The sequence below is a fragment of the Taurulus bubalis genome (assembly GCF_910589615.1).
Source record: "Taurulus bubalis genome assembly, chromosome: 19".
Classification (NCBI taxonomy): domain Eukaryota; kingdom Metazoa; phylum Chordata; class Actinopteri; order Perciformes; family Cottidae; genus Taurulus; species Taurulus bubalis.
Window position 1 is genome coordinate 9,973,998 of NC_136607.1, and position 115,288 is coordinate 10,089,285.

Genomic DNA, 115,288 nt, shown 5'->3' on the forward strand with positions numbered 1-115,288 from the left:
AAACTCGGCTGTTCAGAAACCAGCTGGGCTGATATTTGGGAAATTTCGCGGAAAATATAAAAAACACAAATGGTAGCGTCGATGGCCTCAATCCCAAACTCCGTAGTCGTGAGGGTGGAGCAGAGCGAGGAGACAGGAGGATTTCCGGTTTATCCAACCAATCAGCTGATTCCACATGCGGACACCGAACACCGCATTCGACGCACGCGAGAGCTGCAGCGGACAAACGTGATTGGTGCCGACGAGGACGCTGGTGACTCCGCAACGCGCAGACAGATCTGGTTGAAGGGAGCCTTACCGCAAGAGGCACATGTTTAAGCCAATTCGCTGCTTTAAAAGAAGAGGAAGATATTGTAACACCGAGTTGAGGCCGCTACGTTGATATGAGTTATTCTTACAGGGTCTCAAAGGAAACCTAGCGGAGTGCACCCGGATAATTGAAGCCCAACAGTTAGCTCGCGTTAGCCTGTTAGCTGTCCGTTAGCCCCGGAGCCGCTATTTCGTCCACTCTCACCCGGCACCTGCACGCCATTGCTGCCCGGTGTTATAGCTAATTACTCGGTACTAGTCAACACCGTGGGTTCCCGCTCTGGTGCTTCAATTATTCAGTTCGAATTACCGCGGTGACACCAAAACGGGGGTGGGGAGGACCGCGAGAGGTTGACGTTTGGGGACCAGCAGTGCGACACAGGCGCTGTCCTCAAGTGGCCGTTCACCATGGACAACGGACACACGAAGACGGTCGAAGAAGTTTACAGCTTTTTTAACGTGAATGAGAGCACCGGTCTGAGTTTAGATCAAGTGAAGAAACAACGGGAGCGATATGGACCAAACGGTAAGAAGCTGGTTCATGCCAGTTTGTTCAAAAACAAGTATCGTTAGCCGCACTGTCCCGGTGTCACGTAACGTTATGGCCCCGCGGCTAACGATTTGTAACGGACGACACGCAGAACAAAAAGAGAGGTTGTTGACGTCACGAGCTGTATGTTGAATTAATTGGCACGCATCTTTTCTGTGACACGCTTAGTAAACAACGTCACGCTTATATTATTGATTTATGTTGTATCTACCGTTAATGCAATTTAAATACCCGGTTCTCCATCTCTCTTTTGCCTGCGGTCTGGATGGGATGATCTGCAGAATTGCCGGCTGAGGAGGGTGAGTGCAATCAATAACCTGTAACCCTATATGTTAAGAGTCTCTCATTGCGATTTTTTCAATGAAAAGGAAACATTGTCATTTAAAAAAAAAAGTATTTAATTTGCATCTCGTTTTCTAGGTAAATCCCTTTGGTCACTAGTGGTTGAGCAGTTTGAAGATTTGCTCGTGAGGATCCTTTTACTGGCTGCCTGCATATCTTTTGTAAGTACAACACATGTTTTGTTAGCCATACAGGTGGTTTGTGCAGTGTTGATTCAACCATTATGGGCCAGATGGAGTAAAACAAATACAAAAGCTCCCATGAGACTTGTCCACAGCCAGGTCCTGTGCCTTCTTTTTTATGTTATCAAGATTATCAGTATTAAAAGTCCCTCTTTTTATTTTTTAAAGGATTTTGTTCAAATCAAGATAAGTTAAACATAGATGGGACATTTGTGATCTTCCAAAGTGTATATAGACCTTTTCTGATTTTAATTTAGTGCAGATCAGTTTAGCAAGAATAATGTTCAAAGTGGAAAGAAAAGGCACCCAGAATCTGTCTGCTGACACTACCCAGATGATTTTCAGGATTCTGTTTTATGGTATTGTCATCTATGCTTTTGCTCTTGTACCAAATCAAGTTATCGCAGACTTTTTTTAGCCTGTTTGAAAGGGATTATGTGAATGCATAAATTATCAAGATTTACATAATTAAAAAAAGACATGATCATCTTGACGCACTTGGCAATAAACAGTTCTGATCTTGAAACCGATATCTATGACTTGATTGGCTTATGTGGTACATTGATGGAATATCCAACATGCTTTGTGTTTGGCTGTTAAATAGTGAAAGGGGCAGACACCTGAGAAGTCTATATGTCTCTCTGATGATTACATTATTTTTTGTTAACAACCAACCACACTCTAGCGATGACTGAAACTCTATCACAATGCTCAATGTCCATGTTTTCATATTACCATCGTGAATACAGGACGACAGTTCCACAAATGAACAGAAATAATGTGTGACGCTTGTGGTGTTGTCACCAGTGAGTGACAGTCCCCATTGTAGTTTGTGTGTGACAGTGTTGGGTTAACTATCATATGAGCCTGTTTGTTCGAGGATTGGCTGTTGGCCTACTGGCTGAGAATATCATCAGTCACCAAGGCATGGCGATGTCAGCCAGCTATGGTTACAAAGCTTATAAATCACCAGCTGTAGTACAAGACTCTCAATTTCAGAAGTACATGCAGATAAGTTTACATTTATTTTAGCATGACAACATTTAGACTACGAAAAGACACTTGGAATTTAATTTGCTGTTTGATTGGCCATGCTTAAATAGGTTGGAAGTAGGATACAGGGAGGCCATTATCATTTGGTTTGACACACTTCACTTCTGGCACAGATTCTAAAAGAGGAGAAAGTGGTTACTACACTCTTGTTTCTCTCACGTGGCTTTCTTGGCCCAGTTTCTGCAAGACTGGCAGAAGCTGGCATGATATTTATTATGAATTATTAAATGATTGTTAGATACCTTTAAATAATTGGGCCAAATATGTCAAAGTGAGGTTCTGGCACAACTTTAATTACTAGGAAGGTGCGTGGGAAAGACACTGGGAGGACATCCTAAAACAAAACCTCATAATTACCAATGTCCAGTATTTATTTCTGGTTGTTCTTTGGAGGTGCAGCTAACATTATCCCGTCGGGGGCCTCACACTTCAGTATTAACTGTTTTAGTGTATTTACTCACTGTTCATTTATTTTTCTCTGTTTTGTGTGTTTAGGTGCTGGCCTGGTTTGAAGACGGAGAAGAAACCATAACAGCCTTCGTGGAGCCTTTTGTTATCCTGCTTATTCTCATAGCAAATGCTATTGTAGGAGTCTGGCAGGTAAACATATTGCATTTAGAGTTTTGAAGATGGGGTGTCACTTTAATGCTGAAAAGATGAGGTGGGATTTGCTACCTGACTTTGAAACCCTTGCTATGTTCATCATAGTAAACACATTATGTAATAATAATAATAGCTCAACTACAAGCGAGCAATACAGCTGAAGATAAAACTAAAATTAATATTACAGAATTTCTTCCACTATTATATTTGTCACCAAATGTGTTTAGGGAATGTACAAGCTAAATGGGGTGTTTCTGAAGGGGGAATCTAATGCCTTTTGGAGAAGAAAAAAATGGAATGGAGAAACGTATGATTACATATCTGGACATAAAATCGATGTATAACATTTCTCATTCAGCCCAAGGATACGGAACATATCTTATTTGACCCTCAGTGTAAAAACACACCAATCTCATTCACTACTTCTTGTCTACGTCACACTGTGGAAACTTGGCCTGCCCCACTTCCTACTCACTTGATATATTCTGGTCCATTTTCATTAACCTGTCCTTTCAGGGAAACCTTTTGACTAAGTAGGACAACATTTAATCTTCAAGAGTGAAACAAGACATACAATATGATCGTTTATAATGGTGCCTATGAGGAGGTATTTTTATGCTTCTATATTTGTATGTGCCTGCAGATGCTTGGCTTTCCTTCAGGATTTACGGTGCCTGTTCCTTTTTGAGAAGCAGTATTTGTGAACATACCTCTTAATTGTAAGCAGGAAGCAAAGGCAGCAACAGTCATGAATGGGGGCACACTGAAAAACATTTTTTATACCCCTGAGTCATAAAACGTTTTCCTGGAGGTCGGTGTGGAATAATATTATCTGTAAGTCTTGAGTAAGGTGTTTTTTTTTTTTTTTTTTTAATCTTAGATCAAAGGTATGTTTCGGCTGGTGCAAGTGTCTACTTAAAAGTCTAATAAAGTTCTTTGAAGAGCAATCATGGGGATTGTAAGTGACACCACATTGGGACAAAGAAGACACCTGGCAGGTTGGGTGTGTCTCTGCTGGATTGGCTTAATTAAATACTTGTTGAAGGTCCTGCTGAGGCTTGTGTGTAAATGTGGACTGGTGTGTTTGGTTGTCTGACTTTGTTGTGAATGATGTCGAGGAGGCAAAGTCTGCTAGTGCTGCTTTGGATAGATTCCCTCTGTACAGAGTAGTCGAATGTTGTGCTTTTTTTTTTGTAGCTTTCTTTAACCTTGTTGACCCTCACCTTTACTGGCAGCCATTTTAAGATTGTCCCTGTTGCTATTCCTTACAACATACTAATGTCCTGGGGTTGTGTGCCCTGTCTTGCCATGTTTCATGAGCACTGCCTGCCAGCCAGGCTGAAGGCTGTCACTGAAAGTGTTCCGTCGGAGAGTAACCTGTCAGTCGTGGTGAAGTCGGCACTAACAGAAAAGTGCAAGAGAAGAATGATCAGAAACTGAATGTCATTGCACTTGCATGCATGAATCACATGTGTTTTGCAATAGAATATCTTCATTGTAGGTAACTCTAAGGTGTATTGTTTGACATCTGAGAAAAGAAAGCCATGTGAGCGAGGCATGACACAGCCTTTCCCAACATGTCCTAGTGTTAACAAAATTCTGTCTAGCCTAGATCACTCCTCATGCGCAGTTTGTATATTTTGTGTTTCTGCCTTTGCTTATGTAAAGATTTGATACTAATCCATCCATTTTGAATAATGGTGCTCTAACTAAAACAGCATATCTGAGACTTTGCTTTGTCTCCGTTTTCATCCAGCTCTTATGAAATGTTCATTGTTTGTGTGAAATCTACTTGTTTTAAAATGTTCCCTTCTATTTCCACTGCTCAGGAACGAAATGCAGAAAATGCCATTGAAGCGCTCAAGGAATATGAGCCAGAGATGGGGAAGGTGTACCGCCAGGACAGGAAAAGTGTCCAGAGGATCAAGGCCAGGGACATTATGCCTGGCGACATCGTGGAGGTGGCAGGTATGGTTATATGTATTAAAGGGATAGTTTGGATTATTTTATGTTGGTTTATACAAGGTACTTGCCCATAGTCTGTGCATTACTACCTCTAGTAGATGGTGGTCGGCATGTCCCTAGTTTGGAGAAGTTTTGAAGACTTGAGTACCAAAGTAATCTACAACTGTGGACGGGGGCAGCAGCAAGACATATTTTATCCACCTAAAAGAAAAGGCTCAGCTTTAAACACCAATATCAGTTTAAATCTATGCTATATTTAGATTGTTTGCCTCGGAGCAGAACTGAACGTGACGCATATAAGTGTCAGTTTCGTTCCTCGTTGGAAAGAGCTTTCTGATGAGATAAAGTGGTAAAAATATTCTAAATAAACCATCCAGGAAAAACGCGCATAAAAAGAAAAGTTGGGTCTTTCTTTTAGGTGGCTAAAATATGTAGGTATACAGTGACTATAGATAATTACCTCACACAACCCCACTGCAAAATAGCCAATCTAGAGTTGTTTATGAATAACACTGTCCCAAACATGAGTGTGTGCCAAAAGTGTCAACATTGTGCCTCTGTGCGGTCTCACACCTCTTTTTTTCTTTTTAGACGATCACTGCATGTGCAGGGCCTTTTTATTTTTAAACATGTTAATTTGTTTCATCTGATTTCATTTGTTTCGTTTCTTTTCAAAAAGAGCTGATGAATTGATGGCTATACTTCAAAACACTGATGCTTTTAGTGACTAAGAAATGTAGAGATGACATTGGTCATCTGCTCTGTAAACACCAAGAACAGTGTTATGACATACACTTTACTGTTTTAAACACACACACACACACACACACACACACACACACACACACACACACACACACACACACACACACACACACACACACACACACACACACACACACACACACACACACAATTCATCCTGTTCATCCCTCATCCTGTTCATCCCCCTTGAAAATTTCAGAATAATGGTAGCAGTAAAGCAGTTATGCAATACAAGAGCAGAGGCCCAATCTGTTACCCAAAATATTTAACCTAACCTTAACTTGAATAGCGCCACATATATTTTTGGCTTTTGCGTGCGTCACTGCTCGTCATTTCTCTTGTCTTCTGTGTTTTCTTACTGTGATCAGTAGCTTCCAATTAAATATGTATTTTCTTTGTCCCAAAGCAAAGGTTAGTGAAGTAGAGTGAAATACTTATTTATTGTACTGTACTTGTCAGAAGCTAAAATAAATGGTTGTGGATTTGCTCACTGTTCCAATGTCTTTCAGAGTCAATGTTGTCACACTCTGTAACTTGAGTCAGCTAAAATAAGATTTTCTTGTTAATTCTCATATTGACTTGATTTTTGGAACTTTTGTGTAGCAATAATTTGTTATTCTTGGAGACAGTTATATTTTAATTAAGTACACTCCTTTCTTCTTTACAATTAATCAGTTGGATCAAAACCATAATCTGCATTATCATTTTTTGGCATTAAAGTTACAAGTGACTAACTTTATACTGCAGGACTACATGCTTCATATACAGTTACCGCCATTTGACTTCCTCTCTGCAGCAGCAAGCTGTTTACATAAATATGGTCCTGCATCTGTCGCATGGGCCTCTGATGTGGCATACGTAATGAGGATGGAGTTGATTAACATGTTGCACAGTATCTGCAGAAACTACCATAGTGTACTTGGCCAAAGAGCTCTTTGTGCATGTGTTTGTGTTAGCAGCGGTGGGGAAACCAACTAGTCGACCAGCGAGTTGCAGTGTGATGATTAATGAATGTAATGCCACATGTGCTACAAAGTGTCTCGTCAAACCAGGCATATGGTTTATGTCCTTCGGGTACTTTTAGATGTAGAGCTGCAATCATTTTGCCATCACAAGCACAGAAGCTGCGTCTGAGCAATAGTTTTTAAGTGGTTTGTGGAAGTCTGTGTCCCGAGTGTATGAATTACTGTGTTTATGGGTCCTGCTTTGTGTTGATAATATTGCTTTTTCAGTCCCTTTTTTTTTTTTTTTTTTTAAATACACAGTAAGAGTTCTTGCAGGCTAGCAACGATTAACATCTGAAACATTCCGACATTGATTGCTTACTTGTCACAGTAAAGTGTTTTGCTGCGTTTCATAAACGGTTTGTTTTTCTGCAGTACTATGAATTGAGTATCATTGACCACAATTTAGCTAATTCTCTGTTTCTGTGCACAGCATCAAATGGCGCACCTGGCCCCTTATGCATCAGTGACATAGTTCTGAGCTGCCAGCTTAATGGGAAGGATCTAGGTCGTGACAACAGAGCGCGGTCTCGACTCAGAAAATATTTTTAGATACGTCAATATGGTGGCCTTTGTTGCATTCTAATTTTAGTATATTTAAGCTTAGATTGGTGCTAATTATGATTTTGCAGTAAGTGATCAATAGACGGAGGGATTATTAAACCAAGTTAACGCTACACAACTTTTAAAGTCATCAACTTGCTCTTCTGTACACACTACTCAACTTGCTGTCTTGTAATGGTCTAAGTTGTGGTGGTTTATCACACTATAAGACTAGCCGATGACAAGATCATTCACTGGGAAGAGTCCCTGATGAGGTCCCTGATGTGTCATGAAAACACACGTGAGTTTAGTGACACGTGCCCACTGGGGCTTGTTGATTTCATTTCCACACCTTTTTATTGTTTATTCGTGCAAACATCCAACAACTTGTGGGGTTTACAACCACTGTGGCTCATTGTTCCTGTTACAGGCAACCCCTCCACCAGGTTTACCCTGAACTGTGTCATGCGCTCATTAGCAGAAGCTCCCTTCCAGACGCCTCGACGGGTCCAGATATTTAGCATGCTAGATATCTGGAAGGAGTCTGCGATGCGTCGTCGAGCCTCTTGGCTCACTTCTTTGAAAAGTTCACACATGGCACTCAAGCACTGATTTGCGAGCGCTGAGCCAACATGGATTTGCTTCTGATCTGGGGTTTTCGTCGGGGAGCTCCAAAAACTTTCGGCAAGTGGAAAGGCTAAAGTCGTGTAGTATGAAATGGGCATTATCATCAAAACACTAGCCGTCAACAAAGACTGTTGGTTTTTACGTAGCCTCTTAAAGTGGAAGTGGACTACTTCTGCTGAATCAATGGGTTGTCAACATCTGGAGAAATTCACTTTTATTGGCAGCATTGAGCACATCGCTGAGTAGGGAAGAATGGGTGAAATGACAGTAAGACATCAACGTCCATGTGTACTGTAGCGGCTTGCAAAAGCCAAAGATTTGTTTTTCAGTTTTAGATTTAAAATATAGTTTCACATAAAACCTCATTTTACTGGTAGGGTTCTTAGTTTTCATGGTTGTCTGCAGTTGTGCTCTCAGTTTCTGACTTGCATTTCCCACTTAATAATGGCTCTCTGTCCCCTCAGTTGAGCCATTCGGACACTGTTTGGTCTCCTGAGTATGGCACGGTTTCATTAAAACCCCAAAGTGAGTTTACTGTTTTTTTTATTAGGGCCAGCACTCTACTGAGGAAGCAGCGACAATTATTTGCTTTCGGTTTGCTTTTGTTTTACCGTGTAATTCTTTATTGGACAAGATGTTCTTAGTCTGTTGTCAAAGTGACAGCCTTGAACCTTGTAGCAACAACATCCTGCGCTTAAGAAATTGTGTCATTTTCTTACCACTTTATTTCTCATCCCCTAATGTAATGCTCTCTGGCTGTATGTAACTCGTATATGTGTTTAATGTAAGACGGATTCCCTGCCGTTTTTTGTGACTTGTGGTTTTATTTTAACCATTAATGTTGTCGGAGACGGCATGATGGGATGTAACATTTAGAAAGGGTACAGATTCAATTTGATAAATAATTTGTGCTCCAGATGGCCACATGGCCAGATTTCCGCTGTTGTGTTTGGAGTGTAGGATAATCTGTCTATTGTCATCACCCAAGCTATTTGTCTCTGCCAGTCCTTTGCTGACAGTCTATTCCTCTTGTCTAACCTCTTTGCTTATTGCTTTGCCAATGTAAAGGCTTCAGTATTTGAACACAGAGGATGTGCAATGCACAGTGCCATGTGTTTGTATGTTAAGGTTTGATCAGATTTTTTTTTTTTTTACACATTCATAAGAGTGGAAGAGGCGTTGGAGGAAGTTATGAAAGGTCCCAGAGAGCTGCAGACTACGTGCTTGCAGCCCAGGGAGCCCCAGTCTCTTCAAGAGAAAATATACAACATATTAAGGCCTCTTGAGATTCACTAGAACCCACATGATGAATAGTTGTGTACTGTGTAACCTGCGCTATAATTCAAATCTAAAGGATTTATATTGGTATGGTTGTCTTTGCTAAGTTTTCTTGGACTCATCACAAGAGTCGAAGCTTATTCATGTTTTTAAAAGTCATTTTGCAAAGACAACCATACCAATATAAATTCACATGGAGTAGGGGCTTCTACCATGGTTGGTATGAAGAAGGAGAGGTGGAGATGCAGACATTGAATAAAATGTGAAAACTTCTTGGGTCTCTACAAGCTGAAGGGATGTTATCACGTTAAGTGTTTGCAGACTGACTTTTGTCCTTCACTCTAGGGAATGCATAACACAGATATATTCCTCTGTTCACATGGGAGAAAAAGGTCCCTTTCTCCGAGGCTGTCCATGCTCCCAGAAAAATAACAGCATGCGATGTAACATGAAAGTAAAGATGATGTCACTCTTAAGTGGAGACAGCTGCAAGTTTTGGGGCAGTGCAGCAAAATCTGTAGATAATTGCAAAATAACTATATTCATTGTGTGCAAAATTACTAAAACATTAATAAACTAACGGTAATTTCGAAAACATTGATAATTGTAGTTTATGCTCATCAATCTACTTGCTATTAGGGATGTACTGATATTGGGCAGATACTGACTCAAATAGCTGGATGAGGTATCGAAGGCAGTGGGGCCGAACTATTTAATTAATTTCTATGCTTATAATATACATTATATACAGTCATTTTAATTCCATTACAAAGGTTTAAACCTGTTCATTTTGAAGATATATTTTTACCAAGTTGCTGGTGTGCAATTTATTATTGTCATAACACATAATTAGTAAATTTTATGTCTTTTTTTTTTTTTTTTTTTTTTACATTTAGTTTCACAAAGTTAGGAAAGCAATGTTTAAGTCAAGCCTGATGCTGCCTTACACATAAAATAATGATCCCAGTCTCTTCCAGTGTTAATGATCAGATCAGCCAATACCCAAAGCCCACATATCGTTATCAGTCTCTGGACTGGAAGTCAAATCGGTGCAGCCCTACATATTATTTTAACTCATGATTTGTTCTTTGAAATGTAATAGAAATTATTACCAAAAGAAATGAGTTTGTGTAAATCAAGATGACCAACATACCTGTTATTGATATGGGTTTAATTTAAAAGGCTATAACAATTGATAGGTCTTGTGTCAAACTATTCTCATTGCCTGTGAAAGTGGATTATTTTACTTGCTGTGCCCTTATTCCCTCCACCAATGAGTGGGAAGTAGGGTCACTATTACTTTGACGTAGGAAGTTTTCTAATTGGTGACTATTTGTGGGAACCTTCCCACGGGGCTTTGAGTCTTAAATATTTCCAGTGACTGCAGTTCCTTGTCTTCTTTGTGTCTTCCCTCATGCTATGCGTGTTCATCTTCTTCAGTGTCGCCTGTCTGTGAGGAGGATCTAGTTTGATGTCTGGGAGGCAATGATGAAGTGGCTTTGACGGCCTCCAGTCAAGTGAAGGACCAAATTTGGTGGTGCAGCTGGTACAGTCCAGGAGAATTATCACTTGCCATGAACTCAGCATTCCCACATGTTACAGTGCATTCACAGTGATAACATAGCTTTTCAGGTTATGGTATAGTTTAAACTATCTTGGGTAGAATATACTCCGGTCTCTGTCTGAGCTTCTGAAATCTGTCACAAACTCATGAGTGGTGGGAATGAATGAACAGTTTGTCACCCCGTTTATATTTCAACTCCTATTACGTAGAGCGGATTCTCCTGGCATACAACTGAAGTTTTTATAATTTCCCTTCCCCCAAATCCAGCAGCACGTTTGCAAATTATCAAAATAGTTTTCCCATTTTTGGACCCATGTTTTGCAGGACTCATCTAATCCCCCTTCCCATTCTCTCCTCTCATTCTCCCCCCTCTTCTCCTCTGCTCAGAAGTGCACTGCAGAGGCCCAAGGGTTGGTTTGTGTGCCTGTCACCACTCTGCACTGTCCACAGAGGGATCTCTTTAGAGCCTCTAGGTCATTGCTCTATATTGCTTTTAGCTTCACCCTTTCAACCTGTGTGATGTCTTACTTAAAGCTGAAAGTAATATTTCACTTTGGTGCAATAGTGGCGTTTTGCTTTATCATGCTTTTAGAATTTCATTAAAATGTCAGCCGTCGATTTTGGGTGCTACAGGGAATCTACGTTGGCTCAGTCTTAACTGTAACTTGAATGTACTTGGGCAGATCCCTTTTAAAAACATTGTTTCAGGTTATATTCTTTGATTCTTCATCCTATATCTGACTTCTCAAGAGATAATATATTGCGTGTTTGTTTTTCTGGTCCCATCCCATAAAAGAGCTTTGAATTGGAAAAACTCATGGAAGAATATCACTTAAAGCAGATGTGCAACTGAATGTCAAACATGGTCTAACGTTTAAATACTTTTTTCTTTAATCGAAACACAGAGCTGAGAGGGTCATCTTTTTTTTATCTGCCCAGTTCAGACCCAAACTGCATGTGAAATCCAGAGGAGTAAAACCGTTTGATGCCCTTTTAAGCAAAGTTAATAAACGCTAGGGGCTTTAATGGTACTTATCGGCTCTCTGAAGAGGATACACTTGTTTGGAATTTGGAGTTTATTTCCTTTTTACATTTGTTTTACTGAGGATTGATAAACTCCTGTGTTAGTGGAAAGAATGAGCAGCAATCTATTTGCGTCCTGTGTAGGAGAGGAGAGAAGGTTTTTTTTTTTTTTTTTTTTTTTAAATTCATGACTTTTCCTTAGCCTCTTTCAACACATAACTTGAGTTTGATTATTTTATCACTCCCAAAGAGCATGAGATGGGTTAGTACAGCATCTATTTTATATCCAAGTCTTCAGTCTGTGTGAACCGGCTTTTGTTTGTTTATAGTGCTTATCTTGTCTTATCTCTATAAAAGTATTTTCTCTTTTCACTAAAACATGTTTAATTACAAAGGTGTCCTTTTGCAGTATTTGAGCAATCTGAACATCCCTCATCTACTTTTATCGTTGGTATTGTGAAAAGTAACCATCCACTTGTAGTCGTGCCATTTACAGATGCTTTTAAAATGTAAAGAGGTACTTAGGTGTCTCTTATGCCTTGTCTCTGTCCACAGTCGGTGATAAAGTGCCCGCAGACATCAGGCTGTCTTCTATCAAGTCAACAACACTGAGGGTCGACCAATCTATTCTCACAGGTAAAACCATTTCTTTATTGTTTAGCCCCTTTTTGTGTGAGCTACCTTTTTTTTTTCATGTTTGAGTCTCTGTGCAATGACACACTACACATGATTATACATTTGGGATGTTTCCCTTTTATAGCTTACAGAACAATATATAGACCTAATTTCTTGGCCTGCCTTTTGATCAACCTAGAGTCGGACCAAGAATATGCTATGTCCTCTTCGCACATGTCCTCAATACTCCGTTGTAATGGCTGTTCAGTTAATGGTGAAACGAAAAGTGTGACGAGAATGAGAGGTAAATGGATGCATCTCTTGATGGATAATTGGACAGTGGTTTAGATGGAAAGGAGAATACTGCAGGATATATGCATGCGAGAAGAGGTTTATGTGAATCAAGTCCGTAAGTCGCTTGTCTTCCTCTGCTGCCTTAATTGGTAGCAAATTCCATGGGATATTTAAGTGTTTCAGCTGTCTCCCCCCCACCCCCTTTCCCCATTCATGGCAATAGCGCTTGTCAAATGCTCACTGCCGTACTCATCCGAACAGTGCAGACCCTGCACAGTTGATTTAAACGCATAGACACACGCACGCACAAAGTGCAAGCACATATCAGATATGAGGGTTGAAAGGCAGTGGCAATGCTGTAGTTGATAATTGTCAGGCCTGCTCATTCAGCTGCAAAGCCTTTTCCACACATCTGTGTCAACCAAGAATCACAACTACCACTTTTCTCTCCCGTGTAGAAACTCTCACTGCTTCCCTCATGTCCTTTGTTTCCGCTTCTTGCAGGAGAGTCTGTGTCTGTGATCAAACACACTGACCCTGTGCCCGACCCACGTGCTGTCAACCAGGACAAGAAGAACATGCTCTTTTCTGTGAGTGACTCACAAGACCATTTAATATTATTTATACTTGTGACTTTAGACCTCTAAAGTAACTTTGTTTTGCCGGGATCTTCTTCCTCTTTACTTTTTTTTTCCTCCCACCATACCTCTTTACATCCATTTGTCTATTTAAGAGTTGTTTCACGTTTGGAAAGTAATGACTTATGAATTCATGCCTTTGCTTTTTCAGTCTTGTACATGCAAGACGACATACAATAACGTGTATTTCCACTAAACGTGCATGTCCGAGGGTCCACTTTACTTTCATGGAAGCTACTACTGTTTCCAAACTGTATTTAGGAGTGCAATACATTGACTTGCTGCATGTTGATACTTGCTGCATTTGAACCTTCTCTGTGTCTTTGTGACACATGTCTCAGAATAGTTGTCTAACTAGTTTTACCCCTATCCCCAGAAGCAGAATGGGTAATTCTGAACTGCATTTAACTTCTCCCCCTTTAGGGAACCAACATTGCAGCTGGTAAAGCGATTGGTGTGGTAGTGGCCACAGGTGGCAATACAGAGATTGGCAAAATCCGAGATGAGATGGCAGCAACGGAGCAGGAGCGCACACCACTGCAGCAAAAGCTGGATGAGTTCGGACAGCAACTATCCAAGGTAATTACACTATTGTCTCCCTTTTGTTTCTTTTTGCCTTTTTGTACTCTGTGTGTATGTTAATAAAACAACTTCATGAAATCATGATTAATCCTAATTCACAACATTGATGTCAGTTATGATTAATTGTTTGCTGTTAATATGGTCTTTAAATTTAAACTAATGTATCGTTTAAGGTTATTACACTGATCTGCATTGCTGTGTGGCTCATCAATATTGGACATTTCAATGATCCTGTCCACGGAGGCTCCTGGATCCGAGGTGCTGTCTACTACTTCAAGATTGCTGTGGCTCTGGCAGTTGCTGCCATCCCTGAGGGTAAGCTAGAGAGCTACTCATGAAGCCTTGCCCTTAACGTGCTTGATACCCCAAGAGATTCCTATGCTGTGCCTTTTTATTCTGACTGCAGGACAGTTTTTTTTTTTTTTTTTTTTACTGTGTACTTCATGATGCAGGGACACTGAATATCATTATCCTCACTTGAGTAAATGAATGAATATAAATTGATGTCTCGGTTTCTTTCTTTCACTGCTGATCTCTTATCCTGTGTTTTAATCCTCTTTTCTTCTGTCATTTCTCAACAGGTCTGCCTGCTGTCATCACTACTTGCCTGGCTTTAGGAACACGGCGCATGGCCAAGAAGAATGCCATTGTCCGCAGTTTGCCGTCTGTGGAGACCCTTGGCTGTACTTCTGTCATCTGCTCTGACAAGACCGGCACGCTGACCACCAATCAGATGTCTGTGTGCAGGGTAAGAGAAAAGTGAACAGTGGCAGAAAATGATAGCAGAAACCTGGAACCTATCAGCAAAAGCTGGATTGTTTTTGTAAATGTATTTTATTTCTTCATGTGAATATAGGCAAGGCAAGTTTATTTGTATAGCACATTTCAACAAGGCGATTCAAAGTGCTTCACATAAAACCATGAAAACAAGATTTAAAAACGATAAAGAACATTCATTAAAACGGTCAAAAAGCAAACGAGTTGCAGTGCAGTTTAAGAAATAAAATGCAGTAGTGAGATGCAAAAATTGATTAATATGCTTGAATCTGGTACAATTAAAGGCAACAGAAAAGTCTTCAATCTGGATTTAAAGGAGCTGAGGGTCTCAGCAGACCTGCAGCTTACGGGGACCTTGTTCCAGATGTGTGGAGCAGAAAAGATGAATGCTGCTTTGCCGAGTTTAGTTCTGACTCTTTGTACAGAAAGTAGACCAGTAAGGTAGCAGCAGCATCACAAATGTACTTAGGCCCTAAACCATTCAATGCTTTATAAACCAGCAGCAGGATTTTAAAGTCAATTTATGTATAAACACACACCAAAAAACAAAGAACCATCGGCTTGACTTTCAAGTTTACCGAGGCGTGTCTAATAAGTTTAAGTATTTCTATGCATTGGATTCAACTGTGAATCAGAAATCCGATATTTACTCCATCATTTCCCATATTTACATCAGACTATTTGTTGCTAATGAAACCAGCTCATTAACCTTCAACTGTCTCGGTTCACTTAAAATGATGTCCTAAGACATTGTTAGCTTGTCTAGCAACATTTATTTGCTGGGTATTTGCCTGACACCTGAGAACCTTTCAAGTGTAAACTTAAAGAAACCCATGTGGCTTTTTGCCAACAATAGGGATTTGTTGAGCACTAAACACGGCTAATAATATATAATGAAGGATTTAGGTGTTCACAATTAAAGAGGAAATAAACATGAACAGCTTGAGGCTATATTAACTATTATCTATTTACTGTATAGTTTAGTTTTACAAGATTTGTTGCTCCCTAGTTCATTTTCTGACATGTTTTCCCTTCCTGCTCCATCCCTCCATCTTGCTTGATTCTCAGCCCTTTATCTCGTTTATCTTCTGTCTCCCCCCCCCCGCCCCCCCCCCCCCTTTTTTTGTTCAGGCAGCATGCCGATCAGTATGCAGTAGTTAGTCACTTGCAGCAGAACCAGCAGTAGAGTTACATAACTGACCTTGTGTTGAAAGATTCTCTCTCTCCCCTGTATATTTCCTTTTCCCTTGCTCATCCTGCACAATTTTCAAGTCAATATTATGTTTAGCAATTTTCAAAGGCCTCATTTTGGAAACCAACGGATGCTATTCCTGTCTATTTAAAAGTCACTGACGGATAAGCTTGTGCTTGACTCATCCAAATGTCTTCTCTCTGACTAGGGCAGTACCAAAATGTGGTGCCCTGAGTGACGGAATGTTTCTCTCTCAATTCCTTTTTTTGCTCCGTTTTGTGGAGGACAGCTACTAGCATCACTCACATTTTTTGAGTCTTGCTGGTGCCTAAGGGGAGTTTAGCCATAATGCCAGCTCATCATCAGCTCCTTTCAATGTTGGGCAAATGCAATGCTTTGATTGTATGTAAGAAAGTGTAACGAGTGAACGCATATGCGTGACATCTACGGTAACAGTTTGCGTGTTAACTGACTCGAACCCTTTTCTTTCTTTTTTTGCTTGCTTTGTTTTCTGATTCGGCCTCCTAATGCTGATATCAAAATGTCCATGTCTTGATAAAAAGAACAGCCCTTTTAGATTTGGCTAGGGAACAAAATATGATTTTAATGATATTCATCATTGTGTGTAATCAAATTATTCGTTTGCACTTACTATTTGAAAAACTTTGAATTCATTTTTTATGAAGATCCTAAATAAACCAGACCCTAAAACCAACCTCCTTACCTAAAGGTTTGGATAATCAAGATCAAACTATTTTCGCCTGAGTGATCCACTTTCATACACTGTATTTATACAGTGTGACTGCACAGAGAGGAATTCTGTGTCTGCCTTGCTATAAGATGACATTTATGGACCGTTCCCACCAGAGTACTCAGTGTCTGCTTTGGCTCAGCATTTCATTATTATACTCTCCTCCATGCTCAAGCGGACTCTGATATGAAGGTTTCTTTCCTCTGGATGGTAGTCTGCTGCCACCTGCTGGATGCAGAATCGCTGCTTTTTTGTCTGTCCATTGTCTTTTTGCCATTTAGACCAATATACAATGGAATGGATACAGCACTTTAAATGTGGCACAAAATATTGTTGCAGCCCGCGTTGTTGCAGCAGAGGTTTTGTGTAAGTGTTAAGTACTAAGAGTTTCTACAATGTTTGTGTTTCCAGATGTTTATCGTTGATCAGGCAGGGGGCGATCAATGTTCATTAAAGGACTTCACTATTACTGGCTCCACATATGCCCCAGAGGGAGAAGTGTGAGTATTTAGTCTCATATGCATGCGCTCTACATAACAATATAAAATCGCACTAATCTAAAGGTTATAAACTACAGTGAATAGTTATTTTTACAACACTTTGATTTATTCCGTGTGGGTCATGCCATGTTACACATACAAACCTCTTCCTCACCTTGTTTTTCATAAAAGCTGCACACTTTGCTCTCTTGTTGGTCACTGTTTACGTCTGTGTTTTGTTTAGGTACCATGATGGCAAACAAGTGAAATGTTCCCAGTATGATGCTTTGGTGGAGCTGGCCTCTATCTGTGCTCTCTGTAATGATTCCTCATTGGACTATAATGAGGTTAGTAGTGAATCTTTTTGCATGTTAACTGACACATAATCCTTACGTGGCTCTGTTGACAATGCCTTGCATGTTTTGTGTGACCATTTCAGAGGAAGATTGACCAAATGCCTTTTTGTTTTTCCGTGCGTCTAGACCAAAGGAGTGTTTGAGAAGGTGGGTGAGGCCACAGAGACTGCTCTCACATGCCTGGTGGAGAAGATGAATGTGTTTGATACAGATGTTAAAGGCCTGTCCAAGATTGAGCGAGCCAACGCCTGTAATTCTGTATGTAACCCTCTATTCTTCAGTAATTTCCAATACAACGTTAAACATCATTTTTGTTTTGTACTCCAGTCAAATAAGATAAAACGACCCAAATGCAGAAAAACTAACTGCAATTGTGTTTTATCTAAATTTTAGGTGATCAAGCAGCTGATGAAGAAGGAGTTTACTTTAGAATTTACAAGAGACAGGAAGTCCATGTCTGTGTACTGCACTGCTAATAAGGCCCGGTCCTCAGTTGGCAAGAGTTTCGTAAAGGTACGAAATTGACAAATTGAGAATCACTGTTTGGATTTGAATTGTCCAATGTGGATGCTATTGGAATGAATGCTTTTCATTAACTTGATAATATTAGGGGCATTTTTAATTGGTTGCTAAAAATGTTACAAAATACAACATTTTGCTTGTTGATAGTAGCTTGCGCTTTCCTTTTTTGTATTCTCATCCTCCTGTCTGCCTGCTCACAGGGTGCCCCTGAGGGAGTGATTGACAGGTGCACACACATCCGTGTAGGCAGTAACAAGCTGCCTATGACCCCTGGCATCAAGGAGAAGCTCATGTCTGTGATCAGGGAATATGGAACTGGCAGGGACACGCTGCGCTGTCTGGCTCTCGCCACACGAGACCAACGCATGAGCAAAGACGAGCTCAAGTTGGAGGACACTGCCCGCTTTATTGACTATGAGGTGAGAGCTGGGACAGATTAATATGGTCGGTGGTTTTGTGTCACTTTTGGTCTCCAAGTTCCTCTTCAGGTGTGACCTCGTTCGCTGTCAGCATCTGACGGTTATAAGTGAGAATAAGCAAAATAATCAGAACGTTGCATCTATTTTTCTTTCATCATCCAGACTGACCTGACATTTGTTGGCTGTGTGGGCATGCTGGATCCTCCCAGGGCCGAGGTGGCAGCCTCTATTAGACTCTGCCGCTTTGCAGGCATCAGAGTCATAATGATCACTGGAGACAATAAGGGTATGTAGAGTCGCATCTGCTTAGAGAGGAAATTTCACTTGCTCAAATCATTTTAACTTTTTAAAAAGGTTACTTCTAATGTGCAAGGGAACATTTAACACACACACAGTTAAATGGTCACATACTTTCTTGCATCCATTTCAGGAAGTCTTGAGAAGTAAATGCTTTTTTTTCATTTCGTATCATAGGGACGGCAGTGGCCATCTGCAGACGTATTGGAATTTTTGGAGAGAACGATGATGTTTCCAGCATGGCATTCACTGGCCGAGAGTTTGATGATCTGTCACCTGCTGCACAAAGAGAAGCTGTGGTCAAGGCCCGCTGCTATGCCCGCGTTGAGCCATCGCATAAATCCAAGATTATTGAGTATCTGCAGTCCTACGATGAGATTACAGCAATGGTAAACCTATTCACCTATGCAAAGTGTATTTAGGACCTCTGCCATGCTGATAAAACATTTACTATCTACCATCTGTTTGTTTTTTTTTGTTTTTTTTATAAACGTGCACAGATTCCTCCTTAAGAAAATTATCTTAAAATAAAACCAGATAAGATCAATGCTCTTCTAGCAGGATGTTTTATATATATTTTTTATGTAAAAATAGTTTTTCCATAACTTTCTTGATTTCCCTCTCCCTTCAGACTGGTGATGGAGTTAACGACGCTCCTGCTCTCAAGAAGGCTGAAATTGGTATTGCTATGGGCTCAGGCACAGCTGTGGCCAAGTCGGCCTCTGAGATGGTGCTGGCGGATGACAACTTTTCCACCATTGTAGCTGCAGTCGAGGAAGGCAGAGCCATTTATAACAACATGAAGCAGTTTATCAGATACCTCATCTCTTCCAATGTAGGCGAAGTTGTCTGGTAAGGAGGCTTCATACAAAGACACACTCTATTCCCTCTACAACCGTATCTCATGAAATACACACACACAGACCTACATTATACCTTAACATCACACAATTTCTTTCACTCTGCTTTTGTGTGTAGCATCTTCCTGACTGCTGCTCTCGGGTTCCCTGAAGCCCTGATCCCCGTGCAGCTGCTCTGGGTCAACCTGGTGACCGATGGTTTGCCCGCCACTGCGTTAGGCTTCAACCCACCAGACTTGGACATCATGAGCAAGCCACCACGCAACGCCCGCGAGCCCCTCATCTCCGGATGGCTCTTCTTCAGATACCTAGCCATTGGATGTAAGTGGTTGCCGTTCTTCGCCACGTTGACTCAACAGCAAAGAATTCGGGTCACTAAATATGAACTCTTACGAACGTATGAATGCAATACCTGTATATATATATATATATATATATATATTTTTTTTTTTTAGTTTAAAGGTCTGAGTGTTAACCATCAGCAGGCCACTGTACACTAGGACAGCATGCATTTTAAAACGGGAACATTTACTCAGTCTTGGATTTATGTAGCCAGACATCTCTGACTAAGTGTGTGAATGACGTCTTTTTTTGGTTTGATCACCAGGTTATGTTGGTGCTGCCACTGTTGGTGCTGCTTCCTGGTGGTTTGTTGCTGCTGAGGATGGTCCAAGGATCACATTTTACCAGCTGGTATGATTTGCAGCCAAATAACTACCGTCATGCTAATTATGTAAACTTCCACACAAACTTAATTTAATCTGCTGTTGGCTTTAATCTTTTCATAGAGCCACTTCCTGCAGTGCGGCCCAGAGAACCCAGACTTCACGGATGTGGATTGTAAGGTGTTTGAGTCACCTTACCCGATGACTATGGCCTTGTCTGTGTTGGTCACCATTGAGATGTGCAATGCCCTAAACAGGTTAGTTTGAGCAAGGCATCCTCCCAACTGTTATTGCCAACATGTTACTAGTAGTTACTAGTATTTCTCAATGTCTCTGCTACAACATCCGGAACTTTATCTCCATTTCCACTTTCACACACAGTTTTAAATGGACGAATAAACATACAATGCAGTATTCGTAAGTACTGGCTTTGAAGCCAATGAGTGTTTTTAACAAACATGTCTTTTTTTGCTCAGTGTGTCAGAGAACCAATCCCTGCTGAGGATGCCTCCCTGGGAGAATGTGTGGCTGCTGGGAGCCATCTGCCTCTCCATGTCCCTTCACTTCCTCATCCTCCATGTGGAGCCTCTCCCAGTGAGAAACCTTTCTTTTAGTTTGACAAACAGTTAATTATACTGTGAGATGAGTAGTGAAAGCGGTGTTGGCTGTCTCACAATTGGAGTGTGTGCCATGCAGACTGAACCTTGATCTTTGTCTCGTGTGCTTCTTTTTAGATGATCTTCCAGATCACCCCCCTGAATCTGATACAATGGCTGACGGTGCTCAAGATGTCACTGCCCGTCATTCTACTTGACGAGATACTGAAGTTTGCCTCCAGGCGCTACCTGGACTTCGGTAAAGAACAGGAGAAGCCTGACGGCTGCAAAGGCTGCTGCCTGTCTGCATGTATGGAAGGCATCTCCTGGCCCTTCGTGGCCGTGTCCCTCCCTTTGCTCCTCTGGATCTACAGCACCGACACTAACTTGGCCGACATGTTCTGGTCCTGACTGACTTGAGCACAACCTCAACTTTTCCCTTTCCTCCCCGCCCCCACCGCCACCGTCATCACCTCCCTCTGTCCTCTCCCTCTCCCCCCTCTGCCTTCCTCCATGTGCATAGCTTGCGAGTGTGCGTGTTTGTAGAGTTAGTGTGTGTGTGTGTACTTGTGCGTGCCTACCGTGTGTGTGTGTGTGTACGAGGAGGACCAACTTTAACACATGAATTGAAGAAATGATATATAAGATGTTAACATTGAGAAGTCACCCGTTTTGAGTTGGGTTAGGATTTCTGAATGGGTGAGTGTTAGAAGACCATCACTCCTGTAGCTGTGGACTTTGTTGCTGGTTTGAAAGAAAATATACTGTTGCCAGTTCTTTTTTTAAATTATTGTTAATATTACCTTTAAGGTTTATATTGTTTATGATTTGGGGAATATCAGTTGTCTTATGTCACTACAGTAACAGCAAATCATTTTATTTTTTTCTCTCGCCTCTTCATGAAAAAATTCATGAAGATATCAGAAACCCATTGATCTGTACAGAGATTGAATTTTATGCAACCTTTTTTTTAATGGCTTTGTCAGTTGTTTGACCAGTGTGTCTTAGACATACCGCCTTCATTTATGTTCTCATGTTTACCATTGTGTCTTCAGTATAAACTCAGAACTCTTTCAGAGAGGACACGCTCCGTGTGGCGGACGGGGAAAGGTTTGGGAGTGATTGTTTGAATGCTCCGCTTAAACGGAAAGAAAAAAAAAAAAAACTGAAAACAAAAGCCGCATGTCCTGTGACCAAGCATGAACTGTATGTGGTTTCTCATTCCTAATTTAATTGTGATTTTCCCCCCTCATGTTAGAGTATACATTAACCTCATGGATGTTTTTTTTACTATAATGATTTGAAAACAAGCCAGTTTTTCTGCACTGGGCAGAGCACAGCTACCTCAATATGATAACAAAAGATATTTTTTGCTCATCTCTAAATAGTTTCCTAAACGGTCTTGCTAAAGTGTAACATCTGAGGTGTGCCCCTATTTACTTGTGCAGAAAAAGAGAACAACATTTTCCTTCCCTCTAATAATTTTAAGGATATTTTGTTTGTATTGATTTGTGACTTTCATTAACTTTATTTTTGCTTTGGAGACAGAACCGAGTGTGGATGATGTATATTAATTACCATCTCCATAGCGTTTGATTCAAAGGACGGTAATATTAAATCCTAAGAAAAAAATATTGCTGAACGTAGTCCAAATGAACTTGGATTACAAATAAGAACCCAAATTGTTGTTTTTTACTTAAAGGAAAAATACACACATAAACCTTTGAATCAAAGTGTTTTCTGTCTTTATTTATGATTGAGGCCAATGGCTATCAACATTATTCATATCCTATGTTTATTTTGTATGTGCATATATAATACTTGAATACAAATCATTTCAGACACATGAATGCTTCAGTGTCCTTGGCACAACATGACGAGCAGGAGATATTCACAGCACAAAGATCTTGTGTCTATTTGACTCTTACAGGCTTTAATAGTTGGCAGGTTTAGTTTGTGCTGGACTCGCCACCCTTTGTGTCGGTGTGTACATGTTGAAACAGTCCATACAGTCAGCTGCACTAATCTCAGACCACTTGAGCTTAATTATTTTGTGTGAATTTCCACAAGTGAGAAATCTGAAGCATGTGTTTTTGGGTAGAAGCCTGGGCTCGTTCGTGTGTTTGTGTTCCACTTAACAACTGTGTGCTTTTCTTCCTCAATGCCTTCCATTGGCTCCCCTGTCACTAGAGTGAGTATCCATTTGCTTTGTTCACACTCTACTAAATACCAAATCACTTCATTAGAATCTAATGAAACTCCACAGTGAGTGTTTTTTCAGAGAAACATTCCACTGTTAAATAGAGAAGCATTTTGGGAAATGTGCTCCGATAACTTGACATCAAGGTCACTGAAAGGAGTTGTAAAATGTACTTAGTCCCATTTAAGGTGTGCGAGGGAGTGATCATGTGTTGCTGACCCATCAAAAATATACATTGATTAGGCGTTGATTTTGACCATGTTCGTGATTGTGAATGTCACTGCGTGCTGTTCTTTTCACCGCTCTGACACTTGCCTTTAATCCCCCCAAAATACAATAGAATGAAGCTTGATAGTGTGGTTGAAAAATGTCTAATTAAGTTTTTTTTTAATTTTTTTTATTGTGTTTTGTACTAATATTTTTTTCCTCTCCCTCTTAGGTTGGTTCTCATAAAAACTTCGCAAATTTTAAAGAGTGGGCTCAGAGGCTGGAGTGGCCCACTGTCCAGCATGTGTGCTCACTCTTAACTGCACACACCCCAGACACCTGTGTGTGTGTGTGTGTGTGTGTGTGTGTGTGTGTGTGTGTGTGTGTGTGTGTGTGTGTGTGTGTATCCGTATCCTTGCACAGACAATACAAGGACACATTTTCACCGTAATGAGACCAAATACATAAGGGTTTACTTAAAAGTGGTTGGGAATACACTTATCTTTGCCCCATGCAACACACACACACACTTAACACACGTATACCTCTGTGTGCAGATGCTATATCGATATGACACTATTCCAGTTTTTTGTGTGCAGGGGAAGTTTTCAACGCCCTCAACATTCCTTCTTGCATGAAGATCTTGTTTCCAACTTCCATGGTAGCTCGTCACGTAGAGAATCTTTAACAACTGGGTTGAATGCTCTTAGCTGTACGTCAGTGTACAAAACATTCATGCATGCGTTCCAGCTGTATGTAGGCTTTGCAATTTGTATTTATAGATTATAATGTATAATACTCAAATGACATACTAAGATGATTTTAAGATGGATATATCGTAGATATGTAAATCACTGTTTTTATTGTAACGGTTTGAGTAATTTGCACAATATTGGACATGGAGAGATGACTCATGCTGAACTTGACTGTGCTCTACTTGAGTTTTTTTTTAACTTTAATTTCCCCCCATTGACAACTACTGTAGGCTGATCACTGATCCTTTACTTTCTAATGAAGCAGTCCTTTGCAATGAGGACAACATACACTTTGATTCATTGGTAATCCTGCAATACAACAGTGTTGTCTTATTGCCTCTGCATTATTATTATTATTATTATGTATCTTTATCAACTGCTGTAAAACTGTGATCTAATGTGAGGGGGCCCTTGCCGGCCCCCTCAGCAACACCTGATCGAAGAACAATAACACATGTAAAAAGACGATCATTATTGATGACTAATAATGGTTGTACATGCATTACTGAGGTTGTGGTTTCAGGTAAATAAAACATAGTATTTGAATTGTGTCCTTTTGCATTCTTGCATAGCCACAGGGTTCTTCCAAAGTGTTATACAGTTCGACATTTATACGATTAAGACACCAATGCTACTGTTTTAATAGTTTAGGGAAGTTCTGCACTGAGAACTTTAAAAATATATATATTTATGAAAGTGCGAACTAGGTGTCAAGAAGCCGTAAATAATAACATAAAAATCTGTCCGGACACGTGGTGTTTCGCCACTGGGTGGCAGCATTGTGTTAAAGATGCCAACAGTACGCTGCGTGTTCTGCAACACCTGCAGGACAGGTACGGCCACGCGCTTTTAACGGAGCCCAGGAGGAGGAGGCGAATATCCGGAAAATATGATCAATAACCAATATTGGGAGCTTGCTGGTTCCTCAAAGGATATGTAAACATGCATCTGGAGAGTAATCTATGATTTGCAGGCTTAAGGAGCTGCCTGAGTGCGCGATCACACAAACCGGCAAACATGCAGTAGAATAAAGAAAAAGCGCAATAGAACAAACGTCTGCGGTTGCTTATGCAGACGGTTTTTTTTTCTTCTTCTAAAAACACAATACATGACAAGTGAAAACAGTTCACATCTCACATGAGACGTGTCCGTGCACACTGCTCTGTCTCTTTAACAGCAGCTCCTCTGGTCCCTCCCATTCCTGCAGCCCTCCAGTGCTGCTGGCCTGAGATGGGAGCGCACACAGCGGCACCATCACGGCCGAAGAAACGGGATAAACCTGGAAAAGAACACATCCACGCAACAATACCACATAGGTACGGCGGAGAGAAGGCAAGGACAAAAGATGGGATAACGAAACAATTGATTCACTTCAACCGGATCACACCGCTTGACCGCGTTCTCTGAGAAACTCCGATGTGGTCGTCGCTTGTGTTTTGCGCTTTTTATCCTTTCTCCTTGAGCGCTGCTGATACAAAGGCGCTCGGTCTGGAGCAGCAGCAGCACCTGGGATTACTGCCATATGAATGGAGAAGAGTGAACGGTCCTGCTATCACGGGCAAACACGGAATGGTAGACACAGACAGTGAGTAAATCTAGCAGGATTAAAACACTTTCTTAATTTTTTTTCTTCTTCTTCTCTCCCTGGGAGCTAGACCCCCCTCCTCCCCGTGTCACCCCGCGAGGATAGATGCTGTCATTGTGTCAAGGCTGAGCTTTTTGAGAAAGGAAAAAAAAAATGAAAACAAGAAATCTTCTTTTGAAAGTGTCCTTTTTCTGGAATAATGCATGAGAAAGACGAGCTGCATGAGATTGCCGCTTTGTGTTCCCTTTCCTGCCTCACACGTTCCCAGCTCTCCCTCTGCCTGACCAGCCGGTCTCTCTTGTTCAGAATGGGATGCATTGTCGCATCTGCGCAGCCCACGATAAGTGTCAGCAATTGCCCTGTGTGTTTCTGAACGGGTTACCTGAAGGCCTGTTTTTTTTCTTTTCTTTTAAAACACTGTCCCTGCTTTCTGACTGCAGGTGGCCATTGTTGTCGATAAGGACTCTGTGGAGAACTGGACTATAAAAGGACAAACGGTGCGCCCTTGGCTTCATTCACCCAGCGTGTGTGAGCCAGGGCCAGTCGCAGAAAGAAATTAGGCACAATATGGTGGAGCCTGTGGGGTTTACCGAGGCGTGGAAAGCACAATTCCCGGAGTCTGATCCCCCCAAGATGGAGCTGCGATCCGTTGGGGGCATCGAGCAGGAGCTGGAGAAGTGCAAAGCTTCCATCAGGCGCCTGGAGCAGGAGGTGAACAAGGAGCGCTTCCGCATGATCTACCTGCAGACCCTCCTGGCCAAGGAGAGGAAGAGCTACGACAAGCAGCGCTGGGGCTTCAGGAAGACGCCGCTGAACGAGGGGATGGACCCCGCGGCCACACAGGGCGCAGAGTGCCAGTCCCAGCAGCCGCACATGCAGGAGACTGGTGGAGTCGGAATAGCAGTAGTGGGTGGCGGGTACGGTGGTGGCAGTATGGAGAGGAGCCGCTATCAGCCTCTTGGAGATGGAACTGGAAGGTCCAAACCCAGGCCTCCGCCAGCCAGGAAGTCGGCCTCCCACGGAGACGGGCTGGAGTCGGCCTTTGAGGTACCCCAGCAGGCTGAGTCCACGTCTTGCGACAACCTCGATGGCCTCTCTCCGTCCAAGCAGAGAGGCGGCATCTCAGTCTCGGTCTCCCCCCGCAGACTCAACCTCCCGCCCCCAGACAAGGACCTGCCCTCTGACCCCAAGGACAAGCTGGGAATGGGACTTGGCGTGGCGGCCCTTCGGTCCAACTTTGAGAGGATCAAACGGGCCAACTCTCACTCTGCGGGGGATGTAGCCAAGGGCCAGGAGAAGCAGCAGCAGCCTCTGCCGCCGCCACCGCCGCCGTTCTACTCAAACATGGAGTTCCACCACGAGAGGGGTCTGATCAGGGTCAACGACCGGGACGTTTCTGACAAGATCAGCACCCTGGGCAGCCAGGCCATGCAGATGGAGCGAAAGAGATCTCTTCACTCCCTCCCGGGTAACCTGGCAACGGTGGCAGGGGAGCTCCGCGCCAGGCCCGTGTACAGAGGCCGGTCCACCGAGAGCACCTGTGGCTATGACGCAGAATATGAAGACGGGGAACCCAACCAGCGACATGCAGGGAGGGCCAATGGTGGCAAACCTCCACCGCCTCCATGGCAGCCCTCTGAGTTCCAGGCCTACTCCAGTGTCTATGTTGGTGGGGTGATGATGGGTGAAGGTGGCGGTGGAGACGGGAGAGGCGGCGGTGGGAGTGGTACTGGAGTCACAATGAGAGACGTTGGGGGAGGTGATGACCACCTCCTGACCTGGCCTCGCCGCTCCTACTCCCCGGGGAGCTTCGAGGACGTTGGTGGAGGCGGTGGCTACACACCGGACTGCAGCTCCAACGAGAACCTGACGTCCAGCGAGGAGGACTTCTCCTCGGGGCAGTCCAGCCACGTCTCACCCAGTCCCACCACGGCCTTCCGCCGGCCCTTCAGGGAGAAGAGCCGCTCGCCGTCCCAGAACTCCCAGAATTCCCAGCACTCGTTTGACAGCAGCAGCCCTCCGACGCCGCAGTCCCAGAAGCGTCACCAACGGCAGCAGGGAGGCCACGTGGTCATGTCTGAAGCCACTATTGTGAGCGTTCGCAAGACCGGTCAAATCTGGCCACCTGGTGCCCATCATGACCTCGTGCCCCACGGTCGAACATCCCACGACAACAGTTTCCATGGAGACCACCTAGGTGAGTGGTGGCTGCTGCCTCTAATCTTTGTTGTGATGGAAAGCAGGCGGGCTGCTGGACCCCAGAGAGAAACTGAGTGTGTCTGGTTGTGTGCGGAGGAATGACAAATGAATGAAAGCCTGAGTGAATGAGTGTAATTCAGTCATGTTTTGGCATCTATTCTTTTGCATTTTTAGCCTCTTCCTCACGTAATACGGCTTTCCTGTTCAAACCACAAAGCAGCCAAACGATGACGTAATTGATAGTGTGTGCGTGATTGTGTGCTCTTTGAATGGCTTCGCGTGGGAGACGGATGAAAGATCCACCTCTGCTTATTCCTGGAATGTCAGTCGGGTGGGTGAACAATAAATGCGGTCAGTCTGGGTTGAAACTGCAGGTCTAGCATTTCTCAGACGTCTCCTGCGGCTCTGAGAATGAAATTTCATTCACAGGTGTCTGTCTGCCTGCCTCTCTCTTTTTCTGCCTGAAACGTGACAGAGTAAAAGACAATCCGCTGAGCCTCCAAGCTGAAACTCTTCAGTCGCTTTTATCACAGAGAAGGACAAAAGAAATCCACTCTTCAAACAATCATGTGCCGTATCCTTAACCGCTTATCCGCAGCCATTGAGCCATGGCATCTGTAATAAAGAAGAAGAAGCAGCGAGCAGATAGATGAGCAGCCTGGAGCTAACTTGGCAGTTCAGGCCCAACAATGGTGGACTGTCGCTCGCTCAAAGAAGCACATTAGCAGGACTTAGTTTGCTGTAATTCCACAGTAAAGTTTCCACTGCAAACCAAACACTGCTTGGGTAGTTCAAATATTTGACATGTTTTGTAGTCATTGAGTGGTGTTTACCGAGGTGCGGTTAGCTGCTATTGTGCAGTACATTTAGCTTTTTGCCTGTGTTTTAGCGCCCACTCTATTGTAACAGACTGGACCAGACAGCCAGCAAGGTCCAGGCATCAAACGCCCGCTGCAGAGCCGGGACAGTTCAGAGGAGAGGAGGTTGTTAGATAGGTAGTGAAAGAGAGAGAATGAGGGACTGAGAACACAGAGGGCTGAGATGCCAACTGTACCTGCGCAGTAAAATTATCGTTGATTTAAGTTATAGAAAGGCTTAATACCATTATGTTGCTGTTGCACTATTCGATGCAGTACTGAATATGTTGCCGTCATCTGTCTGGGCAGCATTACTGTCTGAAACCCGATGCCGCTCATCGCCTAAATATCCTTAACAGAGAATGGGTCTCTTTGCATCCATAATTCATTTATTTGAATAGAACCACTGACACTCTGGTCCTGGTGGAATAGGCTAAAATGTTTTTCCCAGACATGATGCGATCATCAAACTACAGCATCGCATCCTTTCCAAGATGAACCACCTGAGACATAATTGCGGTGAAAGTGAAAGACATCTTTCCTTTTCATTACCATTCCCTCCCCGATGACAAACAATAGGCCAACAGCATTAACATTTAAGTGCTATGCTAACACTCGTAGCTCTAAGAGCCATTCACGCGGTTGGGAGATAGTGATGGCTGGCTAATTCCCCAGCTGCTATGTTTAGGATTATCGCTGCACTGTCTGCTCTCTTTGTTTTAACATATTTTCCACAACAGTGAGCCCTGTGGGGAGTTTGGCGAGCCGGAAGAGCAGGGACGGAGATTGAGGATAGGGAGGAGGGAGGGTTGGGCATTTAGTGGGATAATCTGGATTTTTGAGCATAAGAAGTAAAAATGTTGTTTAGACACCCCGCAGAGTGGTTTTGTTTTCTCGGTTGGGTTTAAACTGAGGGCAGACGGGCGTGATGTTGACAGCGAAAGGTGATGATAACGATGAATATTGCCCCGGCGGCCTGTGGTTTCAGCCGACCAGAACAGAGAGAAGACAGTAAGGGAACTAAAGTGTTTTTAGTGGGCGGCTGATGATGATGATAATAATGAAGACTCGGCCGGTGTTGTGAGGAAGACTTGAGGGAGGCAGAGTGCAAGGCAGCGCTGTCGTTTCTCGCTTCATTGGTCAGGGATGCGGGGGCTGCAGAGAGGCACAGATGGGAAGAACTCTCCCGTTGCGTAACAGAAACACACACACACACACACACACGCACTCAGGCTCGCACACAAAGACACACACGCTCAATGTTTACTCGTATACCTCGAGGCCGCTTTCCCTTCAGCAATAGGTGTGTTGTTCAGACCGGGTCGAAGGGGAAGGATGCTTCCTGCCAGGGGTTGACTCGAGTCTGGAGATTCTCTGTGGAGGAGGCGCACCATGTGCAGCGACTACTTCTCTCTCTCTGCATGCTAACAACAGAAGTAATTGCCTCACGGTGTGTTTAGTTTATTTATTGTTGGGGTCAGGGGGGCGGGGCTTCAGGATGAAAAGTTTCCATGCTGAGCAGAGACGAGCAGGTATTTGTGCCTACGATAGAAATTAGTGAAAGATTAAAATAGAGATATTCCCCCCCTATCCCCCTCGAGTGTCATTCAGTGGGAAAGTGGAGACGCTTGGCAAATTAAAGCTAGGCTCGTGAATAAATAGCAAAACATGTTTGGAGGCACACAACTGCGAGCCACGAGCGCGGCACTGGTACGTCAAGCATGCGTGCTAAGGCAGGCGACTGACGAGTCCCTTTCACATCGGCATGACTCCATACTTCACCTCTTCATCCAAGTAAACCTTCTGCAAAAAGCAAGAAAGCGTTCATTAAATGAAGAACATGTTAATGTAAACATAATGTAAACATTGTCAGCGCAATCCAAATGTTTCTCACACACACACAGGACTGAAGTTAAATGTGAGGTGGATTAAGATCAAAACCAAAATCTCACATGTAGTACCAGATGAAAGTTTTCGTAAGGTCAGTTCATTAAGAAAAGGAGCTTTCACTACCTACAGTAATGGAATGGGTGGTGACCAAAATGCCATTTTTTTTTTTTTCCTCCAGAGGCTGTTTCCATTGATTCATTTGAAGGGAAATAGTCCTCTTAACCAGGGAATACCTGTGGGTTTGTGTCTGTGAGGGCGGGGATGCCAGAGCAGGACAGACCTGAAAAAGCTTCAATGGCTGTATTGTCCACAACCTCCACCTCCCTCAGCTGGGTCCTGTCGGGGGCTATATTTTAAGACAGGCACTGCTGTCTCTCTTCAACCTCTCTGGTCTCAGGGTTATTTATCACTTGAATTTATTACATTCACAAAAGTAACACAACATGTTGCTCATACCGTTTGGCTAAATGACCTTAAAGGCTAAGCTAGGTCAGCATAATCTGATATCCTCCACTAATTCTGAAACCGATTCCTCCAAATAGGAGGAATACATCAATAAAACAAAGTAATACATTTACAAAGGAACTGCAAGCAGCAGTTAAAACAATGACTACATGTGTTTTTAAAAGTCTAAAAAGACTTCCTCTTTTCAACTATATGCAGCCCTGTTTGAACCTATACCTCCTAGGACCAGCAAAACTGGTCGAGAGAGAGAGAGAGAGTTACCTCAGCCGGCATACAGGAGCTGCAGGCTCACAGTCGGGCCCCGAGTGTTAGGGAGGAGAGAAGAAGAGGGAGGGGTGAAGCGGATCGGCCTTTCTTGCCAGATGGGTGCTCCCCTCAGCCTTTCAGTGGACTGTTGCAACCTGCTCGGACCGAGCATGCCAGCACAAAGCGGCTCCTTTGTTTCCTTTTTGTTGGGATCAGTTATGGAGGAAGAACAAAAAGTTATAAAAAAAAAAAAAGCCTGTGAACTCATTCAGGATTTAAGCTAGTTTTTGCAGCATGCTTGATATGACATCATACAACAACAACTTTAAGGGGCTTAAAAAGAAAAACACAAGATGCAAACTCTCCTATGTATATAGCAACCATGTATGTCTGGTGGTGTGTCATCCCATGTTTCTGCAGTAGGAGTCCAGCTTGACACAGAGGCTGCCGTGGAGTTGCTCCGTTGGCATCGGGCAGGAGGGGGGAGCAGCTCCAGCTGCTACCCAGAGAAAGGCTTGGGTTGTAGGGCTGGACCTGCCAGCTTCAGCCCTACACTCAAACGTGTGTGTGTGTGAGTGAGTGTGTGTGTGAAACAGTTTTAGGGATGGGGGTTCGGACACTCAAGCTAAACTTTGGTTGTAGTGAAGCTGATTGGATGATAATAACTGGACTCTGCAGAATAAGACATGAACACAAACTCACAGCGCTCCAAAAAAAGAATCGCTCTTCCCTGCTTCTGTTTATTTCTTCTCCTTTTTTGTGTGCGCTTGTATGCTTCCTTTCCAGCCACAATCTTTCCTCTGGTGACCAACAGCTCTTGTTAAAAAAAAAAAAGAAAAAAAAAGAAACTTGGAAAATCCCTTCCATAAATCCCGGTGACTCTTTTCTCCCCATGTGTACTTGCCCCTTCTTTTGAGCATCGGCCATCTTGGCTCTCAGTAACATGGCCCACGTCGTTGGAGTCACTGAGCTTATCATCTGGATCGGCCACAGTGCGGGGAAACTGCGCTAGTTAGCGTCCGCCGCTAACCACTCACCACAGGCATTGTAATTTTGTTTTTTTTCTTTCTTCCTGGTTTTCTACATATATACTAGGGGGGTGGAATTGGGGGGGGTAATGGAAAATGGAAATGGTCTCTGGCTGAGACCACAAGGCAATGTGGCGTCCATGAAGATTAATATCAGAATGACCCAAATGGTCTTTAGAGATAATTTGTCCAGCTGTGTCGGTGCCCGAGTATTAGATTATATAGTATAGACATTGAAGTCGCATTCCACCTATTTTGCACGTCAACATCCATTTTTGAGACTCAAGCACTCATGCCACTTGAGTATCTATATCCTGTGTTTCAAACTGGGCATGGGTTTAATAGACATGGACGTTAACCATCTTTCATTGCATTATGGGAAGAGTAGGATCCAGCGTTTTGGGCTCTTGACCCATACGTAAACGGACTAAAGGTCAGATTATATCTGCTCTTTTTGCCGTTGCAGCGCGATGCTAAATTGTTGGAGTGCTCTTGAAACACCCAAATTAGGATATCAAATCTAGTACATATTGCTGATGTCTGATTGTCTTACACAACAAGACTTGAAAGTCTTTTGACGGATGCACATTCAGATGTGATCTGAGCCTTTTGGGGTGGGTGAGAAATCATGAAGACACATCCTGCGGAAATGCATCAAAGGGTTCTTAAAGAGGCATGTGTGTGTGGATAATAATGCAAAGTTTACATATTGCACACATGTGCAATTGAGAGCCAAATGATGCACTTCTCTGGGTTCGAGGGCAACAGAAACCTGTCTAGTCATGCAATCATGTAAACCCTAATCTCCACTCTTCAGTCTGGGAATTAGAAACTGGCTAACAATCAGATTAACCATTTGTCCCTCACACAACACAGCTCACACCACGCTGCACTCATCGCAACACTAATGCATGATGTCCTATATATTACGGATGGGATTATCATCACTCACAAACCAGCGCTGGCAAAACAAATGGGTTCAATGATGATGTTTTCTTATTAAATTATGATAATGTGTGCTTGGTGGTTTACTCCGGCACTACAACGTGTAGATATTCCTGGCTTTTAGAAAATGTACAAGTATCTCTCTGTCTTATTTTTTCCTGTTTCCCCTTCTTTCCCTCCCTTCAACCAGCTGCTTCTACTTTCCTTTTGCTTGGAGCCAATTAGAGGTGCATCACCTTTCCGTCTTTGTTTTCCGCGGGTTTTCCACCGAGGGAGGAGGGAGGCAGGGAGAGATCAAAGTCGCGACCCCCCCTGCAGGAGCAAGCAGGCTCTCTCTGTAATTGTCCAATAGGGGTTTAACTGACGAATGCCTATAAAACAACACAATCAATGCCAAATGTCAGCAGCCGGCCTCCTTGTTACAGAACAGTGCAGACCGCCGAGTCTATTCCCCTGCGCCTGCACGGCTGATGCTCATGGAGCCTTTATAGTTTTCTCTCTTTTCCTCCAGCTAGTTCTTTATGTCTACATTTCTGTCCACCATGCACTCCTGGCACCGGTATGTTCAATCTTTGTATCTTAAGTGTGTGTTTGTGTTGACGGGCAGTTAAGAGCTTCTGATTCTTCGGAAAAGGGGTTCAGTTGACTTTAATGGAGTTAGCCTCGGTTTACTGTCAGTAGTAAGGATTGTGTCTCACATAGGGTTAAGCTATGCGTGGGATGTTGCATTTACCTTCCTCGATATCGAGAGCGGCGTGGATGCAAAGAATATGAAGCACCGTGCACCTGTCCGCACAGACGCATGGTTATTTGGTTCAGAAGCGAAATATCAAATGACAGTCTGATTACTTTCGGCATACACCGTTCAGCAGATTTCGTAGTGAATGTTCAATTTTTTTTCACTTTTATCAATGTATCCTCTCTTCTAGATGATAAGCAGAGAAAGTGGGTAGTGTTCACATCGGACTCCAGCTGGGCACAATTGCCGGACAGGATCCTGACGAAGCCCTTGATGGTCAAAACATTGCCTCATTAGACTCTTGGGGACTTGTACTATCGAGAGTGGGGACTACTTCTCCTTTGCCAGAAGTGGAGCACAGGAGTTGTCAGTGCACTCCTGCAGGGACAGAAACCCCCCTGAAGTCGTTTCCATAGCGAAGCTGAAATGCCAGAGACGAGGGAGGAACCACCTCAGACCTTATTAGCGTGTTGCAGCTTCAGATGATGAAGAGCTACAAGATGAGACACCTTGTCCTCTTCCTCTCTGCCAGACAAGACGTATGCACGCACATTCTCTCTCTCTCTCTCTTTCTTTCTTTCTTTCTTTCTTTCTCTCTCTCTCTCTCTCTCTCTCTCTCTCTCTCTCTCTCTCTCTTTCAGGCCCTCTTGCTGTGTCTCTCGCTCAGTAGCCTGGACGCAGACAAACTGTATTCATGTCTGGTCAGACATGTTGCTTGGATCACAGTTTGGGTTCAGTGGCATTTAATTGAATCTAGATCCAGTATGGGACCAACTTTTCAAACCTGAATCCTTTTGAAACGCATCCACTTTGCTTTCAACGTTTGTAAGCAACTGAAATGGAAAAATAACTAAAATTTGAAGAAGAAAAAAAAGAAGTAATATTCAGACTTGGTTACTGAATCGGCAGAAATGAAACACATTTGCAGCTCGCTAAATCAAAACTGGGCCTCTTGCCTCCTATGGGTCCTTCAACTCGCTCTCTCTTTCTATCAGTGTGTCTCTCGCTCTCTTGTCCTCAGGCTTTTTGTTATTGGACTGTGTTTGCACTGGGCAGCTGGATGGGTTTGCTCAATAAATGGCGCTTGTTTCAGGCTGCCAGGCTATTAGAGGCGGCGGTGGTGTGCGCGTGTGTGTGTGTGTGCGTGCGTGTGTTTGTGTGTGTGTGTGTGTGTGTGTGTGTGTGTGTGCATGCACATGTGTGGTTTCGGGGGCCGAACCTTCTGTGTGAGTGAGTTAGAGAGAGACACAGAGGGAGGGAAGTTGCAAACGAGAGAGTGAGAGACTGCAGAAGGAGGTAGCTGTGCTATAAAAATAACTCATTATCAACTAAATGAGCAAAGGGACTGGCTGTTGATCAGCGTTGCAGCTGGCCACTTGTGTCTGGAGTTGACAAGAGGAACCACACTGGCGTATTCCCATTTCAACAGATTTTGTCGGGTTGGAAGTGTGCAAGATGCACCTAGGATGCACTAGAAACACAGATGTGTTCGTGAGAAGGGAGGCAAGGGGTCAGTGACGGTGATTGCGATGCTTTGTCTTGTTTCTGGGAACATGCGTTGTGGACCAGGACCAGTGAAAGAAGTCATGTGTTATATGGCATAATGGCACCAAATTGGTTTGAAAACCAAAAAAGTCATGAAAACACCACTGCTCCATTTTTTTTTAAGTCAATCATTTTCTTTTATATTTTTGCATTTCAGTGTCATAATTGGAATGATGACAACACGTATGCCTCAGTCATTTCTAAATAATGTCCCATCACTACTTGTTGTTCCAAAGATGTCCTCTTACAAAGTGGTGAAAATGACATCAGTGGGTGATTGAAGGGAACTCTTCTTATAGACACATGAAGGCAGCAATGGATGCGTATGGATTCAGAGTGCATACTGTAGATGCTGTTTGCAGGATGGGTGCACAGATGGAGGGAGAAACTGCCTGTGCTGTGGTCCGATCAAGGGAGGAGCGTAATCTCTCCTGTCTGACCAGCCATTTGTTAAATGTCAAGAAACATGACAAACAAAAAATAACTTCACCAGATGTGAGGACAAGTTTGATTCCCATCACGTTTTCTCTGACTGCGGCTCCTTTTAGTGTGTGTGTGTGTGTGTGTGTGTGTGTGTGTGTGTGTGTGTGTGTGTGTGTGTGTGTGTGTGTGTGTGTGTGTGTGTGTGTGTGTGTTGAGCCGCCGGTTGCAGAGGGACTGGATGACCGGAGGCTCCTGGGGAAGATCATATTTCATGTCGTGATCTGCCTCCCTCCTCTTTCCTCCATCTCTTCACTGAATGCCCTTCAGTAACATCCCTCCTTCTGTGATATCTCTTTTATGTCACTTGATATCCCTTTCTCTATCCCCCTGACCATTACACTCTCTCTTTATCTCTCTCGCTCTCTTGCTCTCTCTCTCTCTCTGCCCCTTTCACTCAGTGCTTTTCAGCCTGGAGCACACTATACAATACAAAGGCTGATTTTAAGCCCAATTTGGTTTTGACAACTGGTCTTCAAGTTCGTGGAGAGGCTCCACTTGTCTGCAAAGATATCGGCCATTTCAGCAGTTGGCAAACGTTGTAGGGTTTTAATTTATTGTTACATTGGATGTGTTTTCAGTATAACAGGGGAGTTTGAGATCAATCTGAACGTGATCCTGATCACAGAAATGTGAATGGAAATAACCCGTTCGCAAAAATCATATAATGAAGATGATGCATCTTTTCGCAGTCATTCAGAATTTTAAAAGCCTCTTCTCCGCAGCTGCATTGTCCCATTCTGTTTTTCTGCTTCGGTCCATTCTTAGCCGTCTTTTTCTCCTGACGGGCAACAAGCCGGCAGCTCTCAGCCTGCCTCAAAATGGAGACGAGAAATCCTACTTTTCAGCTTTTCCAGTTCAACCTGTGCCACCGGCAGGGCACTGGGAGTACATATTTTCACTTTGAAGAAAATGAACATAACTTTCAAATGATGCAGAGGCTGAGACACGGATTAATAACAACCACTCTGGATAGTCTCTCTCTCTCTCTCTCTCTCTCTCTCTCTCTCTCTCTCTCTCTCTCTCTCTCTGAGTTATGCAATCTGTAAGTCCTCAACAGAAACCTTGTGCAAACAACCCTGACTGCAAGATAACGTGGCCGTAAGGAAGGCGTGTAACGCTTGTGCTTTGCCGATATGTCTGAGATGGCTAAAAGCCAAATGGGCACTTTGTCTCAAACATAAGCATTTATGCTATTAACACATAACAAAAAAAAACAGTAGCACTGTTTGACACGGGTGTGTAAAATGCCAAAAACAACCTCGGCCGGGAAACTTGGTTCGCTTGACACTGACTTGATTTCTCTGTTAATAGAACAACACTGAGTGATAGAGCTGCCTGTGAATGTTGGAGGAAGAGAATAGGAAGAGAATATGAAGTGATTCCTCATGTGCTGCTTTGTCGTAGGATCTGGAGCTTCCTCTGTAGCGTCCACATGGCGTCCACATGGTCGAAGCAGTCTCATGTAACTACGCGTTTTTCCTCCTCCCGTTTTCTTTTTCTTCTTCTTTCTCTTATTCCTTGTCAGCTCTCTGTTCCTTTTTTCTCTCTGTTGTCCTTTTTTTTTTTTCTTCTTCTTCCTCGCTCCAGTTTCTACAAATCTTCATGTGTCATCGTCGCTGCAGCTCCCTCTCATTTGGCCCACTTTGTAGACCTATAAATGGCAGAGCGGGCTCGGGGCGAAGCGCTTGTGATTGGCTCGGAGTGACAACTCAAGAAGTATGTTCTCAGTCACATCTGTAAGGAGGCCGTACAGTAGCTCTCCTCGCTCAATTCATTGTGTGTGTGTGCGTGTGTGTGTGCTATCCAACAGTATAAAGCCAGAGGAAGGTTTTAGGCTAAAACCTAACATGAATACATGCAAATACAGAAATTTAGAAGCAAACTCACCATCTCGTACACACGTAGAGCTGAATACATACCCGCTAATTGACTGCTGGATTTTTGCCTCCCCGCCTAATCCCTTTCTCCGTCATCCGTTATCCATTATCTTTCTTCATTTTTAAAGGAAGAAATAATACTTTAAAACATATGTATGTTAATGGATGGAGACAAATTTTTTTTGTGTGGAGTTCCCAAAAACATCCTACATATGAGAAATGCTGATAAAGTGTTTTAAATACAAAGCCAGGGGGACGATTAGACTAAAATGTCCATGGCTTTAAACCACACGTGTGGAGAAGTGAGCTGAACAAGACATCAAGCAACACAGATATAGTCAAGGATGTGTGGAATGTTATTCTGTCTAACTTATCTCCACAATTTATTATGTTAACAGGTTTTACTGACTTTGACTTAAATCTGCGAATCCCCTCGTAGCTCCACTCAGTCGCTCACAAGCCGATGCTGAGTAGTACACACAGTGGCGTAAACAACACCGCAGCTTGGCGATGCGCTCGGTCATGTGGCTCCATCTGTCAGAACAAATTCAGGTTAGTCACCCATCATGTGGAACTGAGGGCTAATATCTAATTAACTACACGCTATAGGAAATGGAGGGTTTTGTACATTTAACACCTTTTTTCTTCTTCTTCTTTTTACTGATTTCAGTGATGGAGACGTTTCTCTTTGGATATGTGCAAAACTAAAATATGTTTTTCTCTGGATTAGAGGATAGTTTTCAATTTATTATTGGACACCCACAGTGTGAGCTTAATTTTTGATTGGACAGCGCTGTGAAAAGTGATTGAGGTGGTGTTGCCCCCTCTCTGCAGTGGACTGGACGGCGGCCAGAGGACTAGGTGTCTCGAGGAATCCCTGTGTCACCAGAGAAGCTTTGGCACACACAGATAAAACGCGCTGCAGTCAACCTCACACCCAGTACTGTTTACTCGAGACACACTTCCTCCTTCAGGCCTTGTCATGGGATCTTAGGCGTGTTCCCTAGTAGCAGAAACACACTGGTCCCTCGGTGGAAATGCTGTTTCTTTGAAAGCTTCTGCTCGCGTGCGCAGAGAGTTACTGGCCACAGAGGGATGCCACTCCCTGCTGTGGATGTGTGTCTGTCTGTTAATGTGTGGGCACAATGTGTTCTTGTAATTGTGTGGTTGTGCGTTTTTGACAGACCGCCTTGAGTGTGACCTTGTATTGAAAACAGAGAGCGATCTATACGAGGCCCTGTGGTGCCCACAGTCTGCTCTCCGGGCCGGAGAAAAGTGGAATAATTGTGTTACTCTTGTACCACGCCAAGAGATATTCATAACTCTATCGATCGCTTAAGTGAATCCATGGTGAGGGTGCCCATCAGAAGACCTCTATAAATCTTTCAGCAGAAGATGGCTGTGCCCTTGTCTGTGTGAGATGACCATACTCACAATCTGTGGCAGTCTTTCACCTTCCCAAAGTCTTATCTTCACGCTCCAATGTTCTGCAGCAGATCAAAAGCACGTCCGAAAGCAGACTCGCATACAAGCAACTAGACCGTTTCCTTTTGTTTCGGTCGTTGGAAATGAAAGAAAAAGATCCGCTCATTGCCTCCTGGGCTTATAGTGCCATAAGAGTGTTTATGCAGGTTGTGTGTCTGGTTGTTTAGCACAATCACATAAAATAAAGCATCCAGGTACCTGCCATATTTCTTCCGTCTCCTGAAGATGGAGGGCTTCCAGAGAACCAAACAGATGGCTCGACTGTGTGAGGAGACGCATTGCTCCACACCGTGGAAACTTCCAGTGTTTTACACTGACGCAATTAGCTGTAATGAATTGAATTAGCCCGCCAAGGTAGAGATGGCTTCAGTGAAAAACACAACACGGGGAGAATCAGATGCTCCTCTGGCAGACACATTGTGGCATCACGCTTCAAGGCCTCTGTTCTTTCACTAACAGATGTGTTAGTTTTATGGAAGTGTGTTTGGATGAGCGCTCAAGTGCGGTGTGTGTGTGTGTGTGTGTGTGTGTGTGTGTGTGTGTGTGTGTGTGTGTGTGTGTGTGTGTGTGTGTGTGTGTGTGTGTGTGTGTGTGTGTGTGTGTGTGTGTGTGTGTGTGTGTGTGTGTGTGTGTGTGTCGGCCCAAAAGCTAAATGCAGCTATCAGGATATATTGCTGAATCCAGGGAGATGTCTCCTTGTCTCACTCACAAAATGGGATCCTTGTTACAAGTTCTTATATATTTTATCCCAAAGAGCGTACAGAATAAGCTTTGGTCTCAAACTGTCCTCTCGTCTTTTGTCTTTCTAAGAAGCCCAAATTAGCTCGAAGTCACAGTGACGCAGCAGTTAGAGCTTTTTTTATTTCGCTCTTGCTATATATATCGACATTATTCTTTTATTTAGCATATAGGAAGTGATAACTGAATTCATTTTATTTCATATGCCATGTTTTTTATTCAAGTTAAAACATTTTCAACTCTGGTAGAAGTGAATATGTGCCCGTTTGTGTCCACGTGTGTCATTTTACTGACTTTGTTTGTTTTCTAGTCTGCACCATGAGTGGATTCCTTTTTCACATCATGAAGCCTTGAATGCAAACATAGGGATTTAGTTTGACTGGCAGCATGGCAGGATAACATCACGGCTGACGTCGAGAGCTTGTAACCTAAACATTGTTGGCAAATGGTGAAGTTAGACGTGTTTACCAGTCAATAATTCAAACCCCCTCCAAAATCTGTTTGTTCTCAAACAAACAAGCTCAGCAAATACAGTGTAAACGTCTTATTGGGGAGGCTGGTCTGTGGCATGTGCACGTCAGAGGAAAGGAACGGTTCTGGTTAGCTTTGATTAGCATGTGTCGGCCTCCAGTCGATGCTGCTTGGCCCGCTGTCGGTTGGCCTGTCAGTCATTCTGGCCACAGAAAAGCAATGCTAGTGACTCAACTGTCAGTCGCATAAAGTCAAGAAACAAAGATTAAAAAAGAAAAAAAAACATGTATGCGACTCCAATGCCATTCAGGACACACACACACACACACACACACACACACACACACACACACACACACACACTGACTGAGACACTGGAAACAATTGGGATGCATGTGATGAGGAAGTGCAAAACCGCCTGGCTCTGTCTCGACCAAAACTAAAGTGGCATGTTTCCAGAAATAGTGCAGGAGAATTACATCCCTCCTCTGTCAGCTGGAGTGTTGATCATAGTTACTAAATCTCCGCCGCCTGTGAGTGTGTCCGTTTGTGTTAAAGACTGCAAGATGATTAGCGAGAGAAGAAATCTTTACAGGGCATCGGAGAAATTCACTGTGATATAAAAAGAACTTTCCGACGCGAGTATATATTAGAATAATTGCAGTGTAGTTTAGGTTTCATACCATGTTAAATGGTCTGTATTATTTTGGCGGAAATACAAAGGACAGTTTTAATATGCACAGGCCTGTACTGGACAATAAAATGTGGACATTTTTGTCTTGTCTTCTCTGCCTCCCACTTCGATGCTTCTTGGTGCTTATTCTTCTTTTTTTTCTTCTGTCACTGCACTTTAAAATTCACATCTCAGCTGAGGCTCTTATGTAAGTGAATTAGCTGGCAATGTAGCGTTTCATTTTTCATGTGCTGTGCTGGCAATGAGGGACTAGCTGGCTTATGTCATCCCTCTCTAGCTGAGGAGATTTAAACATGAAACGGAATGCAGCTCATTCTGCCATGAATCTGCAAGCCTGTCTTGCTTTCATTTCTCCTGTCTTATGTCTACAGTAAATATGTATTTCCAACCTTAATATGAGATGTTCAACAATCCCATGTGTGCAATGTTTACAAATATTTGTCCACATAATGTACTTTAGATATCACCCAGCCCTTGTTCAGTGCTTAATCTTCCAAAAGAAAAAAATGGATCTTTGGAACTCATGTGTTCCTTCTTAATTCTTTAATTATGTCTCTACTCAAAGCAGCACACAGATCTTAACCATATGGAGTAATGTTGTCATTCTGCATTTTCACTGTGCTATGTATAGATCCTGTAATTCAGTCAGATGTGTGCTCATGCACTCAAGACACAAAAAGATACATTTAGGTTATTGCTAAAAAGTCTGAAGGACAAGCCTCTGTAGCAGCACTTCTCAGAAGGTTGTTGTAAACACATCAATCCACCAGTCTCAGCACTCAGAGTGTTTTAGAGCATCCGAAGATAGATTGAATGTATTAGTAGCGGCATCCAGGTTAAAGGGTGTTATCCTATTCAGGTGGATATATTGGTTTTGATGGTGGACTATTTTCTTGCCATTTTAGTCTCAAGGCCAAACCTCTTGAGAAAAAGAAGCTATATGCCGGTAAAAAGCCGTTATCTCCTTTTCCCTGCGCAGCAAAAGAAGAAGAAAAAAAAAGCCATTTCACTAACTTGTTTTTAACTCACTTTAAAGTGGAAGGCGGGAAGGATTGATTTGATGGTAGATGATAAGCAGAAATTGTTTAATGCATCCCTGGTGAGAGAAAATTATTTGTGAGGGAAAACTAATACTCTGCAAAGTACACTATATTTGCAGGCCTAACAAATTGAAGTGAACTGATATGGCCAACTTGTTAGCAACCATTTCCATTCCATTATCCAAACATCATATATCCTACATCATTCAGAGGATTTAATGACTTTCTTTGAGGGGATTGCTTCTGTCTGGCCAATGCTCACTTTGTGCATTAATGTGGATATTATTTACATGCATGTTTATTTGTGGTCGAGGCCGAACCACAACCGAAACGCTTCTGCTAACGCTTTTAAGTCAGATGTCGGCAGCGCTGCTATATTTTAACACTGATGGCGCAGTCACTCATCTCGTCTGTTCAAGACTGATTCATGGATCTCAGGCGGAGCATCTGACTGAGGGGACAGCGAGGGTGGAACGTCACATCTAAATGTGTTTGTGTAAACGTCTGTACATGCATGTCTTCATCCTCCGTGGCTTGAACGAGTAAAAAAAATCTATTTTCTATCTGCTAGGGTAATGTTTTTAAGGCGTGGAGCATCGACTGACAGGAAGAGAGAGCAGATTTTTAAATAAACTCTTCGGATGAGTAACGAAGAACCATAAAAGGCTTGCAGTCATCAGAGCGACCGCTGCAAGAACAAATGCTGTGAAGTATTTTCAGACTGGGACACAACATAAGCATAGTTAATTTTTCTCTGGAGGCAAAGACTGTTAAAGCATATTTAAGACATGTGCCGTTTGGTGACTCAAACAAAAACAAGCCTGTGTACCACATGGCTGTTAAAGACAGTCTGGATAATGCAGGTACTAATTTGGATCTCTGTCACATCTGTTGGAGGGCAATGGTCAACCTTTTTTTTAAACTTCCTTATGTAGAGTTTAGTCCCATTAAATTGCTGCTGCGCTGACTTTTCTGTTAAAAGTAATAGCGGATCAGGAGGGCTCAATGACAAATAATAAAAAGTGCAATTATCAAAATAATGAACAAGATAGTCAGTATGTAAATAAAAGAAGTGTCTGGAAGATTTGAAAGAGAAGAAAAAATACATTATTTTTTTTCTTGTGTCCAAATTAAAAGGCTAAAACATAATTAAATAATCAGCGTTGGTAACTAGAGATAATATTTCTCCTTGCTGAATAAACTCATAAAGGGCAGCTGATAATAGACGACAGCCTCAGACGACAAGAGTTGACAAAGTTGTACATTTTACAGGCCTCAGAGAGAGTGTGTGTGTGTGTGTGTGTGTGTGTGTGTGTGTGTGTGTGTGTGTGTGTGTGTGTGTGTGTGTGTGTGTGTGTGTGTGTGTGTGTGTGTGTGTGTGTGTGTGTGTGTGAGAGAGTGAGAGTGATGGAATAGAATTCGTGGACTACAGATAGATTGTCATAATATTACTGTGAAACCTATAATTGATGGCTTCAATTAGAGGCTGAATCACCCTGTGATGGTACTCATACCTTTACCGTACCCTTTTATTTTATTTCTCCACACCATCCTTTTCTCAGCTTTCTGTCAGGGTGCACAGATAATTGTGATAAATGTAGCTGAGAAGGCACAAAACCAACCGGACTGGAATTGGCTGAATTTACAGGTTTCTTTGTTTGTTTTTAACAGTCTTCTGTCATTTTACAGATGATGCAATTTTAAAATTACAAACAATATACAGCTGGTTTGTTGAAAATAATCATAAATTTGCAGCTGCAGGTCGTTTACGAGTCATGTTGCAGCGATCGGAGAGATATGAAGGAGAAAACACAGCTGACGGAGATCAAGAGAGAGGTGAAGATGAACTAAAGCGCATGCTGCTTTCCCACGCCCCTCCCTATCTCTACACACACACACACACACACACACACACACACACACACACACACACACACACACACACACACACACACACACACACACACACACACACACACACACAGAGTTATGGGTGACTTGGTGATCCTTTTGGTGTGCAGTTGGAGTGAAAAAGTGGGTCACTCGAGGTTCTTGTCCCATTTCTTTTGGGAGCTATTATTTTTTCTCACTCAAGTGTGACGAGGCCTCAACGTCCTTTGTTTCTCATCTCAATGGATAATGGTTTCTCTCTCTCTCTCCACCCCCCCCTCTCTCTCTCTCTCACTCTCACTGTCCGTCCTTGACCACTGGTTGACTCAGTATTGCCTCAGGCTCAATGCCAAGGGCTCCATCTCCGTGCTAAAAGGTTACTTACTTTGGCCAGCGCAGCCGAAGAGGGTGTGTGACTGACAGTGTGGTGTCAATGTGTGTGTGCCTAGTGACCACATGTGTGTTTGTTTTCCAATTTTAGTGCCAAGTAGTTGTAGGCAGAGTACTCAATAATTTACTTGTGTTCAGTTTTGAGGCACTTGTACTTGATTAGTTCCATTTTTCACAACATTTTACTTCTACTCCACTACATTTATCTGACAGATCTAGTAACTAACTATCCATATTTAACAGTATACAAAGTAATATACTTACAGTAAACTAGTAAGTAGACTACTTTCCAACTACTATTAAATACATATGCAATACAAAAATACTAATGCAATAATGTAAACTTCGGTTGACTGTAAAAAGGGTTGCATGTAAAAACACAAACCTAGGACAAGATGCACTGGATGCATTAATGTAACTTGTGAAAACAATGTTTTCTTTGCATTCTATATATATCATGTACAGTTTATCAGAATACACTGGGAAGCAAGTTGTTGATATAACTCTTGAGTCCACAATGTCTTCAATGAACTGTTCAGTTGATGGAAACAAAACAAAACGGATTTGTTGAAAGCTTTCGCTTCTTGATGATTTGTGATGCTTTTAATCCTTTTCTCTGTTTAGCAGTGGCATAGTGGAAACTGTGACAGAAGTGAACCTCACAAAACCACCAGTATAAATGCTGCTTGTCCTCAAACTGATGTCACTAGTTTGGGTTAATTGTTTCCATGCACACAGTTGAACTGGTGCTTCCTTGCATTTTTCCTGACGAGTCTAATCACACACACACACACACACACACACACACACACACACACACACACACACACACACACACACACACACACACACACACACACACACACACACACACACACACACACACACACTTCACCTTCTACCCGCTGAGCCGGACTTTCAAGATTTTGGGTCAGACACCTCCTCTCTGACACTAACTGTGTGTGTGTGTGTGTGGGGGGGGGGGTTTAGGGCCTTTTGTATCTCACTGATATCCCAACAGTAGCGCGATGCTATCTGTTTCTGCTTAACGTCGGTAAGACAGGTCTTGTAGTGTTATATGAAGTTGCTTTTGTTGGCAGACGGGGGGGTAAAAGCAGCAAACACGCAAGTGACATTCTGAGGAATCTGTGTGTTGTTTTGGGTTGCCAGCCTGCTTTCTGGATGAATACTTACCTACAAACTGACTGCCAAATCCTTTTGTTTCGTCTGGCTTCCCATCTTAATATGATTCATGTACAGCAGAGTCTGTCTGAGGCCTCAGACACGTTGTGTCTGTCTGGATCCATTTCTCTGTGTATTACATGGCTACATTTTCCTACAATTACCATATATTTAGTCATTTGTGGGAGCATCCTTGTGTGTGTGTGTGTGTGTGTGTGTGTGTGTGTGTGTGTGTGTTTATGATATTTTAATGACAAATCTGGTCTATACCTACCAAGTTTATTTGTGTGTAAATGTTCCCTTTATGTAATTTGATTCATAACATCGAAACACTCTGCTACCCTGCTCACCACCAAGGGGGTGTGTGTGTGTGTGTGTGTGTGTGTGTGTGTGTGTGTGCGCTTGAGTCATCATGACTGTCCAGCAGTCTGTAATGTAATGTGACCAGCAGCATACTTGAGGGAAAGCTCATTTGAAGGCTGACAATATGGCTGTTGAACCCAGAGGACAGATCCCACGTTGACTAACATAAATAATCTCAACAAACATGGAGCCAACACATATAATTCATCCACATGTTTCCTTCTCTACCTTCTTTGACTCTTTCCTTTCTCCATCATTCAGACGCCCTCGGGAGAATCGTTGCATTTGTGGCTCTGTAGAGTCGAGCCGAGAACCTTTTGGAAGACTCGCGCTCACTTGACCTTTTGAGGTCACAGCCCTATTTCAAGCCTTTTTATTTTGATTGCCTTAACGCTCTACTCTCTGCTCTATGTTTCTAGATCAGCTTTTAGCTTTTTTTGCATGCTTTTACTACTAAACACACTTTAATTTGCTTTGCTGCAGCACAATAATATTTGCTAGTTGTATTTGAGGAATCGACATTGCATCAGGCAAAATAAAATTGCGGAAAAAAACGCAGGAATAGTGCATTTTTTATATATATATATATATATATATATATATATATATATATATATATATATATATATATATATATATAATAGTGCTGTGTCCTCTTCTTTCCTCGGCTCAGTTCCCCCGTGTGATGGTGTTTCTTGTTTTGTTTACCTTTGTGCATCAGCCGTGTTGATGTGTGACTGTTGGCCTCTGTCTCATGCATGTATTTTTAAATGTGTGTTTGGATCTCATCCTAGTTTATTGCTACGAGTGTTGTCATCGGTTCGTTAGTCATCTGTAAAGCATGTTTAATTGCATTAACCTGTGTTATAGTTAACATAATAACCCTATGACAGGAAGAGAGGAAATGCTGTCAAAGGACAAGTTATCTCTTTTTAATTCTACTGTAAGCGTGTTCGCGGTTAGCAGGCCAGCTATAGTTGACCAACTAGCCCTATGAATCATCCCCACGTCACTCAGCCCAGAGAACCACATATGGTGTAAAGAAGGCAGGTGAATTTCATCGTGCCACTTTCCGGCGCGACTGGGCTCTAAGATTTTGATAAGAAACAATTTTCACACCTTTCATCCACCAACAAATTAACCGTGTCTTCATTCTGTATAGCATCTATCCATCCGGCCCTTTTTGCCTTTGTTCATCCATCCATGAACCAGTAAATTTCCCCCCATGTGTCCTCTCGCTCCACTGCTGCTGAAAACATCAGGAGATTGAGCTGAGTCCAGCTTCTCTTTAATTAACAGCTGGCTAGTCTAATCAAAGTAATGCGATGCTGTTGCATAATGACTTTCATCATCATTTTCATCATCGTCATCATTCACTCTGCATTCATGTGCACATTCACATACAGCAGACGAGCAGGACAGTCAGAAAACCCTGAATTTAGAAGACGCGGTGGGGAACGTGTCTCGCTCTACCACTCTATCTATGTAACTCTTTGTTCTCCTGGTGTGCATGGGGACAGATGGCTCAGCGGTGATCAAATAGAGAATAAAGTGTTTACTTGCTCTCAGGAAATGACAGAAAAGTAGCTTCAGATGAGATCAAAGCACTCCAAAGAAAAGCATGTTCACATGATAAGTACCAAATGCACTCAGTTTATTAGGTACACCTTGCTAAAATGAATGTAGCAAGGCTAAAGCGACTGTGGCTCAATGGTTAGCATGCCCGTCTTTCAATCATAGGGTCGGTGGTTCGAGCCCCGCCTCCGCTAGCCCTTGTCGTTGCGTCCTTGAGCAAGACACTTAACCCCGAATTGCTCCCCGTTGATATCTCTACGGTGTACAGAGCAAAAATGTAAGTCGCTTTGGATGAATGCGTCAGCTAAATCAAAGGTTCTGGACAGAAAGAGTTTGGATTCAAGGGCAGCAGGATGTCGTGGCTTGAGTTAAAGAAGCAGCGTTTCAGTTTGCGCCACCACATTGTTGTACTGTTCAACACCACAAGAACACATCACATATCTCAAACACACACACACACTCATGGATTGGTGAGACAAGCTCGATTCATTGTCACACCCGCCCCTCAGGCTTGATGACAAAAATGACTCCTTTGTTCTTCCACTGTAGTCCAACATGCTTGGTGAGTCTCCGTCTGCCTCCTTTTGTGAGGTCATGTAGAGTTTAATGTCTGTGTGTTGATGAGGAAGACGGCATTTTCCGTTTTTTTTTTTTTTTTTTTTGCTGGTACCAAACATGCACATCTGGCCAGAGTGCGTGTGGGGTACAGTCGTTCAGTGTTGATGGACGGCATTCGTGTGTCCTTGTGGTGCATTTTGCTCTATATGAGGTCATGTTTGCGCGCGTGTGTGTGTGGCTCCCCTGCCTTGTCCTTGGTAGGTAATAAGCATGTGGGACTGCGGCTTTTTGCACATCTGTCTCGTGGTCGAAAAGCTATGCAGTGCTGCTGCTGTGCACCATTACCACCAGCAGCTGCCCCACCCCCCACCTGCTCTGCCCTCCCAGTCACTTTGTACTGCACACACACACACACACACCGAAGGAGGTCGTTTTCACAGAGTTTGAGGACGCCCAAACTCCACAGGGAAATCTGCCTTTGCCTGAATGAGTGCAAGGACCTGCTGTGCTTTCATCATGTTTCCCCTCACTGTGTCATGCACTCCTGATGTATGTATTATTAGCTGCTACTTCACCTCACTTGGTCCAAAGCAGACTCTTTATTCAGGTTCCTGCGTCGTAATGACAGGCTTGATGAGTCAGGAGTCAAGTCCTGCTTTGTTCCATTTACTTCTTTTATCAGTCGGTCTTAAAAAGAAACATGTTGCTGTGGTTTACAAAAGTATAAAGCATCAACTTGATGTTAGAAGTTATATTTTCACACAACAATTCATCTGTAAGCATTGAAAAAAAAAGTACAATGAACGTATCCAGCACAGCAGTACGCATAACACGTAACTTTTTCTCTTATCCATGATACCCAACCACACGCTTTTATTTTGTAATCTCTGCTCATCTTCCATTCCCATTATTCACCAATGTCCAACCTCGCACATTATTGACCAGAAATTGCATCTTTGTTTTTGAATCCACCAATCCCGGCTAGACTTATTGTTGATCGAAGTAATGTAATATGTATTATTGCGTTATAAAACTTCACTTCAGCTCTCTATTAAGTTACACAGAATCAAATAGAGTTAGAGTTTCATCTTATCACAAACAAGTGTTTTGTACGTTTTTTAGAAAGTGTTAGTCAAATAATTTGTTGCCGTTGCGCTAAATGTTTAGCTTTTTTTAATACCTGTAGGAATTGACGCTTTAAAAGTGGTCCTATGCTCTACTGCGCTCTCATAAGTCAAATGACACCCGCGGGCATACGCCCATGCATACACATGAGCAGCCCGACAACCTGCGGGGCCATGCCCTCCCCTGCTTAGTGTCTTGTTACATAAGCAGGCTAACGTGACCCCAGAAAGCCATGTAACTGGCACCTCGGAGTCAGTCATCACCCCGAAAGAGAACGAGGGGAGAGATAAAAGAGAGGTAGAGGAGAGCTATTGAAATGATTAGGAGAAGGTTTTTGGATATTGAGAAACGGAGAGATGTGATTGAAAAGCGAGTGAGGGGGGGGAAAAGCAGACAAAGATTGTGGTGTCCTATCCTATCCACTTTTTTTTTGCAGTTTTGAGTGACAGTCAGCTGCCCTCGTGGCCATGTTTGTAGTTTTCATTGACAGCTTGTAGCCTTGATCTGGCTCAGTAAAAGCTCCTCTCCTGAATCTCTCAATTACCATCCAGCAGAGAAACGCAGAAAAGGCCGTAATCCTCCAATGCGTGTCTTGCATGCACCCGGGGCCCGTCATAGTGTTTCCTTTCTAAACACATTCTTTTAACCCAAAAGGAATATATCATTCCTCCCTCGAGGCGCCAGTGAAGAAATACTCTTAATTCACACTGCCTCCCTCACCGTCTCTCTCTAAGTAGTTAATGCTTCTGAGAGGCTCCTATCTCGTCTAATCTCGTTTTTTCTCTCACTATGTCTCCATGTCAAACCCAATTCCTTGTCATTTTCTGTCTCGAGTCGCAATTTAGGATGAGGCAGATTTACGAGCAACCCTTCCGTCGATATATCTATGCACAAGGTTCATTTGGGAGGGGAGGGGGGGGGGGCAGGCTTTTTCTTTTCCCTCCCGTACAGGCAACACTCAAGAGCTCAAATTGATTCAACTTTCAACCCCCTTCTCCAGTTTCTAACCTTTTGACACAGTGGCCCTCTCTCCCGCTGTCTTTGTGGACAGGTAGGTGTCGGAAAAGCTCAAACTGCATGTCTTCAGAGAGGTATGTGTATCAGAAAATGCCTCAATGAGTAACAAGAGCAAGGCCTACTCTATGCATGGTTAAAGGTCACTCACACTCACACTCACTCACTGCTATTTCAGAGCCGGTAATTGCACTAAAGCAGATTCCTTGTCACTTTTCAAATAGCACAATGCATCAACATACATATCCTGCATATCTAGCTGTCTATCCATTAACAAATTAAGATAAATGATCATGGTAATACAACAAACAATGATTGAAACACCATTGTAACCTATTGTGAATGATCCTAATTGAAGGACACCAGTGAGCATATCAACATTAAGAAAATAAACCTGCGTGGGGGATTTTGAAAAGGGGGGACATGTCCAGCCCATCCCCAATGGAAAGTATGCTTTAGTATGCTTCACACGCCACGCTTCACTGTGCCTAGATTACCCAAGATTCTCTGGAGCATTTGATGGTTATTCCTATAGCGCCCATTTTTCACCGAGATATGAAACTGTGGTTTCAAGAAATGAAATGCTGCTGGAGCAATTTATCTATGTTTTGTGTATTAATTCATTCTTTTCCATACTAATATCTTGATTGAATGAAACTGGATGGGTGGTAAGTTGATGGTCCGATTGACTGATGGGAACTGACGCTCCTCTTTTTCAGGAATTCCATGCTTTAATGTTGACTGAAAAATGTTCAGGGCTTTCCCCCAAATAGTTGTTGTGTCCATGCATTTATTACATAAGACACTGTACTATTCCAGTTCAGTGTTCCTGAGGTTTTATTTAACGTTACCATGCACATATCAATGTACCTGCCATGAAGAGCCACATGCTCTTTGTTTCCATTTGTCCTGGCAGTCTCCATACCGCATGCGTCTATCTCTGCGTGCATGTGTTTGCTTTTGATTTCCTATTTTGAACATATTTCCGATGTCGGCTTGCGTTGATGTGTAGGTGTTAACTGTCTGTGTGACATTGGATATTATGAGTCGTGTCCTTGCCGCAATGCCATAGAGGACAGTGCGCCTGCATGCTTTTCCAGAGGGAACCAGATAAAAAGCACACACACACACATACAGGTCTACCCATGAGCTTCCTATGTCTCCCTGCTACGTCCTGTTGCCACGGAGACCAGGCCTGCGCTGAACGCATTCAGTAAATACCTGAGAGGATTGAGGAGGGGGAGAACGGGCTGGAAAGTGGGTTTGCTTCATTCAAACATCCCTGATTATCACAATGCTGCCGTAAAGGGACAAGAAATGCCATGCAGTTGGCTCGGCTGCGAGCCATTGTTGGTCTTAGTATCACAAGTACACCGTGTAATCCGTCAAATACCCTGCATCCTTCATAACAACCAGAGGATGGATGTTTCATACGGTATAAATGGTTTTGCCTGGTCCAGGCGACCGTCACTTATAGTGCGAACGGTGGGATGAAGACGCATCGGTCCTTCAGCGCCGCGGTGAGATCTAGCCTGGGACTCTGCATGGAGGGGAATCAAATAGCAAACTGGTTCCTCATGACTAAGTCCCAGAGACTGTGGTGAGCTGAGCCCATAACCTTGCAGAGACAGCAGCCAGACAGCCGGCGGAATAGAGATAATTGAAATGACTTTCTGTATAGGCTCTGACTCTTTTTTTCTTTCTTTTTTTTCATCCCCCTAATTATTCAGTGTCCTCATTTCGTGTGTGTGTGTGTGTGTGTGTGTGTGTGTGTGTGTGTGTGTGTGTGTGTGTGTGTGTGTGTGTGTGTGTGTGTGTGTGTGTGTGTGTGTGTGTGTGTGTGCACATGAACAGAGAAAAGCCGCGAGTCTAGGTAGTGTGAATATGTTCTATTATCTTGTGCGTGTGTGGTTGATCAGACATTGTGTGAGAGCGAGGCATGTAGGTTATAAGCGTGTGTTTGTGTCTGTGTCTGTGTAGGTTTTAGAGCCATTATGGGAATATGTGAGTGCAGGGATCAGGTAATTGATGCTGGGACGCTTAAAAGTGGCAGACAGTCAGACTGGCCCAGTGCCAGTTTAAAAAGGGGGGAAGGAGAGAAATGGGAGGAGAAGATTATAGAAGAAGAAATTCCATGGCAACCATCGGATCGGGTGAGAAATTATTTAAAAGGATGCTTAAATGACAGTTTACCTGGAATGCAATCTCACAATGTTCCCCTCCTGTTCTTTATTTCGCAAAGTGCAGTCGCATGCTTGTTCTTCGGAGAGCTGCTTGGGTCGACGTCAAGAAACAAATGACAGGCAAACAGATGTAGGTTGGATCCATACATTCATACGTGTGCTTTTGAAGTGTCCATGAGCCAAACATCGGCCTTTCGGGGTGGGGGAGGGGGTTCACTGCTTGCACAGTTTCTTAATTTGAACAAAAAAACAATCATTCATAAGTTATTCATTTGGGATACTTAATCCCATTTCCCAAGAAGCATGTATTAAAGCGTCCTCAGCATCTTGACAGGATACCTAATCAGAAATGAAATGCTCTTCCTGTTGGCTGTGGTAACCAAGGAAACAGTTCCCCTGGAGATTTGCTTTGGCAAACCTTTATGGTCCGTTTAGCGAAGTCCTAACGCGTGTCCCCTGAACAGCTCCGGCATAAAGCAGCAGTTTATTTCCCTGAGCAGCGATGATGCTGCAGCTTGTGTTTGACCAGAGATTAGGCAGATTGGGGCCTTTTGTGCTCGTTCTGCTGTGTGCTGATGATAAGCGCCACTGCAGGCCATAATGTCGGAGCCGTGGGAGAGGAGACCGGTTAAGATAAAGTTAGTAGAGCCACCCCAACCCACACATTTCACATGCTGGTTTGACAGGAAAAACGTCCTGCTGGATCTCAAATGAGCAAATTAAATCAACAGCTTGTATCGGATCATTTATGTAACTTCACACTGTCCTATTGATTAGATATCATGTTGAAACATTAAAACGTTTGAATGCCTGTAAGCCAGTTGTATGGGCTATATGAAGCTAACGGTGGTATATTATAGAGAGGCAAAAGTTGAGTTGTTTGGCAGAAAGGTTGAGCAGCAGTTCTGAGGGTTTGACTCGGTTCCTCAGAGACAATCTGAGCAGCAACGGTAGCAGGAGTGCAACATTACCTGCGTTACAGGACCCTGGGGAATGTAATGGGCATGGTGTTAGCCTCAGAGATGAAGTAATGGCAGGAACACACACTCATTGAATGTCGACCTTATGTATGAAGTGCAGAAACTGATTGGATGCGGTTTCAAGCGGCGTAGTTGGAAGAACATATGAGCCATTTGCACTTTTTGTCATTACTTCCTTGCGAGGGATTTTATAGCTTTGTCCGACACTGGAGCGATGGCAGTTTGTTGGTGGGACTTGAGACATTTCTAATACTCAATGTGTTTACACCGCACATGCTTTAGTAGCACACTCCTCAAAACGAAACAAAATAACAAGAGTTAAATGCATTGACATGACTTTACATTCAATCACCAAGCTGCTCTCATTATGTGGAAGAAGCCACTCTCTCCATCAGCTGCCAGACTATATTCCCACTATACAGGACCACCTAAACTGTACACATACCATAGTCCCATAACCATAAAATTTACAACCGCTGCACTTAAGTGCAGTAAGTAATAGAAAGTGTTCCACATGAGCACACAAAACCAACCCAGGAACTAACAAAGCCTTTTAATGACTTGGTCTTGGTCTGTTGTTTCATGGTGAAAGCAAGTGGTGGAGGAGTACTCAGATCTTTCACTGAAGTAAAAGTAGCAATTACACAGTGTAGAAAAGTCATGCAATCCTACTTGTAGTCAAGTGAAAGTCCATATATTGGTATCAGAATATATATCTATGGTATCAAAAGTAATTGTACAAACTCTACAGGAGAGAACAGAGGATTATAATTATTTATGCATGAAGCAATACATGACTTAAATGTTGCAGCCGGTAAATGTAATGCTAATGTGTATTATTATTATTATTATTATTATTATTATTATTATAAGATTACTAAGTTGTTATACGTATAATCACATTGTATTAGTTTTTGTTGAGTGTTGTTTTCTAAGTAACCAAACACAATAGAGTGCGGTAGTAGTTGTAGAAATCATATTGCAGTTTGTGTGGATCTGAAAACGCTGTGGTAAAACAAACTGAAAAGATGTGTCAATAGTAGTTAAACCCCCGTGGAACCTCAGTCTGTCACACAGATAATTTACCTTTTATTTGTGGCCCGTCATAGATTATTACTCAATCATTCATCTTTTCCAACTATTAGCATAGTGTCTCCAATCAGATTTCAAATGGCAAGTTGTGGTGTTGCACTCATCACTCATCAACGAAAGCTTTAAAGTGTCAAATCTTCTATCACGTTGCAGACACTGACGTGGAACAATCACTCCGTTCGTTTTTCACATCATGAGTTGTTCTGTCAGACTGGATGAAATGAAACGGGAGCAATACTTGATTGTCATCCCTCTCTTCATTCGACTACAACAAAGCCAAATGAGTTATCTTGATGTCAGCTTCAGGCTGAGATCAATAGACGGATGAGATTCAGTGAAACGTTGTGCATTTTTTAATTGAAAGACTACTCTTTATAAAATAAGTAGCTGACTTTCATTTTTGGCTGTCTGGAAGCACTTATGGAAATCAAATAATCCACAGCCCCCAGCTTCCTCTTCACGTCATGTTCTGTATCCTAATACCTCCTCGGCAGCATGACACCCACAATGTAACTCTATCCAGCGTTCAGGATTGCAGACATTGCAGTATTTTTAAGGAGAGGTATGTGTGCTGATAAGGATCAGGGTCCATTCCCTAGCTAGTGAGTGTATTGATTGAAGTACTAATACTCTTTGTTAATTGGATTTCAGCTCCCCTGCTTAAGGCATACATGAATACACAAACGCATACATAGTAACAGAAAACCCATGTGACCTTTGGCCCCACTCCTCCAATGCGTTAACCTCCAACCTCCAACCTTTGCTCAGCTTGGGACCTTGTGTGTCTCCACCCTCCAGCAACAAACACATGCAAACACTTTACACCTGTGATTGTGTGATAATATGTTGTTATGCCGGATATTCAGATGTTGTCATTTTTGTAGTCACTTTGGTCCAGACTGAAATATTTCAACAACTACTGAATGTATTTTCATGATAATTGTGTCCATATAGTTATGGTCCCCAGAGGATGAATCTGATGGCTTTGATGATCCTCTAATTTTTCATCTACTGCCACCATCGACCACAGCTGTGCTTTGTAATTAGCGCTCAAATGTTAACATGCTAGCAAGCTAACATGTTAAACGACTGCTTTCTGGTCAGTTTTTAGCTTCTAAAAGTTGATCCAGAATTTACCAGATGTGAAAGGAGTTGTCAATGTGACCTTTTGTTCTGGTTTCCCTCATCCAAACCAAATCTCGAAGACATTGAATTCAGTCATGATAAACCGTTTCACTCACACTTTATTCACACATGTGTGAGCATCTTTCCACCAACTTAAATGTTGCACAGATAAAGAAATGGCATTCCTCTGTGTCCCATTTATTCTATTTGTATCTAGCATATTAGAGCAATGATAACCCACACATCATTTATGATGGGCTGCACATAGCCGTTTAGGTTTAAGTGTAAATAAATGAATGAGGCTGCTCTCCGCCCACACGGAAACATATGCAATGGCTGTGGCACTCATGATGTATTAAAGAGAGTTTCAGAGGGTTGAGGTCTGCCCTGATTTACCGCCGTGGTGAGATCGCAGAGTGCCTCCTGCAAAGGCCAACGTGGAAGAAAAGCAGAGAGACGCAACAAAGGGCGAGCGATTCTGAGGAAAGGTAGTTTACAGAAAGAAAGCTCCTGCTGTGTAATGGAAAGGAAAGAGCAGAGAGCAGATAGGAATGTGTTTATTATTGTTTTTACCTTCAAGACACATACTGTAAATACCACTAAAGACCCTCCATTTGCTGATTTAACAGCCTAAAAGCCGCATCTTCCGCTTTTCATCACACATTACCATCTTTGCCTGTAGAAACCGCAGTCTAATGAGTGCTGTCCACGTTTCAGAGCGGAGCCGGTAATTTAGCATGCTGTATTATTAATCAGAGCCTCTGCGTGATTTTGCAGCAATTTGAACGCTTATTTTCCCCCATAATGCTTTGGGGGTCTCTTCGCTAATGAGTCAGTTGGCAGAGAAGACACGACAGGCGCTTGATGAATCAAAGGTCTACCTCTCAGGATGAGCGTGTGTGTGTGTGTGTGTGTGTGTTTGAGCATATGTCCACCAAGACAGGAGAGCGCTCTCCTTGAAAGTCTTGTGTGATCAAAGGAGGAGGCGGCGGGAAGGAGAATAGAAAAGATTGAAACAGGGATAGGAGTAAAACACGCAGCGCCGAGGGAATCTGACACAACGTAAGAGCTACGACATGCGGCTGTGTGTGTGATTGGTTGTGTAATTATCTTTGTGTCCATGTCTTCTACTGTAATTATGTTTATTATTGTGTTTGGGTCATTTTCTTCTGCATATATCTGCCACCTGCCGTTCTGCCTGTCAACTTTTGTCTTCTCCTCACTGTCTCTTCTTCTGTCTTCCTTTTCATCAAATCCTTTTTCTATTGTTTGTCTACTCTCCCATATTTTATACCCGACTTATGACTGATACACTGTCCCCTGGCAGCAAACGCGTGTAAAGCTGGAGACTCAGAAAGCAAATAATTCGTTATTTACTCTGTATTATGTCATTATAAATTGTATAACTTTGAGTTTTAGACTGTTGGTCTGACAAGACATTTGAAGATGTCTTCTTGTCTCTGGAACATTTTAATGGTTATTTTCTCACAATTTAATTACATTTTGTCGAGTAGATAATTCATGTATTAATTTAAAGTTATTTTTTGTGGCACTATATATGCTTTCACTAAGGAATTGTGAGATCTCACTGATGCTTCTTTGACAATAATTAGGGTGAGACAGTCTTCAACCTCAAATGGCGTTGACGCAAGTGACATCACAACGTATCAGAATTCGCACAACTCCTGCAGAAGTCTTTATCCAACTAGTTTTACATGGGCAGTAGAAGGCAACGCAACATTGTTTATTTCCCTGTGGCAGATATCTATGACACGGAGAACACGGCCAAACACCTGTCCCCAAGAGAAGTTTAGGAAAACACACAATCCCACGAATATTTAGCTTTATAAGTGAAACTTGCTGCCGGGTCGCTTCCGCAGAGATTATCCACGCTGAGGCCGAGAGATTACCCCCAGGAAACAAATTGGTTTATTATGATTTTTTAACTCGAGAGATGTTGATAACGCCAGGAACAAGGAACGCCAGGAACAAGGAATTCCCCAGCAGATAGAAATGCGGCTGTGATTACTTGTTGAAATAGTATTCATGATAAATTGGTAAACTACAATTGGGAAAAGGAGATGAGGAAATGTGCTGTCTTCACTGAAGGAATGTTCAGTCTTGGTCCTCTCAAAGAAGCAACAGAAATACAAAAGCTAATTTGTGAAATAAAACCGCTTCCCGGAACACATTGCCTCTGCATGGATGGTGACTTTGCTTATTACATGTCGTGTCTTTTACAGCAATTCTGTGAAGAACGTCTTCCAGATTCATCTTTATCTTGTGAGAGTTCCAATCTAGTTCCACTGAATGGTTTCTATGAGGGTTGCAAAGTGCCCACTGTGACCTCAAGTGAAGGGATTAGGATTCCTCTCAAAACTGTCCCTGTATTCGCATCATCTGAGTATCTGAAAAGAGCCACGCCTCCAGATTTTCATACCTAAAATGCAGATACTGAGGATGTCAAAAATAGAGTCGCCTATTCAGACACTGTGCGCCTGACAAGATAGTGACATTTATCAAATTAACTTCTGTCAAGTGTCCGTGCAGTCGCAGGAGGATTATGAGTGAAGCGGTGTTCAAGTTCATTTGACGGCGTGTCTGTCGCCCCCAGCGATGCTGTAGCTGAGCCTTCACTTTAATTTCCACAGCTTTCCACTTTCTCTGCTGTACCAGCCCCCTCTCCTCTGTGCTAAATTGTCTCTAAATTGGATATTTAAGGGGATGTAGGAACTCAGGGTGCTCTCTCTTTCTTTTTTTTTCTTTTTTTTTTTTTAGCAACTCTCACCTCACTTCCCTCCCCATCATAGTTTGCAGTACTGCACGTGTATTTGTACATTTTGAGGGCCAGTAATAAAAAGCGCAGCGTTATTTGGGAGACAGGGGTGCATCTTATTTATCTCAAGTATCCAGACTTGGCCTCTTCAATAAGCTTAGCCTTCCCAAATCCAGCACACTGTACATGAATCAGATATAGGATGGGGAGGGAGACCATTCCATCTCTGATTGCATTCAACTCTCTCATTAAAGGGCATGAATAAGAGAGAGAGAGTGCTGTAGCGTAACATTAGCATCCTATGGGACTGGGTGGGGCTGGGTGGGGCCTTGAGGTAAGGGTGTGAATGCATTTGTAACTGTGTGTGTGAGAGAGGGAGCCAGAGGTGGGGTTATATCGGCAGTGTTAGGATGACAGGCCTCCTCCTATAAAGGCGTCAGCAGCCGGGGCAGATTTATGACGGCCATGCTGAGGGAAAAGCGTGATGGGGGATGGAGAGGCAGCTCTCACTATCGAGGATATCTTATGCCTCCTTTGAGAGTCACTCCCTCGCTCTCCAATTTCATGGCTCTCAATCTGTTACATTGTCTTTGTCTTCTTTCTTTTCATAGCTTTTTTATTTGATTATTTTCTATTTTATAGTTTTCATAATAATTTATTAGTGTTAATAGTGTACAATTTCTGCCTCTTTTTTAACTTTCACCCCTCTTTTATTTTTTAAACATAAGAAGCATTGTCGGGTTTTAGGCAATAATTGTTTCCTTTGTCTGTCGGCCAACAGCTCTTTTTATCGCAACTCAACTCAGACAAGCCTTTTCATTTCCTGTATATGTGAGAATAAGTGAGGGTCAGCTTGTTTTAATCTTTTTAAGCTATTGCACTGTTACAGTATGATTAGATGTTGTATCCATTATGGCTGAGAGACACTGAGAAGAGGTAGCATGAAGCAAAGAATGAATAGTGATAGAGAGTGTGTGGAGTGGCCTTTCTATATGCTAAATATGCAGCAGCCAATTAGCTTAGCTTAGCATAAAGACTGGAAGCTTCTGATACTCACAAAAAAACACTTTACATTATTATGATCCAGCACTTCTGTAATCTTGTTGGCTGTAAAGTCAAATTGTGTTTTAACGTGTTAAATGGTTTGTTTAGAAGTTATATTTCGGCATAACCAGGCTAGCCCTGCTTCCAGTCTTCATGCTAAGCTAAGCTAACATCTGGGTCCAGCTCCATATACATGATAGACATGAAAGTAGCATCGATCATCTCAAGAAAGCAAAAATACACATTTACCAAAATGTTGAGCCATTCCTTGAACAAAAATGTGATCTCGTCAAAAGTTATAAACGAGATTATCAATTTTATCCGATATTCAGTCAGGTTTTGATACTGTGATAGAGGCACATTTTGTCTGCACCAAAAACATATTGAGGTTCGATACCAAGCACTAGTCTTCTCAGTCGACGTTGATAGTTGCACACAAAACACACAACCAGATGCACAACCCAAAAGGTGTGTTGCCCCCAGAAGTGGAAATGGTTTAACAGTCCCATGTACAATAGTTGAAGAGGAGTCTTCTATTATATAGGAGGCCCCGTCAACGGGTCAGTATCACATGACATGCTGATACCCTGATACCTGCCTGTGATATTGTTTTGGAAAGACCCATGTGTTGCCATGGCAGCAGAGCGCCAGCTGTTCCCAGTTTGATTGTAGTTTTCCACCTGCAGCAGGAAAAAGACCTGTTCCCCTCCCACTGTTTCCATGTCAACATTTTACAGGAATGTGTGTCTTTTTGCAGAGGAATTGTTTGGGAAACAAGGAGGTGGGGGGAGTGAGGCAGAGCAGGAAGAGGAAGATGCAGATCTGTGAGCGGCATGAGGATGAAGAGGCCACAAATCAGCAGAAACACAAGCGATCTGTTCGCAAGAAGGATAGAGAGAAGGGACAGCGAAAGATAAATAGAGCAGTTAGACATGTGCGGGGATGCAGAGGCAAGCAACCAAAGAGCGAGAGAGTCAGAGGGAGAGCAACTGACTCTGGGCTGCGTTAGGAGCAGCGTCTGGGCCGAGATGAGGTCAGACGTGTACAGACTGAAGCCTAGTGTTTGAAGACCACAGGCTGTAGTGACCCATTAACAGACTTGTAAAGCTTAGGTCCTCCCCCACTGGAAACTGCTGGTTTAAAGATACACAAGCAGGCAAGTAGACTAGTACGGCTCTGAACCGGTTTAATGTAGCGGTAATTCCTTTTTGAATCGTTAATTAGTTTATCTGTAGAAAAACAAACATTTTGGATTGTCTGGATTTTCCCAGAAGGTGATTCATTTGGCATTTGGTGTATTTTATCTCCAGTCCATCATTATTATTCATGATTATGGTTTTCCTTCTGTGACTGTGCCCCCCTTGTAACCAAGAGGCGTTTACAGTCTCAAGAATGTTGTTTGGATGCTCAATATTTCTGGCCTCAGGGTTGTGTGGGCACCACAGGCACACTCGCATATGCACACACACAACATCAGTGTGTTTCTAGTGACAGCATTTTTCCAAAACAAGGTGGCAGAAAGATTAAAATAAGTCGGCTCGAGCTGTTGTACTGCCAACATGAATACACAGAGGTGGGGTTGGCAAACAAGAAAATAAAAACATGCCAGGATGCCACTCATTCATTTCCCACTTGGTGTTTTTCACATCTGTATTTTAAGACAAGCAGTGCATCAGACCGTACCTCGTGCATTGTCTTTTTGTTTGCATGCCGTCTTCTGAATGCTTTAGTTGTTTCCTAAATGTGAGATTTGGTAACTTCGAGATGCTTAATGCATGAATACAGAAAGCTGCAGGCTGAGTGTGTAGGTATGTGCTTAGTAAACACATACAATCTTACCTAAAATCATACCACAGTGCAATTTAGACATTGCACAATTTAAAATGGGATACAGATGAATGTTATGGAACACAACAATATAACATTCATAACTAACAGCATATGTGCATGGGGTTGCAACATGCAACAGCAGTGACACACACTGAGACAAAAAATGAATGAAGAATGTGACACACACACACACACACACACACACACACACACACACACACACACACACACACACACACACACACACACACACACACACACAGGGCCTCTATGTTGGTCTTTGCCTGGCAGGATGCCGTTGGTCAAAGCAGGCGCAGTGGGCAGCACCCGCCCACAGGCAGTAGCGAGTACACAGAGCGAGCGGTGGGTGGGCTGAAGGTCAGACGGGCCCTGAACACACCAGCATTGTTCTTTCTATCTATCTCTTTCTCTTCTTCTTGACACCATGACCTGTGACTTTAAGACCATATGTCTGTGTATGTGCTGGCGTAAGACACATATTCATCAAACACAGTGAAATACTAAAAAACATCAGTGACTAATAAGCCAATAAGCTATTTGAACTGGTGTGTTTTCTGCATGTTTTATTGTTTGACAGCAGCTCTAGAAAGTGCGGTTGGAGGTTATGAGTCTGAGTCAGCACAGAGGAGGCCTGACCAGCTTTCTGAGAAGTTCAGCTCTGTTGAACATAGGAGTGGGAGGCGATGAGCAAAAGGTCTTCTGTGACTTTCAGAGATGCTTGATGTCTTCCCCCCAGCTGTAACACACCAGATTCCCCGAACCACTGACTGTACTCTCTCCTCCTGGAAGCTGAACAATTTGAACTCACAAAAACGTGTTCAGTGGAAGCCACAGCTTGAACGCATCGCATCGCCTCACTGAGTGTGACGTTGTAAAACAAGGTCTTTGCAGTCAAATTGTAGTTTGTTTGCATCCAGCTCACTGGCATTTTGTTTCTCGTTCTTTCGCTCCCACCTTTCCCCGTAACGGGCAGCACGAGTAATTATACGCAGAGCCACTTTGTGCTGGCTGAGCTTTTGTTCTCCCACAGAGAAAGTGATAGCGGCCAACGCAGAAGCAGGTCAGAGAGAGGTTGCTGAACATTCCCCTGGGGATGCTGCACTCGGTGTTAAAATTATTTGAACCTTGACCCAGTTTGTAGTCGGCCTCTTCAAGTGCTTTCTCTGAGAACTTTATGTTTTTCTATGAGTGCATGAACAAAGATGTAGGGGGAACTCATTTTGTATGCCCCAGTTTCTAGAATTGCATTAATTAGTGTTGGAAAATTAGCTCCTCACCTTCTGTGAGCATGAAGCCAATCAGCAAATGTAATACATGCATCTACCCAGTGTGCTTTTGTGAAGGCAACTTTCATGGACTTTTGGTGAGATTGAGGCTGTCTAAAGTTGTGTTTCTGAAAGAAATGATGGTGTTTGGTGCAGAAAGCTTGATTTGCATTATTTTGGTGTTTCGCAAAAGATGTCTAGATGTCTGCGTCAAAAGCGGTTGAAAGAATGTTTAAGGTGCCAACCTAAGGTTGCGTTTTCTCCCCGGTTACAGATGGTCATTTCACCGGGACGCCTCCCACGTACGGTTACGATGCAGACCGCGCAGAGGAGCAGCGGAGGCACCACGACATCCTGCCATACATCGACGACTCGCCGTCATCTTCACCGCACCTCAGCTCCAAGAGCCGCAGCAGTCGAGACACCCTCTCCTCTGGATCGCTGGAGTCGTCCAAGTCGGTAAGTATGCAGTGCTTTTCAACTGTCTCCTACTGCTGGAGATTGCATCTGGACAATTTTCTCAACGGTTTTCTTTCGGAAATTGACTGAAAATGGAGCTACTTAATATTCCTTTTTTTTCTTATACTATTATTACAAAGTATAATACCATATGAATGTACGATCCTACAAACATGGCTGGGATTACTCTTCAATGGCCAATAGTTACGTAGTTTGACCTCAATACAGTGCAGGAAGTGGGCTAATTTATTCTTAAAGCAATCCCGATCCTTCAAAAATCTGCGAATTGATGAGAAAATCAAATCTGCCATTTGAGAGGATTGATAAAGGACAATATCGCCTGCCTCATAACCCCAGAAGCAGTCATCCAGGGAAGAAACTCATCCCCCTTAAGAGTCTGTTTTTTCTCATCCAGGGTATTAGGCAGAATTACCTCTATCACCTCTATCACCCCATCGCTGCCTTCATCCTCTTAACCCTCCCTCCTTTTACTCTTTCTTGTCTGCGAAGAGAAAACCAGTGATCTATGACGTCTGCTGCTATCGAAGGTTACCATGGAGAAGATACACACACATACACACACACACAAAACCGTAGTGTCAGCAACAATGACAATGAACATGGATGCTACCGCCCGACTCTATTTAAGCATTTACCCATTATTCCTTGCACCAAATAATTTGGTGAGTAGCAGCATATGAACATGCGAGAGCCGTATGTTTGATTAGGAGAGAGAGGCATTGTGGGAGAACGTAATCGACTAATACAGCCTCTCTCCACTGTGCCCTTGGAGGAAGTAATCGCATCAGTGTTCATGAAGCAGTACTACTCCGCCCCCTCTGTCTTTGCTCACTGTCTTAGCTGTCAATCTGATTTATAGCTTGAATCTGCCAATAAATGATGAGCCCCTTGACTGCATCCAACCTTTGACCTCTGAGATTGGAACTCTTGCGGATTTAACATGCATCATGTCGTGTCTCTGCTTCAGGTTGCACACGCCAATGGCTTCTTTTACAGAAATGCACACGTCCTCTTCTCTGAGTAGAATGTTAAATTCCCATTGAAGATGATTTGCAGAGTGACCTTTCATGTTGGAGGCAGAATCCTGGAGGAAAGTGGACGCTGTGTGTGTTCAGGGTTGACAGGAACAGCATCGCATGGCCAGTCAAATACTAGACAGCCAAACAGCAATTATCCCTCAACAGATTCTCCACGCAGACAGACATGCTTTCAATAGCTGCCATGAAAACCCGCGTCCTTGATTTGCCCTTGGTCAGCTGCTCTTCAAACATCCCCCCAGTCTGCATCTCTAATTGATGAGTCACAGCGAAGACAATCTCCGATTGGCTGATGGTTTACTGATGTCACTGTGATGAGTCATCACCACGATTTAATTTTCTCTCATAATCTGACTCTTTGCTCTGAAGAGGGAAACGAGTGGGTTCACTGATCAGAAGTCAGCTAAAGTGTAAGGACTGTGCGGCCATTTTTAACACTGACCGCATGCGTTTTCTTATGTTAGAATCCTAGTGCACAGTGTGACACATACGTGTTGGTCAATCTAGCACGGTCAGAGTCTATTTCCCCCCTCCAAGTTAAACAGAATTCTTCTTTTTTTTAATGTATTTTTCTTTGGGTATTTAATGCTTTTTAGACATATGACAGTAGAAACATGAGAAGAAGTGCATGAAAGAGAGCGTGAGATGGGGAACGACATGCAACAAAGGTACTGGATTCACATCAAGGACATTGCAGTTTATCGCCAGAGGCCATCGGGGCACCCCCAGATTTCCTTGTAAGCCGTAAACTGCGTTCTCTCTTCCTGTGGATTACTGATTTCTATTTCTACATCTAAATCCTCCACACATTTATACACTTATAATTATACTATAATGCTTTCTTATCCTGTCTGACATCACACATCGATGCCAAGACCTAAAGAGGAGGTCATTTCCCACTGGGCCATGGCAAAACCTTTAGATGACTCGGTAGAATTGGAGGCTTGGAAAGATTTAAATCTCCTTTTATTATGATCCAGCACTTCTGTAATGCAAATTCCCTCATTGAACAGCTTGTTTCCTTGCAATTAAAGGCATGGTGTGATGCTGCCTATCAAAAAGAAAAGACCTGCAGACACCAACTCAGTCAACATCTATCACAGCCGTGCAATTTAAATAACCAGTTAAAACCAGTCTTTCTCCTGCAGCACTGGATAATTCTAAGACAGCCCCATTACTTAGCAGACATGTGGAGATAGGAAACAATCACATTAGACCGCTCAGAAAGCGAGGAACGGCAGAACAGGACGCGAAAGAGATAAGAATATAAAAAATGAGAATGGTTAATAAAGTGTGTAGCAGGGCGTGCAATGCCGCTCACTTCTTTCATCGCTTACCTGGTTCTGAAAGTGTATAAGAGCTGACACGGGAAAGCGATGGAGAGAGATGAGAATAATGTGATCACAGTCGCTGCTGCTCGGTTTCTATCTGCGCCTCCTGAGCTACGTCTGCTCGCAAGCAAACACTTGTTTTATTTATTCTCGTGTATCTCCCACGAACATCATCCACCATGCATATACAAATCAGAAGCAAGTCAGAATTCCTATGTCATTTTAGGCAGAGCCACCTCTACGGGGGTGTTGTGTGAGCTGCAAGCGACTCAGCGTGAGCTCAAATGTGAAGCACTGGACGGGAGAACCTAGACACACCAACCCAAATACACCCCAAGTGGGAATGTGTCTCATTTTATAACCAAAAAAAAGCAGGCAGACACCCCTTTTAGTCTGAACCCAAAGATGGGCTCATTAGTTGCTACGGCGATGAATAAAAGATGATATGTCTGGAGAAGTGGGTACTTCCTAGGGGAGTCGTCTGGGGTCTGAAACGATGAATAAACACTTTCGTCTCCCCTCTGCTAGTTGAGTAGCATGCGGCTGTATGTTGAAGTTTCCACTTTGTGATTTGCTTCAAATATTCTTGATGCTGCAAATGGATGTGTGATGTTTCTCATCCTCTTTTACCATCGGACACATCCTGGGAGGGTGAAGTCAGATAGTTCATGCCGATGATTCATTCATTTTTCATTTACTCACCAACTCACCAACATTCGGGGCTCCGTCGCTGCCCCAAGCGCTCCCTTTTAAGTCAGACAGATTCAAAGCCGCTGCAATGTAATGTAATACAATAATACATCTTGATTACATTACTTATTTACTTTTAAAGCCTTTTTTTTTTGCACTCTTGATACCAAAAGAGGGACGTTTTTGATCGTCTTGTATAGAGTCTATACATAACGAGCAATCAGATCTTTTTCTGTTGCTGATATAAACAGCTCAGATCCCCAGACATGTCTGTGTGATGCATAATACATGTCTGTCAGAATCATTTCATTTATGCTTCACCTGAGAAAGAGAGACAAAGAGAGAGAGAGAGAGAATGTGCAGCAGAAGTAATAACTTTTGAAGACGAGATGAACCGTCAGATGACCAATATGCTTCTATGTTAAATACTGTCCCATTCTACTTGAGGCCTGCACCTGATTTCTCCAAACTATATTAATAAGTAGAGTTGGGCTGAACCAATCAGACGATTTATAGATTAGCTGATAAACATTTTCCAATTGTGTTTTTGGACTGTTGGTTGGACAAAACCGGACATATGAAGACATCGTCTTGGATTTTTGGCATTTTCTGTCATCTTGTCGATCAAAAGAATCGATACATCGATACATAATTGGCAAATTCATTAATCATTTAAATAATCTTTTCTTAATGCAAAGCCTCAACACTCATTGTGTTAATGGCTGAGATGTAAGAAGCGAGAGCAAAGTGGCATCTGAACTCGACACACCTGTCCTTTTTAAAGCTGAGTTCAGGAGGATTGATGGTTATTGATCGTAAGTACCGCAAACTGTAACCACGTTCAGTAACATTTCAATGTTGGGTGCTATTTTTATTTCGCTAATGCAGTGGCCATGGAAACAGCTTTCAGGCCTATCTATCCCTTCATTTAAATAGATGCATGTACACCCACAGACATCCAAGCAGTACGTCCTTGTGCAGCTCACAGGAATAACACACATTATTAGAGCATGCATATTTATACAATGCCTGAATTCTGCTGTGTAGATATATAGTTGTAGAAGTGACCTAACATACATATTAGACTTAAACAAAACAATTTTAATAATTCATTAGTTGAAGTCTTTTTTTAATTTTTTTTTATGTAAATCGATGTGAGGATTTGCTGATTTTCTCCATTTTGTGTGGCTGTAAATTCAACATGTTTGTCTTTCGGTCTGTTAGTTGGGCAAATTAAAGAAGATTATTACGGGCATTTTTCACTATTTTTGTACATTTTATAGACTGAAAAATGCATTGAGTCATGTGAAAAATAGTTCCCCAGTTAAACCATAAAGGACCTCAAATCACCTTTGGCATGTCTCATGGCCGTAAATCCATTCCTGCACAGAACGAGGACTGTAGATCGTTTCTCCACCTGTGGAAGTGCCCTCAGAGGGGTTCTCGCCACGGCCGGTGTGGACAGGAGCAGCAATTACTGCGACCAGTGGATGGTTTCAATGGACATAGACAGTCGGTGTTATTTTCAAGCAACCGTGAAAAGATATGACCTCATCCTTTAAAAGATTAAAGATTAAGAACTTTTTAAAAATAAACCCAAATATATATTTTTTTTAAAAATCGCCTGAAGGACTGGATGTTTCAACGTCCCAACCTGGGCTCTGTGTGTGTGTGTGTGTGTGTGTGTGTGTGTGTGTGTGTGTGCGTGTGCGCGTGCGTGTGCGCGTGCATGCTCCCAGCATTTGCACATTCTCTCACAGACACATACTTATACGCCAACCTTGCTCCCATGGGAGACCCTGCCTGTTTGTGTTATTTCGGAGTTCATGGTTAAAAAAGACAGCCCGAGGAATCTCTCAGTCTCTCTGTTTTCTTTCATGTCCGTAGTCCTCAGTGAGCTTTGACTGGGCTGAGGGGAACGGGGTGGAGACTGGGGAGGATCTCTCCAAGGTGCGATTGTTGCCGTTTGATTTTCCAGACTGTGGCGCTCACAAACGGCAACACTGCAGAGGTTTCAAGCTCGGCTAAGAACTAGAAGCCTGTAAATGTGAGATTTATAAATATAAGATGGCCTTTTACCATCTGATGTAAGGAACAATAGGATGCTTTGAATGTTCCCCATGCCTAAGGCACAAAATTAATTTAAAGAGTAAGTCCAAAGTGGGCACGTACAGGATTGGATTATTTGTTGTGCACAATATTGTATTGCTGCATGTCGTTTTAGCTTTACTATTATTTGTCTGTGTGTTTGTTACAGACTGAATGTGACCTGGAAAAAGGTCTGGAGATGAGAAAGTGGGTCCTGTCAGGGATCCTGGCCACCGAGGAAACATACCTCAGTCACCTGGAGGCGCTGCTGCTGGTGAGAACACACACTCTACACACAGCCATACGATGCAGGAGGATGTACTGCAGCCTTAAGTCCAAATTGATTATCAAGTATAATTTAGTACTTCATTTAATTTAGTGCCATTAGATGCATCTGCAAAATGTGAAAGGAACAAGAATAGATTACAAATTACAACAATCAAAGTTTTGAAGTAGCCATACCAAATATATACCAAATAAATTGATTTATTTTTAGGAAGACATTTTAGGGTAAAGTGTAATAAGAGTAGATACAACTTAGTGGAGGATTTGTGCGGCTAGAAAGTCACATGAGGAGTTTGTGAAGACCAAAAGAGAGCTAGCCTGAATAATAATACTGTGCTTGCTGTATGTGTAAATAAGTAACTGTTTGCTAACGCGTTTCCATAAGAACTTAACTTCAATATACTTTTATGACTTTTAAAAGTTAATTTAACAATTTATTACTGTTGCGCAACTAGAAAAGAGTCATAAAGACAACAAACTATTGCAGTAATGTCTATCTAAAGTTCTCACAGTGAACACAAAGCAACTTTTACATCTCCTCTGTTTGTTCCTCTCAGCCGATGAAGCCTCTGAAGGCCGCAGCTACGACGTCGCAGCCTGTGCTCACGGTGGCCCAGATAGAAACCATCTTCTTCAAAGTGCCTGAGCTCTACGAGATCCACCGGGAGTTCTACGACGGACTTTTCCCTCGCGTTCAGCAGTGGAGCCACCACCAGAGAGTCGGAGACCTCTTCCAGAAACTGGTGAGACAAAGAAGTGATTAGTCAAGAGGTTGGGGCGTTTGGGGTTTTAGTTTGTGTGTCTGGAGCCATGATAGCAGATGTAAGCGCCTGACACTTCACCACACAATCTAAGTGACAACATTGGGCACCAACAAAAGTTCAGGGTGCTACAGCAGCACTTTCTGACCTTTTGGACGCAGACCCAAAGCAAAGCCCCATGTGCCAGAGTGACATAATTCACAGTAACCTTGTTTCTTGAATTTGGAGGCTTTCAGAAGCAGAATCTGACAGAATAATTCAATAATAACCCAATAAAAGAAATGTAGATTTGATTTTTCTACCGATGCTCTTCTTCATCATTTTAAATTCAGACAAATTGAATTGGGATTGTTCTTTTCTTCTTATTTCCTCCTCAACAGCTGCTCGCTTGCTGTCTCTCTTCCCTCCAGTAGTTTCTGCCAAATATGTCTGGGCCAAATGTACACTGGGTCTATTTAATCATTTTCACAATGGGTCAATTAAGCCACAATGAATCATTTGTGAATTTTCTCCGAAATACTGCTCCTCTCCCACTAGTGTCTCCCTAATTTTCCCTGGGTCTCTCTCTCTCGCTCGCAGACTCACTCGAATGCTTGAATAAACACGCATGCACACACACACAAACACACACGCACATCATGCACGCACACACACAGCAGAGGTGCAGGCGTGTTTCACAATGCCGCCTTTCTGCCTCAGGCAGCTGAGGCCATCACTGCACTGTGTGCTTTCTGTCCCGAAGAAGCTGCTATAAATAGGAGTCTCTCTCTCTCTTTCTCTCACACCACGCGCTCTTATGAATTTATCTCAGGAAGCTCCTTTTGGGACTTTACAAAGAAATTAGGATTTCATTTTTATGTTTCACCATCAATGACTCATGCGCCAAAATCCGTTTTTTATAATTACTTAAATAGCTTGTCTGTATATTTCCCTCCTAAAAACTGCTTCAGTGTCACATTAGCCTTTCCATCAAACAAGACTGCCCCACAAAGAAGTGATGTCATGGTTGTGATGTAGGTAAACCATAAATATCGTTAATAAAAGTCAGGAGGAGAAGGCTCTGAGCCTACAAAAAGGAAAAAAAATGCTTCATGACAGCCATTCCATTCGGAGGTGACGAGGGAGGAAAGAAGCGATTAGATGAGAGTAGAGGAGGTGATAGAGTCGAGGAATGGGGCGAGGAAGGGTTGAGAGAGGATGAGAGTCGGGTAGGCAAGTAGATTTAGGCTGCTCTGATAGAGCTGTCTCACCCTGATTCAGAAGTCTGTGAGGGGAGCAGACGGGCTTAGGAATCATAAAACATCAGAACAAGGAAGACGAGAGACGCAGAGAAAAGAGGAAGAGGCAAAGCGTCACTGACAGGTTATGAGCATGAGTGTCTGAAGAAGTGTCTGAAGGCTGAAAATAGGGCTAAATCACACGCCTCTTCTTCACAGACACACATGTCATGCACAGTGAAGGTTTTACACCATGAAGGCCGACGAATAAACTAGCTTTGAATGTTGCGCTTCAGAGATGGAGGACTGAATTTGTGAATTTATAGAAGAATGATCCGTTATTTGTCTCAGACACCCAACTTAAAGATTGGTCTTTGCTCTGTTATTTATCAAGCAAACAAACGTTTATGATACTTACGCGTTTTGTTCACTAAATTAACACCACTTTTATGATTTTTGAAGAGCGTATGCAATCGGCAGACGTAAAGATGGCATCTATAAAAAAAATGCATGTGGAAAAGATAAATACTTGTATCATGACAAACTTTGTTGTAAGACGAAAGGATCATTTAAGATTCATGTGGGCGTCGGACAATTACTTCAACTGATTGATAATCGCTTTGCTGACGCCTCCTTGATTCTCTCACAGCTGTTCTTGGGTTTTGTCAAATTTAATTGTAACAATCTACCAAATTTCGGGGTTTTGGATGAATCCTAGATGATAAAATATTCCATGCAGTTGTCGAATCATCATAGATCTTCGGATCTACAACACCTGGTTGCATAGAGCTGCTAGCATAGCTATAGCAAATAAAGAGTCTAATGTTAATCATTGTTGACTAAACGACGCTTTACCCCTGTGTAAGAAAATATCTAGTCTGTTAGAACTCCCTTACAACCCCAGTGGCTAAATCCAGCCTTCTCGTATAATGACCGTAGTCTGTCATGAGGCTGTTTTCTTAATGTTGTTTTCCGCTGTGGATTACACACATATTCTCACGCAGGACAAATCCCCAACTGAGAAATCCAAACACCCAAGCAGTTTCTTTCATCACCCAAAGTCCTCCTGTGCTGTGATACTGTAGCTGCAGCCCCACACTCGATAAGCCTTCATGGCGATGCGGCTCTGTGGATGTGGCTGGCAGACATTCGGGTTCTCTGCTCTCTCCACAGTCAAACTGTCACGCTCTGAATGGCCTCCGCTGTGGTGCAGATTGTGTGGCCCAGGGCAGGACACGGGATTGCAGGATTGTGAAAATTGCTTTTCTCTTCGCCTTCCTCCACTTTTCTTCTCTCTACTGTAGAGTGAGGATATATGTGCAAGCATTGTAGCTATTTTGCTGCCTGAAATTCATCAGTGAGTATTTGAAAAACTAAAATAAGGAAGTACTTATTTCAGTTGTGTGTTGGATTTTTTTTTTTATGGTTGCTCGTTGCTTTTTTGTAGACTAAGCAGACACACTACACATAGTAACTGCCAGTGACAACATGACAAGTGTAAACGATGTTTTGAAAACTTGTGACTCCGCATTCCTGACAGAATTGAATCTCACAACCCCCCATGACTGCAAAGATCAGGGTTAGAAAGGTCAGAGCCTTAAAATAGGATGCAAGAGGAGTTTGAGACAATAATATGTATTGTACTAGTTCTTTATTTGTAGACTACTTCTAATCTCATTAGAAAGTTCTTCACACAAGACCACACATTTAAAATCGACAATAAAAGCACTGACTCAGCCAGACTGCTGCAGGTCGCTCAAGTGCTGTAGAGTCTCTGTGCCCCCTTAGTTTTAAAGTTTCATACCTGGGGCTTTTTTTTTTTTAACCATCATTCCCATCAGTAATGGGGCCAACAGTCAGACCGGGTGGTAAACAACTGTTCATTGTATAGATCCATTATAGTTTACAGACCCACTTCCTGTTTCAGCTTTGACCTACTGTACTTTACCGCTGTTTCCCTGTTCAATCATGGATTATTATCAACTTTTGGGCACCCTCACTTTTGGTTTCACCTCCAAATAAAGTGCTTTAGATAATCTGGCTACACTATCGGCTTGTTTATTATCTGACTGCTTGTTTCTTACCTTGTTGACTTTGGTCACAGCCGTGTTACTGTGGTCCAGGAGCTCAGCGATGAGCACCGTGTCATCATAACACATATAAATGATGGCCAGAATGCTGAAAGCAAGACCCACGTTATGAACCTCAATTTACCTTTGAGCTCTCTCTGAAAAGGACAAAAGTAATTGGCCTAAATTACTGAAGCTCCACACAGGTCTATATGGGGCTAAACGGTCTGAAATATAGCAATACGATAGGTCATAATGAGCTTTGTAGGTAATAATTCATATTTATTGCACTCATGTGTTCAGTAATCGCAGGTGTGTGTGTGTGTGTGTGTGTGTGCGTGTGCGTGCTTGTCTCAGCATTACACACAAAGCCCATCTCCACTGTACTCTCTTCTCCTTTGGCTTTTGTTCGGGGGAATTGATTGTCCTTTTGTTCGCCGTCGAGATGGATCGCAGCGCTGGCAGCCAGCGTTTGGTGGAGCTTTATTCAGCCATCCAGCTTCCTGAACGTGTTTTCATAGCCTCCGTTACACCAATCATTAATAACTCACCCCAGCACAGTGCTGGTTTTGCTGGTTGCCGGGGAAACGGGCCCGGTTGCGAGGTGCACCGTGTTTTGTGTCTTTCTTTTGTCGGTTGTTTTGTTTGATTGTCTGCAAGTCATATGCAGTCTGACTGGACAAAATATCAGATATGACATTTTATAGATTACAATATAGCAGTTACACAGGGAGGCTTAAGGTGGACTCTATAAATCCTTCCTTCCTGCTACTGTCAGGCTGCACAACCAGCTGAGCTCGCAGTACACCACAAAAACACTTAATATCACTTCAATCACTTTGGTCACTTTAATTACTTCAACTGGTGCAATATAAATACATTTTAAGTACTAAATTCTGTCTGTGTATATATAATACTGCTATTATAGATTATTTACTGTTTTATTACTGTTTTACTGTTTATTTATATTACTTGTTTTTTATTTTACTATGTGTCTCTTTCTGCTGTAATCCTGCAATTTCCCCACTGCAGGACTTATCTGATCTTATAATGTATATTGTAAAGATTTTACCATTTGTGACATTTATTTCAAACAAACAAAACTTGAGGAAAGAGACTCACTGGTTCTTTCCAGCGTTTTCATAATTATACTTGTTTCTTTTAATGGAGGTGCAGACGATGTGCTGCTGCTCCATTTGTCAGGCGGTTCAATGTTGTGTTTCTCTAATGTGTTTCCTTCATTAGTTTGTTGCGTCTACGTGCCAAAAACACAAACGATCTCTTCCAAGACGACAGTCACTGACGAACATTTCAATATTACTTAATAAGTTCATTAAAAACCTCTGTTTCTCTTTCTCTCTCTCCATCAGGCCAGCCAGCTTGGAGTCTACCGAGCGTTTGTGGACAACTACGAGCTGGCTGTGGAGACCGCGGAGAAGTGCTGCCAGGCGAACACACAGTTTGCGGAAATCTCTGAGGTAAGACGGACAGAGGAAAGAATGGATAACGACACAAAGCAGGGATAGAAATAGGTGTTCTTTTTATTGAAAGCTATGCTGTAGATGTGGGGGAAAGAATCCGACAAAAAGCAACTCGTTACTGGCTGAGCTCCGACCTCGGAGCTGTTGCAGGAGTTGTCTCTGTGATCTCTGTTATCGGATCGTACAAACCTCCTTCATACCAGCAAATTATCCAGTTGAGTTTCACAAGTTGTTCCTTTTTTTGATATGTGCAGCAATGCTGTATCTAATTTAGATATAAGTGCAGGAGTGATTTTCATCGCGTCATTACACTAAATTGCCTGTTCTAGTGCCATAATTCCTGCCTATAGTATAACATATCCTCTTTCTGTACACCTTCCTTGTTGATGTGTAACTTTTCTTCGTCCAAATTGCTGATAAGAGACATGACTGACAGTGTTCCCTACTAACTACGACAGCACATTTAGTGTGTGATACTGAAATTCAGAAAGCGGTCTGGCAGAGTAGATCTCTAGTGTGGTTTCTGTGGCTAATACTATTATGTAAACATAAACCACCTGGTCTTGTGTAGCTGTATATTAATTTATTTTTGTTAAACTTGTTGCAGCTGGACAGTTTGTGAGAGAAAGGCAGTGTCATCTGGTCACACAAAAAAAATGACAAAGAGGATAACTGACTTGCAGCAGAGTGTTAAATTATGTGTTATTAGGCAACGGAGCTATTCTAAAGAGCTGCTTAACAGCTTCGTCCCTGATGCAATACTTGCAAAACGCGTCATTCACCCACGCAGCTTTTAGCTCTTCACTTCATTTAATTTTGCATGTTCTGCTGTGTGTGTGTGTGTGTGTGTGTGTGTGTGTGTGTGTGTGTGTGTGTGTGTGTGTGTGTGTGTGTGTGTGTGTGTGTGTGTGTGTGTGTGTGTGTGTGTCATATTATAGTAGCAGCTACGGAAATGGGTTCAGATGCAGCCGTTAAAAATAATGTTTCATCACTTTAATGTTACTCATTGCAGGAGACATATTTATCCAAAGTATTTATATTTATTCAAATGCACACCTCTGGCTAAATTTGAGCGCTTTTTTTTTGGTACATGTTCTGTCTTCCTTTTTTCAAGTAGTACCATCAGTCTTTGTCCATGTTTTATGAGGCCTACCAGTTAGAGTTGAGGCTGGTGTCTACATGCAGGATGGGGGATTCATCATTGATGGTTGTTAATGGCCTAAGTAATGATGCATGACTCTGAGCAAGATGGTGAGGGGAAATGCTGCTGAGGATGGTATAATTAATTTGGAAATGGATGACCTCAGTGCTTGAGCAAGGATAATAACCTCACTATGTTTTCATATGGATGAACTGTACTGAACTGTTTTTTTAAAGGTCTTTTTAAAAGGGGTTTCCTCAACATAAATCTTTGGTTTTCAAACAGAACCTGAAGGTGAGAAGCCCAAAGGACTCAAAGGACCAGACAGCCAAGAACTCTTTAGAAGGTCAGCCACATCATGCTAGTTTTTACTCAATCCTATCTATTAAATTATGTCCATAAAGCATATTGTAGTAATTCAGTCATTTAAACAATTCAGTTTGGTTTCTCTCCTTTCTCACGTACAGCGTTGCTTTATAAACCAGTGGACCGAGTGACCCGCAGCACATTGGTTCTTCATGTAAGTAAGAGTGAGCGCTGAAGCACATCTTATTGATGTCACATCAAAATTGAGGATCTGAAATGTCTTGGTAATTGCTTTTATTGCAACATTTTTTACCCTGAATCAAACCAAATCAAATTAAGACTACACATTGCCATAACGTTGTCAGAATATAAAATGTCTTTTCTTTGTCAACATCTTTATAACAGTTTCTCCATCAGTACTCAACCAAAGTTGTGTTTATTATACGCGCACCTTGTTTTGACTTCTCTGCCTCCAAGGGGAGCTTTTATATATTTATTTATTTATATATATATATATATATATATATATATATATATATATATATAAAATTGAGGATATATATATATATATATATATATATATATATATATATATACACACATATATACATACATATACATACATACATTCATTGTGTTCTTTGTGTGTGTATATATATACACATACACAAAGAACACAATGAATATGTGTTCTTTTAACTGGACAAAATTAATACTTCTACATCTACCACTGTACTCCAGGACTTGCTCAAACACACGCCCACCAGCCACCCGGACCACCCGCTTCTGCAGGACGCCTTGCGGATCTCCCAGAACTTCCTGTCCAGCATCAATGAGGAGACGACGCCCCGACGCCAGTCTATGACTGTCAAGAAGGGAGAGGTGAGATTTACTAAAAACATGCATGACTTGGGATGAGCCTCATTCTGCTGTCTAGTTTGACATCTGATTGGCATGCTCTTCTTTAAACAGCGAATAGGCAGTATGATATTTTACGTGGCTCTAGTACTAACTTACTGGACTAAAACACAGTGGTTTTACTCGAAAACCTGACAGGAAAGTTAAGCAGCAGATATACTTTTTTGTACTGTTGTTGTGACTTACAACGACCTTTATTGCATGTTTTCTTATGTCATAAAACATTTTAGTTGTAATGCATCTCTGAAATCATGACTATGAAATGGAGCAAATAATAATGGATTAATATCTGATTCATGCGGGCTGTCCCTTTTTTAAATCAATTTGATTAACTGTTTTCACAAAAATACGACTCAAAGGTGATACAGCCTATTTCAAAGACAGGTAATTGTAAAGGTGTAGACAATAGTAATTTTATATCATCAGTTCAACTCTTTCCAGCTCTGATGTTGAGCATGATGATGTCATAACTCCGCCCTCTATATAATCATGAAGTCTTTGCCGAATGAGCGTACAGGAGCCGCCAATCTGCAGCCGAAAGCAGAGCCATGTCCTTATTTGGTCATAGCCTCCCTCCATCTCTCCTAACGCAAACATGGACACACACAACCTACCCCCCACTGTCTCTGTCATCCCCGGAGATGACTTGACGCACTTGAATGGATGCCTCTTGATTGATAGCTTGCGTGACACTGCCGTACATAATGCCTTGTAATGAGCCATCGGTCCGTTCTGACTGGCAGATTCCAAGTCAATTATTCATAAATGGAGGGTGGGAGCGAACGAGCGAAAAAGCTGTGACGGCTCCTCCCTCTGCTCACAGTGGGGTCATTACCACACACACACACACACACACACACACACACACACACACACACACACACACACACACACACACACACACACACATTCCTGCTCTCTGTTCCATTCACTCGCTCTCTTTCTCCTATTTGTCTTTTAACACACACACACACACACAGACACACACACTTCCCCTCCCATCCCTGCAGGCTCCAGTTCCATTCCAGTCCGTCCAGACCTCCACACCAGTCATCAAATATTTATTATGGATACATGAAAGCAGCGCATGGAAATCAATGGAGCTCATTATTATTGTACTTTAGAGGTATATAATATGCCTGAGGTTTTTCTCTACATTTCCGCAACTGAGCTGCAACCTATAACTAGATTATTGTTACCTGAAAAGGTTGAGAAGAGGATGTCTTGCATTTAATGAAGAGGATGATGCTTAAAGCAAGTGATGGCTTCAGCTGAAAATAAAACGTTAATCACTTCTAGAAGAGAAGATGTGTCTGTAATGCTGTTTTTTCATATTTGTAATCACATAAAACGATTAAATGATTTGATTTTTCAAGTCAGCGCACCTTCACCCTCTTAAACTGTTCTCTGACCTCTCCACAATGTCTGTGTAACATCCTTACAGTGTTTTACGCCTTCAGATATCCAAAGGGAAACTCAGGCCTTTGATGGCGCTGGGGGGCATAACATAGTGAAGGAGTTGCCCTCATCATTTTTTACAAATGTTTTGTCGACACAAATTGGATGAGTGCAGGAGTTGTGTAGGCAAGGTTGCTGGCCTTAGTTATCGGTAGGAATACTGGGCTCACACATCTTACTGAGTGGTTTGGCTGCACACAGCGCTGTGTACAGTAGTAGCTGCTCAAACAATCACAAATGTCAAAGGGACATTGAGTCTCTAAACATTAACATGGCGTTGACCTTACGTTCTCAGAGTTAAATTAGCACTGATGGTTTAAGGGTGTGGGCAACATGACCAACATTTAGTTGCTGCAGCGCCGGTTGGAAGTGGAAAAAACGTTCAGTGATCAAACAGGAAGGAGGCCAAAGCGCTCATTAAAATAATCTGACCTGAAATTAAGAGGATTCAGGGAGCGCTGAAGTGTCACTCCATCCATGTGTACACAGTAGTGAGTAACCTGTGGTTTGTTTAGGTTTGTGAAGGCATGCGAGAGCAGAACAGTACAAGTGGCCCCCAGAGGCCGTGGCCCAGCCAGAAGAGAGGAGGGGACAAACAGAAGCTGCTTAATTAAAATGCAAATGATGGCGCTGCCTAAATCTCAATTCACCTCCTCGCTCCTGTGTGTGTGTGTGTGTGTGTGTGTGTGTGTGTGTGTGTGTGTGTGTGTGTGTGTGTGTGTGAGAAATGCCAACCACTTTCAAGTGTCTGTATGTCTGTTTTTCATAACACATACTGCTCCCCATACACACATTGTACACAACAGCAAAACACACTAGCGCAGAGAAACCCCTTCAAGCGTGTCTTCTAAAAATAAACATGGATCTTTTGTAAATCCATGCCATTACTCGTGCACACGCTCTCAGCAAGGCTCCTCCAAGAGATGGTCAATATTTAATCTGTGCTCTGTGCTGTCAGCTCGCTCTGCCTCACGTCGCTCTCCTTCCACGTTGGTGCTGCTGATGTTGCGGTCAGCTATTATGAGAAATAGAGATGGTCAGATTTCTGGCCGTTTTAATATTGTGAAAATGTCATCTGATGCGCTGAGACAGCTGGTTTGTTAAGGATGTCTTTTCCCCCGGTAGCAGAGCAAAGCACATTTAAAAAAAATCATCAGATTACTGTTATAGGTACTGCAATATGTCTGCATTTGAAGATAAAACTATAAACATTGATTTAAACAAGAAGAAAAAAGTATCTGTGGTCATTCAGTTAGTCTTTATTCAGTGTTAAAATAACATAACTCATGAGAACAGCTTCAGCTATTATTGATCAAAAATTGATTTTCATAACCCATTCATTCTAATTTGATGGCGTCAAAACCTGTGTGAAGGGTTTTCAATGCCATATTTGATTGTGCAGGTTGTGCAGTATCCAGTCTTGCTTTATCCCTTTTTAAATGATGCATTTACTTCCACAGTTGAAAGCCTGCACAGCCCTAATCTAGCTGTTATCCCTCCCTTTATTTTGTCTCTTTATCGTGAGATGAGTCAGCATTTGTAAATTTGTCAGTTAGGTTGCTTTGTGTAGAGTAATCCTTCTTAATCGTTTGTACTTTATTTTCGATAAACAGAATTTGTGTTTTGTCTCCGATTACCATCCAAAGGAAACATAATAATTTAAGATTAACTACAGACTACCTTTAAAAAGGAGGATAAACATATCTGCACTGGCCTCTGGGGGATGAAAGGTGCGTACACTGTAAATCTCTTGAACCTCTTGCCACACCCAACGCCATAGCTTGGTGTGGTCTGACGTAATTGTGACCACAGCCAACTGGTGATGTAGAGTAGCACCATAGTGCCACGCTACAGGGTTCGGAAAGAGCATGTTGCCACCACTAGTGGGGTGGAAAAGCAGGATCATTAGAAACATGGTTGGGCACAGTTACTCTTTGAAAAGTACAGAAATAATGTTAGAGAAAGAAGTAATTACACAAATGTGAAAATAAGTAAGTATAAAACACAGAACTGTACAACAAAAGTCTAATGTGTGGCTGTAGTGCAAGTCTGGTCAAAACCAGCAGAAGATGTAGCCTACTGGCTGGGAAGTCTTTATTTCTATTTATATATTACATATGACAGTATAATCCCTATATATCCTAAATGTACCCTCTTCACCAAGACGGACCGGTACAGCGCCTGTTTTACTGCTGCAGCCGCACCAATCCGCCTGTTGATCTCCCGCTCCACCTTACCCTCACTCGTGAACAAGACCCCGAGATACTTGAACTCTTTCGCTTGGGGTAGGCAGTTTGTCCCCACCTCGAGGGAGCAATCCACCGGTTTCCGGCAGAGCACCATGGCCTCAGATTTGGAGGTGCTAACTCTCATCCTTGCCGCAAAACGCCCCAGTGAATGCTGGAGGTCACGGTCCGAGGAGGCAAACAGGACCACATCATCCGCGAACAGCAGAGAGGCGATCCCGAGACTCCCGAACCGGATCCTCTCCGCCCCCTGGCTGCGCCTAGATATCCTGTCCATGAAAGTCACGAACAGGACCGGTGATAAAGGGCAGCCTTGGTGAAGAGGGAGCTGAGCCGGAAGGTGAAGCTCTCCATTTACTGGTCGGTCTACGTTCCAACCCTCACCTATGGTCACAAACTCTGGGTCGTGACCGAAAGAACGAGATCTCAGATACAAGCGGCCAAAAAGAGCTTCCTCCGTAGGGTGGCCGGGCTCAGCCTTAGAGATAGGGTAAGGAGCTCGGACATCAGGGGGGAGCTTGGAGTCGAGTCGCTGCTCCTTCGTGTCGAAAGAAGTCAGCTGAGGTGGTTCGGGCATCTAGTCAGGATGCCTCCTGGACGCCTCCCATTAGAGGTTTTCCAGGCACGTCCAACTGGTAGGAGACCCCGGGGAAGACCGAGGACACGCTGGAGGGATTATATCTCCCGGCTGGCCTTGGAACGCCTCGGGTTCCCCCAGAATGAGCTGGAAAGTGTTGCGGGTGAGAGGGAAGCCTGGGTCGGCCTGCTGAACCTGCTGCCACCGCGACCCGACCCCGGATAAGCGGTTGAAAATGGATGGATGGATGGATCCTAAATGGCAGCATCCAATTGGATCAGAGTGATGGTGTGCTGTACACTGATGGTGACTTGCTTTTCATATTCATGTGTAGCTTCACAGTATAGCATAAACTCCAGTATGCCTCATTCCTAATGTCCTATTCGAGTAACATGCCAATGTTTCCTTCTAAATACTGTACTGTACTGGACCTAAATATAGACCAACCTGACAGCATGTAGAGGGATAGAAGTAATGCAAGACAGAGCCTTGTTTTATATCTTAGTGAGGCAATATCCTCAGGAGATTACATTGCATGTGGAATCACTTCATAGATGTTCCATTCTTGTGGTATCAAAGTCCCAAAGATGGAGACTGAATGATAAATACCTACCAGAGACTCTTTTTAAAAATCCATTTCATCATATCTCTGTATCACAACACAAACTGGATCCGGAAATTAGATGTTGTGTGCGGTCGGACAGATCACATCTGCCATTAGAGAAATATGCCAAATAGACAGAAGCTAAATCATCTATCGCAGGCCGTCATCATCGTGGACTTCATTGGTAATGAATAATTACACCCACCACTGGGAATTGGACTTCTATTAGATCCTTACTTTGGGGATCAGAACATGATTGTAATATGCTGCAGCATCTTCGTGTGTGCTTGCAAGTGCATATGCAGGAAGAAACGCCTTAACAATAGATCCCTGCAGTGGGGTTGTCACATGGTTTGGTATCAGTACAGTAAGAAACTGCAGCGTGACATGTATTCCATAGCTGCTCTGTCTCTCTCATTACTTAGTCCTGCTTTCTCCGTCTCGCCGTTCTCTTTGAGCCCTTTACTTTCCTTTTGATATACTCTCAGGCTCACTCTGTCTTTGTCACCGTCCCTTTTCCCGCTCCATCATGCACAAGCGTTAGCACCGACTCACACGGCATCATCCTCTGCCAGCAGATGTCCAGTCAGGGTTTGTAAGCATATAAACCTCTCCCACACAGGCATCAGCTCCACTTCAGTGTGCTCTGCTGCTGTGTGGTCATGATGGAGGGAGGTGGAGGAAGGGGACGGGAGTGGGAGGGCACAAAGATGAAGAAAGGGATGTGATTGGTGCTGAACAAGTGTGATGTCAGGCCTTGCTTCCAGGGCGTTGATGTGAGGTTGGCTAGGTGGGGTGCTGCTGTGGCCCCTGGAACAACATGTAAGGGGATAGGAAGTCCGATGTAAAACATGCATTAAAGTGGGAAGCAAACCTTGGTGGACAACTGTGCTTTCTGACTTGCTTGGTTTGTAGCAGCAGTATCTGCATATTGGTATTGCATAGCCCATTAGCTGCCATTTCAAAGTGTTGTCCGCTAGCAGTGCTTAATTTTTTAATGTTTAACGCTGAATTTAATTCTTTGTTATCAAAAAACGCTTGGCAAAAGTTTTTCCGAACTAACTATACATTTGAAATAAAATAAAAAAATCAGCTCAGATAGGTCCAAGTCGACGTGGCTGAAATCCATTTGAGACTTGCAGACTAATCAGAATTGAGCAGATACTTTTTCAAACATCAAAAACACACAGTTTTTACTTTTGAAAATGTATTTGGTTACACAAATTATCATTTGTGCAATCAAAAGAACAAAAGCAAGGTCAAACATTTACTATATTGTGCATTTACAAGGTCACTTCCCCACAAAATCCTACCTGCTCTGTTTGCCTGCTAAGTTAAAATACAAAATGTTATTGCATTATCAGCTACACCTCTCCTGCCTAATAGTTTGTACTCCGCACCACAAGTAAAAACCAGGGTTGTGAGCTTGTGAAGGTGGGTCGTTTACTACCGAGTTGTGGTTTGGCATTTCTCTGCTCCATGTTATTGTTCCAAGTCCAAATGTGTTTGGACTTGGAACAATACTTGGAAAAAGACATCACTGTCCCCTTTTGGCAAATGACAGTATTACACATCTCATTACATAGTCTGACATCAGCGATTCCCAGTCTGCCTTTACCTCATTCATTCCTCTACAACCTGGATCATCATACCAGAATATGACAAAAGCATTTACCGGGCGATTAGTGAAATGAATGCAAATGAATGCAAGACCCTCCACACTTTTGAGTTAATGATTTGGTTCATATTCAATTAACATTAGGCGGTTGCACATGAGCTTTGTCACGGATGATTAGGGAAAACGGACATTTTTGATGATGGAGCAGCAAGAGGAACTTAAATCTAGTCTCCCTAGAGAGGAGAAGGAATACAGCTTTGGGATTCAGCACCAATATAAAAGCTCTGCAAACTAAACCTGTCCACGAGTTGGAACAGTGTTACTGACCAACCGCTGTCGTTTGTTGTCGTCACAGAGCCGCCAGCTTCTGAGGGACAGTTTCATGGTGGAGCTGGTGGAGGGCGCCAGGAAGTTGCGGCATGTCTTCCTCTTCACTGATCTGCTGCTCTGCGCCAAGCTGAAGAAACAGATCGGAGGGTAAGAAACGTTGCAAGTGACTGTTTTGTTTCTTATAGATTACCAACATAGTTTGGTGGTGCAGAAGATGGTTGGATATCTCAAATCGTATGTCATTACACTTTAAACTGTCTTTCTTTGGTTAAAATCCCATTATTAATGAGATCTCTAAGACTTGAGTTGCACAAGATTTCTATAAATGTTCTGAAAAGTAAACGCACTGACTTCTTGCGATCCATTTCTAGACCGAAAACGCATTGTGCTGGTCTATTTCTGGTTATATATATTTCTGAAATATGTATATTAGTATCAGTATATTTGTAAATGCATTATTCTATGAACTTACTTGTTTTTTGCACAAAAAAAATACTTTTTGACATTTTTCATGAACACCTTGCTTCTTAATAGTTGTCAAATGAACTTGTCCTCCCCTTTCCACTGTCTCCTCCTCCCCCCATTCATCCACATCTTTGATCCATCTTCATCAATCCACTCCTCCTTCGCATCCATCTTTGTTACTCACCCTTCACCATCCATCCCCTCTCCTTGTTCCTCTCCTCTTCCCAATGCAGCAAAAACCAACAGTACGACAGTAAGTGGTACATTCCCCTGACTGAGCTGACCTTCCAGGGCCCCGAGGAGACCGAGCCCCTTACCATCCCCCAGGTCCCCGACGAAGAGCTGGATGCCATGAAGGTCAAGATCTCACACCTCCGCAGTGAGCTTCAGAGAGAGAAGGTAGTGTGGATGAACACTGACAAATCTGTTCAGGAACTAAGAAAGAAAAGTCTGGTTTAGACATTGACGTTTTCACCTCTGTGATTTCAGAGAGGCAACAAGGGTTCAAAAGTTATCGACCGACTCAAGAAGAAGCTGTCTGAACAGGAGTCTCTGCTCCTGCTAACGTCTCCGAGCTTGCCCATCAGGGTCTACAACAAGAACGGCAAGGTGATAACACTTTCCAACTTCATCCCCATCCTCCTACTGCTCCCCCAACGCTCTCCTTCTCCATAGTTCATCTGCTCATCTCATTTTACTGCATTTTTGTCGTCCTCCGCTTTATTCCCATGAAGCACAGTATCCCCTAGCTTATCTTCCTTAAGATTAATTCTCCTTTATCTGTCTCATACTTGGACTTTCTTGTATTAGTTTCTGTCTGATATCTTCCATCTGGAAAAGCTAGCTGGGCAGTTTAAATGTTGATATTGCATGTTTGCACAGATGACACACATCCTTTTAATCTGCCTCTCCCTCATGAAGATAATAACAGCCATGTTGTGTGTTTGTGTTCAGGGTTACAGTTTCCTGATTTCGTCTGACTATGAACGTGCCGAGTGGAGGGAGATAATGAAGGAACAGCAGAAGAAATGTAGGTGTCCTATATGTCCTGTTTTCATTTGCAAAAGAGCATCCAAGACACTTTGTACTTTAGCAACTAATAATCCAACAACCTTGGGAGAGAGACAACATGTCATTTACAGTTTACATTTATTGTCTTCCCTCAAGGTGTGAAAACTTCCTCCTTGACGTCCATGGAGCTGCAAATGTTGACCAACTCCTGTGTCAAGCTGCAGACGGTCCACCACATCCCACTCAGCATCAACAAAGAAGGTAAGGGACCATTTTGTACTTTTGAAAGTTGTGGAAGGACTTTCTTTGAAACTCATGTCTATAATGCATTAGAAACATACCTGTAATGCGTTATAATCTGTTTATAGCACTGTATAAGCACAATAAGCAACCATAAATATACACATTGCATCATAACACATTATAAAGCATTTTATAATGACTTATAAGTTCACGTATCATAATACTTCATAATTTCTGGTCACTCATTGACAAGGATCATAGTGTATTATGATTCCCATAGTTGTAGTAGTTGTCTTTTCAAAATTCGTTATAAGCATATACTATATTCAGTATAATCATGTATTGTATGTTTAAAATGCATTATAGATACCTGCAAAACAAAAAAACGCCGAAAATTGCCTTGGAAAGATTGATGATTTTGATTGATGATGGTTGTGATTCAGATGGGGACAAAAAGTGCACGGAGGTTTAAGCCACATGTGTTATACTGTAGGCTGTTTTATCCCTTCCTTCCATGTCTGATTCTGCTCCAAAACAAACAAGACATCTGCATGCTTTTATAATCCCTTCTCGCTGTCTTTTTTTCTTCTCTGTTTTTCCAGAGGATGAATCCCCCGGTCTCCACGGGTTCCTGAATGTAATCGTCCACTCTGCCTCCGGCCTCAAACAGAGCTTGAGTGAGTCACGCACCTTTAGTCTTCATGCACACAACAGAAAATACATATAATCAGACAAACTGAATTACTCAGAAAGCTCAACTTTAATTTGACCACAGAGCAGTGGAAAACTGCGTTTTACAGGGTTTTTTCGTATGAGGCTTTTAGAAGTACGTGTTTCCCTCAGATTTTACTTTCAGTTGAGGTTCATCTTTCAAGTTTCACTACTTAGATTTAGTTTAATTTGGAGGGATTAGCATTTTTTTTATTGCCGTTTGGTATATTTACTGAACCTCAAAAACCCTGCATTAAAGCATTTGGTCAAAATGAAACTTGACTGATATCTAAGTTGCATTCTGTGGATGATGTCTAACATTTAAGCCAGTTCAAATGTGACTGAAGTTCATCCACAGAACAATTCAGTAGCCTTATAAATGTCATATGTTTTCAATACTCTCCTGTCTAATAGATCTCTACTGCACATTGGAGGTGGATTCCTTTGGCTTCTTTTCAAATAAAGCCAAGACGAGAGTGTATCGATACACTACTGAACCCAAATGGAACGAGGTAAGAAGCTGGCTCAATATGAGTATGCAACTGTACGTGTCCCAGTTGGAATGAAATGTCCCGGCAGAGATAATATAGGGGTCAGTTGATGAGTCAAGGCTAAAATACACTGTAGTGTCTGCGTCGCCTGAAGGCCTTCTAAAGTTAACGATGGAATGTTTACATGCACATTTTCTTCTTGGTACAGTTTGTGCTGCCTGTCATGTATCTGACATCTGGTCCTGTAATCAGTTAGCTGGCTATCTTCAAGTAAGCCCAACTGTGTACGCATACTGTATGCATGCCCGCAGACATGCACAAACACGATTGCATTGATGGCACAGCTGGATGTTGGAGGTTAGCGGTACAGAGGAGAGCTTTGAGACACAATCAGTGGATCGGTTCATCCGTGGCACAATTCTTTTTCCCATCGTGAACCCAAAGACTCTTTGAGGATTTTACTCAGAAAGGTGGAAATAATATCAGCTAATGAGGAGCTGCTGGTGATGACTCACATCTCTCCAAATGCTAAGTGAACCAACACAGTGTGGGCCTCAGACCGATGTGCAAAACATATGCATTGTGCCCCCGTACATAATTACAGGGAATGTTGGTCAGCTGTGTGGTGGGATATATGAATTAAGGATGCAGATTTTTTTTTTCTCGAGGTATATTGTCATTTTTGTTGTTATTCCGGTCTCCATTGTTATCATTGTACTACAACCATTTTATTGTTCTTCCCCGAAGGAGTTTGAGATTGAGCTGGAGGGCTCTCAGACCCTGAGGCTGCTCTGCTATGAGAAGTGCTACAACAAGACCAAGCCGAACAAAGACGATGGAGAGAGCACAGACCGCATCATGGGGAAAGGACAGATCCCGGTATGACACGACGTCACCTCTTTCAGCAGACCCAACATGACTCATTACTGATACGCAGTTATGTCACCCCCACTGCCACGGAGCATGAAATCCATATTATTGCTCAGTGAGCCACTTAAACTGAGCATGATGTAAAAATGGCTGATTAGATTAATTACCCTAATATGTTATGGATGGGTGGCGATTGGTTATATGGAGAGATATCGCTGTTTAGAGGATGGGCAGAATTTCTGATTAAATTACACAAAGCTATCATTTTCATGCCTTTGAGCGATCACTCACTGTGCTGCCAGGCGAAGCTGTTTACACCATGACTCATGGTCCAGAGTCTATAATGGCTATTGAGTAACAGCAATGCCATCCTGCACTTGCAAAAATGACATCAATACTATCAGGTGCTCCGTTCGTAAAAAGTGCCCAAAAATCCTGATAAAACCCCAAAATGAAATAACAGAGATGCTGTCCTCATCAGCTTGGCGGTGAGACTGCTGATCTCAGGTTAACAGCAGGTCAAGTTAGACGGTGATAAGGTTGCCAAGACAACGCCAGTCTAAAGGGTAATGCCAAGTGTCACTCAGGAGATCCACGAAGAGAAATCAAAGATACAAAAGAGAGAGAGCGATGCAGACAGAAGGAGAGATTACGTCAAAAACACAAATCTCGTCTGTGATTCACCCCCCTCATAAAACCTCCTTCTCTTCCTCCAGCCACAGCAGGACAGGTGTTTGTGTTTGTCTTTGTGCGTGAGATCATACATCTCTAAACATTGTTTCACCTCACACCCACAAAAGCACAAATGGATCTTCTCTCGGGGACTGAAAGATGTCTTATTTGGTGTTTTTCTAAAAAAAAAGAAAAGAGAAAAAAAAGCAAGAAAAAAAAGCAAAAAAATACAAAACCATGAGAAAAATACTAATGACCGTATACATGTGGTATTTAAATGAACCAGTCATAGAAAAATGCAATAACAGCTTCATGTTATATTATCAGTATTCTTTTAGAGCAGCCTGTATCCTTGAGACTTTGTTCAAATTGCAGCAGCCTCTCTGCCAACTGTGAATTACAGTCACATGCTCCACCTAGTGGTTCCTTTGGTAATCCTGTGAGAGGGCCACATCTTGACAGATGATGTCATTCAAAACAAACCACCCAGAGTGGTGAGAAAGTTGCTCTGCAGGATTTTCGTAAATCCGGGGCAAAAACTGCCACTCCCTTCTCCAGTCGAAGCCACATTCACAGTGACTGCTATTTCCCAGAGATTACTGTTCAGTTTGGGTGGTTAACCAACTAAATGAATGTTTAGAATAGAATAAAATAACCCTTCACTTGCCAGAAACATACCATGCAGGTGTTGGGAAGTAAATTACCATGACTGGTATGTTTGACTAAATGTGTTTCTAATACATGTAAATATGTTGCAATTTAAATGTTTATTTCTCTTTGTTCTCAATGCATTATCAGACACAATGTACTCTAATCTGTGGGATCTTAAATCTTTTTCGGTTCAAAATGTAAGCAGACGAAGAGACTGTTAATTACAACCCACAAAACAGTGCAGTAAAAAAACAGATGTAGGCTAAGATTAATGAGATTATTTCATACAATGCTATATTTATTCAGTATCTACAGACACTGTGAGGTCAAGTTAATATGTCCTCATCACAATATCAACAAATTATGTTTTCGATCATACACTTTTATGATCAAAAGCAACATATGTACATGTATTAGAAACACATTTAGTCCAACATACCATCCAGGTGTTGGTTCATTAACCTAAAACACATACAACATTTTCAGTTTTCTCTCAATCTTCATTAATGCATTTATTTATTTTTAAACATGCACATTAATCCCAAATAAGATATAGTATTTTGAACTGTGTACATTATAGGCCTAACCAACAACATGTATAAATATACCTTTCTCCATCTGAACGTGCTCTAAAAATTGTTGTCTTCTTTCACCTTTTAACGCAGTGTTTCCATACTGCCTCATCTCATACTGTTTGCTGCACGTCAGCATTAAACATGGTGTAGTTTTACAGATCTGTGATTTATTGGAAATGTTGTTCAACAGCACAGGGCTTGCTGACCTTCGACCAATAAAGGCTGAGGAAGATAAAATCATATTTCTTGGCCAAAAACTTTGTCAGCAAGCAAAAAAGAGCTTTGCTGTTTTTTCATGGAATGCAATTATTTGTAGATAAACGGCTCAAAAGAGCCCTCTCAGCAGTGAAAAATCCAGTTATGAGAAACATGAGCCAGCTTTACGGCCAGAAGAGGCTTAGGTAAACATTCAACATACAGTATATACTGTGTGTATGTTTATTTCATTGTGTTAGATCTGTGTGTGTGTGTACTCAGATTGTATTGCCCCACGTGACATGTCTCTTCATGGCATTTGGGTGTAAATGTAGTCTCTTTAAAGTTGGATTTGTTTATCATATTTATGGAAATACATTAAAGCGATGTAACATACAACAAAACCACCTTTGAAAACATTCCACGAAGATAGAGGGAAGATTTGTACTGTCGATGCAATTATAACTTTATGCTCCATTTAATCTTAACAAAGTAAGTATACATTACATGTCCATGGCCTATAAACCTCCTTAATTTCCAACAATCACATGGGTAGCAGTGAAAGAAGTGTTCAGATATTTTATAATTGTATTTTTAAAATGTCCAATGAAACAATGTAGAAAAACTAATTAAAAAAAACTAGTAAAAACCATGTATTAAAAAACTGCAAACATGATTGTAGACCATTTAAATCTCTAATGATGATCTCTAAGGATCAACTGTGTGGATTTCATGAAATACCTCTGTAGTTCAAATGAAATGTCCCTTAATATATGCTGACATGTCCTTTTGTGTTATCTCCTCCAGCTTGACCCTCCAACTCTCCAAGGCAAAGACTGGCAGAGAACAGTTATTTCCATGAACGGGGTGAGTACATTGATTCTACTTTTTCCTGTATTTCCTCCCCACACATTTAAAAAGTTAGCAACTTTGCGAGCCATCTAGTTCCTCAAAATACTCATCATAGGTGTCACTGTCTTGTAACTCTAATGCAGCCGTACATTTATATTAATGTGGCGCACGGCGGGGAGGACTATTTGAAATAATGTCTCCAGGATGTGGTTCCGCAGTTATCTACATCTGGTTTTAACATGGCAGGATTTCCTCAAGACCATGGAAAGCCATCGCAGATGGATGTTGGGCTTGTAAACCGGTTTCAACTTTAAGCCCTTTTTTCCTGTGTCAGATCGAGGTTAAACTTTCCATGAAGTTCACCAGCCGAGAGTTCAGTCTGAAGAGGATGCCCTCACGGAAACCCATGGGTGTGTTTGGTGTCAAGATCTCCACAGTGACCAGGTGAGTCGACGTTCATCTATCAGGGCACGTTTTTGTATTTGTCAATGGCGTTCCTGAGGCCTGATCTTCTTCTATGCATTCTATGTGCTAATATTTTTGTTTCTTTCCTCACATCCTACAATGTTATGCTGAGGGTTAAATTGTATATACTGTTACTGTAATTTGAATGACGCAAATGTTAAAGCCCTCACATGTAGCGTGTAGCATGTAGTAGAAGCATCAATGGGTTGTGTTTTTGGCCTTTGTTGTTGCGGATGAGTGACGTAAATGAAGATTAGAGATAACAAGTGGGTTTCCTTGATTTAACCAGCAAAAATCAATTAGTGCTGCAGATAAATAATTTAAACTGAAACACAAGCAAAGAGCCACAGGCATAACTAGCCCCTCAAGTAGTCATAACAATGCAAAACACAGCCCTGTTCATTTTGCCCTTTTTTTCTCTCAACAAACAAAACGCAAATGCCACATTGTTTATTCAGTATTTATGCTGTGCAGTGTTTCACTTAATATAAACTGCTTGTTGTTGATCGTTGATGTTTGTCTCCATCTAGGAGAGAGCGCTCCAAGGTGCCCTACATTGTCCGGCAGTGCCTAGAGGAAATTGAAAGGAGGGGTATGGAGGAGGTGGGCATCTACAGAGTATCAGGAGTGGCCACTGACATTCAGAACTTGAAGACCGCCTTTGACACCAGTGAGTATACCCTTAAAATAAAAGAAAAGATGTCTTTGATTTAACTCGTACTGCCGTCACTTGTAAACATGGTTATAACAGTGTAACTGCTATGCATTTCTAGGAAAGATGGCTGAGAAGATATATTGATTATTACTGAAGGAAACCCTTTTTCTAATCTTTCTATTTCTGTTGATCAGGTGATCATTGTTGTAGCTCTGCGTGTCTGACTGCGAGTTAACATGAGCTGTTTTCTCTCATGTCAATGATTAACCAGGTGTACGAATTTGCATTTTGTGTGTGTGTGCATTTTGTGTGTGTTTTTTTTAATTCATCTTGTGTTGAGTGTGTATGTTTTACTATAATTCAGATGAAAAATAAGACGCATGGAGACTGCTGCTAGTGCCGAGGTGTTTCCCCATCTTATCACCTCCCTTTGGGGGCGCGAGCTCCTGTCTTCATGTTGTTCTTGTCTTTCTCCTGCAGATCATAAAGATGTGTCAGTGATGATGAGTGAAATGGACGTCAATGCCATCGCTGGGACCTTGAAGCTGTACTTCAGAGAGCTGCCAGAACCGCTCTTTACTGATGACCTCTACCCCAATTTTGCAGGCGGCATCAGTAAGTCTCGAGGCAATTCTCAAATATGCTGTAGCTACTTAACAGTAGTTGCAACTTCAAGATGTCTACTATGGGTTGTTCAGATAAAAGTCCTTCATTTGTAGTTAATGTACAATCTCCCTTCCCTCTGTGCAGCCCTGTCTGATAGTGTTGCCAAAGAGAGCTGTATGTTGAACTTACTGCTGTCACTGCCTGAGCCCAACCTCGTCACATTCCTTTTCCTTTTGGATCACATGAAGAGGTAAACACACACACACACACACACACACACACACACACACACACACGCTTGCATATTGTGTAGATATGAATGCCCACACACGCAGAACAAATAAAACATAAACATGCCCAACAACAAGCGGTAGATATATAAAATCGGCAGTCAACTGCACCAAGCACATCCGTTTATATTCCAGATAGATTTTAATGTATTTTTGTGTCCCATTGTTATCTAAATGTTGATATAATATCAGTTTGGGTTATTTAATTTACACTATTAAAGCAAATGCAGTCACTACTGTGGGATATCATTCAACAGCAGAGCGTCTCCTGGTTAGCAAGATGACTTTAAATAACAAGAGGCTCAAACATTACACTATGTGAGCACTAACAATGCAGATACAACTTTTTTAAAGTATTGCAAGAGTCTGTTGTGGACGGTGAAAGGTTATAGTTTGAACTTTAAATAAATAGTGAAGGAATGAGGAGATTTGAAGTTGACGAGTCACAAGGAAACTACCTCTTTTATCGGGAAAACTATGGAAAATGCAATGTTTGTTTGGCCATAGATGCGAGGGGTAAAATTAATATGTCCATTTTAAATGTATCAGTTTATTATTTTTTTGATTAATCAATTCATCCTTTTAGACAATAAAATGACAGAACGTTTTGAAAACTGTTCATCACAACGTCCCTTTTCAAATATATTTTCTCTTCTGCTGTCGGACCTTTAGTGTCTCCGATATATATGACGTGATCTCTCCACGCCACTAATGGACTTGTCTGTAATTTCCTCCTCAGGGTGGCAGAGAAGGAAAGCATCAACAAGATGTCTCTCCACAACCTGGCAACGGTGTTTGGGCCGACCTTGCTGAGGCCTTCCGAGAAGGACAGCAAGATCCCCACTAACCCCACCCAACCCATCAGTATGGGGGACAGCTGGTCCCTGGAAGTCATGGCGCAGGTGAGCCATAAAAATCTTCATCTGGCATTTTATCGAGTAATATTTTGTGAAGCTTTTTGCAGAAAAAAGTTGCTCTGTTAACTGCACGCTTGAGCAACCACAACCTCATTTGTCTTTCTTCCGTTTTTCTTTTTATCGCAGGTCCAAGTGTTGCTGTATTTCCTCCAGCTTGAGACGATCCCCACCCCAGACAGTAAACGACAGAGCATCCTGTTCTCCACTGAAGTATAGAGCTAACGTAGACTCTGCCGAACCTGAGACTTTGACAATGAAGGAGTGAAATAGAAACGGACCGTGGCTCAAAGTGAGCCTGTAGTAGTATGTTTTTGAATTAACTGATCAGATTGCTTTAGGCTCAGGCAGCTGGGAAGGATTGTCTCTGACGTTGCCTGCCTCCCTCAAACACAGGAGGGCGCCATTGGTCTTCGAAGCTCAGAGGATGTGAGGTCCTTGAGGTTCATATCTCCCGTTTCCTGATATTTAATATGATCCTTCTACCTTCAGTGATGATGTGGGGAGGTTCATATCTCCCGATTCCTGATATTTAATATGATCCTTCTACCTTCAGTGATGACGTGGGCACGTCTGCCCTCTACATTTCTCTTCCGTGCTCTTTGTTGGTCTTAACATTGAACCTCTACAGCTTGTAGACAGGTGTAGTTCATGCAACGAAAAGTTGTCCAAATTAGTCCATAATTGAACAAAATACGTCTTTCTTGATTTATTTTGCCAATAAATCGTAAATTCCATATACCTTTTTTGTTTGGGCATTATCCTCTATCTGTGTTTATTTTGGACAATCATCAGCTCTCAAGACAACATATGTTGATCCATCTCAAACATTGCTTCATGTCCTGTTGGGGAACATTCTAACCATGTCTTACATAACCTCCGCACATTCTTACTGAGAAGACAAGAGGAAACATGTGTGCTGTTTGTAGGAGTTTAAAAATGAACATCCAGAGCTGCCACAAAACTGTCTTTTCTTCTTCATGTAAGAGAGCCAACACCTGTGTGTTAAAGTGTTTACAACGTAAACAAACCCTCACTGCAGCTTGAAAAGGGAAGGGACCGTAAGACATTATAAAAGGAAACATGATAATTAATAATACACTGCAATCTGACTGCCTGCATTTTTCAAGACCATAAAAGCAAATTTCCTGTTTTTGTGTTGTTTGTGTCTCAAGGTAGTCCTCAGCTTGAATATCGAGGAAGCAATATATTTTCTAACATAGGAATTTAATTGTCTGTGTTCATACCTTTGCAGACAAAATGTCCTTGTTATTGTAACATAGAACATCTTGCCAAATTAATATGTTGATCGTTTGTTTCTAGGAGAAAATGAGTTGTATTTACAGTTACAGTATGTACATAATCTTAAAGTTGTATTTTTTTCTTTCTTTTTGTTAAACAGTATAATCATTGTTGCTATTATTGTAATTTATTTTGGGGGCCTGGAGGGGGGGCGGGGGGGTTGTTTTGTTTTTTTCTATGTGAACTTTTTTCTGTTTGATTAAGAAAGTGGTAGGTCTTAGCCTTGACTTCAAGTCCTGCAGTAAATAAGCAGGATTTAGCCTTGTTCTTATAGAATTTTACTCAGCTGTTCTGTCCAGCCTATCGATTATTCATTTAGATATTATTATAAAGGTAACACACAGTGGAGTTACATTACTGTATGCTGCTGTGGAAAAGGCACAAGCTCTTTAACTGCTGGGTGTTCCTCAGCAGAAAGTCTCACATCCAGAGACCGTCGCCTGTCTAGTGTAGACATTATGCAATGTCATAATCGAGCACACACACTCACACACATGACAGTGACTTTTTTTGTACCATTGTATCTGTGGCTGCAGATGTGCACTCGTGCGATGTTAGAACTACTGTATTACAATTCAAGTAACCTGAGAGCACCATTGAAGAGCATATCTGTTGGTTATAATGAAGGAATATTGTTTTGTTTCATCTTCTCCTGACATCTTTTTTTAATTTATCTCATATGTTCTTTAACTCTTCTGCATCCCGTTAAGCCTGAAGGTGTACAACTCAATGGCCAATTTAAAGGAAAGCTCTAAAGAATTTTGTTGACTCTAAAATGATCCATTTCTCATTTTAATTTCGGTGTCCTTGATTTAACATGCAGGCATGTTTTATTGTTTTTTATTTTGGTCTTTGGCTATTGCTGTCTTGTTCCCAAATGTGTCATCATAGACTTTGGGATGTTGGTTCACCCATGAGGATCTTGGTTTACATTATTACAGCATGTCCTTTTCTGCCCAATTTAAAGGACAGGTTCACAAAACATGTGAAACTATCCTTGAAGCGCAAACACCAGTTTAACGGATCTGATAAGGGCTTGTGTGTGGTTGTGTCCATGTTTAAGATAACGCAGGGAGGGGCTTATAGGAGTAAGTGTTATTAATAACACCTTTAAAGTTTACTTTAAGGAGTCTTTACTTTTGGACCCATGTCAACTCTCTTAATGTTAGGTAATTTACACTCGTATGCACATGATAAAATAGACTAAAACGTCGTCATTGTATCAACCCCAGAAACAACTATGTCGAGCTTTTATTCTGAAAGTCGTTATGCCTTTTTATGTGCTTTCACTAATTTTGGCCTTTGCTAGCATGCACACAATGTTTCATCATCTAATATGTTCAGATTTGAGAAGGAGGATGAATCCACCATTCATTCAGTCATTCATTAATTCATTCGTCACCTCTATAACAAGTCCCGATTGCCTACACTATTCTACCCTATCGTGCCTCGACACTTTTCTTTTGGTTTCGCGCCTGTGGTATTCTGAAACGTTGTTCAGTCTCCTGTTGCCTTTGCTGAGGACAGCCACACACCTTTCATCTCTTAAAGACTAAGACAGGACCTTAACCTTAAGCACGGTCTTAGCTCATACTGTACATGCCCGTTCTACTTGCCATTTTCATCTTACTGTGATGCTGCAATTCAAACTGTTAAAGTCAGTCTTAATTGGGCAGAAGACCGACGTTCTTGCCCTTCTCCTTGTTTGGCTCTTAAAGTTTCCGCTTAATGCCTTTTATTCTAATTTATTTATGCTTTGTCCCTGTTCGGTATAAGAAGGTCTACTGCATCTATTTATTTATGATATGATATCATCTAAAGCTAAATTAATGTTTGAGAAATGGTCTGTATATGGTGTGCTTTCTTTGGGGAAATATAAGTCTTATGTAACAGTCTGTTTATGGAACATCTTGTTAAACTGTTTGTCACTATCTTGTCCAAGAATTACAACCACTGTGTGCAACAGCAAACACGCTTGAAGTCCCTACTCCTGCAGCGTTGGCTCATCTCTGTAGTTAGACGTGTTGTACAACTGGCCACTGTGATTGTGGAGCTATCTGGTTTAGATAACTGAATGGCCAGATGCAGGTTCCTGTCAATTTAAAAGCTAGATTCTGTGAGTTCACGAAACTCAAACGTTTATCATTTTCCATGGAGTTGTATAATATGTATTATACTAGAGAGTACATTATTTGGTTTCCGTTTTATTTATTGTGGCGTCCACTGACGCGTTATCGTCGAGGGTTGAGCCGGTACGCCTCTTGTCTTATTGAAAAGCCAAGCTGTCAGTATGTGGTAGAGGACAAGAGTCTTATATTGCTCTAAAATCTGCATTGTTTTTGGTCTGTTGATTGTCAGTGTAACTGCATGTACCCTTCATAACCTCAGTCCCTCTGTACATGACAAATTAAATCAAGTAGAAAAGGTGACATTTTTCTGTGGAATAGTTTGAAGATATGGAACATATTGCTCTATATGAAAGTTACAAATCTCGTCCATTTATTGTACATGACCCTGGTGATTATTACATGTCCATGCTATAGTTAACACTATGAAATGACCCTCTACTGCCACTTCTACGACATCCAACTGACTAAATCTGACTACTTTAACCTTTGGAAACATGATAGTTTTGTTTCGACACTTAACGCATAAAGCTGAGGATGAGACTTGCTGACCAACCACTTTTTACCTTCCTCAATTTTTTCAACTCTTGTTCCTGTTCAATATTCAATGTTCTGCTTGTAGAACTGTAAAAAGGAATACCGTATTCTGAGGGCAAACATGTTTGGAAGGCATTTGCAGCCTGTTTGTACACAAAAATGTTAAATAAAATCTCCTTGTAACTACATAGAATGACATCTTTGGTTTTTATTTTTTTATTTGAGACTTAGCCTGCAGCCTGGTAGCTTGCAGGTAAAAAAAAAAAAAACGTTATACAACATAAGAAAGATTATAACATGATGGACTTTAATGCAATACACTCAGAATGTAATTCTCCCTGATATTCACATCATATTTAGTGCATTAATGAAACTATCTCAGCAGTGACATTTGAAAGACTGAATAGAAATTACTAATTCAAATTATTCTAAATATATAAACTTACAAGCACACTTTTTAATGGGAATGCTAATTTGTTAGGTTGACTCCGTGTTCCCTGTTTAGGAAAGTTGTCACTTAAAATGTAGAAATATTTGTTTTAGATGCATGTAAATGGAAAATATATTAATGTTATCAACATAACTGGGAAATGTCTTCTATCATCTTTCTTTCTTGCATGTTTTATATATTAAAGCATGCAGACATTATATTCTTAGTTAATCATGAGGTGTGTAAGAAGCTGTGATGGTTTCATGTGATGCAACCCAATATCAGCAGGTAGGGCAATGTGGGTAGACAAAATGGAAGTCATTACTTATTTTGGAGATGCACTCAACTCAAAAGGCACTAATTGAGACTTTTTATAGAGCCCATCAACAGCAGGGACAAAGAGAAAAAGAGTGACTCCCACTGGTTGATCCCAGGTCTGGCAGGTTATGTTTCAATGCCTATACGCATTAAGAATACCAGAAAATGTCAAATATAGTATGCCACAATGCCCGAATGCCAGGATGTCCCACTTTCCTACAGTAGCAGGTAAATGAGTAAGAAGGTCAAAGTTCAAAATGCAGTATCCCAATTGAACCAAATACTGCATGCAACGGTACATACTTTGTACTAAAAGTAAAAAGAAAGAGCGTGTAATTTGGATCGTGTTGTGAAGAGCAGGTCTGGAGGAGGAGCTGTCTCAGAAGGAGCAGGAAGTGGGGGGGGGGGGGGGGGGGGGCTAGCTGGAAATCTGATGTAGCTGTTGATCCTGGAGGCCATCTGACAGGACACGGGGGGCTTGGCTGTGTTTACAGATCCGTGGTCACCCTTGGCAAATATAATTGAGAATGAGTTTGTACTTGACAGGCTGGATAAACAATAAGCTGTGTTAGTGAGCACAACATTTGTATTGTGAATATGATTGTTGTCCACACAGCAAACAGTGTCCAGTTGGAGTACTGCGGTGTTAGTAAGTGGTCCACAATAGTTGCAGTTTCTCTTTTGGTGCGGTTTTGTTGATGCCTTAAAATACCTTTATGTCTTTGAAGGTTTATACTATTATTTGGAATGGTGGAAGCCATCTCCTTCATGTGCCACTGTCATTGAAGACATAATAGCTGCCATTATTTTAGTGCAATAATCCTACGCAAAGAACAGTCAGAGTGGTGGTTCAGTCACAATTCAACTTGTTGCCTCATCTTTGCTTCAGACATTTATGTTTCTCCACATTATGTATCTCCACCATCTGTGTCTGAGAGTTTTATTAGTTCCTTTGTCTAATTATAATCAAGACTTTCAGCAGGGGACTGGGCTTTGAAATTGTCCTTGAAAACATCCAGAGCATCGTTGCTTGTCACTGGGGAATCTTATTTAGAAGTGACGAATCACAGTAGGATTCTCTAGGATGCTGCCATGCACTGTGACCACTCAGTCAGTGTTCAAACCTGACAGTTCCTCATAATAAATGCAGGCTTTGTTAATACTTCCCGAGATTTGTTCAGCATTTATAAGAAATGCACTGCTCAAACTTGTGTAAATAAGTCTAAATTAGACCGTTTAGAGATCTGTTTACTGCAAAGATCTCAGTACTTTTAAATAGGCCTGTGCCATTTGAAATGTATATTGAATTCGCGCTATTTGTTTTCATGGCAGTGTACATTATCAAAACAAAAGAGAGTACCAAAAGGAGGTTTGAAAAGGAAGAGAGATGTTGAACTGTGTGAGCTGAACTTTAATGACGCAATATAACCACATATACTGTATGATGACATATATCAAAAAAAGTGACAACAGCAGCAGTATTTACATGACAGTATAGTCCAGCTTCATTGATACACAAAAAGCAACAACACCCAGAAATGATGTAGAGAGCAGCACTTAACCTTTAAGTTTACAAGCCTCGTTTAAATTCACTGCTTTTACGCACAGCCTCGTTTACACAGAACCAAACAACGTGTGTGGTGGAGGTTGGGGCACGTTCTCATAGCTGACATATCCATATTGTGAAACTCCGAGTGTATGTATTTTTTGCCGATCACCCTATTGTCATCGGTTCTTTCCGATCGTCATTATACGTCACGGTTTAGCAGAAGACCCCCTTACAGCCTCTCTCTCGCTTTCTCACACACGCACACACATGCACACGCAAACACACACACGCACGGAGAGGGAGAGGCGGCGTGGGTGCGCGTTATCCTGTTGCAGCGTGACATTGCGCACCTTCAAACTTCTCCTGGCAAAGCGAACATGGGCAGCGGTGTTGTATCAGAGGACTTACGCCGGCTTTTCACCAAGTGTCTGGCGTGAACGCATCTACTTGTTGTGTTGTTTTACTCTCTCGTGTGCGCTGCCAGCCAACATCTGAACACGTTGGTGGAAAGACTAATTATTTCCAATCTCACACTAAGGTAGGAACTGTTCTTTTTCTGCTCGGCAGCTTTCTCAGTTGATGTTTGGACCGCTTTAAGACGACTTGTAACAGTTTAACAGGTGCTTTTCCCCCATAATGAATTATATAACGACTGTGTTTTATCAATTGAACAAAAGCAAACTCAAACTATATCAGTCACTATGGAACTTTTCACTGTTTCAGGAATGTGGAGTTGTTTATGGCTATGAGCAGAGGTGTCAAGTAACGAAGTACAAATACTTCGTTACCTTACTTAAGTAGAACTTTTGGGTATCTTTACTTTACTGAGTATTTATTTTTCAGACGACTTTTTACTTCTACTCCTTACATTTTCACGCAAATATCTGTACTTTCTACTCCCTACATTTTAAAAATAGCCTCGTTACTATTTCATTTTGGTTTGTTTTCACTCCGGCTTGTCATCGTTCAAAAACACACAAAAAACTCTCCGCCCCGTTGCCCACAGATACGTGCGCGCGCACACAGGTGAGCGCTGAGTACACAGTAGCGGACAGAGAGCGTCGAGAAATATGTCGCGTGAAAAGCAGACCGCTATATCTGCGTTTTAAACGCTCCCAGGGTGAAGATGCAACAGCAGCTCTCCAGTGAGCAGCAACCGGAGTTCTCCTCGCACCGGAGCAGCTCTTGAACCCGGAGCAGCTCTCCTGCTCCAGGTGAAACGAGCCAAAGTGCTCGTGTCTTCTACCAACAATGAGCTGCTGGCTTCACATATTAAAAAAGTACAAAGTACACTGATATAAAACTAAGTCATTAATAAATACATGGACAAATGCCTGTGCTTTCGGGTAAATGGTTACGGTACGCCGTTAACAGGTTACGCTTGCGCATGCGCGATTTGACGCGACGCAGTGAGCTCCGTGACCTCGTCTTTTCTTGCTGTTGCGTTTCTCAAAATAAAAAAACAAATCTAAGCTCAATATTGAGCATGAATTGAGAGATGCAGTATCAAATCTACAACCCCGTTTATAACATATGTGTCGAGGAAAGCAGGTCACTGCAGCCACTAATACTGATACAACCTGATGGCTCACATATCTGCACTCATTCTGTTTTGTTTGGCAAAAAAAATTAAAAGCTTATTGTTTTCCACAATGAGCTATTCAGTAGTAACTAAATATGAATTTTTTTTGCACAGATAGAACTTACACAAAACATTGTCTGATGGGGCAATCTGATTTACTTGAAAGTGATTGCAATTTTCTTTATTCTGTTATTTATAAACGCACAGATGAGTCACACAATTATGTTATTTACAGAAAAAGTTTGAGAACCACAGCTTTAAGTGTTTGTGTCGGAGTCGCCACCACCGCCGCCTATTTTGCACTATTACAATACTTATAGGCAACTAGTTATCATGTCTTCCGCTCCATGAAACACATGTTAATGCTCAGTACACATATGGTACTTTAATGTATTTGCATTGTAATACAATGTGGTCATTTTAAATGGGCATATATGCAGCTGAAACGGGTAGCCTAGTGCATCCCACATTTTTCAACATAACATTTTAAAACATTATAGTCATTATGGCCTTTATAAAAAGTATTGTTTTGGGGGAGATGGGGTAGTGCACTATAGGCCCCTGAGAGGCGGCTTAAGAGTTTGTCCTTAATGGAAAAAAACATTCCCCTTACATTACTTTTACTTTTAAGTAGTTTTTAAACCAGTACTTTTACACTTTTGCTTAAGTAAAAAGCTTGAGTTGATTTACAGAAGTATTTTTAAACCCTAGTATACTTCTACTTGAGTAATGAATGTGAATACTTTTGACACCTCTGGCAATGAGATGGTTGAAGTAAAATGTAGCCTATATAATGATACAAAAGCTCATGATAATAAGTAAGTAGATGTAATTTAGAAAGTGTTTATTGATCTCAGTTTGTCAGGCTGATAAATGGAAATCGACATTGAGACCATCACTCACCATCTATTACATCATCCACATAACTTTCCTTGGTTGTTCAGTATTGGCTCAGCTGATGTTTATCTGTTCCTGTTATCAGCAGTTCACAACATGTCAGTGCCTCTCTCATTAGACGTAAAACACAGTATTCGCCAGAAGTAATACAGCAGCTTTTATTTTTGTTTTCCTTTGCCTTTGGTGGAGCTGGGCTGGTACATTGATTGACAGGGCAGTGACAGATCCTCCTTCAGCAGGATGTGCTTTTTCTTATCACTTCCTCCAAGGCCTATGCACATACAGCCACTATCATAATAAAGGGGAGTAGTTTTTGCCAAAGCAGCCAACTGGAAGGTTAAACAAGAGGGGTCACCATGTGATAGCTTATGTTGTAGCTTATATTTTTCAGCGATGGGGAAAATATGGGCTATATGAGTGGATATTAAATTATTACATTTTTTAATTTCACATTTTAAGAATTACTTTTCTTTTGCCGGTTCAGAAACATTTGCAGCCTCTTGAAATCGTAAAAAAAAAAAAACTGTAATGGCTGGATGCTGGAAGTTTCCAAAGCCGCTGAATAAAGCCTGGTTTTAAATTCCTTTGGCCTGTGAGAAGGTTTCAGTGGCAGAACAATAGAGGAAAAGTAGAACTCGACCGATGTGCTGCCAATCAGGCTCAATGCTGCAGCTACAGGGCGATGTGTGTATTAATCAGTGGCGAGCCGTCGGGGCCGTCTAATCCTTCTCTGCTGGCCTAAACAGAATCACAAAGTTTACATTTTAATTTTTAATTTTTTTGGGGGTGGGGGAGCGGTGCGCGCCACCCAGCTGTTATAGCAGGTGTAGGTACACATGCCAGGCCCGCCACTGGTATTAATGAAGGAACAATGTGTGGAAGGGAAGCAAATACTTGTTTTTGCTCTTCTCTTTATATTTCCATGTATGAAAAGTGCAGGTACGGTCTTTTAACAAGCTTCCTTCTTATACAGAACTAGTAAGACAAGTTTAATTGGGAAGTTTAATAAGGAGCTGTCCAATATCTCATTCTACTCATGCACAAACCTGAACCGCCACAGACAGGAGGGAGCTTTACTCAAGTAAAGAATCTAAAGCAGTAGCACACATTTTTCTGGAGTCTGGAATCGGTCTTCTATGTACATGGGCATCAGTTTGAGTAATGGGAAGACGGTCTGTGAGGATCCTTATGGGTGCCAAGCATAACTCAAATATTATATTATCACATCAGTGTCACATTAATATATGGATACATGTGTGACACAGTGGGAGAACAACTGGAATAAGAAACAGTGGGATTGACTGAAAGATTGAATTGTAAATTCCTTTTCTCTGAGATATGCTGACGGGCTGTAAAGCATCCAGAATGGGTTCGATATTCCCAGCATCGCTCCTGTAGTGACCCAGTTTTGCCTCCAGAATCATTTGTTGAATCTTATCTGGTCAAATGTTACTCACTGTATGGACCTTGGCAGGAACTAAGTCATATTTACAAATTGTTTGTTTCACTGTAATCAATAACTTCCACCTTCAACCTCTGTAAACTCCCAAATTCAGAGGAGAGAAAAGCAGGTTTTTTATGTACAGGTAAAAGCCAGTAAATTAGAATATTTTGAAAAACTTGATTTATTTCAGTAATTGCATTCAAAAGGTGTAACTTGTACATTATATTTATTCATTGCACACAGACTGATGCATTCAAATGTTTATTTCATTTAATTTTGATGATTTGAAGTGGCAACAAATGAAAATCCAAAATTCCGTGTGTCACAAAATTAGAATATTACTGATACAAGGCAACGTGGATCCTGTGCCTCTCCTGTCCTCCTCCAGACTCTGGGAGGCACAGGATCCACGTTGCCTGAAGTCTAGTGTAAAGTTTCCACCATCAGTGATGGTTTGGGGTGCCATGTCATCTGCTGGTGTCGGTCCACTCTGTTTCCTGAGATCCAGGGTCAACGCAGCCGTATACCAGCAAGTTTTAGAGCACTTCATGCTTCCTGCTGCTGACCTGCTCTATGGAGATGGAGATTTCAAGTTCCAACAGGACTTGGCGCCTGCACACAGCGCAAAATCTACCCGTGCCTGGTTTACGGACCATGGTATTTCTGTTCTAAATTGGCCAGCCAACTCCACTGACCTTAGCCCCATAGAAAATCTGTGGGGTATTGTGAAAAGGAAGATGCAGAATGCCAGACCCAAAAACGCAGAAGAGTTGAAGGCCACTATCAGAGCAACCTGGGCTCTCATAACACTTGAGCAGTGCCAGAAACTCATGGACTCCATGCCACGCCGCATTAACGCAGTAATTGAGGCAAAAGGAGCTCCAACCAAGTATTGAGTATTGTACATGCTCATATTTTTCATTTTCATACTTTTCAGTTGGCCAACATTTCTAAAAATCCCTTTTTTGTATCAGCCTTAAGTAATATTCTAATTTTGTGACACACGGAATTTTGGATTTTCATTTGTTGCCACTTCAAATCATCAAAATTAAATGAAATAAACATTTGAATGCATCAGTCTGTGTGCAATGAATAAATATAATGTACAAGTTACACCTTTTGAATGCAATTACTGAAATAAATCAAGTTTTTCAAAATATTCTAATTTACTGGCTTTTACCTGTATGTTTCTATGTTTCAACCCACAGGATGACAGGCGCCTTCTGTGCTGAGTGAACCTGCATAAAGCAGCCTATTTCATATGTCAATGCTGGTATTACAGGCAGACATACTGTATATTGAGGTTTTAAGAATTAGAATAGATGTTCAAAATACTTTGATGGCCCAGTTTAGTTGAGCTAAGCTAAAACGAACATTTCTCACTCAAAGCCATAGCAGGCTTCCACTCAAACCTCCATAACTTTATTTCCTAGCTGTTGTTCAAAGATGATTTTCAATTCATTCTAATTGCGAGGGTGAAAGTTAATAATACTGCAATAACTAATCTACAGTATAACTGCAGCTGTTGTTATTATTCTCTGGAAACCTGTCTTTCTTCCTCTCTTTCCCCAGAGCAGTTGTCCTACTGTAATAAAATGCCATAATCTGCTTACAATATAGAGGAATTTAGCTAAATACCCTGAGAAAATGCAGTAAAGATAGCTTAACCAAGGGTTCTAGTGCCAGTACAATGGCTTTGTAATGTATAGGTGGTGTGTAATTATCAGTGATTTTGGAGGAAAGCATGAATGATTTGTGTGTGGAAGGGTTTCGGGAAACTTTTCCCGAAATAAAAGGTGTATTGTTGGCCTGTTTGCTTTGGCTTTGGTATGGAAAGTGTCTGCCTGTCTTCCGGAGATAGATGTTTTTTTCTGACCTGTGTGGTATCCTGCAATCTGTTTGTACAGGCAAGAGTACTGAGATTGTATTCTCCCTCTTTCTCTCGACAGACCACTACTCTTAATTTGGCAGCCGTCCGGCAAAACTCCCAGACCCTTCCTCGTCAGTATTCTGCTGCTGTCTGTGGCAAAGTTTACCGAGCTGCACACAAAAGAGGCGAAGACGGTTGCAAAGACAAAGAGGAAGACTGACATACTGTTATAGTGTAATTGACAGTAAAGCGTTGAGTCAGGCAGGTGTTTGTGGTGGGAACTTCCTGCCTTGGCTGTCCTCACGTGACACAATCACTCATCCCTTAAGTTGTATTATGCGGTTTGGCAAGCAGGTATTTTGTCTAAAAACAAGCCAAGCAGCCTAGTCTGTGGGATGACAGAGCAAAGAAAGCAAAAAAGAGGAAAAAATAACCATGCTGGATTACCAGATGGTCTATATTGGCCTGGAGCTGGTGATCGCTTTCCTGTCTGTGGCTGGGAACGTCCTGGTCTGCTGGGCCGTCTGCCTCAACTCCAACCTACAGAGCATCACCAACTTCTTTGTGGTGTCACTGGCAGTGGCTGATATTGCTGTTGGGCTGCTGGCAATTCCCTTTGCTATCACAATTAGGTATCATTAAATTTTTTTTTTTTTTAAACGTTAATCGTATTTTTCATCGGACTAATCTTGAGTAAAAGTTTAATAAATTACACTAACACCCCCCGGGATTGGTTTTAAAAACCCACTCAATGTTAAATTATTGCTTTATTAGATACGCAATAATTTAACATTGAGTGGGTTTTTAATGTGTTTTTTTTGTTTTTTTTTACGACCTGTGATGTTTTCTTGCTTTCCAACATCAGCATCGGCTTCTGTGCCAACTTCTTCGGCTGCCTGTTCATCGCTTGCTTCGTCCTCATACTTACCCAGAGCTCCATCTTCAGCCTGCTGGCCATCGCTGTAGACCGCTACATCGCTATCAAGAACCCACTCAGGTGAGAGGAAACAAAAAGGTCACATCAGCTGTGCTGGAAACTGAAACAGAGATAGCTTCCCACGCTGTCACTTTAACCAGCATGACTTTTCAGACTGACCAAATCTCTCTGGTTTTGGGAGAGCTGCGTTTCGTTTTGAAAATTATGTTTTGTTCGAATTGTTTTACCTTTGCTGTTGGACGTGAACACTTTAGTTTCATTTTGAACAAGATGCTCTTTCCACACAGAAGTCAGAGGAGTGTGGTAAGCCATAACACGTGAGAGGCACAAATGCAGTGTAGCAAAACACAATGAAGTATTAAGAGGTCTTATTCAATAAGGCTAATCTGGGCAGACGTAGATATGTCTCCTCAGGCTTTATTGGGTTACTGTTTGCGAGGGATTAAATATCTTGGGCTTTGATCATTTGTATCCACTTAAATCAACACCATTCAAATTCTACTCCTTCCATGAGAAGATATTTCATTGAGTAAGCCACAGCAGGTGATTTGCATAAGCAGTTGCATAACGGCTTGTGTGTGTGTTTGTGTGCTCACACTAGTGCCATAACCTCTGGCACCAAAGACCGTAAAGCTAATAATTCATCAGAGTTTCAGGAGGCTTAATATAGCCAACTGGCGGCCACTCTGGCCATGAACGATCTCAGTCACATGGGACAATGGCTGTAGGTGAGTTGATGTTTCCGAGAATACTGTAGTTATTCCTGCAGATTTTCTATTTTTATTCCTCCAGCCAAATGTGTGCATTCCTGATGTCTGCATGAGGAAAAGCATTGGCACATCAATGCTGCCAACACAGTCAAACTTGAGGATTAAAATGTATGAAAAGAGGGAATTTAAATGTAGAAAGCAGGATTTTTTTAATGCAGGTTCAGTTATTTGGATATCAATAGATTGTTTTATGTTTTGAAAATATCTAACTTAAATATCATAACATAAACATATTGTATAATTAACTAAATTAAATAACAATTAAAGTGATTCCATTGTAAAATGAATGTCATGATAGTCAGTAGATTATGTGATATTAATGTTTGTCATTTTTGTATTTCACTGCATTTCTCAGAAGCTCTACATGACTTGATTAAATAACAATATCTTCAGAGCTTTAACGTCAGAACTTAGAGGAGAAGGTGGGCCAGTAAATTAGGAAGGAAATGCCCTTATTGCTGATGAATATCTCACTCAACCAACTTTTTGCAGAGTCATTCAACACGCACATTTCACACTGAGTGGTTATTTCTCTATTTATAGTAAGGAAGAACACATGCTGGCATCAAAGCCTGTTGTTAACACACCTTTTCAAAATCTGAATAGATTGAGGTATTTGAAACACTTGGTGTGTGGTGTGTCTTTAATCAGCAGACAAAAGTACTGGAGAATATTATTGGAAGTGGCTACAGGGTTTTTAACAGCCAGTAGTGCAACAATAATATTTAAAAAATCATGCTTTGGCTTATTCAATAAATAACACATGGAGGCTTGAATCCTCTCATAAATCACAAAATATTGACTTTGCCTCACAGGGATACTATCACACTGAGCTTAGATAAAACAACTAACCCTGACGTATGATTGTGCTCTGCTCAACCTTTCAGGTACAACAGCCTGGTGACGGGGAAGAGGGCGAAGGGTATCATCACATTGTGCTGGGTTCTCTCAGTCGGCATCGGCCTGACACCGATGCTGGGCTGGAACAGAGGTGAGAGATGGATTTTGGCAATGATAAACCCGGCTTACTGAAAGATGCAGAAACCCATAAATATAGCATATGTTATGCTGTTCATAGCTTTCTGAGGAGATGGATGGATACCTGAGTTTTGTTTTTACACTTGTTTCACTGTCAGTTGTAACATATGAATTTGGGAAAAGAGTAAATCAAAGTAAACACATCTCCAAACAAACCCTGTTTTAAGAATAAACATCCAATTACTACAACCATTTTCAAAAGAATTTATATTGTATTTGTATAGATAAGTGCTTTAAATTCACTTCAATTCTGACAATCGGAGGAAATGTGTGTGGCCTTTTTATGTTGGCTTCAATCCGGTTAAGTGGTTCTTATTGGTGAGAATCAATCCATGCATATTAACTGACCATAATTTCTCAAAAAATGTTTAACCATATATAATTACTGTTGTTATGGAAACACATGCATTTGTTTGACACCATTAAAAGATGAAACCGGTCATTAATCGCCCATAATTCTGTTATACAGGTTGGAACAACACCACCGCGGTCAGCAGCCAAGTCTGCCCTGAAGGCTTGACGAGGTGCCTGTTTGAAGAAGTAGTTACTTTGGACTACATGGTCTATTTCAATTTCTTCGGCTGTGTGCTGGTTCCCCTGTTAGTCATGCTGGTCATCTATACCAATATCTTCGTGGCCGCTCGGCGCCAGCTCCGACTGATGGGCCTCAAAGTTGCTCAAGCACCTGCTCCTGGAGAATTTGCCTCACCGTCGAGCTCATCTCGCTCAACCCTGCAGAAGGAGGTGCACGCTGCCAAATCGCTGGCCATCATTGTGGGTTTGTTTGCTGTGTGCTGGCTTCCAGTGCACCTCATTAACTGTTTCAACCACCTGTGTCAGGACTGTGACCGCGCACATATCTGGGTGATACACATTGCAATCATCTTCTCCCATGCTAACTCCGTTGTGAATCCCTTCATCTATGCTTATCACGTGCGGGAGTTCAGACAGACCTTTCGGAGGATTCTGTACCAGCACATCTTAGGGAAGAGGGATGAACAAGGGTTCAGGGTTGGGAGTGGTATTGGCAGAGGTGTTGGGAGCAGCAGCAACATACGGACTACCTCCCGTACCAGTAATGACGGTTCAACATGTAATACAGTAGTGAATAACTACGTCCTGGACCCCAGTCCTGATAGAACTCCGCTGAAAGCGGCTCACAAAGCCTCTTGCCAATGGACATCAAAGTTAAACGCTGCACCAAGCAGCTTCATACCCAACGGACACCAAGAAAAGGGTAGCACCCTTCCAGCAATGCAGCAGAAGCATCCATGCATCATTGGGCAGGATGGAGTCGAGTCGGTCACAGATCTGAGGGGAACAACGGATGCTTTGGAGGTGAACGACAGGAGAAGGTGCATTGCTTTTGTGAATGTTCAGGCTCTTTCCCTTAAACAGACGGACTGTCCATGCTCAACAGAGCTTACAGAAGTCTCATGACAAAGATATTTTAGTATTTAAAAAAATATATTTCATCACCATAAAACATATGATAGTGTGCCAACATGAAGGATTCATGAAGCCTCATTAAATCAACAGCAAATCTGTTTCTCTTTATAAAGTCACATAAACTGGTTGCAGGGAATATTTTGTCTTGTTTCATTACTTTTTCTCATCAACCATCTCCGAGTTGAATCAGATTTACAAGCACGCACAAGAATTTGTCAAAAGTGTGTTTAAAGGGGGTTTAAAATGGGCTGCTAATCAGAATCAGAACAATTTATTCGCCAGGTATGTTTACACAAACAAGGATTTTTTCATGTTATTGAAATGCAGTATAATAACATCTATGTGCATTTCAGAAAACAATGCTTTATCAACTACTGTATACTGTCTCTTGGGATGCATTTTTAAGAGACATTTACATTCTTAAACTGCTTTTTTGATAATGTTGCATCTACCATGAACCACCTCTATGTACCACAGGTAAAAATGTGCTTCTAAGAGCTGATGTTAATGGTCTGAATATCATAAACCACAGTCCTTACAGACAGCTGGTGGAAAACAATGACACTGTTCAAAGTCGAGCATTAGGGTATTCACCATCTCTTGTGTGAAGATCTTTCAAAAAGTAATTTTTCAAAGTGCTGGATAGCTACTTAATATTTGATGTTGCTACTTTGATCAGTTAATTGATAACTGCCAGGCAACACATGTCCGTTGGTTCAACAACAATGAGACACATGCGTGCGTCAAAGGCACCCAATATATACAAGTGAGTTACCAACCAACCAAAACAAAGAGCTTGTTTGATCTATTGAAATATTACTCCATATGCCTGCAGTGTGGCTAGTTTCAGTGTCAGTCACATAGACAGCATGCAACACACACGTACACACACGTAAAGTACATACACATGACCGCAGACTACTCAGCAAGAGGTGTTTACAGAGTGGTCTGGCTGCTGACGCCAGTCAATGAGCCTAATGCAATGGAAATCAAATGAAGGGTCATTTGACGGTCTTTTATTATGCCATTATGCTTTTTCTTTCCTCATTCAAAACCCCTTTCATTGTGGCCTGCATTAAGTAAGTAAGTAACGTTTATTCATATTGCACTTTTCACAGACACAGGTCACAAAGTGCTGTACAAGAGTCAGGAAAAAAACAAGATTGACAATAACAGGGGCCAAAACATTTCAACAGTTCAGAGAGCATAGTAAAATACACATTAAAAGATGGAGCAGTAAAAAAGCAACATGTACGTGCCTAGAGGCAATCTGAGAGACATGACTCCAGGAATAAACATACATGGGTATGTATCTAGCTCGTTTATGGTATATATATATATATATATATATATATATATATATATATATATATATATATATATATATATATATATATATATATATATATATATATATATATATTTGCATATAGTATACTTTGTGGTCATGCCCAGGGGTAATAAAATCGAGCCATTTCATTTTAATGCTTTACTTTTTTTTGTGCTACTTTGATTATCATGAGATAAGGGTTATGAAAAGTATGTGTTATGTACTGAGTCATTTTAGTACAATAAAAGAAACAAAACCCCAAATAAACAGGGGACATGTTGCATGTCATAGCAACTGCCAGCTCTACCTTCCAGACAAGGCTCCAGCTGGGTACAACAATCCTGTACTTTATCTTACGCCATTCAGTAATAAATGTATATATCTAGGAAACACGACATTGGCATGCAACATTTCCATGTGCCGTTTTAGTAAGTACACGCAGATTAGCATAAAAACTCAATAACACGCTTTGTTTGTTTTAGGATTCTCTTTGCGTTCTGTCAGGCTGATGCAGTGGAGACATGGACTCGCAATTTACAGAAGACATTTGGTGTCTAATATGGATTGGATAGACGTTGTTTCAGTGAGAGAGCATGCTGAGAAAAAAGAAGAAAAAAAAGTTAATGCAAATGTGTACCTGTTCTAATTAAACCCTAAATATATTCCATATGTGATATTAGTGCATGGACTGCATTAACTATTGTAATTGTATTCCGTTGAGAAATATATACAAAACAGTGCTGTATGATAATATAAATGTCCAACGGTCAGCCAGACACAGCTTCAGTTCTCTGGCTTTTCATTAGCAACTTACACAAATATTAATAAATTGGTACAAGAATTCCATTGACAAATCAGGATTCCCTTCATGAAGTCAAAATGAAAATCCCACAATGCACCGCGGAATGACCCAGGAAGCACTTCATTGAACCCCTGTGGCATTGTGGGTAGGCGGAAAAGGCTCCAAAAGGTAACGCTACGCAAAAAAGCGACAGACCCACGTTGCAGAGCAGTCGAAGAAGGAACAACAACAAGGATTAAGAAATCAGTTTGTAAGACAGACTCAAGGTAATTGTCGTAACAGTTGGGACGAAACTGAATTGTCATTAATGTGTTTGTGCAACAGTGTTGTTCGTCTGCGTTGTTCATAAATAGCTAATGCTAATTCATTCAGTCGGCTAACACGGTTCCGCCTGTTAGCCGAACTCGCATTCGGTAGATGATCAAAGATAATGTTCAATTAAGTATTTAAGCTAATCAAATCCTTTATTTGGAGTAGTCAACGTGACTTCAGAGCATTGTGGGGTCTTAACGCAGTTCGGCGCAACGATAGTGTTGTATTGTTGTAGTTCATGGAGCACTAACGTTGGCTAATGTTGCTAATATAGCTAACTAGCTAGCTAGCGGCTAACTGTCTGCTTCTGTCTGCTTCCTACTGAAGGTCTGTGATTACCAGTCAGTAGTTCGTTACAATATGTTTTGTGGGGTTTGCTACGTTTCAGACTGCCTAAATAAGACTAATGTTTCACTAACTGAGCTAAAGGTAATCATTGAGGATAATTATTTGTATAACTCAACCAATTTGTAGTTTCTCAGAAGTTACGCTACCTTTCTTGAAGTAAATGTTTATTGCAGAGTAACAAAGGTTCGTTACCGCCATTTCTTATGAGACAACCCATTGTAACATTCGCTCCAACGCATGTTGTTTTTCCAGGAAGACGGTTGAAAAATGTCCATCGGAGTACCAATCAAAGTGCTGCATGAGGCAGAGGGCCACATCGTGACCTGTGAGACCAACACTGGAGAGGTGTACAGGGGCAAGCTGATTGAGGCCGAGGACAACATGAACTGCCAGGTTGGTCTTTATTATAAAAAGTGTCTCCTTGCAGCCGGATTTCCAGTGTTGCATCGCTTTTTTCCTCCTTTTGATTTTGGGAACAAAATATTTCAGCTAGTCTCTGCTCCATTGTTTGCATGATTTATTGTGGGTGGTGAGCTCTCTGGTTTTAAATAATATGCTTATGTAAATGCCCATGAAGGCAGAGAGTAACTATACAGAAACAAAATGACACACAGAATTATTATTGTAATATTTAATTATAATTTGTACCCGTCCCCACAGATGTCCAACATAACAGTGACTTACCGTGATGGCCGGGTGGCACAGTTGGAGCAAGTTTACATCCGTGGCAGCAAGATCCGCTTCCTGATCTTACCGGATATGTTAAAGAATGCTCCGATGTTAAAGAGTATGAAGAACAAGAACCAGGGCTCCGGTGCAGGAAGGGGCAAGGCGGCTATTCTCAAAGCACAAGGTAAGCAGATACATTATGGACCAATGTCTTCCAAATTCCTTGTTTTACAAGTCATTGCATCTACTTACTCTAAGCAATTACAGATAAGATTTACCCAACATGTCCCATGAATAACATGGGTTTCACAATTAGACTTGTTAACATATGGGACAAAATATTATCGTTTCACAAATGTATATTTTACTGCCATTGTATCATAATGTGTTTTTTATATATATTTTTTTTACCTCGACAAAATTTGCAAACTATGTAATTTTGGTATAATTCTCCCTTTTTATTTATCTGCAGTGGCTGCAAGGGGACGGGGCCGTGGTGGAATGGGACGAGGCAACATCTTCCAGAAGAGGCGATAATTGCTTCAGCCGTGTTAAGATTGTGGCATTGTATAGTCTTTTTTTTATTTTGTCGTCTTTCGATTGGATATCTTTGGTGTTTTTTTTTTTTTTTTGCAATCCTGTACGTTGCAGTTTATTGCTTTACTTTCATTTTTTATGAAAATAAACATATTTCAATTTGATGTCTCATGAACTCTGGTTAACTCAAGTTAGACATTCCTGGAACCGGCCACTGTTTTTGTCACTGAAGGCCAGATTTACCTGATTTTCAAACGGCTACTCTTTAGGTGGTCAATTTCTTGCACGCACAAAGAAGTTCAATATTGACTATTAGGCAAATTGCACCAGTTACACCTTGCATGTCATGAAAGCAAATTTCCCCAATGTCTGAAAATTGCTTCAAATGTTTTTGATCATTATTCAGGTTTGCCAGTGACACTATAAACGGGTTTGTGACAATGGACACAAGTGAAGTATGTCACTGTATGCTGATTAAATTAGCTTAAACTTGGTTAAGACGGGTCATATTTGTTTTAACCTGGGTATCGTGCCGTTTTCTTGTCAAAGTTACTAGCCAATAAACTGAATATGGAGTACAAATATCCTCTACGAGGCTGTCAATTCCAAAGTGCAACTCTCCAGTCCGCCACACGATGGCGCCAATCGACCACGAAATTGTTTGTAGCAACAAAACAAAAAAAGAACAACGAAGTATGTTTTATTTTGTGGTCGTGAGTTTACAGTAAAAGGAGAACAAAATGAAACCTGCGACCTCCGTGAGTGTTCGTGAAGCATATTGCTGAAACTACGACCGTTACATTGCCCCGCTGCCCGTTTCTCCACCACTCCTCCTTGTGAGCACGGGACCTGCGTGCTCAGCGGGATTGGTCCATCGCATCGTCGGGTATCAGTCCGCTAGCTAGCTGTCGAAGTACAGACCCGAAGTACAGAGAAGAAACCTCACTCTTCTGCCTTGTACCCCCGAATAACACGTCAAGGTAAGCATTCATGTGTTTCCACATAGTATTTGGTGTTTGTTTGTCATACTCTGGATGGGAATCGGTTCCGCGAGCATCCTTGCCGCTTTGCCTTCTGCCCACCAACATCTGTATCTTGACAGATGAGCAGCTGCTAACGTTAGCGGATGTTTGGAGCTAAGTTTAGCTTCGTAGGACCTCAGACGACGAGGACACGTTTCCTCCCGTGGATTTGTGATGAATGTTACTCGTGTTAATGTTCGTGTTCGATGTGATGATTCCCAGGTTGTGGGTGTAAAGAAAGCCATTGTCACACACACACACACACACACACACACACACACACACACACACACACACACACACGGCTGAACCGTTGTGTGTGTGGAATTGCAAGAAAACGAGACGGCGAGTCTCCGTCCAGTGGTTTGATTTATTAAGAGTTCATATCTAACGCTCAAAGTAGTTCATGATGTAATGGATCGTAATGTAAACAGTTGTATTATCATTGTTAATATCTGTAGCTATTTAAGAATCCAAAGTTGCACTGTCATTTAATTTTGAAAAGATCAAATATCGGCACTAATGTTTATTCATTATTTATTTATCAGTATTTTGATGCTTTTGGGATGTTTTTAAATCACCCTTCAATCCATTAGTTTAAGTATAGCAGCAGTTGCTGACTTTCACATAAGGCTTCTGCACCCTAGTTCATCATAAGATGACACCCTTTTGAATAGTGATCAAATAGTAAATCCTATATTTTTTAGCTGGGAGAATTAAATGTGTATTTTACCAGATGGTCTCTGTTGACACATGTGGCTACCGTTACCTATTTTATGGATGTTCATTAGTTTGTGAAAGTAGATTTTTCCAGGAAAGAAATGATCAATTAGTCAATTTGTCGATTGACAAAGCTACTTAGATAATCACGTAATTAGTGATTATCTAAGCAAAAATGAAAAACATTTGACAGTTTGTGCTTCTCAAATGTAAATTGTAAAGGTTGTCAAAGATCTCTGTTAGATATCATATACAGTATATATATATACTGCCAAAATGCCAA

At 41.9% G+C, this 115,288-nt stretch overlaps 4 protein-coding genes across 4 annotated transcripts; all 4 read left to right on the plus strand.

The window, feature by feature from the left end:
- Positions 1 to 717: 717 nt before the first annotated feature.
- Positions 718 to 22,084, plus strand: atp2a2b (ATPase sarcoplasmic/endoplasmic reticulum Ca2+ transporting 2b; the record flags this gene model as incomplete). Its single annotated transcript, XM_079235129.1, has 23 exons — positions 718 to 835; positions 1,141 to 1,158; positions 1,280 to 1,362; positions 2,932 to 3,036; positions 4,869 to 5,007; positions 12,364 to 12,444; positions 13,222 to 13,307; positions 13,779 to 13,934; positions 14,111 to 14,252; positions 14,519 to 14,685; positions 17,069 to 17,157; positions 17,381 to 17,483; positions 17,619 to 17,750; positions 17,886 to 18,005; positions 18,215 to 18,433; positions 18,596 to 18,719; positions 18,908 to 19,119; positions 19,362 to 19,582; positions 19,709 to 19,911; positions 20,198 to 20,283; positions 20,379 to 20,512; positions 20,732 to 20,849; positions 20,990 to 22,084. The coding sequence occupies 23 exons, from the start codon at positions 718 to 720 to the stop codon at positions 21,260 to 21,262; spliced, it is 3,129 nt and encodes a 1,042-aa protein (XP_079091255.1). The 3' UTR covers positions 21,263 to 22,084.
- A 4,081-nt stretch (positions 22,085 to 26,165) lies between these two features.
- On the plus strand, positions 26,166 to 93,280 carry bcr (BCR activator of RhoGEF and GTPase; the record flags this gene model as incomplete). The annotated part of the gene is made up of 23 exons (XM_079234788.1): positions 26,166 to 27,795; positions 62,988 to 63,172; positions 68,509 to 68,613; positions 69,182 to 69,367; positions 74,042 to 74,149; positions 75,579 to 75,639; positions 75,761 to 75,813; positions 76,341 to 76,481; positions 83,376 to 83,497; positions 84,049 to 84,214; positions 84,305 to 84,424; positions 84,770 to 84,845; positions 84,983 to 85,087; positions 85,672 to 85,746; positions 86,195 to 86,292; positions 87,019 to 87,150; positions 90,042 to 90,101; positions 90,421 to 90,530; positions 91,082 to 91,221; positions 91,687 to 91,821; positions 91,957 to 92,062; positions 92,842 to 93,004; positions 93,146 to 93,280. The coding sequence occupies 23 exons, from the start codon at positions 26,166 to 26,168 to the stop codon at positions 93,233 to 93,235; spliced, it is 4,167 nt and encodes a 1,388-aa protein (XP_079090914.1). The 3' UTR covers positions 93,236 to 93,280.
- Positions 93,281 to 105,506: 12,226 nt separating this feature from the next.
- On the plus strand, positions 105,507 to 109,256 carry adora2ab (adenosine A2a receptor b; the record flags this gene model as incomplete). Its single annotated transcript, XM_079235522.1, has 4 exons — positions 105,507 to 105,703; positions 105,937 to 106,068; positions 107,666 to 107,769; positions 108,286 to 109,256. The coding sequence occupies 4 exons, from the start codon at positions 105,507 to 105,509 to the stop codon at positions 109,254 to 109,256; spliced, it is 1,404 nt and encodes a 467-aa protein (XP_079091648.1).
- A 2,295-nt stretch (positions 109,257 to 111,551) lies between these two features.
- Positions 111,552 to 113,427, plus strand: snrpd3l (small nuclear ribonucleoprotein D3 polypeptide, like). Its single transcript, XM_079235116.1, has 4 exons — positions 111,552 to 111,663; positions 112,310 to 112,450; positions 112,718 to 112,910; positions 113,199 to 113,427. Exons 2-4 carry the CDS (start codon positions 112,325 to 112,327, stop codon positions 113,261 to 113,263), a joined length of 384 nt encoding a protein of 127 aa, XP_079091242.1. The 5' UTR covers positions 111,552 to 111,663; positions 112,310 to 112,324; the 3' UTR covers positions 113,264 to 113,427.
- Positions 113,428 to 115,288: the final 1,861 nt, after the last annotated feature.

Excerpts from the sequence above, each read along its gene's own strand:
- snrpd3l (XM_079235116.1), top strand. The coding sequence starts at position 112,325 with ATGTCCATCGGAGTACCAATCAAAGTGCTGCATGAGGCAGAGGGCCAC. Across the intron at positions 112,451-112,717 it reads AGGACAACATGAACTGCCAG|ATGTCCAACATAACAGTGAC; the intron begins GTTGGTCTTTAT and ends CCGTCCCCACAG. Across the intron at positions 112,911-113,198 it reads GGCTATTCTCAAAGCACAAG|TGGCTGCAAGGGGACGGGGC; the intron begins GTAAGCAGATAC and ends ATTTATCTGCAG.